Source organism: Chrysemys picta, chromosome 8 (genome assembly GCF_011386835.1).
Source record: "Chrysemys picta bellii isolate R12L10 chromosome 8, ASM1138683v2, whole genome shotgun sequence".
NCBI classification, from domain to species: Eukaryota; Metazoa; Chordata; order Testudines; family Emydidae; genus Chrysemys; species Chrysemys picta.
The window spans coordinates 58,549,517-58,692,955 of record NC_088798.1 but is presented as its reverse complement, the minus strand read 5'-3'; the positions used below and the strand labels follow the sequence as shown (position 1 = coordinate 58,692,955).

Below are 143,439 nucleotides of genomic sequence, written 5' to 3'. Positions count from 1 at the left end.
CAGAGGCATGGGCCTGTGTGACGAACTGGGACTGTTCTTACTGTGGTCTGTGAATGCTGACAGGGGAGTGTGGCTAGGATAGTCTGCATTGGGGGATGGGAGACTGCCCGAAGGAGAATACCTGAGCGTGTAACATGAGAACCCAGGAAGAGGTTGGAGGCCAGGTGACACCTTGGCCCAGGAAACTGAACAAAGGCTGTGGGAGGGGTCGCTGAAGGCAGAGTTTTGGAAGCTGGCTGGAGAGATGGCTGGGAGGCAGAGATGGCTCTGACCTCCCAAGGGGGGCTGGGTGGTGCAACGCAGGGAACCCCAAGCTGGGGTCTAAGCTCCCTGAACCTCCCAGAGGGACCTAATTGAGGGGGTCTGGTCGTACCTACACGCTCTGCTTGAGACTGTGTTCCTGTCCTTAAATAAACCTTCTGCTTTACTGGCTGGTTGAGAGTCACAGTGAATCTCAGGAAGAGGGGTGCAGGGCCCTGACTCCCCCACACTCCGCGACAGCCTGCGAAAGCAAACAGACTCACAGATGGACTTGGCACAGGATTCTAAACACCACTGCCTTTTCACCTGGGAAATACACAGTAATAGACACACCTGTATGCTTCCCCAACGCGCAGGAGTATTCTTTAGGTTTAGGGCAGAGTCTCGGAGGGGTCCAAGTTCCACTTCCTGCATATGGTTTCTCTTCAGAGCCATGGTGTCTCCCTCTCTCTGACCTCTGCAGTGAAAGCCTTTCCACTCTCCTGTCTGAGCTCACTTAGCTTTTGATCTCTTCTCCCACTGACTGGGGAGGTGAGAGACCCTCTTTTATAACCTCCCATCCCCTTTGTCGGGGACCATCTGTTCGGTCTTATCAGGTGATTCAAGACCCTCACCAGGTGATTCATTGTTTGGTTACCAGCCCATCCGGCAGGCAGGTTCTTGTGGGCATCAGCCAACTCTTTATCCAAGCATCCTGTTTGAATAGAGGAGCATCAAGGTTTAACAAGCCTCTGTCGTTATACCTGTGCCATTACCTCTTCTAATTTCAGCTCAATATAGAGGTAAAAGGACAATTGAGAATGCAACAAGGCCTACAGTCAAAATGGAGCCTCAGGCTGACCCTGATGTGCATAGAGAGCCCCCAATATTAAGCAGAATTCACAAACTGTACATAGAGCGATTCCCCAAGTTGTCACAAAAGGAGATTTTGCCCATTGCTTCTGGCTGTGGTTGCTGGCCTCTGGCCACATGATGCCACCTTGTCTGACAAAGAGGCCTATGCTTCCTCCTCCTCACAGTTGGCCACACAGGGGTAGGAGTCCAGCAACATGCAGCACCTAAGATCTACCATCTATGAGCAATCTATTTCTAGCCAGCCAGTCAGCAAACCCTTTAATGTCAAATAGCTGAGCTGATTAAACCACCAGCTAGTCTTTCCAACCACAGACCCACAGAAGCTGAATGAAACCACAACCACCCTGCAGAAATGTTACCTTTGGGAGGGGGCTGACGGTGTCCTTTTTCCAATTTTTATTCTACCTTAGCACTCTTGCACTTGAAAAAAAAAATAGCAGATGGCTGGGGCTGGGTGTATGTTTGTGTATGTGGAGAATCCACAGAATTTGAGAATGAGAAACTATTCTATAGGTGCCAAACATGTAAACTAACCCTGTGTTAAACAACCAGGATCAAACATGCATAGCTTCAAGGGTTGGGAGTTGTATGTTTAAACCTGAGAAATGATGGTATTTTCACCTACATTTTTCAGATAAATGTTAAGCATAACAAGCTGTGTCACCTTGACTTGTACTAAACGTTTCGTGCAACACTTTGTGGGAGGGGAAGAGATTGGCTGTTACCAAAACACTTATAATTCGGGCAGGCTGCCTTAACTCGCATCAGAGTTATCTTCAACCTGAGGATTTGACCCTCCCTGGTCAGCTGTGCAGCTGGAATATAAACATATCAATTGGCAGCAAGATTAACAAGGCCACGTAACTTTGGGGATTGATGGCTAAACCAGACTGTTGCCTTCCCATATTATTAATCAAAGCATAAAGAATTGTTGGTTTATTTGATGGTTTAATCAACCTGATAATCAGATTAATTTGATGGTTTGATATTAACCCACTTTTTTTAACATGATTTGTTTATATGGGGTTTTTTTGTTTTTTTGTTTTTTTTGCTTTTGTCTTAGTTAATTAAGCTAATCAAATATATACAATTGGAAGCCTGCGTAGAGTGGCTGTTTTTTTCCCCTAGATATGAGGATTCAGGACTCCAAGTGGCCATGGGACAGATAACAGAGACAACTGTGACCCACCTAGTGATGATCTGCCCCTATGGTCCTCATTTAACATAACTCATTGAATTAACTGAAATTAACAGAGTGGAAGAATCTCTAGTGAAGCGTGCATGTGCCTAGTAGTGTGGTAGGAAACAGGCTGAGTATCTCAGTTCAGTTTTTTGTGTGCATTTGTGCCCTTATATTGTGTCCTCAGCAATGACGACAGAAATCATGTGGCACATAGGCTGTTAGTCCACAGCTGCTAAAAAAAAAGCTTCACTGTCATAATATGCATGAGAATAACTCCTAGTGTTTACAAAATATGCTTTCAATCCACCCCTTTCTTTTTGTCTCGCTGTATGGAAATAGCCTAAAAACTGAAATTTATGGTATTGCTAAGTGGTACAACGAGCAATCAGCTCCTTCTTCCATAAAATCTTAAACTTTGTCTGGTAGGTGTCCCCCTGGGTAATAAGATTGCTGCGCCTCTAAAGAAATAAAATGTATTTCTATTCATTCTAATTAAAAAAAAGATGTATCGCAATCCATTAGTGATGGACAGCAGCTCCCAGTCCTACTCTTGATCAATGGACCTCAGTAATTAAAGACCTTCTACCGGAACAACAGATCGGAGGATGGATGCCTTGCCTAAGGGGACGATGGTTGTGGAGACCAACGGTCACCTGTCCTGCTGAATTTTACTCTGTGGACCTAATTCTCTTCTCCCCTACACCAATGTAACTTTATTGGATGGCCTGTGTAAGAGAGGAGAAAACCTAGACCTGTGGCATATGACACTTAGGGCTATCTGAGCAGACAGTTGACTTGGTTGCACAATGACAACTAAGTGATATTTAATTTCTGTATTTGGATTCACAATTCCTTTGCATCCATACACATAAATAAAAGACTGCTAAAAACCCCTCACCTGCTACAAGCTGTTCTGACTGCATACTCAGGGATTTACCGAGTATTTCTCTCTTCCCTGAATGTCAAATTAAGATTTATGCTGGGCTGTTTAAGGTATACGACCATTACCAAGGAGCAATAATACTCACAATACATTCCCCATCCAACTGCATACTGGGGAATGTAAAACTTACTGAATCTCGCACTTGAAGGGTACTAGTACTTAGATCTGCGGCATGTACACCTGCTACAGAACACGGACACTGGCATCCATCTATTCTTTTTCTGGCCAGAACATACACTGAATGGGCACTTTTTACTCAAGCAGTGGGAAGGAGTCAGTCAAGAGTGGCAAATTAACAGCTGCTGAGTTGCTGGATTTTCAGAACTGCTGCACTTCAAAGAAGTCAGTGAGAGCTGTGGGTGCTCAGCACCTTTGGAAATCAGGGTCTCATTGTGTTATAGCTCGTTCGCTCTCTGCCCGAGAGATTTCTTTTGTGTAGAACTGGTCGGAAATATTCAGTCAAAATAATTTTTCAGTAGAAAATAACTTTTCAACTAAAACGGACGGTTTTGTGAAAAATATCCTTTATTGGATTTTCTTCTCTGTTTCTGGCAACCAAAAGCTGATCCTTTTTGGCTCCAACCTCAAAATGATTCGGGTTTTTCAACAACCCCCACCCCCAAAAACCAATTTGACTAAAATGGGGGGAGAGTTGATTTTTGTCAACATTTTTCAGAGGAAAAAAGAATGGTTTCCCAAGCAGCCCTGCTTTGGGGTATTACCCACACATTCATCTGAGTGGTTTCTTTATTTTAGAGTCATTTTTCTGTTGGTCAGTGGGTGCCACCTCACCATTTCCTTTTGTTTCTAACCATGTTTCCTTTTCCTCCTGCACCATATTCCTTTTCCCATTCCAAGTGCTCCTCACTGGCCGGCCACAGATAGTGGGGCATGCCATGCTGTGCACACTGGCCTTCAGGGATCAGATGGTTGGTCATGGCAGCCCACAGTAATGTTAGCTGCCCCCACAGCTGTGATGTCTGGTCACAGGCAGGGGGGTTAAGGAACACATGTTTCTGATGCTAGTAGGCCAGGTGCCAGCTCATGCCAAGGTCTCAATTGGACACTCACAGAAGCTGGAATTGGTCTGGTTCACTTGTGGGTTAATATTGATAACATAGGTATTAAAATGATAAGAAAGTGTTTAAACTCACAAGCATTCAGTAATCTGACTTGTGATATCTGTGTTCCATATTGTAATGTAATATCTGAGTGGTTGTATTGTGAGTTTCTCTTACTGCATGAATTGCCAAACAGGAGAGAGGCATGTTACTGTGAAGAGCTGCTCTTCTACATAAATTGTTACACCTCTCCCACAAGAGGAGACCAATCAATACCAGACAGGCTATGGCTGGTTCTTACAACTGGAAAGTCCCTACCTCTGGCTTGAGGAATCATCAAGAAAAGGACTAAAGACTCTTGCTGTTGTTCTGTTCTTCTCCCCCTGAAAATGAGTCATGCAAGTGGATTCCTCCCATTAGCTGAGTTTGCAGCTCAGAGCACATGGCAGGAGGGGATTAAAAATCCCAAACCAAAGGATCTCTATGCTGTTTGGACTTGGAAGGGCAAGGTGGTTCTAGGCATAAGCAAGAGATCCCCGACTGCATAGCCTGGATTAGCCCTAAAGGACAAATAGAGCTTGATGATTACAGAAGCCTATTTTACCTTTTGAATCTTAACCTTGTAAATAACTCTGTGTTGCTTTTCTATTTAATAAATCTTCATATCGTTTATTATAGAACTGGCTACAAAAATTGTTTTTGGTGTGAGACCTAAAGTGCTATTGACCTGGGGTAAGTGACTGGCCCTTTAGGAATATGAGTAACACGAATATTGCTGTGATTCTTGGAGTAAGGGGCCATCTATTACAGCGATATGCTCACCTGGATGGCAAGACAAACCAGCGTACCCAAGGGGACTGTCTGTGATTCTGTGTTTAGGCTGTTATAGTGTCTAAGGCAGGGGTCCCCAACACGGTGCCCACAGGTGCAATGGCACCCGCCGGGGCATCTAAGTGCACCCGAGTACTGGCCAGCGGACGAGCATCCACCAAAATGCCACCGAGAAGCAGCGTCATCCAGAGGCGTCGCCGCCGATTTTCGCCTCTGGATGACGCTGCTTCTTGGCGGCATTTCAGCGGTGACGCTTATTGACGTTGCCGCTTGTCAGCGGCATTTCGATGGATGCTCGTCCGCTGCCACGGTCCTCCGTGGCTCGTTGTCTGGCGCCTGCCAGATGAAGGTTGGGGACCACTGGTCTAAGGAGTTTGCACTGGGAGCTGTTGGTTGGTGAAATCTAAGTTTAGAACTCACAACCAATTTGGGGATTGTGCCCAGAGCCGCCCAGAGCAGGGGCAAGTGGGGCAATTTGCCCCAGGTCCCGGGCCTCGCAGGGGCCCCGCAAGCCCTGGCCGAGAATCCCTTTCCTCACCCGGTGGCGGCCCGGGTCTTCATCGGCATTTTGGCGGCAGGGGGCCCTTCAGTCGCTCCGGGTCTTCGGCAGCATTTCAGTGGCGGGGGGCCCTTCAGTGCTGCTGAAGACACGGAGTGACTGAAGGGTCCCCCGCTGCCGAAATGCCGCTGCCGCCGCCGCAGACTCGGAGCACCGCCCAGTGTATACAAGCTCCCCCGCTTTGCCCCAGGCCCCCTGAATCCTCTGGGCAGCCCTGATTGTGCCCTGGTTTTTAACAGTCTGCCCAGAGGTTGGTTAACTCACGCTCTTGCGTCACAATGTTCTCTCTCAACAGGATTTGCTGTGCTTGTGAGCTAACAGTATCACGACTTTGCCACATAGAGCTTCCCCTGCAATGGCGATTCAGAATAGTAGTGCTGCACATTGTGTTTGCTGGGTGCTGCAGTCTCTACACACCCTCAGGTGCCATACTGCCTTCTGATCAAGAGATGGGTTCTAGGCAGTGCAGCGTAGACATGCACACGCAGGGAGATGGGCTCACCCTGTGCACATCTCTCATAAGCCAATGTCCTCCTTTCAGCACAGGGGCGGTGGCCATAGATTGAGTTTGCTGGAAGACGGAGTCCCAGCTACTCACAGTGCTGCTGGCCTTTTATCTTTAGTTGTCACTCCTCCCTTGGTCAGTGGGGCTTGTTCTCTTCTGCTACAGAGGTAATTCATGCAAATCAGTCTGTGAGAAGCATTTGGCTTCATTTCTTCCACAAAGGGCCTGGGGGGCCCTAGCACATAGCAGACACCTTGCTGGAAAAGAGGCAGAACTGTACTGTGTATTGCTTCATGCCATTCCTCCTGGCGCACAGTGCCTTCAGCCTCCGGTAGGAGCTTCAGCAGGGGCCAGCGTTCAACAGCTGTTGTCATCTCTGGGGCAGGGCACTGCCTTCCATTTTGGTGACTGGGCCCTGGGTCCTCTGCAGCTACATCCTTCTAAGGCACATGTGTCAAACTCAAGGCCCGCGGGCCACATCCGGCCCGCCATACAATTATATCCGGCCCGCGAAATCGTTTTATATATCTGTTTTTAATGGCCCTGTGATATGACGCCCCAATAACACACACTACAAATCCCATGATGCAGTGCAATTGCCGCCAACGGCAAGCCGCGGTTCAAGTTCGCGGTCTGTTGATGTATACAACGCTAATCTCAAATCAAAGCTAGACCCCAACAATGGCCAAGAGAAAAATTGATTCTGAAAACCGAGGCTTTCAAAGCCGGTGGGAGAATGAGTATATGTTTACTGAAATTGCAGGTAAACCAGTGTGTCTCCTTTGCGGGAGTAATATCGCTGTAATGAAGGAGTATAACCTAAGACGGCACTACGAGACGAAACATGAGAACAAATTCAAAAACCTGAGCGCAGGACAGAAGCTACAAAAGGTAGAGGAGTTGAAGAAGAATTTGACATCCCAGCAGACGTTTTTCACCAAAGCAAAATCACAAAGTGAAGCTGCTGTGAAAGCAAGTTTCATTGTGGCCGAAGAGATCGCCAAATCAGGACGGCCGTTTACCGAGGGGGAATTCGTAAAGAATTGTATGATGAAAGTGTGCGACGTCCTTTGTCCAGATAAAACGCGAGCGTTTGCAAATGTAAGCCTCAGCAGAAACACTGTTGCTAATCGGGTTTGTGAGATGGCGACTGATTTGAAAACACAGTTGATTGAAAGAGCAAAAGATTTTGTTGCATACTCCCTTGCCGTGGATGAAACTACTGACGCGACTGACACTGCACAGCTGGCGATATTTATCCGTGGTGTGGATTCCAATTTGTGCGTAACAGAGGAAATACTGGACATTAAATCGATGCACGGGACAACGAAAGGAGAAGACATCTTTGGAAATGTATTTCAAAGTGTAACCGACATGAAACTGCCGTGGGAAAAACTCGTTGGACTTACAACAGATGGCGCACCTGCTATGTGTGGTGAAAAAAATGGACTGGTGGGAAGGATGCGCTCAAAGATGCGGGAGGAGAACTGTGCCGGTGAGTTGACAGTGTATCACTGCATCATACACCAGGAATCGCTGAGTGCTAAAGTCCTAAAAATGGATCATGTGATGAACACTAACACAAACCGTCAACTTTATCAGAGCCCACGGTTTAAATCACCGCCAATTCCAGTCTTTTCTGCGGGAAATAGATAGCGAGTTTGGCGATATGCCATATCATACGGAGGTCCGGTGGCTAAGTCGAGGAAAAGTTCTCAAAAGACACTTTGAGCTGCGAGAGGAAATCTGCCAGTTCATGGACAGTAAGGGGAAAGACTGCACAGTTCTGCGGGATGAAAAGTGGAAATGTGAGTTGGCGTTCCTGGCTGACATAACGTCGCATCTTAGCGCTTTAAACCTTCAACTCCAGGGACGGGAGCACATAATAACCGATATGCATGATGCAGTGAAGGCATTTCAAGTGAAGCTGCGCTTATGGGAGACACAAATGCACCAATGCAACTTGTCTCACTTTCCCTGTTGCCAAGTAATACGGAACCAAGAAAGTGCCACAGTTTTCCCAAATGCCACCTTTGCTGAAAAACTCAGCGCGCTGCGCACTGAGTTCGCACGGCGCTTCAGTGACTTTGAGGCACAGAAAAGTAACTTCGAGCTGCTTCGCAACCCATTTGCAGTCGATGTGGAAACCGCACCTGTAGAAATGCAGATGGAGCTGATAGAACTGCAATGTAACGGGACACTGAAGGCAAAGTACGACACTGCGGGGCCAGCACAGTTCACTCGCTTCATTCCTGAAGCGATGCCGCAGCTCCGCCAACATGTGGCTCGAATCCTGTCCATGTTTGGCAGCACATATCTGTGCGAGCAGCTGTTCTCTGTGATGAAAATTAACAAAACGTCACACAGGAGTCGCCTCACTGATGAACACCTGCAATCGATCCTGAGAATCTTCACAACACAGAACCTAACCCCAAACATAAACGAACTTGTTGCAAAGAAAAGACTCCAAGTATCAGGCTCTGACTAAATAGGACAAGAAAATGGAATGTTATGATTTGTTATGATTATACTTTTGCTTTAAATTCAATTTTTTATTTATATTTTCAGATTTTTTAATATTCCAGCATGTACAGATTTTGAATGTATTGTATTGACAGGATATTTTTTTATGAAGAGCAAAATATTTTAAGTTGAAATGTATTTATTTTGGAATGATATCCTGTATTTTGGTTCATATTAATGGTTAAAAAACATAAATATTTAGTCTGTTAAATAAATGGTTATACTGTTCGGCCCGCGAGTTTTGAGTTTTGGCCCCCTGTGCAATTGAGTTTGACACCCCTGTTCTAAGGCGTGTGCTGGGCCTTCCGCCTTCAGTGGGGTCTGCCAGAAAAATCCAGTAGTGCAAATTTGTGCTGCAAATACACAGAGCAAGGATTGCCGGAAGCCCAGTTAGGCAACAATTCATGTCATTTGCAATCACCATGCATAGAAGCTTGTCAACAGTCAGCAAACCAACATGCTTTGGTGTCCCAGAACAGATTTAGCGCTCTCTCTACTTATGCCAGACCGTGGAGATTCTACGCAAAGGTTAATCAGGAACTAGGAGATGGGCAGTCAGGCCTAGTGGCTGGAGCAGGAGTCAGTAGCCAGGAATAGGAGCCCAAGGTTAAAGACTGAGTCAGAGGCCAGAAGTCAGGAATTGGAGCTGAGGGTCAGGACCAGGTCACCTGGAGTGAGGCAAGGCAGGCGCCGGGCTGGGAACAAGCAAGCGAAGCGCAGGAGCTACCCTAGCTTTAGACAAATGCTTTGAGCAGCCACTGAACTGCTGCTGCTGGGTTTAAGAGCTGGTCTGCTGACTTTTCCCCACCAATCAGATGGTGTAGCCAACCAGGCTGCCTGCTGTAGGCCAGCTGTGCTCATTAGCTGGCCCAAAGACTGGCTCTGCTGCAGGCTCTGATTCCTGACACCCTTCCATAGTCCCTTCTCCTTGGTATGGGATCAGGTGCCATAAAAGCAGCACTCTGCTTAACTGCAACTCCCAAGCTAACGTAACTGCAGCTTGTCCACTTTAAATCATTCTTGCCCTGTTTATAGTGCTATGAGGGGAAAGGCTTGTACAGCGCCTAGCACAGAGGGGTCATGGTCCACAACTCCTAGGCACTACTGCCACACAAATACTAATACAGAATACCAACTTGCAAACTCCAGCCAAACGGAAAGCCAGAGAATATAACAAACCAATGTGAACAGAGAAAAACCACTGCAATGCACACAATAATCTGCCCACATCATTTCAAAACCTGCATCTATATCAGGGTGGGCAAACTTTTTGGGCCGAGGGACACATCCGGGTGGGGAAATTGGGGTTGGGGTGCGGGAGGGAGTGCGGGGTGTGGGACGGGGTGCGGTGTGCAGGAAGGGGCTCAGGGCACGGGATTGGGGCAGAGGAGGGGAGCAGGATGTATGAGGGGGCTCAGGGAAGGGGGTTTGGGTTCAGGAGGGGTGTGGAGTGCAGGAGGGGGCTCAGGGCAGGGGTGTGGACTGCGGGAGGGGGCTCAGGGCAGGGGGTTGGGGTGCAGAAGGGGTGCGGGGTGTGGCAGGGGGCTCAGGGCAGGGGGTTGGGGTGCAGGAGGGGTGCGAGGTGCAGGCAGGGGACTTAGGGCAGGGAGTTGGGGGGTAGGGTGCAGGAGAGGTTCGGGCACTGGGGTGGCAACGGCATGCACCGGGGCCAGGGCAGGGTCCCTGCCTGACTGCCCTGTCCCTGGCCTTGCGCCGCTCCAGGAAGCGCTGCAGCCCCTGGGGGTGCGGGGGGCAGAGGGGTCTGCGTGCACTGCCCTTGCTGTGCCTCCAGGTACCTCCCCCGAAGCTCCCATTGGCCATGGTTCCCCATTCCCAGCCAATGGGAGCTGCGGGGGGGGGCGGTGCCTGGAGGCAAGGGCAACACACGGAGCCCTCTGCCCCACCGCCCGGGAGCCACTTCTGAGAGTGGTGCTGGGCCTGCGGCACCACAGGGGGCAATCCCGCGGGCTGGATCCAAAGCTGGGAGGGGCCAGATCCGGCTCGTAGTTTGCCCACCCCGATCTATATGCATGCAGGAACACAGATCCATCAGAGCAAAACTAGCGATAAGCCTAGTGGAAGCGGTAGATCCAGAAGTTTGCAATTCAGTTTCAGTGCTTACTCAACCCTGTGGAGATGTCATGATTTCTGGTTTATTTAGATGTTACGTTAGGCAGCCATGTGGTGCTGCTAGCGGTTAGCATTCTTTTAAGGTATGTCCACACTGCAGTCCAAGGTGTGACTGCAGCACAGGCATACCTGTACTAGCTTTCATCTGGCTAGCTCAGCTAAAAATTGCATGGATGGCCCAGCAGCATGGCCTTCAGCAAGGGCTGTACAAGCCTGCCTGGAGCCATGGGTACAGGCTCCATTGCTAGCTCAATCCGGGGTCCATGCAGCTGCGGCTTCTCTGCTATTTCTAGCTGGATTAAAGCAAGCTGCAGTCACCTCTGATTGCAGTGTAGACATATTGTAAGGGTATATGCTTGAATTTCACAGTCACCGAATTGTGATGCAATCCCTTCATTGTATTGACAGAATTCTGTATGTCACAGATCCAGTTGTGTTCTCTTAAAGGGGAGAGATGTTGCCCTGGTTACACCAAAAGTGGTCTCATCTTCCTCACAAGGCTATCTATTGTGTACAGTCAATCTATCCACCCAGACATTGACTCACACAAGCGAAAGGGAAGCAGAAGAAAAAGGAGGAAAGTGGGGAGAAGCAGCTCTGAGCCAGTCTATTATGCATGAGGGGCTGTGATGTTGTACCTTCAGGCTGACGCAGACCCACCTGGATTGGAGGAAATTCCAACACTGGGTAAATTCTATGGACTGTGCAACAGATTCGATTAGATGATCACAGTGGTCCCTTCTGGTCTTGGGATCTATTAATCTCTCTTAAGCAGCAGAGACCCTGGTCCACCAAACATCAGGTCAGGCTCAATTCACAGATAAGGTCCATTTGCCAGATGAAATCTCCTCCTCTCTCCAGGTGTCAGGAGCTAGCAGAGTCAACGTCAGATGAGCAGGCACAGGCCAAATTCAGGACCAACCAGGGTACCTTGTTGGAACTTGGGAAACTCCACCGGCTGCGGTTCAGATCAGCTTAACACTCCTTAGTTCTGTTATGCAGGGTGAAAATCAAAGGAAAGGGATAGACCGGGGTGGGCAAACTATGGCCCACGGGCCAGATCTGGCCCCTCAGGGTTTTGGATCCAGCCTGTGGGATTGCCCCCCATGGCGCTGCGGGCCTGGCGCAGGTCTCAGAAGAGGCCCCTGGACAGGGGGGCAGAGGGCTCCGTGTGTTGCCTTTGCCTCCAGGCACTGCCCCCCTGCAGCTCCCATTGGCTGGGAATGGGGAACCGTGGCCAATGGGAGCTTCGGGGGAGGTACCTGGAGGCACAGCAAGGGCAGCGCATGCAGAGCCCTCTACCATCCCCCCCCCTCCAGGGGCTGCAGCGCTTCCTGGAGCGGCGCGGGGACAGGGACAGGGCAGGCAGGCAGGCAGGGAGCCTACCCTGGTCCCGGTGTATGCTGCTGCCACCCCGGATCCGCTTTAGGTAAGTGGCGCCGGGCCGGAGCCCAAACCCCTCCTGCACCCCACCCCCCAACTCCCTGCCCTAAGCCCCCTGCCTGCACCTTGCACCCCTCCTGCACCCTAACCCCTGCCCTGAGCCCCCTACTGCACCCTTCCTGCACCCCAACCCCTCCCCTGAGCCCCCTCGTTCAGCCCGCATCCCTCCTCTGCCCTAATCCCTTGTCCTGAGCCCCTTCCTGCACACCACACCCCCTCCCACATCCTGCACTCCCTCCCTCACTCCAACCCCCTGCCCCGGCCCTGCATACAATTTCCCCACCCAGATGTGTCCCTCGGCCCAAAACAGTTCGCCCACCCCTGGAATAGACCCAGCACACCAATGACAAAAACAGGCACTTTCCCAGAATCCCTTGGTATTTTGTAACCATATAGTCCACAGAAAAACTACAGTGGATGCTCTTTCCAGGAGCTCTTGGGGGGCTGGCGTTCTGTTTTGCACCATTACATAGATAACAAGAAGGCACCAAAGTATCAGATAACTCAGGAGTGGGGGTTGCGGCTGGGGCCCATTTCTATCCCTGAAGCATTGCTAGATGTGCCAGTTTTCTTTGCACAACCTTATACGTACCAGAATAAACATTTAAAGCCAATTCAAAAGCAAAGGACCCACCATCCTCAAGAAACCACATCTTGTCTTTTGTAGCAATTTGTAAGTTTTGCCCTGATGGTGCACACTGGGTGGGCGACAGTTGCTTTGTGAAGAACACAAAGGGGAAGTTTTACAGCTTGGCTGCTGAGAAGCACAGATGTTGCAGCCTGTGTCACGGCAAGGTGCTAAAGCCTGTAAGAAATGTTGGCGAGCATTAATTATCTTCCTGCAGCTGTTCCTTAACCCTCACTTACTTGCCTTTTTAAAGGCACTGCCACAATAATGCCTCTGAAGGAAATCAAAGCAGAATGTTTTAATGGAAAGAAAGAGAGACAAGCTAAAGGTTAAAAGGAAACACACTGTGCAAACAGCTTTTAAGTTGCTTTTTCTGCCACTGTCTAGAGTGCCTTTCCCCAACCCCCTGCTCCAGCTTTGAATTCAAACACCACCGGAGAATGTAGCTAACAGTTCACCCAACTGCTGGCAGAATTATGAGAACCTTCTTTATGGGAGGTGATTCATGGATGTGGAAGCCCTTTGTTCTTTACGATTTATAGAGTCTGTTTGGTTTTTGTTTGTTTGTTTGTTTAAAACTTCAAATGAATGTAACGCTTGTGAAAGGTGTTCTGCTGACAGCCCAGAAAACTGAAATCACTCAGATGCAGCATGGGTGCATTGTAAACACCCAGACAGAGGTGGAAATAATCTGTTTCCCATAGATCAGGCATATTAAGTCAGCGTCAGTGCCATTAGGTAGCTCTGACCAAGATTGAAGCTCCATTTTGCTAGGTGCTGCATGTATATATAGTGAGTGAGTCCCTGCCTTAAAGAGGTTACAGTCTGACTAGACAAGACAAAGGATGGAGGTAAGACAGTTTTCTTATCCCCGTTTTACAGATGGGGAACAGAGGCACAGAGAAAATAATTCACTTGCCTAAGATCATACCAAAAAACTGTGGTAGGACTAGGAATTGTACTACTGTCTCCTGAGCCCCACTCAAGTGCTTTATGACCTTTTTGCACTTAAGTGCAAACTTCCCCCAGGTTGCCTTGCTAATGTGCCTCAACTTTCTCCTGCAGTTGTAAGTGTGAGAGGGTAGCTCAGTCAGTCCTTGAGCTCTATGTTGAGACAGGCAATTGTTCATGGACCCCTGCCCACTGTAAAGCAAGCCACAATCCAAACACCCATTGAAGCAACTTTTAATCACTTTCTACATAGGCTTGTTTGAACCGGTGATTTAGAAAGGAGAATTTGCTTTATATACCCCAAACACCTAAGCCATCCAATCCCCTGCTTTAAGACTGTAATCAGATAGAGCATAAGCTCATTTGAAGACTCATAGACATTATACTTATGAATCATTCAGACATGATCTTTGCATTGTTCCCAGAGGAATGAGATTGTTTCTAGAATCCTATGTGCTATGACTTTCCAAGCACAGTAAGCTCTCGTATACTTTCAACCTAAGTGACTTTTTATTGTAGATAAAGGAAAAACAATCCAAAAAAGAAAGATCAAAAATAAAGGCTCCCGGAGAGAGCACAGTAGATATCTCCTCTATAATAGTCTGCACTGAAATGAGCACTAAGTGACAGCTGCCTTCAACAGACACCTGCAAATTTAAAGGGGCAGTTCACAGAAAACAAAAAGATACTGACATTTGCTGCTGACATCCATGGTGGCTGTATATATAGTTAGCTGTGGTTTGTTACAAAATGGCACCACAGTCAGGACTCTAACTTCCATGCAATGGTCTGGGACAATAGCATTAACACCTGCAGGTGGTGTAAATTATCATAACTCCAATTAAGTCAATAGAGCCATGACCATTTGCACAAGCTGAGGATCTGTCCCAAGGGTGGACTTTTCAAAAGCACAGTTCATTGGCCCAACTAACGCAAGGCATTTTTGAAAATGCCACATAAAAGCCAGCAGGGACGGAAAGGTGCACAGCTGGGGATGTTTTCCATCCGTACGCTGCAGTTGTGAATCAATGGTGCCATAATAACACTTCATGGCAAACTTGATCATAATCAAATGGAAGTTGGTCAGCCATTTCAAGAATTCCTCTTCCATGGTCTCTTAGAGGCACTGCACACAAAAGAAAGAAGTAGGGTTGGCTGGTCCATTCAAAAAAGCACCTGGTGGCACTTCTCTTGATGCCTGTTTTTGGCTTTGATAATCTTTTGCTCCAAAAATCCTGCACTGACTCCGTCCCAGTGGAATCTCGCAGGGACTGTGATCTCGAGACCAGGAGATATGCTCTAACAAAGCCAATATCTCTTTGGTGATCCCCACTATCCGAGCACAGAGCTCAGTGTCCTGAAGTTCCAGAACAAGGCATCTGTGCCTTGAAAAAACCCGGGCCTCAAAGCCAGTGGAAAAAATCTCATCAACTATAATGGGCTTTGGATCAAGCACCTTACAGCAGTTCAATCCATATCACATCTGATCAAGGCCACAGTTGCCTGGGGGCTGGATCCATCCATTAAAGTATATGCTATCACTTCAAATGCAACCTGTGCTGGTACAAACCCCAGCAATCCACTCAGAAACCAGCCGGGAGGAAATGTGCAGAGAAGGACCAAAACCAGAAATGGCACAATCAAAGCTGTAATTGTATTGACCAATATTTATAAGATAGAATATTTTGTTAATATCAGAGTACAGTACAGACCCGTTTACGCGTGGATGTCGGGAGTCAAGCCGTCACAACCACGTGTTAACGGACCACGGGTTAAGAGGGCCATGCTGAAATATCTTAAGATATTTATATATACACACATGTATAATTATCTAGGATTATCTGTTAGCGGCGCTTTGCAAGAATATAAATTCAAAGGTGTAATCTAATAAAAACATTATTACTACTACACAGGGGTGAAAGTAACTCAGGACACTTACTGGTATGGGGCAGAGGTGGCTCTGACCCCCAGAAGGGGCGGGGCCTCGGGCAGAAGGGGTGGGGCTAAGGGTCAACATCCCCAGGCCAGCCCTTCCAGGCCACCTGGTCCTGCGCCACCCGGGGTTCCCGTGGTGATTTAAAGGGCCCGGGGCTCCAGACTCTGCTGCTGCGGCCGCAGCATTCAGAGCCCAGGGCCCATTTAAATCGCCGGCTCCGGGGCAGCTTCTCCCTTTGCCCCCGCCCCCACCCGTCATGGCAGCGCTTTAACGTTGCTGCGTCCACCCCCCCGTTGGCAGTCCAGCGCTGCTGAGGCAAAGGACCGTCCTTAAGGCGCTTCCGCAGCAGCACTTTAATGTCCCTGCCCTTTTCGCCTCCCCCGTCAGTGGGGGGGGAGGAGAGGGGACAAAGGGCAGCAACATTAAAGCGCTGCCACAGTAGCACTTTAACATTGCTGCCCCTTTTCTCCCCTCCTCCTCCTCCCCCCCACATCGGCGGTAAAGACGTACAATACTTTTCTGCACCGCACTTCCTGTCGATGTCCATGTCAGTGAGCAAATCTGTAGCGCTACATAGCACTTTCCTGTACCACGTGTTAACGTGTCTCGCGTGTTAAATAGGTAGCACTGTGAGGCATGGCGCTACCGCGTGTTAAGTAAATTCGCGCATAAATGGGTCTGTACTGTGATCATATCGGTCTTCAGTAAGTTTAAACACACATTACATGTAAATACCAAATAGTAAGACAGGATTTCAAACAGAGCTCTGCAAATGATGCTGTGTGCTCCCTCTCTCACCTTGAGCAGAATTTAGCTCAGCAAGCAGCCCCTCTGAACCTCTGCAGAACAAGGTACCAAGCCAATAAGTTTTCCTCTCTTCTGCACACTAAATCCCTCTAATTTGCCCCCAAGAGGATGGTGTTAGAATTGCAGCCAGTTCTACCACCACATGTAGGATCTGATCCAAAACCCATGGCAGTCAATGGGGTCTTCTTCTGCCTAAAAGTTCCTTATTGATTCCCAAAAAGGAACAGCTGGAAGAGGGAAAGACTCTGCTTCCAGTAACTCTAGAGCAGGGATGGGAAACAGCATAGAACCTTTTCCATAATGGTAAATTTAATCTAATTGCTTTTGCCTCTTTTTTAATATAGGAAAAAAATATCTTTCTGCCTCAAAGTTCCTGTCATTGCATTTCACACAGGGCTCATATGATGTTATGAGTGAGATCTGCTTGCTGTTATTATCTGTGATTAATCCCGCTGCCAGCTCCAGGGGGGAAAAAAAGCTATTGAAGAGGGTGGTTGCTGTTTTTAAACCAGCAAAGAGGTCTATGGGATTTGTGTGTTAAATGGGTTAGCTAAGAGAATTGGAAGAGTTTTGTTTAAATGTAGTTAGTTTTATTGACATTTATGGAGATAATCCAGGGACATGAAGGCAAATGGGATTTTTTTTTAATAGTAGAATAGGGGCTCCCAGACTGGATCAGATCAGTTTAGAGCACCTCTCAGGTTCTTTTGAGTCAATGGCTCATTTGGCTGACACAGTTAAGGCACATCAGTTTCATAGCCAACAGTACACAAGGAGCAATGTGACCGGCATCAGGTCTGACTGCCTTAACCCAGTGGGTCACCTACCCATTTTGCAGCTAGATGAAGTAGAGGTTGGCCTTTGAGTGGGTGAGATAAAGGGAGGATGGAACCCACAACGTTCAGCATTATAGTCAATCCCCTTAGCCACTCAGCTACTACAGCTCTCAAGTCTACAGTACTTTGAAAAGAAGGACCATGTTACTGAACACTACCTGAGCTGTACATACTCCAGGCCATTGACTGTAGGAATGAAAAGGTTAAAGAGAAGATTTATAGGCATACATATCCTTGCCTGAACAGCCAGGTGATCCTTATGTACACATTTCTCTACACTAAGATCTAATTTTCCATCATTTGCCTTGATTTGCGGTTCCTTTTCTCCCATTTCTTTGATTTAATGTCCAATTATTTCTTGTCCTGTTGCCAGTGAAACAAAATATTTCATAAGCACTCCTGCAGTTTTTTGGACACTGTTTTTAAATGTGTGACTTATGCCTCGGGCACTGCAAAACGCAGAGGATTTTAGGGGATGCCTAACGATGAATTCACCATTTTTTCATAGCAACAAGTCCTGAATTTGGCATTTAATAACACGGTGCCGGAGTTTAAGTGAGTCCGTAGTACTCGTTTCTCTGGCAACTACATGCAGTTAGGCTACCAGGGAAACACCATCAGAACTGGATTTCCTTTTGCCTGCAAAGCAGAGAGAACTGCCTGTTTTCCTCACTGTGGATCAGCCACTAAATAGGCTGGGTCAAAGATTACATTCTGCAGGGGAGGGTAGGAAGGGCAGGAGGCCACAGATCAAAGGCCTGCTCCTTATCTCTGCCCTGTGCTGCTGGGGAGCATACCAGGGTAGAGAAGGCATGCTCTGTCCTCATAAAGGACAGTTATAGCCTAGGTCCTGGTCCCTGGCTCAGTCTGGCCAATGCAAAGAGGACACAGAGCTGCCCAGAGAGAGCCGCTGAGGATGTCCCTGATGGGAAGAGGAGAAATAAGGGCCTGGAGAAGGTGACAGAGAAAGGATTAAGGGGAGGAAGTAGAGAGGGAATGACAGAGAAAGGGGAAGAAAACAAAAGGGAGGAAATGAGGAAGGAAAAGAGAAGAAATGCTTGTCTCTATCTCCTCACCCGAAAAGTTTGAGTTCAGACAACTGTGCCAGGTCATGGTCCATTAATGAGTCCCTACAGGCTTTGAAGGACAGTAGGGTTTATTTCAGCACATCTAGTAGCAGCCCTTGGGAAATGGTTCCAGGAAAACCACACCTCACACTTTGGATCTACAGTCTTTCTAGCAAGTCTTAGATCCTGCCTCCCTCCCCTATGTAAAAATAGCACCCAGCATTTCTATATTATCTGGGCAGCACCCATGATAACTTCAGAACGCTATCTCCTCTGCTCAGAAGACATTGCAACTGTAGCTGGTCAGAATGTTTTCACCTACATTTCAGCAAAACATGCTGTTCCATTGAAACCAAAATGTTTCATGGAGACATTTCAGTTCCCATAAAACTTTAGTCACAAAGGTTTTTGGGTCCAGGCTACAGTGAAAGACTGACTCTATAGCTGGGTATTTAGGGTACTGGCCTAGGAAAATCTCTGCTCTGAATCAGGCAGACGTACCTAGGTCTCAGACATCTCACTCCAGGACCCTAACCACCAGGCCACATGCACAAACATAGCTGGAAGGTTTTGGTTCAGTGCAGAACAAAAGCAAATTTCAAAACCATGAATGTTGCTGAGGAGCAGAATTGTCGCCCTCCAGCCAGCTCCAATTTCAACTATTCTCCAGAAGACAAGAACAGCTGTTCCCGCCAGCAGGCTCCTGCTTCCATATCGACAAGCTTTCAGAACTGGAAATGTGAAATATACTCTCTCTTGTTTGCATTGTGGATAGGACTGTAAATTCCATCCTCCTTTTCTGGGCAGACTGCAGGTGAAAAGGGGATGGGGAAAGAAGGAAACCACAGCAAAATATATAGGTGTTTCCTTGTGCACAGACTCAGAACAGACTCTATCCACCTAACAGGGATTGGGGCAATCAGTGCAAACGAATATCCAATAGATAATAAATGAACCATAAATATTGGGCAGTCTAGCCGGGTAGGGGAATCAAATTCCAGGACTTCTATTCAGGTTCTTCTATGTCCCTCCCCACATACTGTCCGAGCGCCTTCCAGAAGTGCATTGAGCGATGGGACTAATAGCTGCCCCATACACAGACAAGCTTTATCCTAGTGGCGGATAGTTCCACTGACCTCAGCCCTTTCCTCCTGCACCAGCAGTGGCTGGGAGCTTTTAGAAGGCGGAGCCCTATGCTGCTGGAGAAGGGGACTGGGTTTGGTTTGGTTTGTTCTGTAGTCGTCCTCCTCTACCTATGTCAAAAGCAGCAGTGGTAGAGCTAGGTCCATTCTTCTTGGCCAAATTGCTGCAACACATCGGCATGTAGGGGGGGTTTCAAAATAGCTCAGGGCCATATTTCCTAGTGCTCAGCACCCACAAACAGGGCCAGATTAGCAGAACTGCTCAGCACCCTGAGCACATACTGTGGACTGCACGCTGTCGAATATCTGCCCCGAGTGTCACAATGGGAATGGGTGGTGCTGAGCTCTTTGGAAAATATGACCCTTGTTTAGGTGCTTAAGTGGGAGCTGAACTCTTAAAAAGAGGGCCCCTAGGGCAGGTTAAAAATTGGGGCAGAGATCTTCTGAGCTGTCAGATGTGTTCTGAAGGAGCCACTTACTCCCAAGTCCCTCCCAGGAAAGAAAAAGACAGATCTATGCACACATGGGAACAAAGTGTGATCAGGCATCTAACCTCTTGGTGGCTCACTGAGCCAGTATGTTTGTAGGAGGCTGACACTTTGGTTCCAGAATATAAACTTTCTTTTTTCAAATAAATCTCTAGTTCTTATGTGTGAGAAGAAAAACCTTCAAAGTGAACCAGATGGAAACCAACCAAAGGGGTTCCTCCAAGTTTAAAAGCTGGAGTGTAGCACAGATTGTGGGGATCCATGCCAGCTTGGTTCCTCTTTCTGTAAAAGGGAGTTTAATAGGGCTTGCCTCCCTTAGACGTAGTATGAATGTTGGTAAAATGTTTTGAACATCATCACTGGAAAGGCTGGTAACTACTCCCCCTGCATGAAAGGCACAGCTGAGTTCTCATTCTAAACCCAATTTTGCCTCCATCCCCTTCCCCCGAAATCCAGAAAAGACCTAGGGGCTTCAAGATTGGCAGGGTAGGGCTGGTGCTGAGATCAACAGGTGCCAGCTCTTTCTTTGCTACTGCCTAGCAAAGACAAAAAAAGCATGAGAGGTGAAACCGAGTGACTGGACTCCTCCAGCTGATATCTAGTGCCCAGGCCCACAGATTAGTTGATTAAAATCTAATTTCAAAGGCTATTAACTTTTGAATTAGAACATCACTATGGCACATTGGCTCTGGCAAGCTATTTTTGGCTCAGCGGGAGCAGCTGGGGACGGAGCTTGGAGCCAGATGAGCACAATGGGGAGAATGGCCCAGTTATGTTGCCCCCTAGGTCTCTAGAGACCTCTAAAGAGCCAAATGAGCAACAAGGCATCTTTCAGGCCAGCTACCAAACTGGAAGTTGTGTAGGTTGACCAGATAGCAAGTGTGAAAAATTGAGACGGGGGTGGGGGGGAGGATTACGTAGGTGCCTATGTAAGAAAAAGCTCAAAAAATCGGGACATCTGGTCATCCTGAAGTCGTGCCATGCTGTCTGCATCACTCTGGGCCTGCTAGAGCAGAGAGGATTGTGGCGCTAACTGGAGAGTGAATTGGTGCCTTGTTTGAGAAGCACCATCTTCTGTCTGCTTTTTTAGACTGTCTAACATTTGATTCTTTAACTCTAAGCTTCTTGAAAGGAAGAAGGCTGGATCTTGTGGTTAAGGAACTGAACCAGTACTCAGGACAGCTGGGAGTTGAACCCAGCTATCCTATCACAAACTCCCTGTGCAATTTCAGTGCCTGCAGAAGGAGCGGCATGGGCTAGGGTACTAAACCAGGGACTCAGGAAACAGGTGCTAGTCCCAGCCCTTCTGCTGCCCTCTTGTGGGTCCTTGGGCAAGTCATTTAATCTCTCTCTGCTTCAGTTCCCCTCCCCCATCTATAAAATAGGATGGTAATAATGCTTCTTTTTCTTCCACCCTTTGCCTTATTGTATTGAGTGTTTGTACGGTGCCTACCACAATGTGTGTAGATGCTGGTTGGGGTCCCTAGGTGTTATTGTAATCCGAACAATTATAACAGCAAAAAGATAACATCCGTTCCCTCCAGCGCACCACATCTTCAACCTTAACTGAACTTCCTATTGGGGTATTATTCCTGCTAGATCATATTTCTTTAAATGATACAACAATCAGCCAGCATCGGCGCAGGTACCAACCCTTAGCATTGAAGGAGGGCAAAGTGAGGGGCTGACTCTTTATAGCTCTGCTTAGGAGAGAGGCTGAGGGTCTGTCCTTTCTGATTTTAACCTGCGGTGGTGACAGATCTCAGCACCTGTGAAACACGCACGCACACACAAAAGGCAGAGGAGCACTTGGAAAGACTCTAGGAGCCCAGAGACAGCAGGAAAGCCATTCAGGGAGTGAGCAACAAAGCCAGAAAGAGAACGCTCTGCAGGGCTTGCCAGATGGACTTCACCACACTGCTTGGAGGATGCTGTGCAATTAGAACTTGTCATTCACCCAGACCACAGCTGGACAGCCCCAATTCCTGGCTCACTGCAAAGCAGCTTGTCATTAGCTGGCTCAGCAGCCCAGTCAGGAAAATGTATTCGCCGCTCGACAGACCTCAGTTGAAACACGCCTCCGCTCTCAATGGAAAGGAGTGCCACAGCCTCTAGTCACCTCCACGCCAGCCCCATGTTCACGGTTCATCTTAGACTCGTCTCGCTTGTGCATGGAGAACTCTTTCTAGAAAGGGGAGTTGGTTTCAGACTGTTTCACTACATTTCCTAAGGGATTGTAGCTGGGGGTGGGGGGTTAGGGTGACAGGACAGTCTGACAATACTGTACATTGATACCACCATGCCATTGAAAGAGGTACTACCAAAGCCTACTTACTGGCGGAGCAAGGTAAGGGACACATTCCAGACTCATCTCCCTGCAAAGGAAGAAGCAGCGAAGGATTTTAGTTGTGGACAGGAGTCTGAAAAGTACGTGGAAGTGGGATAATGCATTTTCCCATCTACTCTGCCAGCCCCAATCTGGCCAAAGTTAGTAGCATCTATGACCATGGGAGGTCTTTGCAGTGGCTTCAGTCCAGCTGCTAAGGAACAAGTGGCCACATAACAATGCTGCCTCCCCCTCCCCCAGGCAGGTTCAGCCTCCTGGTAGTACACACAGAAATCTCCCTCCTAGTACAATACTCTGGTTCCAGCCCCTCGATTGGCTGCCATTAGATTTCCCCTACCCACCTGTAGTTTGGTGGCACAGTAGTAACAGGGCAGATTTGCTTTGCCTGTTTCTCCATCCTCAATCTGGAGGGTGTGGGACTCATGAGCGTGGCTAGAAGAGGACTAAGGGCCAGGGAGTTTTGGTCTGGACTGAGCCTGGCTGCCCTCTAGGGCCAACGCTCCCTCCTCTGTGCCAATCCATCACGCTGTGTTGACTCTGACAATGGATAATTACAGTGCACTGCAGTGGATCAGTGATTGCTGTCGCTGAGCCATGGTATTGCTCTGAATGCCCACTGCGATGGTGTTAAACACTGTCTAGCGGTTCCTTTACAGCAGCTATTCCTGGTCCAGCCCAGGCTGTGCCAGAACATCCATGCCTAGAACCATGTGACTAATGGATTTTTCAGTGTGCTGGCACTTCCAAATGATTCAAAATATTGTTTCAGGTCAAACTCTGTTTCATTTTGAAATTAAGTAGGTTTCCCTCCACCCCCAGTTTTCTATTTTTAAATAAATTTAAATGAAATGTTGAAAGAAAGTCATTTTGAATGAAAAACCCATCTAAACGTATCATTTCAAAAACATCAAAACAAACTCTTTTGCCTTTTTTTTTAACCCCACCCCCACCCCCCAACAATTCAGCAAAACCAAATTGACCCAAATCTGCAAAACATTTTGGTCAACCCAAATCTGCATGGTTTTGAGGAGGAAAAATTTCAGTCAAAAGCGTCCCTGAGCTGTGTGAGAGCCCATGGGCATCTGATACCCACAGCTTCATTTCATTCAGAATACTAAAGCAGGGGAGAGAGGAACACGGGCTGTCAATTTGCTGTCTCCCCTGGGCGCTCAGATATCGGAAGTGTTGTTATAAGTGGGCAGATGCTGCAGAGGAACGTGAAGGGGGTGGATTCTGGATTGTAGCCCAGTGTTAATGAGGACTTTAAGAGGTGTTCTCCCCCATCTCCTTCTGCCTCTTTAAATATTTTTGAGTGAGTGTAGGTGTGACGTTCCCCTCTGGTGTTATCTGGACCAGTGATCTGCTAGGCTTCTCCAATCCTTGACTCTAGGAGCCAGCCTTACCCTGCTCTGCGCCGAGAACCCCCACTCCTGGGCTGTTCACGCACAGCCTCTGGCATGTAAGCTGCTCCCAGCTACTTGCAACCGAATGACACTAGTCAATCTCTTCAATCCCAGACACAACGCTAGGAACTCCATCTTGCAGTGTCCAGTTATGCCCACTGGAGGCTGCAAGTTTATATGAGTTTGTCAATTTAACAAAGAAATTTATATGTACCAGGCTTGTTATCCCAAGGGGAGTCTCTGGTATGCTTCAAATCAAATGCACAGCTTCAGGTACAATAAACAAACAGATTTATTAACTCTAAGGATAGATTTTAAGTGATTATAAGTCAAAACATACCAAGTCAGATTTGGTCAAATGAAAGATAAGCAAAACGCATTCTAAGCTGATCTTAACGCTTTCAATGTCCTTACAAACTTAGATGCTTACCACGATAGGCTGGCTGGTTGCTCTTCAGCCAGGCTCGCCCCTTTGATCAGCGCTTCAGTCACTTGGTGTGGTGTCTGTAGATGTAGGTGGCAGAGAGAGGAAGAGTATGGCAAATGTCTCTCCCTTTTATCGTGTTCTTTCTTCCATCTTGACTTTGCCCTCACCTTCAGAGTAAATTGAGCATTACCTCATCGCAGTCCCAAACTGACTAAAGGAAGGTGGGTGACTCACTCAAGAGTCCAACAGATCCTTTTGTTGCTGCCTAGGCCAGCATCCTTTGTTCCTGTGAGGCTGGGCTAGGTTTGTCCCATACATGCTTTGACGAGGTGTGAACTGTCCCTCTACTCTTAGAGAGTTTTTGCCTGGGCTTATTTTAATCCGCAAGGATACATTTTCAGCCTCATAACTATATACATGAAATTATAACCTATAACATCACTATATTACTGCAACAATAATTACTATAACATCACTACAACAACGCTCAGTACATCATGAGCCTTCCGAAGACACCCATGACAAACTTTGCATTGGATACTATACAATTATTTTATAAGGATGAACATGGGGGTGTAGGGTGTTCCCACAAGATACTGAACGTCACAGTAGGTGATGGGGAAAGGTGCTGGACTGACAGCCCTAGAGAATGATGCCCCCTCACCAAAAAGCTGGCATATTATGGGCACCATCAGTGCAAGCTCCTCCCCACACTGCCCAGTCATTTCACTTCCCCTCCTCCCTGGAGGGGTGAGAGGGAGAGAAGAATTGCATCTCTGTGGGCCATTTGGTTTTTGGCCAACCCAGAGAGACTGACAGCAAAGCCCAGGTTTTCAGCAGGTGTGATGGTGGTGTAATACGGGCCCTGGGATAGGGTCTGGACAGAGACCATCAGGTCATTTTACACAGGCACCCAGATACGTTTTGAAGAGTACAGAGTTTGGGGATGTGCTTGAGTCCTGAAACCCCAAAGGTGGATCGTGTTTAATACCTTCACCCATTACAGTGTCTTGCAAGCAACAGCTTGGGACAGGAAAACCTGGCTCCTACGAGGACACTGTCTTTTCCTCGTGGGTTAAATAAAGCTCCAAAGTCTCTTTAGGGAGCACTTCTCATCCCTCACTGGAGCAGGCCTCTCCGCCACCGAAGACAAGAGCTATTGTAAAGGAGCTGAGAGTACCCGCAATGGATTTTGCGGAGATCCAGGGCAGAGTTCTCAGATTAGGCCCCAGCTTTGAACAACAACCCTCTCTTTGGGTGACCAAGGGAGACTGAACGTAGGGCCTCTAGCTCCAAAACACAAGCCTCTACCACATGAGCTGAAGGACTAATCAGCTGAGAACACTAGCAGGCAGCTGTTGTCTGGACCAGCCATAAAAGGGGACTCAAACACTTGGCCAGTGTTGCATCTTGAACTCCGTTTACCAAGGTCTGGGAAGTAGCCCAGACCTGACCACATTTGCAGCGAAATGCAAGATATATCTCTTCATGCAGTAACATCAGAGGAACAACTGGCCACCAGAGATTAGCACAGAAGGGAAAAAGTCCATGCTGATATTAGTGGTGTATTAAAAAGAGAAGAGTGTGGTATATTGAAAACTAATCTATAACTCTAAATGATATGGGGTTTTCCTGGGCCTTCTTGAAGGCGGGGGGGCGGGGAGGGGAGGGTCTATAGGGAAGCATGAAATCAAAGTCAGTCTGTGAAGAGCCAATCTAGAGTAAGGGAGGGTGAGTTGTGCACCTTTGTTTTAGGGAGCAGCCTGTTTTCTCTGTTTCAGGGTTCTTGTGTATTATCATTCTAAATTCTATGAAATAAAGTAGTGTTACATTGTACCTTCCAGCAACACTTCTCTGTTTATGCTGTAAACATAAACAGAGAGGAAAGAAAATAGCTCTGCAGACTGTTTTGCTTTAAAATTAAATGGTGCATGGTAATCCTGCCTCTATGGGATGCTTCTCCATAATTTCTTTCTGCCCTCCTGTTCTTTATGACCAAATAAGAGATTGCAGCCCTACAATTTAAGGAATAACATTATCTCTATGAAAAGGGGTTGGTGTGTCTCTTTAAATAGGAGACTTCTGCCCCCTTACCCAGGTCTGTTGCCACCAGCATGAAAGGTGAATGTGACTGACGGGCCAGAGTCACTGATTTAGCTAATCTAGGGCCACATTATCCAGGTGACTACTCCAGCCCCAGAGATCAGGATCATTGTAACACCTAGAGGTCTGATCAGAGATCACGACCCCATTGTGCAAAGTGCTGTACAAACACGCAGTGAGACAATGCCTATCCTAAAGATCTTACACGCTAATTAGAGAGGAAAGACAAAGAACTAAGTCACAGAAATATTAAGCAACTTGTCCAAGGTCACACAGGGGGTCTGTAACACAGCCATGAATTCAGCCCAGACCTTCTAACTCAAAGCCTCGCTCCTGAACCACAAGGTTATCCTTTTGATAGCAGAAATCAAGAGTTGCTGTTTTCTGTCTGTAACTTCTGTAGAGTTACAGTTTGGCCATGGAAAAACCACAGAGGAGTGAAGACACCAGCGAGTCACCCAAGCAAACAGGGAAATTGGCAGCAACAAGGAAGGCTTGGGGTTAACTGGAGTTGCTTCCCCACAGCTATGCAGCTTGGGGGTTTTAAAACTAAGCCTTTCCTTTGGCAAAGATTGAGCATAAAACAAGAACACAATGGAATTAAATGCAGAAAGGCTGTAAATGTAAACAAACAAGGGCAGGGAACTCAAAAGTACAGAGCAAGAGCAAACAAGGTGATGAGGGAAGCAGAATTGCAAACCTCTCATGTCTATATGTGCCTAAGGTGTGGGGTGGAAAGTGGCCCTTTGGCATAACCCTCCCGACACACCCTCACTTCTGTCCCCTCCCCGACACACCCTCACTTCTGTCCCCTCCCCGGCTGCTTCGCTGGAGTCATGCTCAGCCCATCAGGGGCGTGCCCAGGAAGAGGCCTCAGGGGAAGAATCACTGTGCAGCATGGCCTCCTCTCAGGGCAGCACCATTTACTGCTGCTCAGATCAATGGTAACTCCCTTTCTGTAGTTTTCCCATTCCACAGAGGATTTATAAGTAGGCAGTTGGCGGGTCTCATCCAATGACAGTGTGGCATGAGTAAGAGCCATGCTGCCATTGGCGCAGGGAGCCTAGAGGGGGAAGGCACACATGCTGAGATTCATGGTATAACACAGGTATTCCTATGGATCTTGGCGTCTGCAAAAAACGGCTGCCGTGCCCTGTGGCTGTTCTGCCCCAACCCCACCTCCCTGAGCAGAGGATCTGGCAGTGCCTCCTAGGTGACAGCTGGGAGAGATCATCGGGAAGGCCTGTCACCAAGCCCTGGACTTCTCTCCAACCACATCTGCCAACTCCCCCCCCTCCCCTTTCAATGTACAGAGCAATGGTGTCTGCTTGACATCCTGCTTCACTCCACCAACACCAGAGCTAGCCCGGGCTAACATAACAAAGACCCATGGGGCAGAGCACGGGGAAGAACATTACAGGACACACACCCAGGATTAGAACCAGCTTGCTCACTCACTCAAGAGCCCCTGATGTCCAGCTGCTTCAGATCCCTCAGTTCTTTATGTACTTCATCCCCTGGTATTCGTTTGCCTCTTTCCTCATGTAGGAAAATCAAGTTCTGTTTATCCATCGAAGCACTTTTAATGCACTTCTCACCGTGGTGTCTAGGCATGTACCCAAGTCTCCTCACCTCTTCACACGAAATAGGCAGCACTTTCATAGACAAAACATTTGTTTGGTCTGTTGGTTTTGGTTCCCAAACAATTCAGTGCCCTGCTCTATTTGACCCATTGCCTCTTTCTCCAAACTCTTGCCTGGGTGGCATGTTAAACCAGATCATATGATCGTGCTTGAACCAATCAGGAATATTTCTATATTATGCACCTGGTGATGGAATAGAAACAACCTCAGATTGAGCCCCTTCAGATTTGATTTTCCACAACCAAATCCTCCCCTGAGGTTTTTATTTGGGTCAGACCCAAATCCACAAGAGGCCTGACTTGGATGAAACCAACAGACTGCAAGAATGCTTGAGCATGGCCAGCGTCAAACCCCAGTCTTGTTGCAGTCAGAGACAAAAAGCCCAGACCTAATGCAGTCAGCGAACTGAACATCAGCCCAGATTCGGTCTCAGCCTGAGCCCTGGGCTTGATTTGGCATCAAACCCAAATCCCCAGCTCAGATTCAGTCTCAAATCCAAACTCCAATCCAGATTCATTCTCAGACCTGAACCCCAGCCTACACTCACAGTGATCAGGGCCGGCTCTAGGTTTTTTGCCGCCCCAAGCAAAAAATTTTTGGCTGCCCCCCCCCAGCCCTGAGCTTCCCACCCGCACCCCCTGCCACCCCAGCACTGGGCTCCCCCCCAAACGTGAGATCTGCTACCAGCACACGGCAGCCAAGCCCTGGCCCAGCGGTGACTCTGTCCCCATGCGGGTGGAGCTGCTGGGCGGCATGGAGCGGCAGTACTTCCAGGTGGTGGTGTGGCTGCGGGGCAGCACGGAGAACACGACCCCCTCCCTGGGCTTCGCGGCGCTGCTGGTGGCCAAGGTGGATCAGTTCATGCTCACCGCCTGACATGCTGGCAGCCGAGGACCTGGAGAGCCCTCCAGACCTGCTGCTCTTCAGCCTCACCACGCCCTGGCCCAGCCCTGGCGAGTGGGAAGGCGAGGATCTCTGGCTGCAGGACTACCTGCTCAGCACTGAGGAGCCCAGCCGGCCGCTCACCTCTTCACACTCTCCGGAGCCCCTCTCGCCACCACTGCAGCCCGGGCTCGGCTCCAGGGGACCGCGCTTCCCTCCCTCCCCGGCTCCTCACACACCCTGGGCAGGGCTGCCCAGAGAATTTAAGGGGCATGGGGCAAAACAATTTCGGGGGCCCCTTCCATAAAAAAAAGTTGCAATACTATAGTAACATGTATTTGGAAATGTGAAAATAGTGAAATACATTCAAAAATTAATTTGTAATAATTTGAAAATACACTAAATACATTATTTAAAAACATTAAATTCTTTAATGGTATGTATACATTTGCAATTACATAATGGGCTGTTGCTGGGAGATGGTGATGGTTGGTGCCGATGGTGATGGTTGGTGCCAATGGACTGTCGCTGCCTGGGGGTGGTGCTGCTGTTGCCCAGGGCTGGGTGGGGAGCTGGGCTCTGGGTTGGGGAGTGCCCGGCTCACAGGGGCTGGCCTCACCGCTGTGGAGTGATGGGGTTGGGGGGTGTCCGGCTCAGAGGGGCTGGGCTCGGAGCTGGGGGTCAGGGCTAGGGGGGCTGGGCTCGGGGGGGTGCCCAGCTCAGAGGGGCTGGGCTCAGAGCTGGTGGTCAGGGCTGTGAGGGGGATGAGGTCGGGGGGGGTGCCCGGCTCAGAGGGGCTGGGCTCGGAGCTGGGGGGCTGAGCTGTGAGGGGGATGAGGTCGGGGGGGTGCCCGGCTCGGAGCTGGGGGGCTGGGCTCGGAGCTGGGGGGCTGGGCTATGGGGAGGATGGGCTCGGGGGGTGTCCGGCTCAGAGGGGCTGGGCTCGGAGCTGGGGGTCAGGGTTGTGGGGGATGGGGTCAGGGGTGCCCCGGCCCCTTACCATGCCGCTTACCCCTCTCCCAAACATCGCTGCAGCCGCCTGGTGTCTCCAGCGGGGCCTGAGTTCCGCCGCTCGGCCGCAGCTTGCAGCCCCTCCCCCTTACCGGCTGAGACGCCGGGGGATGGGGGAAGACGGAGATGGGGGGAGCCTTGGACATACTCATGGGGGCCCCTGTGGGGCCCGGGGCAAATTGCCCCACTTGCCGCCCCCCCCGGGCAGCCCTGACTCTGGGAGCCCCTCTCGCTGCCGCCGCAGCCCGGGCTCGGCTCCAGGGGACTCCGCTTCTCTCCTTCCGCGCTCCTCACACACTCCGGGAGCCCCTCTCACTGCCGCCGCAGCCCGGGCTGCAGCAGCTAAGAGAGGGGCTCCTGGAGTGTGTGAGGAGCTAGGGGGTGGGAGGGAAGGGAAGCGGGGCCCGGGATGCAGGGAGGGTGATAGGGTCCTGCTGCCGCTGCCACGCCGTCTCCCCAGGGCAGCGCGGCGTTTCCCGAGTGGGCTGTACAGGGCGCCGCCGGGCTGGGCAGGGGGCGCGGATCCCAGCTCGCGCTGACAGGGCAAGTGGCTGGGCCAGGGCCTGCTCCCGGCAATGCCACCCCAAGCAAAAAAAATAAAAAATAAAAATAAAAAAGGGGGGCTGGAGTGCTGCCTCTTAGAAAGTGCCGCCCCAAGCACATGCTTGGAGGGCTGGTGCCTAGAGCCGGCCCTGACAGTGATTGACATCCAGAGCTATATCTGATCAGCACTTCCTGGTCCCATTTCTCTAGTATCATTAATGATTATTATAGCACCAACAGTGCTATTATGAACATAAAGATTCACAGGCACATGTGTGTATGCTCGCGCACACACTCTTATGCCTCTTGAGAAATGGGTCCGTTCCGCTTTCCTCCTCTGTAGTGATAAAATATTGATTAGGAAATTTGAAATTTTGAAATGATTTAGGAGTCTCTGGATGGGAAATGTAATGTACTGTGCCGGCCGTCTTATGAGCCATCCATCACCTGTCAGCAAGCAGCAAGGAAGTGACAGAATCAATACAAACGTGTCTGAAGATGGGTTTAACTCATTTCCCTTCCCCCTGGGCAATACTCAGAGTAGCCTGGCTGTGAGAGAAGGGAGGCTCAATTGCTAACACAGGGCCAAGTTCACTCAGTGCAAAAAGTGTAGCAGGAGTAAAGCCCCGCTCTGCATTCACCCCATCCCAGAAACTGCTGGAGGCCAAGCGGATTTAAATCACAAGCAAAGTGTTTGGTGATCTCAGTGGAGTTCACAAAGGCATACGGAACCACCAGGACCTTGCTGTCCCAGTCCAGGACCAGGAGCCAGGATATGCTAAGTTTAATCCCTCTGTGGCCTTGGGCAAGTTATTAAACCTTTCAAAGGGACCCAAGGGATACAACATGCAAGACAAATGCTGCACTGACTTACTTGCTGCGTCACTTCTCTGAAGTCAGTGGTGTGACTCTATACAGCATTGGCCCCCTTTTGTTTATTAAGCCACAGAACAGGTTCCTGTTTCTCTTACCCCATCCAAGATATTAAAAAAAAAAAAATCATCTGCAGGGTGACATATTGGCCTCTTACATTTTGCAGATAGAGTCAATTGACCTGTGATCCTATTTTGCAGATTCCCTTAGAGCACTATAATCCATCCTTCAAGACGTTTGAAATGAGACTGGACAGAGCGCTAGAAAATAGACAATGGAGAAAGTCGTGCGTCAGTCCCCAGGGCAATAGAGTGGGTGACCATAGCAGTTCTAATTTATTATTAGAGTTAATTATTCATAGGGTGCTGCAGGGGTTGATGGCACTATACATACAGATCAGATACACCAGACAAAACCCCCTGTCCAGAGAGCTTGCAGTCTAAAGTCCTAGCTCTGTGTAGTTTGATTTCTGTGGTCCTTGCCCCAGTGCAGCTTTAGCACACCAAGTGAGCTGAGTTGTCAGAAGTGTCTAGTATGACATTGACAAACTGTGACCGTATAGATCATTGTTGCAACCCCTGTTATATATTTGCAGCAAATATTGTGCAAAGGTTGTCATGTAAGGTGTCTATAAAAAGGTTATGATTTGCTGGTTATGATTATGCTATCTGTATGTGTATCATTTTTGAAGTTGAAATTATGAATATTGGCTATGTACTTGTATCTCAATGTGTTTGATTGTAAGTAGTGAAGCATTTGGTCAGCTTCTTGAGAAAGGACTATTCTCAGTAAGTGCCCAATCAAGAAACACTTAACTGACAATGGATTTTGGGAGACGCCAATCCACATCTGAGCTTTCCTGGGAATGTTCAAACTAACATGTAAACAATGGCAGCGGCCTGTAAAGAACTGAGTCATGCATGGACATGTGACTTGCCCATGTGACTACAAACTCCATCTTGTTGCTGTGATTTTGCACAGAAGAACAAAGAATATACCCACAAGAGAAAGAATATAAAAGGCCCTGGAAACCCCTCCATTTTGTCTTCAATCCTGCTTCTTGCCTTTGGATGGACTTTGCCACACTGAAGTTCTGAACAAAGGACTGAATGACCCGTCCAAGCTGTGGATGTACTCCAGAGACTTTATTTGAACCAGCAGTTTATTCCATCACTGCTACAAGCCTGAACCAAGAACTTTGCCATTACTGTATGTAACTGATTCCAGTTAGAAATTTAGATGAGAGCTAAAATTGGTTTTCTTTTATGAATAAACCTTTAGATTTTAGATTCTAAAGGATTGGCAACAGCATGATTTGTGGGTAAGATCTGACTTGTATATTGACCTGGGTCTGGGGCTTGGTCCTTTTGGATCAGGAGAACCTCTTTTTTTCCTTTTACTGGTTTTCATATCCATTTATCCCTATAACGAGTGGCACAGGTGGTGATACTGGGAAACTGGAGTGTCTAAGGGAATTGCTTGTATGACTTCTGGTTAGCCAGTGTGGTGAGACCGAAGTCCTCTCTGTTTGGCTGGTTTGGTGTGACTTAATTAGTAAAGGAAACCCAGCCTTGGGCTGTAACTGCCCTGCTCTAAGCTATTTGTCCTGAATTGATACTCTCAGTTGTGTCCTGCCAGAGGCCGCATCGTTACATCTAGCGAGGGAAGGGAAGTTACACTGCATCCATCCACATGCTGGACCTGATCCTGAAAGGTGCTGAGCTGACAGGGTCCTGTTGACTTCCTCAGTGGGATGAGCAGGTACTCAAAACCTCCCCAACTCAGGCTGTGACAGGTTCGGTCACAGAGACCCCCTTGAGACCATCACCTGATGTGCTGAGATTACCTCTGAGCCTGTTTTCCCTGCCAGCTTGGGACTCCAGAACCCTGCCTTGTTGAGCCAGACACGCTAGCCTGCTGCAACACAGACCCAGGTCTGGTCCATGCCCCCAAAGATGCAGACTTTAACCAAAAACAGCTCAGCAGGTCACTTATCTCCAGCACCCAGTTCCCAATAGGATCCAAACCCCAAATAAATCCATTTTACTCTGTATAAAACTTATACAGGGTAAACTCAAATTGTCCACCCTCTATAACACTGATAGAGATATATGCACAGCTCTTTGCTCCCCTGGGTATTAATCACTTAGTCTAGGTTAATAAAAATCACTTTTGTTTATTAATTAAGTATAAAAAGGTAGGGTTTAGGTAGTTTCGAGTAACAGACAGAACAAAGTAAGTCACCAAGCAAAATAAAGCAAAAACACACAAGTCTAAGCCTAATACATTAAGAAACTGATTACAGATAATCTCATCCTCAGAGATGTTCCAATAAGCTTCTTTCACAAACTAGACTCCTCCCTAGTCTGGGCCCAATCCTTTCCCCGGTACAGTCCTTGTTATTTCCAGCTCAGGTGGTAAGTAGGGGATTTCTCATGACTGGCAGCCCCCTTTGTTCTGTTCCACTCCCTTTTATAGCTTTGGCCCAAGGTGGGAATCTTGTCTCTCTGGGTCCCCATCCCTCCTTAAATCTGGCACTTTTCCATCTAGAAGATGCATTTCAGCATCATATGACACGGTCACATGTCCTGTTAGACCTATTCTTCATTCTTCCAGGGCTGGTCTGCACATATGCAGGGAGGTTTGCAAGTAAACAGAGCCATTTACAACCAATTGTCCTAGTCAATGGGAGCCATCAAGATTCTAAACCACCATAGATCATAGAGTTGGAAGGGAACTCAGGAGGTCATCTAGTCCAACCCCCTGCTTAAAGCAGGACCAATCCCCAAACAGATTTTTACCCCATTTCCCTAAATGGCCACCTCAAGGATTGAACTCACAACCCTGGGTTTAGCAGGCCAATGCTCAAACCACTGAGCTATCCGCCCCCCCCCATCAATGGCCCATACTTTGCATAATTACAATAGGACCTCCGAATTATATTTTATATTTCTAGCTTCAGATACAAGAATGATGCATACATTCAAATAGGATGAACACACTCAGATAAGATTTGTAATGATACCTTACAAGAGACCATTTGCATAAAACATACTCCAGTTACATCATATTTACACTCATAAGCATATTTCCATAAAACATATGGAGTGCAACATCACACAGGCCCCATGGCTGGTTCTTCTCCTTAAATCTCGGATTCATGATAAGCTCATTTCTGCTTATTGGAGAAAGCAGTGGGAAGGTCACTTAACTCAGAGTCAGGACACCTAGACACTAATCCTGGGAAAGCCTTGTTTATTTAATGCAAGCTATTTGAGTCAAGGCCTATCTCCTGCTAGGTGTTTGGGCAGCAACTGGGACCTCTAGGCTCTACTATAATACCAATAATAATTTAATGTGCTCTCCCCTTCAGAGGAAGGGTGTCTGAGTGGCTCATTATTAAACTACCAGCACTCAGGCCTGTCCAGAATTCTGACACAGAGGGTATGTCTACATTACCCACCGGATCAGTGGGCAGCAATCGATCCAGCAGGGGTCGATTTATTGCATCTAGTCTAGATGCGATAAATCAATCCCCGAGCATTCTCCTGTCGACTCCTGTACTCCACCGCCACGAGAGGCGCAGGTGGAGTCGACGGGGCAGCGGCAGCAGTTGACTCACCGCAGTGAAGACACCATGGTAAGTCGAACTAAGTATGTCAACTTCAACTACATTATTCACGTAGCTGAAGTTGTGTAACTTAGATCGATCCCTCCCCAGTGTAGACCAGGCCAGATTTACTGCCAAGCGACAGGTCTTGCTATTTTCAGTAAGACCTTCAAACAGCTGGGTAAGCAGTGAGGCTAAAACTAGTTTCCTCATTTCACCTCTGCAGCTCCCCTGTGGAACGTGCCAGTGACTCCTGCATTCATCTCGTTTACAACAGCAGTTGGTTCCTGAGCAGGAGCTCTGTAGGAACCCTCTAGTGGCAACTGCACATAAAGTCCTCCACGTGAGGCCAGGGGTGTTTGAAATCCCTGCAGCTGCAGGGGTAGTGTGAAGATCTGCGCCATGCTGCTGGAGAGCTGAGCTCATTTAGAAATGGCTCTGAATCATCCCACTGGCGTGAGTAGCCTCTCAACATTTCCCCTGCCTTCTCTCTTGGTTTTGGGTCATTACCAGGCTGGATTTGCCAGTAGCTGAAGACAAGTTTTGTTTTAGTATCTCTATTATTATTACCATCATCGCAACAAAGACAGTGACTCCCTGCTTTAAGTGCAGAACTCTACTCAGCCTGACCACGCCCAGTGCATTCATCACCATTATCCTTATTTATTAACTGTAATAATTTTGTTAGGTAGCTTAGTTGGATTGTCCTCGTGCATGCCCCACTCTGACACCCCATGGGTCTCCTTTCTCCAACCACAGAGTCTCATCCTCATACACAGGACAGAGACACCAGCTGGCTCAATCCAACCCTTCTACCAGGAGTGGATAAAATAGATCTAAACCAAGAACAGAAGAACCCTGATCTGTATTTTACCCTAAACCCCAGAAGATTCAGCTCCATTAACCCCCAGTCCTTCTCAGCCCATCCTGGGTTCCCACCAAGCATAAAATACTGGCCCCATTGATGTCAATGGGAGTTTTGCTATTGACTTCTTTGGAGCCACAATTTCACCCAATGCACAGGGCCAGATTTACACTTTGGGCACCCCTAGGCACAGGGGCTCAAAGCCCCAACCCCCACCATCTGGAGGTAGCCAGGATCTGCAGGGGCCCCTCTGCCTGGAAGCATCCAGAAGCTCCTAACCACCACAGGTGGCGGGGGTACTCCACCACTTAACTTTTAGGAACCTAACTGGCCTTCTGTCCACAGACACCCCCCCCACCCCACACTGCCCAGCACAGCCCCACTACAGCTTCCCAGTGCCCCACACAGAATCCCCACAGCTCAGGGCCCGAACACACACAGACCTCCCCCACCCCCCACTGCCCAGCACCCCTCCAGAGACCCACTCTCCTAAGCCCTGCCCCACCAGCCGCACTCACCGGCCCTGCTGGGAGGTGACTCTGTCCACCAAGGTGAGTGAGGAGCACTCCAGCAAGGCCGCATGGGGCTGTCTCCCCCTCAGCCAGCCCCACCCCCTGCCAGGACCTGGGAGCAGCAAAATTTGAATTTTTAGGCACTTCTAGAATGCCGGTGCCCCAAGGCTCGTGCCTAATGGGAAATCCGGCCCTGCCAAAGCATTCAACCTCATCATTTGTGTCCCAAGTGGTTTCTTCTCTCCAGTTGTACATCTCTCACCCTCACAGGGAAGGAAAATCCCACCCAACCAGTCCAATGCCCATGCTGGGGAAGAGTGCTCCATCCCAGTATTTTGCCCTCAGCCTGTGGGACTGAGACTTCCATAGGGAAAAGGGCAGAGGAAAAGGTGATCAAGGGCCAGGAAGGTCTGTAGCCGCACCCACTCCAAAGCAAACAAGGTAACTATTTTGCCATCTACCCCTCCCACCTTGATGTCCAAAGCTCAATCCAGACCCAGCTCCCTTGGGACTGCCCAGTCTTGGCTGCTAAAGTTGGGCCAGGCCAGAACTGTGATGCTATAGCCTCTGGCACCAGATCTTTTGGTGCTGATGATGCCTGGGGCAGCAGGTGACCTTTTAAAGGGGTTCAGCCCTCTGAAATCCGAGTCACAGCAGACTTGGCTAGGGCTGCAATATAGCAGTAGCTCCTAGGCCGAGTTCCCCTTGGGCTGCTGCTTGGGATATGGGTGGGTGGCACCACACATTTTCTGATTTATTTTGTTTTTATTTCTACACATTAATACACTGTAAAAACATGAAGCAGGAAGCCTGTTGTGGGTAACACACCTTGGCTATTTCCTTGTGTGCTGGTCTGTTATACCATTCCTAACAGACCCTATAAATGGTTTCCAAATCCAGCAGAAATGGTCTATTTGCTGCCTAGTACAGCATGTAATCTTGTCCGGAGGTGGTATTGATCTTGTTAAAGTCTCCCAGCCATCTTGTCCTTGAGCGTGCCTTACCAGCCACTTTCCCCCAGCACAGTGGTCTGTCTTTTCATGCGATTGGCCGGCTAGCGATGCCCAGGTAGTGTTGCCGGTCTACACTAATCTGCAGACACCTGGCTGTGGTTTTCTGGAGACCTTTTAGTGGACAGTAAAGCCAGAGCTCTTGGTTACTTAAATCAAATATTTGCAGTAGCCCATTTCAAAGTGAAATCGCTGGGCCATTTTAACTGCAAGGGATGGGAATTACAGACCTGATACAGCAAAGCTCTTAAGCAGGTGCTTAACTTCCAGCACATGAGTAGATCTGTTGGTTACAAACAGGTTATGCTGGGTTCATGTAACCCACTGGGGGGGGGGGGGGGGGGGGTTTACAGGTTTTCCTCTGTGCTGACCCGCAGGGGCTATGAATTTCTTGCAACCCCAGATCTTTAGCTCCAACTGTAGAGCTGGTCAGGAATCAGTTCTCTCATTCTGAGAAAAGTTTCAAGATTTCAAATATTTTCCTGTTCTACATGAAACCAAGAGCTTTTCAAATTAGCAAAAAAAAAAAAACACAAACAACCACAACACCCAGAAGGCCCTGCACTCACTTGGGATGCGCTCTACTAAGTATTGTTTATACAAAGTGGAACAGCTCTAACGGGAGACAGCGAAAGGTACTCCTCACCCCAGGCCTGATGGGTAGGGCCCGCATCTGGGATGGGGAAAACCCATGTTCATTTCCCAGCATGTCAACCAAAATAGGCCTCATAAGTGGAAGCTCATCTGGAATTACATTCAACGTGAAGCAAAGTGCTTAAAATATTTGCTGAATCAGGGCCTTAATAACTCCACCTAGTCAAGAGCAACAACGCTGTTTCTCTGGTTGTTTTCAGTCCTTCCAGCAGCGTCACAAAATTCCACTTGCCCATTTGTCTAGGGCAAGTAATATTTTTGGAAAGATAAGTATAATTTTTTTTCAGAATGATGGGCCAGTAGATGCTGTATCTGGGCTAGCAAATTCACATGCTGATTCTGCAAGTGCTTCTATCTTTGACTTTGTGGAGGCCACACATTCCATAAGGAGCCAACAAACATACCCTTGGGATAGCCAGTTTGCCCAGTCTCTTGTAAGGCAGCCTCAGCTTCTCCTGTGTTACTAGCTACCAGGATTCCACATAGTAAGAGAGCCACAGGTTTGCAGTAATACAAGGTAACTGTGTTACTGGGGCAAACTCATGCCTTTGTAGCAGCACAGCTTACCCAGTCTAGCTTTGAGCTAGCTACTGGCTCAGTTTCCCCCCCACCCCTCAATAACCTCAGGTTTTCCTTTGCCAGGAAACAGCTCTTCCGGGTTTATTAACAAAGTTCACAAGTAAACACAAGAACTCCCACCCACCTGGTGCAAGGTGCTTAGTCCTGTCCCTGCAGAGGCTGTCCTCTAGCAGACTTTCTCTCCACACTCCAGCATTTTTCACTAGCTCCTGTTCTCAGCAGGTTTGCATCAAGAGGCCCTCTTCCTGGCAGCCACCGAGAGCCACTCTGTGTAAGGAAGCCTGTGTACGCTACCCTTTATCAAGCAGTAACTCCCTGGGCTTCCTACCTACAGGGCCGGCTCCAGCATTTCTGCCGCCCCAAGCAAAAAAAAAAAAAAAAAAAGCCGCGATCGGCAGTTCAGCGGCAGGTCCTTCACTCCCAGAGGGATTGAGGGACCTGCCACCCCCAAATTGCCACAGGTGCCACCCCGCTCCCTTGGCCGCCCCAAGCACCTACTTGTTAAGCTGGTGCCTGGAGCCGGCCCTGCCTACCTAGAACCATTCCTCTACTCCACAGGCTTCTGTTTTATCTCCATCCCAGGAGGCCTGATTTTTGCCACATGACCTGCCTGTCATGTAACATTGTTCATTTTCTCCATCCGGAGAGGCAAGCAAAGTGGGTCACAGGTGTGGACTGGAGCCATCTCCACTTAAAGGCCAGTCAACCTGTGACTAATCCGTGACTGAGGTGCTGGGTCAGGGTCTTACATGAGCTCTTCAGCAGATAATTTCCTCATCCGGGAGATCAAAAAGAGTCTTTCTTTTGCCTCAGTAGGCTACCCAATGAGTAACAAATACAGAGGCCTTTGTGAGAGCTGATGGTTTGGAAAGCAAGCAACTGAGGTACAGCTAGGACTGTGAGAAAGGTATGCAACTTTCTAGTGGCACTTTGTGCAATCATTTTTTATCCTTTTCTTCAAGCAATTTCATAACCCAGAGATTGTGTTTGCTGTGTGAGATTCCTGCCAAGCAGCTGCTTCGGCACCAAACACAAACTATTAGAAATTTCACGTTTCCAAGGCCACATTTATTTTATCCCAAGGAATTTTTTGGACTTTGCAAATTTGATTTTCCATGGGGGGAAAAAATGAAATCACACAGGTATTCACAGAGGAGTTTTGAAAACTGGAAACAAAATGGGGTGAAAAAAAATCTTGATTGCTGAGGATTACTGTAATGTTCACAGCATGCACACAGAATTTAGCCAAAACAGAATACTCTTCCTGGAAGAGTTGCAATATAATATTACTTTATTTCTCAGGGTTGGTCTACACTGGAAACGTACATCAGGATAGCTATGTCTCTCGGGGGTGTGAAAAGTCCAAGTGTAGACCAGCCCAGAGAAAACAGGCTGCTCCCTAAAGCAGAGAGGCACAACTCACCCCACTTATTTTTAAACTGGCACTTTCCAGACTGACTCTGATGGCAGGTTTTCCTACAGAGCCCCCTAGCCTGCGAGAAAGACAAGGAAACCCCTTAGAAACTGAAGTGGCCACCTACAAGTCCAACACAGTTTCAAATATGTTTGGAATTGTTCATCTCCCTGCAATGGCTGCTATACCATATGACTGGTGCCAGAATGGATACTCTCCCACTGGTCAGGCTTTGGAGGCAAACAGCTGGCCACAGTGGAAGGAAGAGGAGCAGAGCTGGCTGGCCGGCTCTGGTGTCCATGCAGACAGGCAGAGCAAGGCCAAGCCCTGGGGCAGATTGGAGTCCAGAGCCAGAGCTGTCAGTAGCATCTGAGAAGGGGACAAACGGCAGCTCCAAGGAGTTAATTACGATGCCAGCATTGGCATAGGAAATGGTGCCCATGCTCCAGATAGTCTTCTCTGCCACTGTGCTCCAGTGACGATTCATAGGAGTCAATATGTGGCAATCCCCTGCCCCAACAGCCAGGGCCGCCCAGAAGATTCAGGGGCCTGGGGCAAAGTTGGGGAGCGGACATAAAAAATGGCGCCACCCGCTGTGGCACTTGTACTCACTGGGCAGCGCTCCGAGTCTGCAGCGGCGGTGGGTCCTTCACTCGCTCCGCGCCTTCGGCAGCACTGAAGGACCCGCCACCGAAATGCCGCCAAAGACCCAGAGCAACTGAAGGGCCCGCCGCCGAAGACCTGGACCGCCATCGGGTGAGTAGCCAGGGAAGGGATTCTCAGCCAGGGCTCGCGGGGCCCCTGCGGGGCCCAGGGCCTGGGGGCATATTGCCCCACTTGCCCCCCACTCTGGGCGGCCCTGCCAACAGCACGCGGGGGCCAGGCAGAGAGGCGGTAAAGACACAGCTTTCACCCCTTTGATATTCAGACTGACCCCATTGTGTCAGCGCCTCTTGTCGGCCCATCTATCACGGTGTCAGTTCCTGCCGGGGCCCCAGGACCCAACTCATAGAGGTTGCTCTGTGTGTCGACCCATTTATCTTCCCAGGCTGCTGTGCTGACGGGACTGACACTTCTATTTGTTATCCTGCAAAGCAGGGCCTGGGCATGTCTTCTGAGACAGAAAAACAAGGGAGGGGGGAGTAACTGCAGGGCCTGAAAGGGCGTGTGGCACCAGTCAAATGTCAGGTAAAGGAGAAGGAGCAGGAGGCAATGGGAGGAAAGGATGTTCTGGCTCCAGGTGCCATGGGGAAATGCAAGAAGGAAGCATGAAGTTAGCAGCTGAGTCCTCGACAAATGAATAAACAGGAGAAGAGCTGGGAGCGGTGTGATGCATCTTTGGCTCAGGACCTAAGCCAAAGTATCATTGTTAATGTTGGGAGCACAGGATCCTTGCACTGGGTTCCCACTCTTGGGGTACATGACTTCCAGCTCTGTTCAGGGTCATTCCCAAGATGTCATGGCTTGTTGTTGTCACGGTGGCCTTTCAGTATCCACCAGAGACCCCCCACGTCAGGCAGCTAAAATGACAGCAGAGGGAGTTGGAATGGGGTGGGAGTCATTTCATTAGGAAGAACGTTCCCTGTGATCGCCGTGCCACACTCCTGATGTCAGTCACAAATGGTGAGCTGAAGCTGGGTTTGGCTGGCACTGAGACAAAGCATCTCTGAAGGAAAGACGAGTATGTGGCTGTGGCGAGGAAGGCTGGTCTTGGGGTGAAGGCACTGGGCAGGGACAGTGGAGAGGTAGGTTCAATTCCTGGCTTTCTGCCCCATACTTCTTTGGTGAGCTTGAGCAAGGCCTCAGTTCCCCATCTGTGAAATGGGGATAATAGTGTGTTCCCACCCCAGGAGGCTTGACTCACTAATATTCATGAGGTGCTCAGATATGGTGATGGCAGCTAGCTAGCTGAGGTACTTTCTCAAGGAGTGCATTTAGCTCTACAGCTGGGGCAGGGGCTGTGTGTGGACAGTGTCTAGGCCAGTGGAGTCCTCATCCTGTATTGTACAGGGCCTAGTGCTGATCCTGGGGGTGAGGAGGTGCCTTTGGGTGCTACTGCCATACAAAGAATGATCTTTCAGAGTGGCAGTCACTAGTGAATGTGTGACACTCTTTGAGTCTCAATTCAGCAAAGCAGGTAGCTTCTGCTGTGGAGCTATGTGGGGGTGCTGCCGGCTACCATTGAGGGACAGTGGCAGGATGCTGTGAGGGAAGCTGGCACAGCAACACCCCCTGCTGGTCTGGCTTTCCCCACCTCTCCGTGCACACACACCCCTCAGAGAACAGCTGTGTAGCTGTCACAACCCCTAGCTCCGGAGCCAGCTGCAGTAGCACAGCTGCTAATCTCACAATCCAAGAGCTGTGAAACTGCCAAGGAAGTGTGTCTTGGTGCTGTCTGTGCTGCGTTCCCACCTTCTGCTCGTCTGTGGGAAGCTCAAGGCTGTCAGAAAGGAAAGGGTCCAGTCCATGAGCCAGGCGCAGTGGGGCATCGGCTGAGCCACCTGCAGCATTCATGCCCACGCTGAAGTCAGGTGAGTCAGGGTGGGGAGAGCAGTCAAGACCTTACAATCCAGATGAGCAGGATGCTTTCTTCAGGGATAAGGTGGAGAATGGGGAAAAAACCTGTCCGGGTGCACGTCAGCCTCTCTGGCGAATGTGAAACACTCTGTACTTAACCCAGTCAGTGCTGCAGAGATGTCCAGCCTGCTGCCTACCAGCCAGTGCGGCAGGCACTACAGCAGTCTTAACCAGTCACCAAAGTCCTCTGGATGGTGGCCGGACTTCTCTGGGTGCTTACCACAGCCTCACTCATGAGGGCCATATCAGCACAAGAGGGCACAACTCCGTTGGTTTCTGTGGCACTGCCCCAGCACCTCATCCAAGCCTGAGTGATCTACACCCAAATGGGCAGCAGGAAGGTGTGGCACCCAAGGGGGTATTACATGGCCTGCATTTTTTTCTGGTGTCCAGCGTGTGCACCAAAACCATGCTCAGCACAGCAGCCTATTGCGCTGTTCAGAAAAGCCAGCTGCCATTGAAAACCTGTAACCCTACCGGGCCACCTCTTCCTGCTTTGAATTCTTCCAGCACTCCCAGGTGGCTCTGGATTTCCTCAAACTCCCTTTGATTTAAAGCTGAGCACTCCAGGGGTGTGACAGAGATATGGCCACTTTCCCCCTTACACCACTCCCAGATTTGAGCTGGCACCTGCTGCTTTGGCTTGGCAAAGCCAGCTCTGCCCGCAATGACAGGATCACGGGGGCAGTTGGCAAATGTGGTGCAAGCCACAGTGCAGTTTTCATCCCCTGGAGAAAATGCTTTCTTTTCTAGAGCTTAAACACTGCATGTGGCAGCTGCAGCCTTATACAAATTAACCCTTCACGCACAATCTACAACAATGATGTTGCTCTATTCCAATTGCAAGTGTCATGCCATTAAGTGAAGGTGCCACACCACAGACAGCAAAATGGATGCAGAACTCTAAGTGCCAGATTTCCAGAGCTGCTGAACACCTGCAGCTCCCATTGACTTTGGCTGGAATTCTGGACTCATCATCTCTGAAAGTTAGGCCCCAAATGACCTACCGGCTGGGTCTGAATTAATGTCCTAACAGCACAGTCCTCTGTGGACATGAAGGCTAATTTGTGTCCGTAGGAGTTACATGCTTCCAGCTCTAGTTCCTCCCTCTTGGCTACTCCACATGGCATCCAGCCTGGTGCCTACGTTTAGAGGACATGGTTCACTGGGCAGAAAATGACAAAGTTCCCAAGCCAAGAGCCCAGCACTTCCCAGAAGCCACTGGAAGCTTTAATATAATGGCATCCTCCGCACTGCTATACAAACACCCAGCACACCAAGAGCCCCACTTTGCTCTTCACATTTGGAGCCTGGTTGTACAGTATGTGCAGCAGATCTCCGGCAAAGATAAAACAATGGAAGGTCTCTTCCACTAACAGGGCTGGCCTGCCCCCGATGCAGGTGTGAGGCTACCAAGGGCCTTAATTAGCCCCCATGCTTTCTCACAAGCAGGCCGTGTTATTTGTACACTTACATGTGAAGCTCCACCAGACAAGTTCTTGGACACGTGGATAATCCTCTCCTGGGCGTCAATGTTGTATCAATTACCACTTCCGTGTTGAATTATCTCTGTCAGGCTTTGAAACTAAGGAGATGCACGGAAGCCTTCAACATGGGAAATATCAAATGAAGTGGAATTTAATCTTGCTTGGTTCTCATTTGTTTTGCTTTGTAATTAATGCTGATCAGTGAGTAGTTTATATATCCTACCCACTACGTAGCTATAAGTATGTCCTTTGAAGAAATAACATAACAATGTTGTTGTTTTTCACTCCCAGAAGCCTTCGACTCCCTGGGATTTTGTGATGAATCTAGGGCTATGTTCCAGCTCCTGAGATTTCCAGTAAAGGCAGTATCCGGTCGCTCAGGGCAGGCAGGGTAAGCAGCCCCTACACTGTTTTCAATCACATACATTATGGTCTTGACATATTGCTGGAAACTGGCTCTGAAATTATCTTGATGTGTCAGTTTTGCCTGCCTCTCATTCAAAGCTCACTGGCCGCCTGTACCATCCAGGATTCACTAGAGATCAGATATGAAATATCCTGCACCTTCCACCTATTTGTGGGGAAATGTAACGATGTAAGCCCAGCAGTCTCTTACCCAGCAGTCAGCTGGCCGAGGCCTGGCACAGCCGGGTTGCAGGTCTTTTACTGCAGTGTAGACATACATTAAGTGTCTTCCTCCTGCAGCTGGGATTGCCTCTGCTAGCAGCAAGGAACTGCTCACAAAGCATGGGTGCCTGCACTCTGTTACTGGCTCCCTCTCCTGTCAGGAGCAGGGCTGGGAAAGAGCAAGAACTGCTCCACCAGGACTTCTAAGCTCGACACCTGGAGCAGAGCTTCACTGAGCAGAGTCCATGGATGCGTCATGGCTCCATCAAGGAGTTCCCCACATACCCAGCAGCTCTGGATGAGCCCTCCAAACCTGGGTGATGGATGGCACCAAACAACCGCTGGGGATTATTAATATTCATGTTCTAAGTCAGCACATAATGGAGGCTTGTTTTCTGCAACAGATCATTAAGCTAGGAAAATGAGTGACCTCCTGAAGCTGCAGGCCACACTGGAGGCATTGCAGGGAGCTGAATGGACAGAGATGGGGCCATCACTTAGCCCATTTTTTAAAAGGAGCAGTTCCAAATTAGCGAGGCTGTGGAAATCTTGCAAGATATAAAAACCTTATAAGTCTTAAAATAACTTTGGGGCCAAAGCAAGAATCACAGCTTGAATATCACAATGCCCTATCGCAACAGCTTTGGCTGGGAGGAAACCACTCAGTAAAGGGGTGCATTGGGGTCTTAACACCTAATCCAGCCCTGGTGCAAGCCTCTTGTTATGTGCACAGCCTACACACAGAGAAGTTATATAAAAATATAAAGTACTCATGCTGGAAGGTAGCAACATAACATTCCTTTATGTCTTAGAATTCAGAACAATATCACACATGAACCCCAAAACAGAGAGAGAAAAAGCAGGCTGCTCCCTAAAACCAAGAGGCACAACTCACCCCACCTTACTCTAGATTGGCTGGCTTCTGACTGACTCTGATCTCCTGCTTCCCTACAGAGCCCCCTGCCTGCAAGCAGGACCAGGAACACCATCCCACACACACTCTTATAGCGATTACTTGCAGTTCCAATGCAGTCCTCAATACAGCACACCTATGGCATCTCCACTGAGCTGGGTCCATGGGTTTATGCTCTCTCTATCCTCACTCCACTCTAAGCACCTAATAGGTGATTTCACTATTATTCACCTGCTCTGCTTGTGAAAAAATCTGCTTTATTCCTCCGACCCCAATCAGCAAATTCTCCTATTATATTATCCAACTCTCCATAGACTCAGACATCCAAAGGCCTTGGCACAATGTTTCAGTTATTCAGTCGATGCCCTGGGGACAGAAACAGAACCCAGAGGAGGCTAGGCAGAGAGATTGCCAGTCCCTAATCCATGCCCCGGTAAGGATGACACATATAATCATTCCCTCCCACCCAGCTGTTATTCAAAGGTGGCTCTCGTGAGGAAGGCTGGTCTTGTGATTAACACTCATGAAATCTGGTTTTACTTCCCAGTTCAGCCACAGACTCCCTGTATGACCTTGGGCAAGTTATTATGTCTTTCTGGGTCTCAGTTCTCCATCTGTAAAATGGGGCTAATGATACTTCCATTGTTTCTCTTTTCTATTTAGATTTTAAACTCCTCTGGAGCAGGAATTAACTCTCACGATAGGTTTAAAGGTGCCTATCTCTGCCAGGTCCTGTTCTCAGGTGTGATCTGTGGGAGCGACTGTTATGTAACTAATAATAATGCTGTTCCATGGACTTACCAGTAACCTTCACTTGATAGTTGAAATTGTCGGCTGACAAATCACAGGCAATCCATTGTGCAGTCAACTGGTTGGATTCGCCGCCGCAGGGGAAGATCATAGAGGAAAATGCTGTCTGGGATAGGAAGGATGGGTTTGACGTTAAGGCACACGACTGGTAGTCAAGAGACCTGGGATCGATTCAAGCTTTTCCTACAGATTTGCTGTGTCACCTTGGGCCAGTCAGTTACCTTCTGTGACCTGCCCAGAGGGAGTAATGAAGCTCCCCTACCTCATAGCGGTGCTGGGATGGTAGCTTCATCCATGTTGACAAAAGGGTTTGAGAGGCTAGGATTGAAGGTGCTGTAGAGAGATGCAACGCACTGGCCTGGGTCCCCTTTTCCTGCAGCGCAGCAAGCAGGAAAGGGCTGTGTGAGAGGAAATCTCCACAAAGAGCCTTAGTAATGGAGCTCTTCCCCTTGCTTCTAGCTGGGGATGGGGTTTCTTCACCAGTTCCCAAATCTGGCAGATGCTCAGGATCCATGGGATGGCGGAGTCATCTGCGCAGAGGCCCTGTGCTTCTGCATGGGCTCTGACCCCACCGCCATCTGGACCCAGAAAAAATAACACAGCCCCAGGCTGCATTGTCTTCTTCAGGGTATCTGGGATATGAGGAGGGGATATGACATGCCTCCCTGCACATTCCCAACCCCTCCCTCTAGCCTGCCCCACTTTCCATGGCACCTCGCTGGGATCCTCAGGGGGAGGGGATGGTGTCCGATGCCCAATCTGCACAGGTGTGGGGAGTTCTGCATGCAGATCTAGGTGGGGGAGAGGGGAATCCAGGCTATTTTTATTATCATTACTGTGGCTGGATAACTGTCTGACCAATAAATAGCATTTGTACTTATGCTAATTGCAATCCAATCACATGCTTCAGGACCTCACTCCGTCACCATAAGGGTCAATGGAGACTCCCTCCAACACATCACTGCACATTTGGCAAGGTGCACTCATTTCTTTTTTTTCTTTTTCTTTTTTTTGTCTTTTGCCACTTTCCACTGAAGCCTCACATATTGGCCATTCTTGGAGACAGGAAACCAAGACTCCAGGGATCTGGCACATCAACGCTTGCACTCCCAGAATCCTCCCAGAAAAACAAGCTTATGTGAAACTGAAAGGCTGAGGTTTTGCAAAGCCAGCTGCGGGGATTCAGACACCTGACCCACATTCATAGTAATGGGACCTGGGCATCCAAGTCTCTTAGGCAGCTTTGAAAAGCTCAGCCCTGCAATCTGGCCAACGACAACCCTCAACACAGCTGAACTAGAAATTGAGGGGTCTCTCTAAACAGTTTCAGAAACTCCCAGCGCCCAAGCAAGTGTGTGAGACCTGACAGGCACCGCCAGGTATAATTTTTGCAGCATTCCAGTTCGTGCGAGGAGACATGCCTGGACCCTCTCTCTCACTGGCCCTCCGCTCTGCTGACTGTGCCACCACCGCACCACACATGTCCCTGCTTACAGAGCAACCTGATGACAGAGACTCCTCTGGTCATGGAGCCCTCCCCTTGCCCTTCCCTGAGTTCTGTGTGGCCTCCTCTTGGCCAGTATAAAAGGTAAAGGGCTGGATTGTGCCCCTCTGCCAGATACCCATGTAGGGGGCCCCCTTGCAGAGCTCCCTCTGGAGTCTACCACTAGGAAGGCTAGGAGGTGGGGCTTTCTCCACACACAGAAGAAAGCAGGATTCTGGCCCACAGATCACCATAGATCCACCAGGATATGGGGCCACCAGGTCAAGACCCAGTTCCCTCTATTAGCTCTCAGCCCCCTGAAGCTCTGTCCTGGCTCCCTATCAGTGAGCTGTTTGCTGACTTAAAGCAGGGCTGCCATAGACTGTATTAACATTCCTCTGCTGCCTGTTTCCAAAGGGTGCTGGAGTGATAGAGACAATACGCATCCCCCCCTCCCCCACACACACACACTTTCTCCTGCCTCTTTTGCAGATCCCCTCACCTGTGGAGAGCCCTTGGCAGGGTCTGAAGAAAGGAGAGACAGTGGGGAAGGGTAGATCTGAGCATGAACCCTCCAAGCATCGATCCAGCCCAATCTGGCCTCCACGTAATTCCTGAAATGGAGCCTGCAGCGAAGAGGGAGCCAGTGGAGCTGTCTGCGGATGTGGTGCTGTAGCACTGTTCTCTGCATGTGCAAGAGGCCAGGCGGTCAGATTCTGCACCTGAGGAGGCCATAGATACAGCATGACACAGAAATGAACAGCTGGGTCTCTCCAGTGCTGCTGCCCAAGGTCACTCACTCCTACCAGCAATCCTGAGAAGAATCACCTTGAAGAGTTTCCATTTCTTGAGCAATATTGAGCAATCAGAGCTGGATTGAAAGATCGTATCCATCTTAACCCAGGTAGCTTTCCTTGCCTCCACTCCTGCACAAACAAACACACAGTTAGAGGATTCCCAAGGGGAGAGCTGGCACTTTGCGACCCATGCACTGTTCACCAACAGGTCACAGACCTGGTTCCGATTATTGGTCCCATTTGGGAACGGATGCATGGGAAGCTGTCCTGATTTAACACAGGCTTCTCTTGCCTCAGAAAGCTCTCCCTCTGGAACGGATCTCTTTGCCCGTGGCATCCTGGCTCTCTCTCTAAGCAGCTGCCTCAGTTCCTCTCTGACTTCAGGATGGACAATATCAAGTCAGTGGCAGCTGGTGAAACAACCAAGCAGAAGCATTTTTAAAAATAAAAGTATTTCCGACGTTGAAGTGTTGATGGGAGGGCAGACCAAGCTCTTATTTGGAGGGGATTTTCTATGTGCCTGCGAAGGGCAAAGGGCTTTCATTCTCTCTCTCTGTTTGCACATGCTTTTCCACAAGCTGTGCCATTCCCATGGACGCAGCGCGCAGCTGAGCTCTGCTCCAAGTGTAGGAGACACCTTGTGGCCAGACAGAGGAAGAGGAATTTATTGGGGACGTTAGTGAATTTTTTTAAACTATTTGTCAGGAAGGCGGAGTCCCTACTTGCTTGTGTAAAATAGTGAGGCCCAGATGTGCGAACCCTGCCCCTTCCCACGACACTAATCCTTTGATTTGCACCGAACGAAGAATTAAGGAACCCTAATCCCTGGATTTGGGAGGTTCAATTTCACTTTCATCCTGGAATCCCAAAGAATCTCTATTCCCCCACTGTTGTTAGGTTTTGATATTAGATTTCATGCCTTTCAGTATCCTGCCCTCGGAAAACACTGTGGGTTTCTGGGACTGCATCCCTATCTCTTACGGGCCAGATCCTCAGCTGGGGTAGAGCAATGGAGGTCCATTTAAACCAATGGAGCTATGCCAATTTACACCAGCTCAGGATCAGGCTCCCTCTGTGGTTTTTGGGTAAAGGTGGGAGTTGTGGGCAGCAAAGAACAACCCAAGAAACTCCAGCTGGATTTTTACATAGAGACTCGGATGACCTATTTCAGTCACTTGCCTCTCTGCTAGGAAGATCTAAGCGCTACCTGAAGCAGCCAATGAAGAGGGATGCTTGCTGGCCGCTCTAGTCTTCACTGATGCTTTCCTGCTTTGCTTAGTACCTACATGAGGGACAAGGTGGGTAAGGTAATATCTGTTATCAAGCCAACTTCTACTGGTGAGTGAGACAAGCTGTTGAGCGTTCATAATAGTTTTTTCTATTAAAATGCGACCTCCATGCAATGGGGAGGGATAAAGGGTTTATTAGTGCTCATTTAAGAAGGCCTGCATTGCTCTCAATAATGCATTTGTCCAAAACTCATGCCCACAAATCCTTTACACCATCGTCTATTCTAAGGATTAGTATCTATGGGCAGGGCTGGCTCCAGGCACCAGCCTAGCAAGCAGGTGCTTGGGGCGGCTGCTCCGGAGAGGGACGGCACGTCCAGGTATTCGGCGGCAATTCGGCGGACGGTCCCTCACTCCCGTTGGGAGCAAAGGACCTCCCGCTGAATTGCCGCCGCAGATCGCGATCGCGGCTTTTTTTTTTTTTTTTTTTGGCTGCTTGGGGCGGCCAAAACCCTGGAGCCGGCCCTGTCTATGGGCCCAACCTGTGAAGTCCAAACCCAGGGGCAGACTTTTTAAAAGCTTGGTAGAGGGGAGAGATCAAATCCAAACCCATTGCTAATAAACACGCTCGCAGCCTTGTCTAAAAGGCCAGCAGTAGCTGAATGATGCTTAATGTGGAAAGGAGTACAGATGGTTTTGTTTCTGAAGAACTTGAGTGCGCTTTCCGCATGGGGGTGAGGCATAACTGCCTAGGGGTCAGCTGTACCACCCACCACTCACAGAAGCAAATCTCTGCTCCAGCTGAGAGGGAGGAGAAGGCAGATTTAGAATTGCAAATAAAGCATTAAACTGCTAATTAGAATACTTCCGGCAGATGCATCCCCCCGAAGCAATGACATGGGTTGCAAAGGGGCAAAGTACCTTTTCAAACAGAGGTACTTTGCAGAAAGAGTGCCTCAGGGTGAAATGAAGGCCCTTTACCCAGAATACTTCTTGCCTTGACCTGATACCAGGCACCAGGGTCCTAGCAGCCACATGCTTAATGGTGTCAACTGCTTCTCCCACAGCAGATATCTTCAGTATGGATCTCAACAGCTAGACAGTGATTTAGGCCCTGGTCTACACTGGGGGGGGGGGAATTGATCTAAGTTACGCAACTTCAGTTATGTGAATAACGTAGCTGAAGTCGACGTACTTAGAATGACTTACCATAGTGTCTTCACCGTGGTGGGTCGACTGCTGCCGCTATCCCATCAACTCTGCCTGCGCCTCTCGCGGTGCTGGAGTACAGGAGTCGACAGGAGAGGGCTCGGGGGTTGATTTATCGCAGGGATTCTCAACCTGGGGGTCGGGACCCCTCAGGGGGTTGCACGAGGTTATTGCATGGGGGGTCGCGAGCTGCCAGCCTCCACCCCAAACCCCGCTTCCCCTCCAGCATTTATAACGGTGTTAAATATATTAAAAAGTATTTTTAATTTATGAGGGGTCACATTCGGAGGCTTGCTATGTGAAAGGGGTCACCAGTACAAAAGTTTGAGAACCACTGATTTATTGTGTCTAGTCTAGATGCGATAAATCGATCCCCGTCGGATCGATCGTTGCCCACCGATACGGCGGGTAGTGTAGACATACCCTTACACGTTTAGGCAGGGAGTTTTAGTCAGAGTGGAGACAGTCTGTTATTGGTGGGCTGCTTCTCAGTTTTTTAGGGCACCATCAGTTGTACCATCAGCTGCCTGGTGTATTGGAAACAGAACTTTGGCCCCACAACACTCTGCATCTGCCAGTAGAACTGACTCACTTCTTCTTAGCGTATGCGCAACAACGTGCCTCAGGTGGCACGTGACCAGGATTCATCACCGAATTTGGTCCACTGGTTAGATCATTAGCTTTCCCAGCTTGGGTTGGGTACTGATGGGGAGTGTGATGTAAATGCTGATCCATGCACCCTGCTGACCCAGTGTGAAAGGAAAACATGTGCTATATACCCTATGGGTGGGCATGGTAAGAGAGGGGGAAGAGACAGGATTCCTAATTAGCATATAATTGCAATGCATACTAGAATGATGCCCCCAACTCACCCTGACCTAAAATGATACAAATGCTGCAGCCTCGTGTACTGCCTTTGCTGCTGGCTCACTGGGAAGTTCATCACTACGGTCACATGCTGGGTATTTATCATTCATGCTCAATACTTTGTGGAAGGTCTGAGAGCCAATAGCTGCCCTGTGGGTATCAGCTGATACAGATGGATGAGTTTATTAGTAAGGCTGGGCCCTGGCTTGGACATATGCCTGAGAAGCTGAGGGAAGAGAGGGTCTTTCTCCCCTGGAAGATGCTCACCTCCCAAGGGTTTGGGACAGACTTGTTGCTGAGCTCAATGGGATGAAGTGTAGCTAATGCCATGTATGGTCCTCATAATCCAATTCAGATTATTTTCCCTCTGATTCTTTTTATCCAAGGCCATAGGAGACAACTTTTTATTTATATACAGCACAACATTAGTCTGGGACACTATTGCTACAGTCAAACAGTACCAGCACACAAACTAAGCATTTATCTGTTTGTATGGGCAATCATAACAGTCACCACTACATTCACTAGTACTTTCAATTTAAAAAATATATATACTGTACTAACGCCATCAGTTTGGAAGGACTGTAAATTCACATGCTTCAAGACACAAACCAACCAGCAATTCCAAGGGGTTAGAAGCACCCTTTCTCTGAGACTCAGGCTTCTAGGGTGACCAGACATCAAGTGTGAAAAATCGGGACGGGGGTGGGGGGTAATAGGCACCTATAAGTGAAAAAGCCCCAAATTTCAGGACTGTCCCTATAAAATAGGGACATCTGGTCACCCTACAGGCTTCCCAGGCTAACGCTGCAGGGCTGCTTCATTGCTGTGTGGACTTCCGGGCTTCACTAAACACCGGGCTCTAGGACCCTGCGAGGTGGGACGGTCCCAGAACCTGGGCTGAGGCTTGAGCCCGGAAGTTTAGTCTACCCCCAATCAAACAGCTCAGCAGCCAGCGGATCCTGCGAGCCCGAGTTAGCTGGTACGGGCCAGCTCCGGGTTGTGAATTGCTGCATAGACATATCCTGTCAGACAGGTTTATTCAGATTCCCCGCTATGGGGCTCCTTCCATTTCCCCTCTGTAGCATTCAGTACTGGGAAGCGCCTGACACAGGATACCAGACTACATGGACCCCTGCTCTCACCCACTATGGCAGCTGCTAAGAGGAAAACATTTTCAAAGAAGGTTTCAGCACTAGTCTCACTGACCCTCGATCTCCCCCCATGTCCCTCACACACTTTTACTAGTAGAGTCACTGATCACCTCCCACGACACTCACATGCTGCATTTCTGCTGGGGTCTCCTCCAGAGCATATATCACCTGGCGTCTGCAGCAGCCTGCGCTGGGATAGCGTGCAGTATGGGACAAGCAGACAGACAGGAGCTCCTCGGAGCAGGCAGGCCCAGGGGGGTGTTAGTCTGAGTCAGATTGTGACCAGTGCCGGGGGGGCAGAGGGGAAGCAGAGGAAGGGCAGGGTACAAATAACCCAACTCTCTCTTTCTTGGGTGTGCACAGAGAGCACCACTAATAGAAACCGACGCTGCACCAGGAGTGAAAGAATAATTAGTCTCCCAAACACAGAGGAAATTATCTCAGTTCCCAAGCAAGTTATGAGAACCAAACGAAGAAAAGCATGTGCACTAAGTTATGCACATAGCTAGAAAGATGATATGGACTTTAAGGGAGCACGCAGGTTATGGCATTCCTGTTGAATTTTGCTATCTTCAAAACACGTGACAAGGGGTTATTATAACAGGTGGTTTCCCAAAGAGGGTGCTGTGGTATGATAGTAGCATAGGTACTGTACAGGGTGCTGTCTGGAAACTTGGTAACTTCTACAGTACTTTTAGGAAGGTTGTGATCGTTACAAGGGCTTGTTGCGACGAGAGGACTGTGTACGTGGAGGAAAGAACAAAGCCTGAACGTTGTACTGTCTTGGCTCACTCACGTCCCATCTCCTGTTTCAACGCTGAACATCTCATTAACATACCTTTGCAATGCACATTGGGATTTTGTTTGTCTATGGGCATGTGATTGTATAAAGGCATTTGAAAGCATAAATCCTGAACGTTGTACGGTCTTGGCTCTCTCGTGTCTCTTGCTGAACCACTGAACCACTAATTAGCATAGACTTGCAAAGCACGATGGGAGTGTGCTTCCAGCTCATCCTGAGCTTAAAGTTCTAGCTAGGGGGAGCCTTATATAGTATTCAACTACCTATTTCATCCAGTCAGAGGGAAGCTCACCACTGAGGTCACATGCAGGGTGCTAGTCACTCGGTGTTCAATACCTCTGGGAAGGTCTGAGACAAGAGCCATTAGCTGCCCTTGCAGGGCATCACCTGCTGCAGGTGGATGAGTTACCAGCTATGTTGGGCCCTGGGTGTCGGGCAAATTGGGCAGGAGAAGCTAGAGGAAACCCCCTAGTGGATGCCCAGCCCCCTCCCAAGGGTTTGGGACAGACTCATGGCTGGCACCACTGAGTTCAATGGGATGAGGTGAGACCCCAGAGGCCTCATAACCCAATTCAGACTACTCTCCCTCTGACTATTTTCTTACAAGACACAGTTTTAAATCTACTGCCACAGGGAATGTTGTTAGCACCAAAATCAGACAATCATTGAATGTAAAACCCCAATCTGTGGAAGCATATAAATCCGCATCAAGCACCTGCAGTTTTATCTCCGATAAGCAGGTTTTTCAAATTCCCAACTACGGAACCTACTCTCTGTAGCATTCAGTACTGGGAACTGGCTACTGGAGATGGACTTCTGCTCACACCCACTATGGCAATTGCCCAGGGAGATGTTTTCAAACATTCCTTAAGGATTAAGTGGAAAAGTCCCATTGACACTCAGTACTTTGGAAAATCTCCTATGTGCCTAACACCATATGCTAGCTAAGGCTGTAATCACATCCCACCACTCATCATGCACAGCACTAGATTAATTCAGCTGGGGTTATGTCTAAATCAATCAATCAATACTGTGGCCTCCAAGGGCCATAGCATTACACAGTGGGGGTTATTAGTATTAATTATTGAGACTGCAGGAGCATCCAGACTCCCTAGGCAGGATCAGGGCCTCACTGTACCAGGTACTTTACATGCCTGTATGAAGGTGGGGTCTCTCCCTAAAGAGGATACAATCCAAGAGCGTTATCCTGCAAGCCTTACACACACACACACATCACAAACATATGAGTTTTTCAGACCAAGACCTCCACCCTGCCAGCCAGCACCTGGTACCTTTCATTCATCTGTGCAGGTGCTACTATCCCCAGTGAGCTGGGGCTCCCCCAGAGCATACTGTCAGGGTGGGGTGTGGAGCAGAGTGCACACACAGGAGAGGCAAACGAGCAGCAGCACCCCAGGACAGGCCGTGGGGTTCTCCCCCACAGTCAGAGCATGCCAGTCCATTTATGGGGGAGGGCACAGAAATTGGAGGGCACTCCCAGCCCCTCCTCTCCTTGTCACTGCCTCCCCCGATGCACAGACTTTGTGCAATACTAAGGCATGAAAGAACATTCCATTCCCAAACCCAGGGAAATATATCTTTGACCCCAATCAAGTTTAGAGATGGTGCATAAGAAAAGAGTATGTGAGTTATATGTACATGATGATTCAGTCTTTAAAAGCATATAATATAATATTAACTATGTAAGCAGATTATGGAATGAATGATTATTTTTTGCTATCTCAAATAAATGCAATAGAGATTTTACAATAGGCAGCTTCCCAGCAACAGGGGGCACTATAGTGTGATTGTACACTCATATATGGGGTAAAATCTAGGAACTTAGAGAACTCTACTTTTAGGAAGGGATAGTTGAAAGATGACTGTATATATGGAGGAAAGAAGAAAGCCTGAATGTTGTACTGTCTTGGCCTCACTCCCATCTCCTGTTTCCATGCTGAACACCTCATTAACATATCTTTGCAATGCATGTTGGGATTTTGTTTGTCTATGGGCAAGTGATTGTATAAAGGCATATGAAAGCATAAATCCTGAATGTTGAACTCTCCTGGCTCTCTTGTGTGTCTTGCTGGACCACTGAACTTGCAAAGCATATACTTGCAAAGCATGATGGGTGTGTGCTTCCAGCTCACCCTGATCTTGTACTTTAAGTTTTCTGGAGCCTTATGTACTATCCTTAATTACCTCACTTTCAGGTCAGAGGAAAGCTCACCATTGAGGTCACATACAGGGTGCTTGTCACTTGGTATTCAATACCTCTGAGAAGGTCTGAGAGAAGAGCCATTAGCTGCCCTTGCAGGGCATCACCTGCTGCAGGGGAATGAGTTATCAGCTATGTTGGGACATGTGTGGCAGGAGAAGCCAGAGGGGATGCTCCACTGGCAGATGCCTGTTCTCTTAAGGGCATTGGGACAGGCTCATGGCTGGCACCACTGGGCTCAATGGGATGAGGTGGGGCCTCATAACCCAACTCAGACTACTCTCCCTCTGACCTTTTCAGGCAAGCCCATGCTTTTAGCATTAGCACTCATTGCCCCAGGAGATCACCAGAATTCAGTAGAGACTGGATATTTATATGGATAATCCCAACATCCACAGCTACATTCAATGGGCTAATCATTAAGAAAAAGAAAAAAAATGGGAATCAATATAAACCCACATACTTCAGGTCATAAACCAACTACGATCTCATGGGAAGTAGGAATCACCCCTAATCCCATAGGCATGTTTTTCCAAATTACTCACTGTGTGGTTCCTTGCATCCTCCCTCGGAAACATTTAGTCCTGGGAACTGTCCCACACAGGCTCTCTTACCAGCTGGACCTCCTGCTCTCACCCACTGTGGCAATTGCTAAGGGAGACATTTTAAAAATCACCTCAGCGATTTAGGAGCACAAGTCCCATAAGTCACCAAGTGCTTTGGAAAATTCTCCCTCTCTGTTCCTAACACACATACACAGGCAGAGTTACTAGTCACCTCCCGCCCTGTGCTAGGCTACACCAAACCACTAGCTGGGTGTTCTCAGCTTAATATTAATATCTGTTTCCTCTACAGCACTTTTCAGCAGTAGACCACAATGCACTTCACACTCCAATATATTTAGCCACACAACAGGTAGGAGAGTTCTATCATCTCCATGGTACAGACGGGGAACTGAGGCACAGAGAGGCTAGGTGACTTGCCCAAAGTACAGCACTGAACCTGGGTTTACTGTATTCTGGGCTACTGCCCTGAACCATCCTTCCTCACGTCCTTCCAGCCTGCCCCACTAGAGCATTGTCAAGGAGCACTGGGCCCCAGCATAGGAGCCCCTCTTTAATTCACATGTGGTTAAGTCTGATCAGTACAATACCTTCTAGAGGGCATAGCATTACAGAGCTGGCCTGATTAGGATTAATTATTGAGACTGCAGGAACATCCAGAGCACCTAGTCAGGTTCAGGGCCTCACTGTGCCAGGCACTTTACATGCCTATATGAAGGCAGAACCTCTCCCTAAAGCAGATACAATTTAAGATCCATACCCTGCAACCCCTTCACAAACAAATGAGTTTTTCTTACTACGGCAGAGTTCAATCCCACCAGCCTGCCCTTGAGGCCTTTCATTCATCTGTGTAAGCACTAAGATTGCATTCAACTGGGACTGTTACAACCCCCAATCTCCCAACAGAGCTGGGCCTCCTCCCGAGCTTACCATCAGCTTGGGGCCTGGAGCAGCCTATGTGGCTCAGTGTGGACGTACCAAACAAGGCAGACAAGTAGTTCGCCAGGATAGGTGAACTGTGGGTGGGGAGCACCGCTATTAGCCACAGTAAATGCCAGAAGGGCAGGAAGGATACTGGGCAGCAGCCATCGGTCCAGCAGCGCTCACTTGCTCAGGGCCGGTGCAACCCATTAGGCTACCTAGGCAGTCGCCTAGGGCACTAATATTTGTGGGGCGGTGACCTTGGCGGCCGGATCTTCGGCCGCCCGGTCGTCGTCGGTATTTCGGGGGAGCGGGACTTCTGCCGCCTCTGTTGGGGGTGGCATTTCAGGGGCGGGACCTTCCGCCGCCTCTGTCGGGGGTGGCATTTCGGGGGCAGGACCTTCCGCCACCTAGGGCAGCAAAAAAGCTGGCGGTGCTCCTGCACTTGCTGTGAAGGAAACTCATGCTACACCCTCTAGCTGTGGGCCTGGCAGGGAGCACCTGGAAGCACCGTGGCCCTCTGGCCCTGAATAACTCACCACTCTCCTCTCACCAAATGCTCCTGCTTTCGCCAACACTTCTCATCCAGAAATGGACTCTTACAAAGACTGGCCACAAATGCCAGGCAGCTGTGTAAGGCCCTGCTATGGCCTCAGGGCTCACAGCTCCAAAATCCTATGCACTTAGTCACTGATGTGCTTCCTACTGGTCTGTGTGTAGGGGCATTGACAAAGTCCAGCCACACACAGCACAGGCTTATATATTTGGTGGGGTACATAAAGGAATGGTCCTAACTCCCATAAGTAGCAGAAAGGAGCAGGGATCAGAGGGTTCTTAATTAACATATCCTTTCAATGCATGCTAGGATATGTTCCCAGCTGCCCCTGATCTCACAATTGCATATATACCGGAGCCTCAGACACTGTCCTGGCTGGGTGAGCCATTAGCTCAGTGGGAAGTGCACCACTGAAGTCACATGCTGCATGGTTGTTACTGACTGCCTCTAAGATGGGCTGAGACAAGAATCAATAGCTGCCATTACCTAACAGGTAGATTAATTACCAGTTTGGCTGGGATCTGGGGAGGGTCACCCATTGAGCAGAAGAAACTAACGTAGGATTGATCGCTAGCCCTGGTCGGTGCCCCCTCCCAAGGATGTGGGACAGAACTGTAGACAGCGCCACTGAGTTCAGTGGGAGGAGGTGAGGCCAGTGCCCCACCCAGACATCATAACCCAATTCAGACTACTCTTCATGCAAGGCCACAGGAAACAAAATTTTATTATATACAGAATATTATTAGCCTGTGTGACTCATTGCCACAGGATACCATTAGCAGGACTCAAGCAGGGATTGGAGGCTTATAGGGATAATCAGACCACCACAGTTGCATTCACTAGGATAAAGAAATAGAAACCCTCATGCTTCAGAGCAGAATTCAGCCCTTGGGGGACAGGAAGGAACTTCTCCAACAGGCAGGTCCTTCAATAATTATTTACTGTGGCCTTTGTTGCATCTTGTTCAGAACTATTTGGTACTGGGAACTGTCCAACACAGGATTTTTGGACTAGATGACAATTGTTGTCATCTGAATACACTTTTATTGGCAAAAGGTCTAATAACTTCCAGGGACAGTCACACTCTGCACTCGTTTGCACTGACCCACTAGCTGCAGGGTACAGCACTATAGCTGTGTATTGAGGAATTGTCAAGGAGCACCTAGACATGGGGACCTTGGAATAGCAAACCCCTTTTAACTGGCAATGTGTTTACATTTAAAAACTTTGCTATAGTGGCCTGAAAGGAACAAATCATTATTTGGATTGTTATTTTTAATTGCATGGGTAATTATTGTTAATTGTTTTGACTGCAGTAGGTAGTGGGCCAATCAGACTCTGGGTCCCAGTTGCTGTACAAACCTAGATGAAGACAAGTCCTCCACTCTAAAAAGCATACAGTCTAAGAAGCTGATCCTACAAGACTTACATACCTGCTTAACTAAGCCAGAGTAGGCCCACTGAAGTTAATGGCGTGATTCACACACTTACAGTTAAGTGTATGTCTAAGCACAGTATGAAGGATAACCAAAGAGATGGCTCTCCCCTTTCTATCATTTTCAATACATGGGGAGGCGGGTTTGGCAGGGAATTGAGAGTTTGTACATGTTTTGTGTGACTTCCCCCATGCTTCCTGAACCCCCTCTGTGCTCCCATCCACCCCTCTCTGCACCTGGGGGTCACAAAGCACAGTTGGGAAATACAGAGCTAATCCATGGTACGCTCACCGTCATTGGGACAGCATGTCTTTACAGTGACACATGCTAAATGGTTTCGGTGCCTTGCTTTCACTGAGAAGTCCTTATAAAGCAATATCCCACAGCACTAGCCAGGTCATTGCAGGGTCACTATTGCAAAGTGTAGGGTTTTAGGTGGTTGCTGTTAAATAACAGCTGAGTTGTATCTCTTGACAGGAGGGCCAGGAAATTCCAAACATTATCCAAACGCATGGACCCACAGCTCTCTGCACAGAGCGACAGAGACTGTGTATAAAAATAGCTGTTGGGCCAAATTCATCCTGGGGATAACTTTACTGAAGTCAATGGAGTTTCATCAATGAGGAATTTGGACCACAATATTTTTATTCTTTAAAACAGGTTTCCATGACAACCAGCCACTTAATTCAGGTTCATCCCCTCCAGAGGTCAAAATCAGAGGCCTAAGTGATAGCATATGTTTGATCCGTGTTGAGTTTGCCTAACATGTAGAAGACCAGGAAGCAGGGCAGTAAACGTATTTTGACTTTATTTCCAAAAACATTAAATACAAAGGCAGCGTAGGTGCTATTAGAGACCATACAAATATGTCCTTTATCGTCAGGAATCTTATACAAATGTGAAGGCACTGCAATCTCTGGCTACCCTTGAATCATCCCTGAACCATTCCCATGGCAGATGTTTTGTGGGGAGGATGCACTCTCAGTCTCCACTGGCTTTATGTTGTGATCGATGGCCCCTCTTGGCTGGATGCTGCTCCCGCCAGAGACAATTAACCTTACTCCTCCGGTTGGCCTGAGGAGGCATTTAAATGCCATGAGCTTGCTCCCACCCAGAGCTGCATGTACTGTCTTCACAGCACTCCTGGCTCTCCCCAGCCTGGGAGCAAACATGCAATCTGCACCTGATGTCCTGCATGGCAGCCAGTCAAATGGCCATACATACATTTACTCATGTTACCATTGCTATTACATGTCTGATGGAAGAGATCTGCAGTTTAGAGCCAGTCCCTGGGTCCCACCCCTGGCCACTGTGGGATTGTTCCCTGCAATATATACACCAGTGCTTTGGCCATTCCAGACTCCAGTGAGTGAAGAGGTGAGGACTCCAGCATGGTCCTTGGGAAAGAATTCCCCAGACTCGGAGACATCACTGATAGGATGTTTCTTCTGAAATCCAGCCTCGATATACCTTTCCCCTTACAGGAACTTCCCTGAAAACTCCTTCCACTAGCCAATCATCACTGACTAGACACTTGGCCAAATGATGGATACCCAGTGTCAGAAAGGAGCAAATCCACCTCTCCCCAGCCTTAATATTGATGCTCTTTGCAAGGGGAGGTGTACTGGCAACATTCCTAGGGGAAAGAGGAAAAGGGGCAGAAAAAGGGCAGGGGCTCAGTACAAATGAATAGTCTGTTTCTGTCCCCATGGCAAGGACTCTTGCAACCTCTGCTCCACAGGAGACTTGGTAGACAGGCCAGGCTGGGTAGCGCCTTGTCACGGCTGGGCTGGGTAGCGCCGCTGTGAGAGCCGCTTGGGTTGGCCAAGTCCAAGGGAGGCAGCAGTGGAGAGCTGTGAAGGATAGAAATACTGTAAGTAACAGGCTAGTTGTGGGGCTGACCAAAAATGGAAGGAGCCCACAATATTTTGGCAGGCAAGATAAGAGCTTCTCCAGTTAGCGAGTCAGACACAGTTTGGGGCTGGCCCAGTTCTGTTTGTCTGGAGCGAATGCTCATGAGTGTGAGGGATGGGCAGCACTGACAGGACCACGTGTAGTGCCGGCAGGGTCTCTGCAAGCTTTCCCCAGGGAGCTCTGCCAACACAGTTCAAACCCAGCCTGCTATTCCAGCCCTGACCCCACAGACAGCTCCTGGCCTGCTGCCCCTTCCTACTCCAGCACTGGGTGTCCCTTGGCCTCACAGAATTCTCACCGTACCTCAGTAACCTAGGTCAACTGACTCGGGCTCATAGGGCTAAAAATAGCAGTGTAGACATTCCGGCTTGGGCTGGAGCCTAGGCTCTGAGCTGGGTTTCAGAGCCTGGGCTACAGCCAAGCGGGAACATCTACACTGCTATTTTTAGTTCCATAGCACGAGTCCAAGTCAGCTGACCTGGGCTCTGAGATTTGCTGCCACAGGGTATTTTCTGCAATGTAGACACACACTTAGTCTTGGCCTGCAGCACCCCCTAGGTTCTCTGGACAAGGTTCTCTGGAAATTACACAGTCAATTGAGCAGAATGTGCTCCTGCTCCCCCTTTCCCCACAGCAGACTAGGAGAAGGCACAGCCAAAACACCTGTCTTCAGTTGCCAGATGGTCCCTTCTCTAATCCACACCAAGGCTGAGGTCGGGCAGAGAATCAGGGGACCGTAGCCAGCTCCCTGATGCCCCCCACCCACCTCCACTATGCACGGTGGATCTCGACAATAGCAGAGAAGCTGGCCCTAAGTCTGCAACTGAGAGGGCTACAAGGACATCTCTCCCACATCTCTGGAGGCATCAACCATGCTCTCTCTCTCTCTGCCAGCTGGGAGACAGACAAAAGGGAGCATCCATGCCTCTCCCATCAGAGACTGGATGGGTCTGACTTTATCTTTGTGAGGATCCCGGCATCCCTCCTAAGTCAGGGAGCCCCTGTGTGGCGGGCCCACTAGCTAAGATGCCCTGTGTGGTTATAAGCCAGGAGGAGCCTCCATACCTGAGGAACCTGAGCAGGATTGAAGAGTGGGACCTGCCCTCTACTAGGGGCAAGAAGGAGACCACCAGGACCAGAGAGAGGGCCATGTGAGTCAGCCTGAAAGAGGAAACAGAGGGAAAATAACAGCTGGTCCCTGCTTTGGGGTTCAGAGAAGCCAAAGGAATATCCTAGGTCACGGGGTGGGAGAGATAGACAGGGCTGGCAGAAGATTCTCCCTGTTTCCTCTGACACAGCAAACCACAAACAAAGGAGCCGTCTAACCTATCTCCCCCTTCCTGTTCCCTCCCACACACTAAAGATCCTCCCACCAAAACAAGAAATAGAAAGAACAAGAATCACCCCACACTTACAGAGCCTGCCCTCGTCCCTCACCTGGCCTCCAGCCCCAGGAAAGGCTGCTGATTCCCTGCCATCGGGGCCCTGCAAGCCTTTAGCTTCATTCATAGCTGCGGAAACAAAAAAGAGATTTCTAAACGTTTGGTTCATTCCAGGATCGTGTGACCAAAACAACCTTAGCAACAACATGGGCCTGCTTCCAAAAAAGGACAGCGCTCGTGGCCTCTCCTGTATTTACCTGAGCTTCTGGAGAGAGGGCTGGGGGAAGCCGGAAGCAGGCGAGGAGGGTGAGATGATGAAGAGCTTGCTCCAGTGGCTGGAGGAGGGGGAGAGGGAAGTGGGGCTGGTGCATCCTTCTCCTGATGAAAGAAAAACACACACCAATTCCGAGGGAAGAAACCTTCTCAGGGAAGAAAGGAAGAGCAGCTCTGTGCTCAACCCCCAGAGGCCAGCTTGTTCCTAGTGCAGATTCATTATGCTCTGCTTCGCTACGTCCCAGGAAGCACCGCCAAGCCAAAAGACTCCTTGATCATACAAAACCCTGGGAGTTCAGACACAAGGCTAGGCAGGCGGCCGCATCAGCCCTATCTCACGCTGCGGGGCAGCTGCTACGGGGACAGGTTAACCCCACTGCTCGTCATTTTAGCCACATCATCTTGTCCTCGATGCCCTGTGATACTGTCATAGCTCATAAGCTAAGCAGGGTGGAGCCCTGTCTGCTGGAGATAGCTCAATAAACAGCACACACCTCTCTGCATTAGAATGGAACCAACACCCCAGCGTGGTGCTAGGGGGTGCTATGGGGCAGAAGGTGCCATCTATGGGATGGGAAGTAACAATGAGTTCCTGATGCCCCATGGTTATTTAAAGAGTGGTCACAAAAAGAATATTGGGAGGGAGCTAAAACCTCAAGCTTCAGAGTTTAAACTTATCTCTAACTTCCGAGATGAGGCCAAGACCTTCACAGGGGCCAGGTCACCCCACATCTGCCTGCATCTTGCATCTTCTGAACCATCTGGTGCTGGCCGCTGTCAGAGAGGGTACATGTATATTTGCATACACACCCATGGGAAAATGTGGCCAGGATCTGGGGGAATGGCACTACCATTTCTCCTGCAGTTCCAATGGGGGAATTTATTCTTCACTTCAGCTACTAAAAACTGTGGAAGTGTTGCCATTTGCTGCTATCAGCTGCTGCTTTTCCCTTCAGCAGAGGCCAAGTGACCCCCACGGAGTTTGCAGAGCTCTTGGAGAGCCTTCTGGATCAAAGTTACTTTATAAATATACAATTATTAGAAATGAGAATTTGCTTCAGGATGGAGACCTCAAGTTATCAGTTTCTGTCCCACTGATAAATAAATCCCCAAGTACAGTGGCATGTAAAGAACACACGGTTGTAGTGAAAACCTTGGCAGTCGGGTGGTGCCCTGAAGCTGGAGAGACAAACTAGTGGAGGATGAATGAAGATAAAGATAAGGGGTGAAATCCTAGCTCCATTGAAGTCAATGGCAAAACTCCTATTGGCTTCAATAGGGTCACGATTTCACCAGTCGTTCCTGTTCGCTTAACTGTACCCAGTGTTAACTATCCTCTGGGCCGTCTGTCCACTGGGGTGTCTCCAGGCACCATGGTTCCCTTTACAGGGTGTCTGGCACCAGTTAGCTGTCTGAGAACATGCATGCACCAAGGGCTTAGTCCCCTGCCACAGCAAGGGTCACAGGACTACCTCTACCCAGCAATGAACTCTGGGCCATTCAGCCTTGGCATGGAGATGTGCACGGTGTGAGGGCCAGGGAGGTTACACCAGAAGGGGGAGAACACTGGCAAAAGTGAACTTGATCATGAAAGGGAGAGTCAGGGAGGTGACGGGGAGCAATAGTGCAGGCAGTGTGCAAACTTCACACACACACACACACACACACACACACACCTCTGCCACGGTCCTACATCCCTGACCTGAAGCCACCTCTGCTCTTCCAGTCCTGGCACAAGGTTCCACCAGCACCTCCGCTATCCTGGGAGTGGGAGGTAAGAGGAGAAAGGCCCCTCTTCAGACTGAGGGTGGGGAGGAGAGCTCCTCTGAAATCCCTGTGACGTAAAAAGCCCCCTCTAGTCCTCTTGTTACCTGGGACCCCAGTGCAGCAGAGACTGGGGCAGGGCCGGACACATCTCTGGAAGGCGTCACCTCCTTGGAGGGCTTTGATCGAAACCAACTGAACCAGCCAAACCCTGAGCCCTGGGAAACACAGGTTCTTATTGGGACTGGAATCATTGAAATAACAGCAATATATTAAAGACACCACCGCACGAAAACTCAGAGGTGGTGGGTGGAACCCAGCCTCACCCCTCCCAACCCCCGCAGCTTTCTTGGGTGAAAGAAAGGGTTCGGGGCAACCCAGCCCCTTCTCACTGCTGTGATGGGAGAGGAGAGGAAACCCATCCCTACGTCGCCGTGCAGCAAGGACAGAGAGCAGGGCTGAGGACCCCAGAACCACCTCCACCCCACTGCTGGAGGGGACAGAAGAGCAGGGGCTCAGCATATTAGCCTGGAGACAGCAGGGACTGGGGGGAGCCCATTCTACCCAGGTGCACTGACTGCAGCACTCCCAGCCATATGGACAGCGAAAGGCTGGCCGGGAGGTGAGTGAGAAGTTGGTGATGCCTCCAAACGAGAGGGCACGTGAGGCCTGATTCTGCTCTCCCTGCGGTGTAGATCAGGAGTAACCCTCTTGCAGCCCTGCTGATGTAAGAGGGGAATCAGGCTGGGGGCATGGCTTTGAAAGCAGCACAGTTCCCCCCTCACCTTTGCCTCCTCTCGCTCTGCCCCCTCCGTTGACGGCCGCTCTACAGCAACTCCCTCGCCTGTGCCTTCTGGGGGTCGCAAGGCGTCCTCCTCCACGGAGATGGTGGAGCTCTCTGAGACGGTTCGGGTCCTGGCATTCAACACGCTCTGGTACCAGAGATAAAGGGCATCAGTGCATTGGAGAGGGGCAAGGGAAACTGGGCGAGTGGGGCTGTAAAGAACTACCCGGCAGCCATTCCAAGAGGCGGCAGCATTCATTCCAACAGGACCCCTCCTTTACGATCCCTTTTATTCTAGGCCCTGCAGAAAGGTCTGAGGCTAGATTCTCTCCTGAGCCAAGCAGATCTCAGAGCAGGAGAGAGGATTCTGTCGGGGAGTTTGTTATGGCTCCCTGATTCTCATGGTGCATCTGCACCAGCCCCGGCCCATCAACTTAAGTTGGAGGAGCTCTATCTCACGCCAGCTGGCTGAGGTCCCTATGGAAGCATATGCCAGTGGTGAACTGGTGTCACGCAGGCATATACTGCCCCACCTCCACAGCATGCCCCCTACACCAAGATTCTGGGGTACAGGGATATTTTCCATCAGCTCCCCTGCGCTAGGGAATTCTCAGCTGGCTGGTGAGAGGCAGAAGCCAGCACTTTGCATCACATGAGCAGCCCAAGACACGGGGAGAGAATATGGGCCGTGCTTTTCAGTTCCAATTAACACCACGGTGAAAGAAACATTAGGGATCAGACTGAGAGCACCAATCTCATCTGACGGGTGACCAAAGCAAGGGGTTGAACCCAGTGTGCAGCACTAGCCCTGTGGAAACAAGCTATCTCCTAGGGGTGTACGGCTGGGAACTACCTCAGCCCCAGGGTTTGAGGAGCCATGACACAGCTAGGGGAGGAAGGTCATGTTGGCAGCTGAAGCTAGGTTCAGGGAAGGGGTAGCAGCAAGAGGCAGAAGATAGCATGGGCCAATAGGCCCATGGGGTGAGTGCTAGTGGGCAGCTGGGGTGGAGAGGTCAGGGAGGGGTCACACTTGGGTGTCAGGGAGGAGAACAGGGTTTGTCTGACCACATCCTGTGCATCGTGGCACCTGGCTCCCCCTTGTTCTCACCTGCTGTTCCAGAATGTTCTTCTGAACCCCAAAGGGCCGGGAGCGTCCTTGAAACCTCACAGCGCTCCCTAAAGAGCAGAGAGAATGACACAATTCAGGATTCGGGGGGGGGGGCGCATGCCCCTTATATGAAACTCCAGCGGGGGCAATTTAATGCAATCGTTGGTGTGGTATCGAGGTACCAACCCAACTGGCTGCTTAACAGCGAGATGCTGCAATTGGAGGAACAGGCCCAATCAATCTAGGCACACACAGTCACTCTCTGTGCGAACCCAGAGGTACGACCAGAGTCCATTGCAGCTGGGCACCAAAATCTGCTTCTCCTCCTGTTTATTCTTCCCTGAGCATTGGCAGGGTTAGGTGCTGGTCCCCTCCTCCAGCACTAGCACTACCACCCTTGTGACAGTCTGTTGTACTCTGTCACACTCCCCCGTGGTAACCACAATGCACAGGGCCAGGCGCTTCTTCCTGGTGGCCCCAAAATGCCAGCTCGAGATCGGCCTTGGACTGTTGGCACTTGTGCCGAGCAGGGAGAGGACTCGCTCAGCCCAGGAACAAAGGCAATGAGATTGGGCAGCTTCCTGCTCACCCTGAACACTACACACTAGCACAGAGGCAGGCAAACTTTTTGGCCTGAGGGCCACATTGGGGTTCTGAAATTGTATGGAGGGCTGGTTAGGGGAGGCTGCGTCTCCCCAAACAGCCAAGCGTGGCCCGGCCCTGGCCCCATATCTGACCCCCCCTGCTTCTCGCCCCCTGATGGCCCCCCCGGGACTCCTGCCCCATCCAACCCCCCCGTTTCCTGTCCCCTGATGCCCCACCAGGACCCCTGCCCCATCCACCCCTCCCTGTCCCCTGTCCGCACCTGGACCCCCCATCCCTGACTGTCCCCCGCCGCCCCATCCAACCCCTCCTCTCATTCCTGACTGCCCCCCGGGACCTGTGTCCCATCCAACCACCCCTTCTCCCTGGCCCCCCCCGGAATCCCTGCCCCTCACTGCCCCCCGCCGTCCCATCCAACCCCCACCTCCTTCCTGACTTCCCCCGCGACCCCTGCCCCCATTCAACCCCCCTGTTCCCTGCCGTCTGACCGCCCTGACCCCTATCCACACTCCCGCCCCCTGACCACGCCAGCCACGCCACCGTGCAGCACAGAGCACTGGGTCAGGCTGCGGCTCTGCAGCTGCGCTGCCTGGCAAGAGCACAGAGCATTGCGCCGGCAGCGCAGTGAGCTGAGGCTGCGGGGGAGGGGGAACAGCAGGGGAGGGGCCAGGGGCTAGCCTCCCGGGCTAGGAGCTCAGGGGCCTGGCAGGAGGGTCCCACAGGGTGGATGTAGCCCGTGGACCATAGTTTGCCCACCTCTGCACTAGGAGCTGCAGACACTTCAGGTACGTCTACAGAGCATGCTAAAAATAGCGTGTAGCCATGGCAGCAGGAGCAGCAGAAGAAGCTCGCCACCCTGAGCATGGGCTAGTGTCTTGGTCAAGTACATACTTGGGGTGGCTAGCCCCTCCTGCCTCTCCCACTGCCCTGGCTATGCTCTACTTTCAGTGTGCTAGCTCGAGCCAAACTAGCGCGGGGATGTATCCTGGAGCTGGGAATCACCCCCCCAGCTCCATGTGTAGACGTACCCTTGGAGCACTGGTCTTCTCTCTGCTGGATAAGACACAGTCCCAAGACAGCAAATCCAGGGTGAAATGCTCTGTGCGCAGGAGGCACCAGGTTAAAACGCAAACCACTTTTGCCCTAATGCTAGAGCGGGGATCTTATTAAAATGGGACCAAGATGAAGCAAAGGCCGTCCGTGAGCATCATTCACGCAGACAAACCTCTCAGCAGAGAGGAAACATGGGAACTCTCCGGCGACATTCCACGCTTCCAGAAAGAAAACCCACCACCACAGGCATGTGCAGGAGCTTTCATAGAAAAACCAGTCAGAACAAAGTGGTGGTTCAGACCCACCTCTGGCCCACCTATTCCCCGGAATGGAGAGAAACCCCAGCGCTGAGATCTGTGCCTGAACTTCTCAACGTTCAGGAGCCGAACACTCCAGTTCCATCTCTCATCTGAACTGTCCAATATGTATGTGTCCTGTTCTCCCCCCGCCCAAAACACATTTTCCCAACCCTCCTCCCAGGAATCCTCACAGATGGCCTGCAGCACAGCTCAGGCAAGCTTACCTGGTGGCTGGTAGACCTGTGGGGAATGGTCATTTGAAATTCCCTCTAGAGAGAGGTTTGCCCCAAAGCTGACCTCTGTGGGACGATTCTCTTGCATGGCATCAGGTGGCACAGAAGCTATGGCCTGCTCTGACCCCTCCACCCTGGAATATGCACCAGGCGGGAAGGACACGTTCTCCTGTAGACCTGGCTGGTACTGGCCTGTCCTCTCAGGAGCAGGGGAGTTATACTGCTGGAACTCTAGGTTGTGCTGGTAGCCTGGGTTTTGTGCAAACTCGTGACGGAGATCTCTGTCTGGAAAACAGATCCCAGGAATGTACTCAGTATATTTACAGCTTTATTGAATGATTCAGGGTAATAGAATTCCCTTCGGTGCCATTTTCGTACATGGAAAGTGGGCCTGAGAGACACAGCAAGAAAAGACTCCAAAGGAATAAGAGTGGTTAAGGCGTGGGACATTGGTACAGGTCAACCAACACAGGAGAGCTTTTACCTCCTTAGTGGGGAGAGGATGGTGGTAAAAGACAGGAGGGGCAATATGCCTCCAGGTGCAAGAACCCCTTAGAATGGGGCCATGACGGAGGCAGAGCCAACTGAGAAGGGTGAGAAGAAGAGGAGGACTTCAGAAATTCTGAGGGTCCCACAGCCTCCTGTTCCCCGTCTACCTACACACTGGGAAGGGAACAAAACTTGCCAAAAGCTCCGCAACTTCCTAGCTGCAGCTTAATCTCCACCCTCCCTCAGCTCCATGGGGAGGTGCAGCAGGCCATGGCTGGGCAATGTCACTACTAAGTCACTGATCCACAGGGCACCCAGACCCAACCCTGTAGATCCCTGGCCAAGCAGAGACAGGATCACACTCCTGGAGCTCCACCGAGGTCCCCCACCCAACACCCTTTGTGGGGAGGTGGCGATGCACGGTCCACTTCTAGAGTATGTTTGAGAGATTCCCAGCAAGACTCGGAGTCTTTGCTATCTTGGGAGAGCAACACAGAGGGTCAAGGAGGCAGTTTCCAGTCTGTTCCAACTGGTCTCCCATATATCCCTCCGCGGGGAGGGATAGCTCAGTGGTTTGAGCATTGGCCTGCTAAACCCAGGGTTGTGAGTTCAATCCTTGAGGGGGCCACTTAGGGATCTGGGGCAAAATCAGTACTTGGTCCTGCTAGTGAAGGCAGGGGGCTGGACTCGATGACCTTTCAAGGTCCCTTCCAGTTCTAGGAGATGGGATATCTCCATTATTATTATTATTATTATATCTGGTCATGCTCCACATTTGGAGAACCCCTCTATCTCTACCCAGAGCGGCCTAGATCCTCAAAGGTATGTAACACCTAACTTCCTTTGTATTTAGGTGCCTAAATATATTTGAGGATCTGGGCCAATGTGTTCGTTCCTTTCTTTACCTGCTGTGGATCCGCTGGCTCTGGAGAGCTCTGGCTGAGCGGATGCCAAGTTGGGGAGGTCGCCTTCCTTCTGAAAGGATTTGAAAAGTGAATGTTACAAAAGAAAGGGAAAACTAGAAAGTGGGACACCCAGAAGAATTGTCTCCAAGGCACCGGTAATCAAGACATAATTGTCACCGGAGTGAAAGCCACGCGGGCTCCTTGTGAATGACAGCCACATAGTGGATAGTGATCTCTGCCTTGTTTCTGCTCCTTCCATTCTCCAGCTTCCAGTCAGCTCCAGAGACCATGTCAGAGTTACTTACACCCACCACGCCACCCACCCCTGCGCTTCTCATTCATCCCAAGCAGAGGGTGAGCAAGGAGGCGCACTGAATCCTGGGGCTCTGTTCTCTTGCTATGGCAAGTGAACAACTCAATGGCTATCACTCAAATCCTACAGAGGGTGAACGAGGCACAAGGACACTGTTAATGGCTCCCTCTTGTGGGAAGGCTGGAGCTGTTCAGAATACAGCTATTGGGCCTGATTCACTTTAGTGGAGTTACTGCTAATTTCCACCATGGTAGATGAGATCAGCATATGACCATTGTCCTTCTTGGAGGGGACAGGATGGGGAGCCACAGGGAGGGGAAAAAGAGACAAAACATGGAGACAGACCCTACATTTTAAGGGAACACGTTCATGGGAAATTAAACTGCTCAGGAGCGTATATTCAGGGTACAGAGACTGGAGAGAAAGACAAGTCTCTAAGCATATAGAGATGAAACCACCTGCAACATCCTCACACACACACAAAGAGGAACTCTTTGCACAACAAACCTTCTCATCTTCTAATCACTTTCCTAAAAACAAGACAGGGGAAGGTGTTTCTTACCCAGCATGATGCTTTTTGGCTCACTAGTGCCTAGCCCAGAGACCACTATGAGTTCTGGGCGATACATTCCCTCCCACTTCCATGGAGACCTTGAGGTTCAACAGGAGAGGGCCTGTGATGCTAGCCATCACAGAGCTTTGCACAGTATCAACAGTGTGCTTTCCAAGAAAGAAGGGGAAGGAAGAAGCCTTCCAGAACCCAGGTAAGAAATCCCCTTGGGACCTTAGTGCCTTTCTAAACACTTACCTAGGACTTACTATGCAGGGAAAGGACGCACCTGCAGACTGACCACATCATAGAGACTGGTCACATAGCACATCCTGTTTCACCCACCCCAGAGGACTGTGGCAATCATGAAACATGACCGAAAGAGCCACTCCAAATCCCATCATTCTCACCTCCCATTGTTGGCCTCGGGCTCGGAGCTGGACGAGCCAGTCGGGTTCCAGGTTCTGTTCCTGCTCAGGTCTTTCCAGTAGCAATGGGTCAGAGAGCTTCAGCTGCTCTGCAAGCTGTGCAGTGGTGGGGGAGAAGGCGGTGGAGAACAGATGCTTTATCCTGTTAACCTCTCAGATGCAGAGAGCACAGATTGACAGTCATAGCAATTAATGAGCTGCTAGGCACATGGACCAGGGAAAAGCTGTTAACTCAATGAGTGCAGCATTTCCTCATAAAAAATACATAAGAATAACGCTCGACATTTATATAGCACCTTTATTATTTCTATTGCAGTAACATCCAGAGGGGCCAGAACTGTTGGGCTAGGTGCTGTACCTTCCCTAACCTTCCCTCAGAGGATCTCAAAGCACTTTACAAACACCACCCCTGTGAGCTAGGTCAGGACCATTATCCTCATTTTCCAAGTGGGCAAACTGAAACACAAAGAGATCTGCGTGACTCCCCCAAGGGTCCACAGTTACATAGGCACCGACTTACACTCTTTCACATGGGTGCTTGACCCCCACTCCGCCTCCGGCCCCACCCCCACTCCACCCCTTCCATGAGGCCCAGCCCCCGCCTCTTCCGCCCCCTTCCAACCCCTTCCCCAAAGTCCCCAGCCCAGGGCTGTCCGGGGGGGGGGGGGGGGGGGGGCAAGTGAGGCAATTTGCCCCAGGCCCCGCAGGGGCCCCCACGAGAATATAGCATTCTATAGTATTGCAACGTTTTTTATGGAAGGGGCCCCTGAAATTGCTTTGCCCCAGGCCCCCTGAATCCTCTGGGTGGCCCTGCCCCAGCCCAACTCCGCCCCCTCCCTGTCAATATTCCAACTCCTTCACCAAATCCCCACCCTGGCCCTGCCTCTTCCCTGCCTCTTCTACTGAGCGCACCACGTCCCCACTCCTCCCTCTCCCTCCCAGAGCTTGTTAATGCCGCCAAACAGCTGTTTGGAGGCGGACAGGCGGGAAACGCTGGGAGGCAGGTGGAGGAGCGGGGTTGTGGTGCGCTCAGGGGAGGAGGAGGTGGGGTGGGGGGTGAGGGGAGCTTGGCTGCCGGTGGGTGCAGAGCACCCACTAATTTTCCCCCGTGGGTGCTCCAGCCCCGGAGCACCCACAGAGTTGGTGCCTATGCACAGTTATCCATCAGCAGGACCAGTAAGGGATCCCAGATTTCCTGGCTTCCACTCCTGGGTGCTAGCCACATAACTCCTGTGGGAGGTGGAGGGAGTGTTCGCAGTGGCTAGAACATGAGTCTGGGAGTCAGGCTTCATGGCTTCCATCTCTAATCTCTGCCACTGACTCACTGCGTGACCTGAGCAAATCTCTCACTGTGTATCAGTACAATGCGTATAACACTCACCTCACAGAGCCTGACTTCACTCCTGTTTGTAAAGCACTGCAAGAACTCTATAAGGGCAAAATCAGGGTCACTTGGCACACGCCATTGTTCTCTCTCTTTAGGGTACCAAAGATATGCCAAGATGTGTAGCACACACCCATACCCATCAGCCTTTTCAGGCACAGAAAGTACATCAGGTCAGAAGGAACTTGCCCAGTTTTCTCCTCTGTGTTGTAATTGGGCTTTATGATTTTTACCATTCTTTCTGACTGTCAGACGAGACACATGGTAATGGGGTGCTCAGCTCCCTACGCACTTGCCAAAGGAAGGGGGAAAATCACACTATTGATATAGCAGTTAAAAGACCTGCCTAAGGAGATACAGCAAGTCAGGGGCAGAACTGGGCCTAGAACCTAGGCCTCCTGACTTGCTGTCCAGAGCCCTACCTGCTGGACCACACCACTGCTCCACTAAGTTGTGAGCTGTTAGATACCTGGCTGAACTCTTAGCATGACTCTGTAACTGACACACTCATGACGTCTGCTCCATAGAAGGTGACAGAGACACACTTTAGCCAGACAAAGAGACGGGCTAATTCACCACTAGCCAGTGTAACACCATTGCCTTTGATCAAGTGACAGCTAATTGGCCAGGGGTTACTAGCCCAAGACATTAGTTAAGGGTTATTATTAATGATGATGATGGAGATTGTGCAGTAAAACATACGAACATAGAGTAAAACACATGCCCTGCCCCAAAGAGCTTACAGACAAGACAGACACCCACAGCCTGCAACTAGGGACAATAATTAACAGGAGAGTGAGTGAGGAGAGATTCCTGGTGTATGAGCAAATGGAACCATATGGGAGAAGTTGTTTGTCCAGGTGGGCTGGGTCAGATCTTGTCAGATACAGACATGGGTTCATTCTAAACCAATACCAAGAGACAAGAAATTAGAAGTGTGATTATTCCTAAATGGGAGGATGCTTAATCCAAAAGCTAATAGGTGCTTTGATCCAGTATTAATGAACCAACACCTGGTTGTAAATCATCCCCGGCTTCAAAGGAAGGGAAGTCTTAATCAAACACTAATGGGGATCATAATTCGTAACACAGTCTGCAACATCAAAGACAAGAGAGGTGCTATAACTGTGCTGGTTTTTCATCTGAAAGCCCGTTCTCGCAGGAGAAGTGTTATTCCCAGCAGAATGGCCCATCTGAGAGGCTGTTAGAGTAAATAGGTTTCCACAACAGGTGGATCCAGGTAAGTGCTACAACATTATGTAACTCCAACTTTAGGGCTAGTGTGACAGGGATTTTCACAGCACCTGCCTCAGGTGTGTATTACCTAAGTATTTTTTCTCTCTCTCTTTAATCTACGTTGTGGCAATGACCAGGAAATATTTCTTTTGCTTCATTTCAGGTGAATTAGGTTTTGACTGTATTGTTCCCTGGGCTCCACACAATGGAGCTTTAGCAGGAAATAGAACTCAGAGAAAGATGAATGGGATAGACTATGAATGGGTCCAGGACAATGACAAGGTCGTACTGCAGAAAGGGCATGTGCCACTGTCAGTATTATAGAGCCAAATGGTTCAAGAGACAGCTGCCTACTAAAGGGATCAGTGCAGTCACCTGTATCACTGGAGCTTCATCCACAAACAGGGAGGCAATGTAGTCTAGTTGATTGAGCACCTAACTGCCATGCCAAAGACTTGAATTCTAGCCCTGGCACTGGCTTGAGCACATTACTTCCCTGCTCTGTGCTTCAGTCCCCGCATCTGGGAAATGAGTACAAGGATACTGTCCTCCTTTGTCAAGTGCTTTGAGCTCTACTGATGAAAAGCCCTATGTAAGAGCCAGGTGCTGATGCTCATTCTTCTGGTTTTTTGGGACAAAGGGGTTGGCTTGTTTTTCTAACACCATCCCAAACATGACAAAATAGGACATTTTCTGGTTTAAAATAAAGACTTCTGCATACTTTAATCCCTAAAATAGATGTGAAAATTACAACATCTTACCATAAAATAACAACAATAATACCCAGCTCTGACAACTTCAATAACACACCCCAAATCCTGTAGCTGTTGTGAGATTATGATTTCTTGTGGAATATTCCTTCTAATGCAAGTCAGACCAGTTCTAATAGTGAATACCTAAGTAGCTGCCTATGGACACACACAGACATCCTCGGAATCCGTTATAACACCTGAGTTTGCAAATGTTATCCCAGAATGATACATTCAACAGGAAGTATCAAGAACCATTTTTAAAATAGATTTTAACTTCATAAGTCTCCACCATTTTTAACTTTGTAGAAGCTTCAAAGTGAGATTTCCTTCTTCTGCAATTTTGTGTTCTTTCCTAGTTGGCACATGATGCCCCTTCCCCCTCCACTCCCCTTTATTTGATATTAGACTTGGCTCCTGCATCGTTGTTTCAGCACCATGGGTGAGGCCAGCACATATCTCATTTAGGCAGTTGCTACGGAAAAATCACCAGAGGCAGCCAGACAGCACAGCCTATTGCATCCCAAAGGACTCATGTATGTACTGGGTTGAGCTTAGTTGTCATACTCCAGCAAATAGATGTTCGGGGCTGATTTTCAGAAGTGCTGAGCTCTTGGGAGCTCCAGGGGCTCAGAGACATTTCCTAACAGCAGAAGGTTGATTGTTATATAGGCCTAGGCAACTTGACAGCATTCCCGAAATCCTGCCTCATGTAAATCAAGGGCAAAGCTACCAGCAGGGCCAGGATTTCACCCATTCAACACTTCAGCTAACCCCCACCCACAGCCAAAGCAAACAAGGACTGGTTACAAGAGACGCACCTTGATAACCTGTTCTAACAGCACCGGATGGCTGGCCTGGGTCTGGTCTAGCAGAGCTGTGCCAATCCCTTCGCAGTAATGCAAGGCCTGGGAGGTGAGACCATAGTCCGCCAGGCGTGCAGCGTAAAGGAGTTTATACACCTTGGAAAAGGAACGAGAAAAATGACTGTCCAGGCGAGGAGAAGAAAAGGAAGGAAGAAGCAGCCCAGTTGCTCAGAAGGTGAGGTCCCTGTACAGCCTTGATGGAGGTGTCTGACTCAGAGGCAGCATGGCCCAGTGGGTAGCACACAGCACTGCAAATCAGGAGACCTAGAGTCTAGCTTGGCTCTGCTTTGTGACCTTGAGTAACTTCCCTCTCTGTGCCTGTTTCCCCTTGCCAGTCTTCTCTATTTAGACTGTTGGCTCTTTGGGGCATAGACTCTCTCTCCCTATGCATCTGTGCTGCACCTAGCCTAGCGGGGGTCTCTCAGTGCCTAGACAATGAAATACCAACTTGCAGTCAAGGAGGGAACAGCCCAGCCCTATTGCAGCACCATGCCATATCTCGGAATTCCGCATTAACATGTCCGCTTAGAAAGGCACGAAATAGAGACAGGCTCAATTGGTCATGTCTTAGATGCAGTGGGACTGAAGGTCTCATTATGATCTGTAAGGGGCGTTTGTCCATATCAAAAACCCACCATCCATTGCAGCAAGCTAGCTGGCTCGGCTCACCTCAGGCTCGCGGCTGGAATTGCAGTGAGGCTGGTTTTGAAGTCAGGGTAAAGATGTGCCAGCAGATCTGTGGGGGACGACCCTAGCCAGAAATATTTATTTATTCACCTGATTTGTGCAACGCTTGAGGCTGCAGCAGCTGGGTGCTTATGCACAATGTTAAAAGTACATCAGTTACGCATGGCTATTAGAGAAGGGAAAGCTAGGCAAAAACTAAAGCAGATAAATACGTGTGGCACTCTGCCCTGAAACTTGCTAGACTCATGCTCTGATGATCTGTGAAGGGGAGTGAATTCAAAAGACCCTCCATTGAGGAAGCTCTGCTGAGCCCAGGGAGGGCCTGATCTCTCACTGCTTCGCATCTGTGCAAAGTGTGTAACCGTCACCGTTCTGCTTTGCACTTCCTCTGCACGGGTGTGAAAGGGAGCGGAGACTCAAGTCCTCCAGGTGGATTTCAAGGGCGGCCCCTCGCAGAGCACATGGCGGTGAGTCTAGCTGAAAGGTGACTCTTTGCAGTTTTGTGTAAGAAAAGAAGAGCTGCAGCCTCCTGGGTCACTAGATGATAAAGGAGACTGAGCACCTATGGACCCTACAGAACCCCAAGGCTGTGAATCACCTGGGACAAAAGCAGCCAGGGTTGGAGTAGCAGGGGGCGTGGCAGGTCAGGGTTATGATGGTGGCAGTGTTTAAGACTGGACGTGACGAGAGGTTCTACAGGCCGGGACAGACAGTGATAAATAGCAGTGACACTAGTAAATGGGCCTGGATCCCCAAAGGGATTTAGCTATTGTAATGCCTAATTTTTAGGTGCCTAGAAAATCACTGGCACAACAACGGGAGCCACAAAGCCTGAGTTAGGCGCCTAGACTCCCTATACAATGAATGGGGAGACACAGGAGTAGGGCTGGCTTAGCTGCCATGGAGAAGCCCAAGATAAGACAAGACAAGCCCAAACAAATAACTGCTGAAACAACTATTATGAATGCGTTTATTGTAAATAAGCGAAGCAGAAGCTAACTACACTCACTGTTGTGGGTATGTCTATAGTAAACACAGTAGGCAGAAACACCCTGAACTGAGATGCTTGCCTTACACATTCTGCAAAGCGATTGGTCTTTACATGTGAGATACATAGAGGTTAATAGCTAGGAAAATGTGTATATAATATGCTGTGTGACATGAATTGGAATTGTGGTATCACCCTGTACCTAAACTCCCTGCGTCTGGGCCTAGCCAGCGTGGATGAAGAGCTGTCACATGCCTAATTAAGTAACCGGAGTGACGAGCTGGAGTCAAACTGAGTTTCAGGGGTCCCAGAGAACTGGATGAAGTGTTCTCCCAGAAGAGAACGAGGTGCTCTGGATAAGCCAAGCAGAAAAGGTCTTGGAGGGAATCCCAACAGTAGGTGCCTTAGACTGCAATCCATGAAAGCCAGCATGTTGGCCAATGGGAGATGCCAAAGCAGGGGTGTGCTCTAAGCCCTGCCCCCTCACAGAGTTCTGAGCCTATGTCCAGGTTGCAGGGAGGCATCTATCTCCGCTAGTGATCCATAAATGGGGGGAAGATAGGCCCTCCTCCACCCAAGCCACATGTGGGACCCGATCTGGTAGGCACGCCTAACTCCATGCAAAACAGCTGAGGGCGGGGAAGGAGGAGCAGATATGGGAGGCTACCAGTTCAAGTCCCCCCTTCTACCTGATGAGGAAAAGGGATTTGTAGAAGGATCTGCCCTATGGGATAGTCTGATGTAGGTTTCCCTCGATCTCTCCTATTGAGGTTGTGCCACTTCAATTAAATACATGAATAATTAAATATTAATTGGGCCCAAGCAAGAATGACTCTAAAGTCCAGTGGTTCAGGCCCTCACTTGAAAAGTGGCAGAGCCCTGTTCAAATCCCTTCTCATCAGGGTGAGGGGGGATTTGAACCAATGGTCGCCCACATCCAGGGTGAGTACCCTAATCATTACAGGTTATAAGGGAAGCTCTCTTCCGACCCCTCGCTGTTTTGTGTGGAGTTAGGCATGCCCACTAGATCAGGCCGCACACACGTTAGGCGGACAAACATCTATCTTCCCCCAGGTTATGGATCGCTCTGGGCATTAGATGTGAGACAGTGGTCTGGGTGTCTACAGTGAGCCAGCAAACTCAGAAGGCAGAAATTTTGGCACCTAGAGAACTTTTACAGTGCAAATTTAGGCCCCGAGTGAGTTTAGGCACCCACAGGATTCGGCAGCTGCTGAGCAGGGCTTTTGTGAACAGCAGCGGGGCCTAAAAATGGGCCTTAGGTGCCTAAGTCTGGGGGTTAGGTTCCTAAGTCCCTTTGTGGATTCAGGCCAGGGACCTCTGCCTTTCTATAGTTCCTTTCATCATTACCACTTTACAAATGCTATATAAAGCCTCACAACCCCACAGCGACACAGGTGAGAATTAGCAAATTCTTTACATGGGCGGGGAAACTGAGGCACGCAGCCATACAACTTGCCAATGGCAAGTCCTAGTCCCTTATTCTAATGACTAGATGACGCTGGCCATCAACAGAGCTGTATGTAGTACCCAGGTATGGAATAGCAAGGCACCCTTCAGGTGAGGACAGAGATGCATTGGCACAGTAAGGGTAGGACTGAAAGAACAAGGGCACAGCAGGGCTGGCATTGACATGCACTGGCAATACTGGGTGAGGAAGCTGGTGCAGTGCCTGCGTGTACTTTGCCAATACTAATGCATCCTATACTTCACGAGCTCCCAATTCACTTCCCAGACATAGAGGGGATGAAAATCACCTCTCACCCTCAACTCTGGGTTATAGAAATTGAGACATTGTCCTGAGCTGTCTATACGGGGTGAGGATGTACCCAGCCAGCAACGGTTGAGGCTGAGGATGGTGCTTAGACAGGAGATGGAAGAAGAAGAAAAGAGAAAAATCTATCTGTAAACAACACTGGGTGAAGCAAGGCATGGAGGATAGCAAAGTCCTTTAGGGATCATTTGAATGCAGAAAGTAATTTTATACCATAGTCTGTGGCAAAAGGCATATCAGAAATGCATTAGGTTGTGATTTGTGGAGAGGTTACATTACAGCACATTGATCACTTGTGGCTCTGCGCATCAAATGTACTGGCTGTACCTGACTGTTTCCATTACCTGGAAGGAGAGGATGAAGGATTTGGGATGTCCCAGCATCTGACAATACTCAAAGATTTCAGTCCTTAGGATAGATTCCGTCTTGGCAAACTGTACAAATGTCTGACTGAAAGGAGAAGGCAGAGAGGTGAGGACAGGAACAGAAAGCAAGACTCTTCCTCTCCATGATAAACCTGCATGTCTGGGATACGGAGTGTCCATCCCTCACCCCACCAATCTTCAGAATGTTAAACTGACTAGGAGCAAAAGTGAAACTGATTAATGCCACAGCCAGTCAAATCCCACCAACAAAAGCTTCCTTATAAAGCAGGTAAGCACCAAACCCATCCACACGAACCTTTAAAAGCAAAAAGAATGGGGAGTACTTGTGGCACCCACAAGTACTCCTCGTTCTTTTTGCTGATACAGACTGACACGGCTACCACTCTGAAACCTTTAAAAGCAAGGACGTGACGAGGTACGGCAATCTTCTTTAACATCCTATAACACCCACCCCATTCACTCACAGACACACTCCACGCGGCACTCCCTTGCCCCTCCAGCACATGCAGACCCACAGGGCACACCCCAAATCCCTCTAGCTCACACAGCAGCAGAAAACCTCTGCAATATTAATAAGTGTTTACTAGAGGCACCTGTGCATTGTTTAAGTGTGTGACATGGTATTTGTAAATGTGGCAAGTCTGAAACCTCCATGATGCTAAAAAGGAACAAACAGCATAAATGGCAAAAAGCAAATTAGATTGTTAAAATCCTTTCACTGGTAGTATCTGGACTGCTAGAAACATGCAGGAATTTTTTAGTAAGTAAGATTTCTGGCTGGGCCCTGAGGGAGATGGCCTGCCTTGAACTCTTTGAAAATCCCAGCCCTTAAAAAATATTTTGTCCCTTTACAGTAAACTACTCTATCTACCACACTCAATCAATGGGGATCTGGATTCTACTAGGCAGCCCTGCAGACTGTGGACCTGCTTTCCACTGCCTTTTACCCTCTGTGCAATTATTCACACATGTCCATTCCAAGTGGACAGCTTTTTACATCCACTTTGCCCAGATGTAAACGATAACTCCAGGCAGCAGTGAATCAGACCAAGTGAGATGGGGCTGCTGAGCAGTGACCTTCATTCGGAGATCCAGAGCAAAGAGCCCCTCCAAATGAAACGGATCATTACTCTCTTCCAGAGAGACAGAGCTGAAGTCACTTCAGTCAGTAGCCTGGTTTTTAGAACCAGGAGTCTCAGTGACATCCAGTGGACAGTTTGGTTAATGGCAGGTGGGTTCTCCCCAGCCGACACCTGGGGCATACACCCAGTCTCCAGTTATTGATATATGTGGGTGGGGGTATTTATGTTTTTGGGCTTGGAAGGCAGAGGGTGGGCAAGGAGGAAAACGCTCAAGTGTGTTAAAACATCTCCCCACATTATCAAATGTACTGCTGCCCAAACACCCGTCTACCTCAAGCACTGCACACTGCTGCTGCCTGGGTGCTGAGCTGCTTCAATGCATCCCCATGAATGTGACTACAATGAAAGGCTCAACCCGCAAATCCAGGAGGTAACATGGCTGCCAAGCATAACCCCTTCAGTGCCCTGTGAGCGTCAGAGTTCAGTGTGTCTTTCTTTCCACGGACCTACTGTGTATCCTTGAGAGCATCCCTTGCCCTTTCAGCGCCTAAGCCCCTCCACCTCTAGAATGAGTGCCAAGTGGAGCTCCCTCCAAGGCTCTTTAGAACTTGGGTTGGGCCTCCCCCATTGTAACTAGCTGGCTCAACACAATCAATCAAATACCCAACAGCGGCATTTTCGGTCACCTAGGGTGCAGCGATTTGGAGCGCTGCTCCAGCTGCGTGGTTGCCATGCCATTGAAATGTGACCCGGCCACCCCTCCATATAGACAGAGGGACGACTGGTCCAATTTCATTGAGTGGCATTGTGAACTGGCACATGGGGAGTCTGTTCCTGGAGTGCGGGGGAGTGCGCCAAGACTGGACTCCTGGTGGCACCAGCTCACGTGGTATGTGAGTAAGAGAGCGGGGAGACTCCCCAGCCAAGGGAAACCTGGGGTCCCTGCGGGGTGGGAGGAATGAGCAGGGGATGGAACAGGGTCTTCAGTATTGGGGGGAGGCAGGGACTGGAATTTTTCCCCTCAAGAAATCTCTGAATCGGCACCATTGATAGTGCCAATCTCTGAATGGCATCATCATTCCCAATATACCTTCGACCATTAGCACAATGCACAGCGCTCTAGCGAGGTTAGCAGGGAACTCCTGGGTCCTGTTCCCAGATATACCACTGTTTTAGAGATGGCCTTAGGTGCAGCATTCCACCTTCCTGTTCCTAAAGTCTCTGCCTGGTAACATCTTCAATTAAAATGGAATGTTAAACAACAACAAAAAATAAACTATAAACTAGATCTCCTTCCAAGGAGTGTTAGTTCCTGTTTGTAAAGCCATTGGAGATCCCTGGGGGAGCTGTTCTGACTCCTAAGAATGACAGCTGTAAATATTTGCAGGAACCTGCATGCTTGGCTTACTCACCTGGGGTCACTGCCCAGCAAGACAATGTGGTCTGTCTTAACCCCGTAGTGACCAAAAGGGACATTCGCCATTAGATAGCAGAAGTGAGCAGCTTCTATTAACCCTCTCCCAGCTGGACAGGAGAAAAGGGACAAAAGCCAGTCACAACAAAAATACACCTTCAAATGCGCACATGACAAAACAGCTGTATCCATCTCCCCTCTCTGCCCATTCAAGACCCCCAACCCCGAGGAAACCCCCACACCCTACGTCCTCTTGCACGGCTGTTATTTTGCTACTCATCAAGTTTAATTTTCCATTAGATGACCTGACTGGGTGGCAGAAGCACATGCCAGTAAGTGTCTGGCTCCCATTTAGCTTCTTCGGGATGTTTCAATGTAGCAAAATCTGTGGCGAGGCTTTCTACCATTGTCACCGCATAAGTGGCACTAAGAATAAGCCGGTTAAGTCTCTCTGTCAGCCATATCTGTGACTCATGCACTAGGGCAGAGGTATGCATTTCAGAGCCTGCGATAGGGATATTTCACCAGCAGGAGTATACAGTGTCTATTATCTGACTGAGCGTGCAAGGCAGAGCAGTATTCCCATTCCTTTCCCTGCCACCCTGCACACCTGTCTTTACACAGTTACTTACACCCATGTCTGCACATATACTGCTGTACGTCTCCACACACACACACACACACACGTTACATTGCCCTGGAACATGTTGGCTCGTTGTGTTAAAGGCAGCCAGGCTCACAGGTATATGGGCAAGGGTATGCATGCAGATACTGGCCTGTGGGCACAAGCGCACAGACACGCAGTCACAATTGCATACACTACACAATTACATGGAAAGGAGCAGATGCACAATCTTGTCAAGACTCACAAACATACACATCTGTTCATAACAGCTTACATAGCCCCTGGTGCTGCCAAGGCATCTTATGGCACTTTAATAGAAGCTGTGCAGTAATTTAATAATACAGTCATGCGGCTTAGCTAAAGAGGAAATAAAGGGTTGTTCAGCTTGGAAGCAAGAGGTCACCCCAGGGTCACAGTGTAGGGAATTCACAAGAGAAAAGGCTGCTGCACCAGTCCCCCAGAATGACCTATGCAGGGGCAGGCGAGACCAGTGGCTGGCATCTGATGGCTCAGGGGTGAGAAGGCAGCCAGTACCTCTCTGAATGTATGCAAGTGGCCCCAACGCATAGTTCCTTCATGGTGGGCAATGAGTTCACAACAGCATGAACTGCACCCATTTAAACCACTCCATGATGCAAACTCACTCCCAACTGCATGCAAGGAGCACAAGCCCAAGCTAGCCAAGAGAGCTGAACAGATATCCACTCACACCACCAATTCCACAGACACACATCCAGGCTGGCCAAGAGAGCTGAGCAGATCCCAGCCATCCCACCATTCCTAGGTGTGCTCACCTTACCCTGCAGGCACCTTGTCAGCAACCTGTTCTCACATGGCCTCTCTCTGCCCCACTGAAGTATATGTCGGGGTCCATACACATAGACAAAAATTAAAGAACTGAACTTGGCTTCTGCAGGAGGGAAGCCTGGGCCGGCGGGAGCTCTGTGTGCTCAGCGTCTCCAGGGCCGGCTCCAGGCAGGTGCTTGGGGCGGCCAAGGGGAAGGGGTGGCACGTCGGGCTGTTCGGCGGCAATTCGGCAGCGGGTCCCTCGGTCCCTCTTGGAGGGAAGGACCTGCCGCCAAAGTGCCGCCAAAGAAGAAAGCGGCGCAGTGGAACTGCCACCAATCGCGATTGCGGCTTTTTTTTTTTTCTTCTTCTCTTGCCGCTTGGGACAGCAAACATCCTGGAGCCGGCCCTGGCATCTTGGAAAAGCCCTTTTCTAATTTAGGTGTCTACCTTTAGCCATCCACATCAGAAAAAGTTGACCTGTACATTTCTGAGTGGCAGCAAATCTTATTGCAACTGGAAATTAAATATCTGAGCTCCTCTTTTCCAGGTAGCAGTAGTAGGAACTTTCCAGCTATGCACCACCAATGATCCCAACTGCTGGTCTGAAATGAGCCAGATGGCACTCCAAGTGGTGCTCAGTGCACACTCCCAGCGAGGCCAAGCTGTGTGAGGTGGTGAAGGTGATGTGGATGACTCTACAGTGGGGACAGAACCGAGCTTATTTCCATCAGGGTGGTTTTGAACCTGGGGGCAGCGTTAGCCATTAAGTCACCATCCTCCCACCTCCAGTAATAGAGTATACTAAACATGTGAGCACAATGGGGCGTCCTATCTGACACTAAGTGTGAGCCGCTCAGCTGGGCCCAGTCATCACCTCTCCTCACCCAAGGTGTCTCCCATGGCGACAATGGCCCGGTGGTTCAGCTCAGTGTCCCCAACCTGGTTGGACAGCATCACTGCCAGGTGTGGTCTCCAGTCTCCCCACCTGCCATCCCCACAGCACTGGGAGCAGAAACAAAGAAAGATTAATAGATAGTTTGGCTGCTTTAGCTCCTTGATCTGGCCTTTACTAGGTACAGAGCTATTAGAGCATCACAAAGGAAGGAACACTGTCTGTGAATAAAGAAATGAGGTGACTATGTCTGTTCAAGTAAGACCTTAAGGCGGAGGAGGCAGAAAAGTTACAGTGCATTTTTCTTCGCCTTCTTCTGGCTATGGCTTCACTAATGGTGCCTGGCAGTTTGTGCCTTCTGCAAGAAGCCAACGTAATGGCAATTAGTTTATGCCGAGTAACCAAAAACGTTCACCTAGCGTCATGCCTCTGTGTCAACCTCCACTCCAATCAGCTGAGCCAGGCCACCTCAGCATCCCTGCATTACCTCTGTCCGCCTGAGCTTTCCATGTCCCCCCAAATTCCAGGCCCCTCTGCTCTTTCACGCCTCCACAGAAACTTTCCGCAAGTCAGCTCCATGCCTCCCCCACCTCTGTGCCATTTACGTAGTGCGCTAGGTTCTTACGCTACATCCCCGCTGTATCAGATTCCTATAGAGGAATGGCATTGTGCTGGTGCTAGCAGGGGACACTAGGTCATACTGGGGTTGTCACCAATCCCATATTCACAGGACAGCCCCCTTTGCACAAATCTGTCCTGTCCCTGTAAGCCAGACAGTTAAAAGAGTCCGACTGTTCACTGTGCTGCCTCACGATGTTGCATTGGCACGTGATGATACTGGGTCACCATGCATCGAGGCAGCGTCCGGACATGCACGTGCAAACGCATCACCGCACCAGGATATGGTTACCCCAGTCTCATGGGGCAAACAGAAATAGGCAGGAACCCTGATCCCACCAGCAGGTGGCCAGATTAGCAGCACAGTGAAAAATGGCCAATTACTTTGCTGTTCACTGCAATGAACATCCTAGAGGGCAAACTGATGATACTAAGACGTCATCCTATGAAGCACTGCAGAGTGCCACTGAGGCCCGCTCTCCTAGCCCACACCAACACAAGGCGTTGAGGGAGGGGAGGGAGCTAGATGCTTTTCCATTCAGTACCAGAGCTGCCTGAGGTATCCTTCCGGACATGAGCTGGAAGAGAGTCTGCAGGGGGTCGTTGAGGGCCAGCGTGCTGGTGAACCTGCAAACCGAGAGCAGAGAGACGGGGCCATTATGCTGACAGGAAGGAAGGGCCATCCAGTGATTAGAGCACTAGCTAGTACATGGATGATCTGGGTTCAATTCCTGCTCTGCTAAACTTCGTCTATGACCCTGGGAAACTCACTTAGCCTCTCCGTGCCTTAGTTCCCCCTCTGTAACATGTAGATAACACTTCCCTACCTTACAGGGCATGTGAGGATAAATACATTAAAGAGTGTGCAGCCTTCAGATACGGCAGTGAGGGGGCCACGTAAGTACCTAAGAGAGATTGATGGGTGAGCCCAAACCCCTTGCTCATCTCCAAGGCAGGGAGAGACAAACAGCAGAAATCCTCCATCCAAGGGCTCAGGTTGTGTGAGGCACGGACAAAGCGGGAGACTCAACAGGGATGTTATGCAGCTGTGAACAGCAGGGGAGGGGGCCAATGATGTGAAGGGTTCTTGAGCACTATGCTCTGGCAGCTCCTACCCACCCAGATAGAACCCAGCTGTAGGTCCTCAGGTCCATCTTGCTTGACAGGAATAGGGCATGACCCCACAGCTGGCTTCTCATGGCCCAGTCCAGGGCTTCCTACAGCCAAGAGAAAAAAAAAATGTCCTGTTACCATTTCTCTCTCTCCCACTGCTGTGAAAGGAAGGTCCTGACTTTCCAAGGCCTAGCATGGGACCTACAGCCTGATTCCCCTGGCCTAGGGCTTCCACCCATCTGCAGGGAGCCGGGCTTGTGAGAAATGAATTGATTTTTTCCATGGGTGTAATATATCCCCCCAAACGTGGGGCCAGCTCAAGCCTGCAATGGATGATGTGACTGTTGGGTTTACTCATCTGGAGCCAGCTTAGAGAAATTATTCTCCATCACCCAGGCCTCCTTATGTTTATTCCTACCAGTACAAAAGTATTAGTGCTGTCCCATTGACTGCAAGCTTCAGGCTGCCTATTAGTACTTAATGCCACAAAGTCAGAATTCTAGACTGGGCACTAAAGCCTTCTCTGAACTAGAGGTTTTCCTTCCCACCATTGCTACCATCGGTTCAGCTCCAACTGTGATAGCAAACGCAGGAGCTCTTAGATGAGATGCCCTTGGCCATTATAGTTTAGAACACTGTGCCCCAAAAGAGCTGGAACTAGGGGTGCTGGAGGGGTTGCTGCACCCCCTAGCTTGAAGTGGTTTCCTTCACACACGGGTTTTACAGTTTGGTTCAATGGCTCTCAGGACCCCCACTATACAAATTGTTCCAGACCCCACCCCAATCAGGTTTAGCTGTCATGCTGGTTATCGACAGCAGAGCTCCTGCAATTGCTATCATCAGTGGTGCTGCCCTGGTGTTAGCAACAGTGGGACACTTCTGCCCTAATGCCAATTCAGGGGTTAATTCCACAAACAGGGTGTGACATTATCTGATTAAAATATGACCATATAGATCATTGTTGCTACCGCTATTCTATAATTGCAACAAATCTTGTACAAAGTATGTCAAGTAAGGTGTCTATGGAAAGGTTATGATTTGCTGAATATGATTATGCTATTTGTATGCTATTTTGTATCTGACGTTATGATTATTAGCTATGTACTTGTATTTCAAATGTTTGCTCCTGTGGTAACACCCACAAGGTATTTAGCCAGCACATTGTGAAGGAACTATTCAAGTTGAATGGCCCATCAAAGAACACTTAACTTACAATGGACCATGGAAGATGCCTATCTACACTTAATGAACTTTTCTGGGGATATTCTAACTAGAGTATGAGTAAGTGCCTCTGCTGTGACTAAGCAAAGCATGCAGTATTGTGACTTGCCCATGTGACTCCAAACTCCATCTTGTTACCTGTAATTTTCCACAAACTAGAACAATGGGTTTCCCTTCACTTGGCAGAAGCTATAAAAGGCCCTTGAAACATCTCCATTTTGCCTCTTTCCTGCTCAAACCTCTGGACTATGGACTTATAATAATGGAAGCATTCTAACCAAGGGACTGAGGACCTTCCAATGATTTGGAAGCAATCATAGATTTAACAAGCCAGCAGTTTAATTCCATCACTGCTACAAGCCTGATCCAAGAACTTTGCAATTGTCGTATGTATTTGATTTCTTTAACCAATTTTAACTCTCACTTTTCTTTTTTTCTTTTTTATAAATTAACCTTTAGATTTCGGGATACTAACAGATTGGAACGGCATGATTATTGGGTAAGATCTGAGTTATATATTGATCTGGGTATGTGGCTGGTCCTTTGGGATCAGAAGAACCTTTTGTTTGATTAAACTGGTTTTAAATAACCACTCATCATTAAGTCTAGTGTCTGGGTGTTGAATCCAGGACTGGAATACCTAAGGAGGCTGCATTTCTGACTTCTTGTTAGCCAGTGTGGTGAGACAGAAGTTTACTTTTGTTGCTGGATTGGTATATCTCATGGAAGAATAACCACCAGTTTTGGGAAAAGCGACAAAGAATCCTGTGGCACTTTATAGACTAACAGACGTATTGGAATCTAGATTGATTCTTGCCTACATATTTATACCTGCCTCTGGAAATTTCCACTACATGCGTCTGACGAAGTGGGTATTCACCCATGAAAGCTTATGCTCCAATACGTCTGTTAGTCCATAAGGTGCCACAGGACTCTTTGTCGCTTTTTACAGATCCAGACTAACACGGCTACCCCTCTGATACTTGACACCAGTTTTGGGGTATGTCTGCCATTTTTCCCAGCAGCTTGTCCTGAATTTGGTATTCTCAGTTGTGATCCCCTAAGGCATGGTGACACAGGGACCTTCCTTAGCCACTACCACCCATTAGAGCCCTCTTTAAAAGACAAGCCAGTGTTAGACTGGGCCAAGGGAGGATTAGCAATAGACGCCACACTGCAGTCAGAGACAGACCTGGGCCCAATCCTCTGGCTCTCTGAGCCAGTCAGAGTTACAGGAGCACTGTGGAGGTATCACTGCCAGCAACGCCCTCCCTCCCCCCCCGCAATCAATTACAGAGAGAGGTTCATGGACCTGGAAAACCCACCTTTTCCTCTGCAGGCAGTGAAAATGTTAGAAAGGGAGCAGTGGGGAGTCTCCGGACACAAGTGTGCATGCACCCTACTTACTTTCTTTCTGCCATAGAAGAGAAGCTTGGTGAATTTCTCCACTCTCTGCTCTGGTGTCTCCATGCTGGGTGGGATCTCCCCAGTGAGGAGGTCTGGTGTCCCAGAGCCCTGCACTGGCCACTCTTCATTGGTCAGGTTGATCAGATTGGCCACTGGCTCTTGCCTTTTATACTTCTCCAGGCGCTTGCAGTCTTGCATCAGCAGCTCAGCTGTGTCTGAGCCCACCATGGACTGCACAGGGAAATAGAGGAACATGAGAACTGCCATCTTAGTAAAGACCAGTGGCCCATTTAGTCAGGTATCCAGCCTTGGCCAGTGAACAACACTGCATAATATGGAGGTAGGTATAAATCCGCCCAAATGCACCACACCAATTATTACCATACTATGGGGAGTAATTCCTTCCTGACCCACCACTCCTGGTCAGTCTATTCCCTGAAGCATGAGGATCGGTGGCCCATATGATTTTTATCCTAGTGAGTGTCATTAAAGAGTCTATTCTTAATCACATATACACAATGTTAGTGGAGAGAAAGTCAAGGCAACGAGTCATCAACCAGGGACATAATAGCAAAAATCAAACTTTAGATATCTCAGTGGTCTGGTCCTGATTCCTTCTAACATTCAGTGGCAGGCCTCCCGCAGATTGGGTTTGATACACTAATCTCCTTCTGGACAGAAATGTTGTCTCCTAAATTAAGTTGACAGTGTCCCTTTAGGTGCTGCTGTTCCATTGGAACATTGGTATTTCAAAAGTGCTGCACCTGGTTTGGGTGAGCAGCCCTGGAGAGGTGTGTCTTCTATGTACCTGGTGCTTTGGGCTGCACTGAAGTGGTCAGCATTAATGGGGGAGTGAGATGCATTTAAGATCCCCCACAGCAGCACTTGGCTGCTTCAGACACACAAAAGGGATTCTCACAACGAGCCATCCTTAACTGAACCAAAAAGACTAATAAGGACTGGCACTCATCACAATGCATAAAGAACACACACCCCATTCTGCCGGCAAAGGAGGACCAAGAGTTTCCAGAGCAGGGCTGAGTCTCTGCCTCTCTCAGTCTCCAAATCACAGCTCATGGCTGCTTTGCGCTGGCAAAATGTCATCACATCCACCTTGTGCAAATCCTCCCTGCAGGAACAAGAAAGAGGGTGTTGGCAAGTGCAAGGCAGGACATCCTTAACAGCATAAGGGAGGATTCCCAGAACTCTGTGAGTTATGTGGAGGACTCCAGAAAATTATTCAAGGAGAGGTAGAAAATCAGAGATGTTCACATGCATATCAATAACACCACTATGCATCCGTCAGCCAAAACATGTAATAAGGCTGGTTATTACGATTCCCATTTTGCAGATGGCCAAGCCACAAAGGTTTAGAATGTATCCGAAATCCCTTCTTTGTGTACCTGTGACATTTTTAACCTGATCCAGATCAATCTATCTGCAGAGAACATCACAGCTGATTGGGCTCTAGCACCTACAATGCCACTCCACTAATATTGTCTCCTTCCACTGTGCTATTAACCTCTGGTCCTCAGACTTCCATCCAGCCTCTGTGCTTGCTCAGTGCTTTTTGTAATTTCATTGCTCTTCTTCTGTTTTATCTCTCAGCTTTTCTCATGAGTGACTGAACGGCATTTCAGTATAAGCAATGTGATGCAGAGCAAACCTGATTGAACAATGATGGGTTGAGGGAAGATGTTCCCCAGGTCTACACTTACTGAAGCTCAGCTCCCAAGGAGCACAACATCAGGCTTCAGTTCTGCAGAGCATGAGAGAACTGAAACACCTGCTCATCCAAACCACTGGTTGTACAAAGATCGTGGATGTCCCACAAGCCCTTCTTACAACCCGGGTTTCCCTGGACTTGGTTACGAAATAACAGTCAAACAATGTTCTCTGAGCATTCCCAATAGAGCAAACCCACAGATCCAACCAACCACACGCACATTTCTGGATCTGGATCTGGATCTGGACCTGGACTTCGCCGATGGTCCTTATCTTTACAAAGGGCCTAGTCAAAACCCTGGGCCTGAACACCCTGAGGCTTTGGGGACTTTGAAACATGAATCCAAATTACATGCTTGGGCTCATCTCTAATTCCAGGTGACCATATCCTCCTTTAATGGTCAAGCTGTGTGTGTAGCAGCCTGAAGAGAAGCTGAATGCTGGGAAAGAAAGGAATGCTGATAGGGGACATGGTTTACTGTACACCTCCAATGGCATTGTACCTGACCAGAGGCCCTGGGAAGGCTCGCATCTCCTCCTGCTCTTTGGTGTCATGAAGGATTACCTAGGAGGCAAGAGCAGAGACTGTGACCAAGGCCCTGTCTGAAAGTTAAAGTGCTTTGGCAAAGGCTTTACTAGTACTGGGGATGCTTTTCTCAAAGCCATCTTTGGGCATACGTGTTATCTCGGAGCATATGCACTGACGTGTTTACCACCTTGATCCACACGACTATAAGAAGCAATTGCCTTTTACGATGGGATCTGGCTCCTATAATTGCAGTCCTTTGAGAGGGAGAAGGCACCAGCTCAGAGGGGAAAAGAGGGGCAGATGCTGTGGAACACAATCTATCTAAGGTGCTTATATGGCTCCCATCGCTGCTATCTTTAATGTATTTATCCTCCCACCACTCCTGGGAGGCAGGGCAGGGTTATTACCCCCCAGCACAGATGAGGAACTGAGGCACAGGGGACTTGCCCAGGGTCACACAGGAAGTCTGTGGCAGAGCAGGGACTTGAGCCCAGGTCTCACAAGTCCCATGCTAGTGCCCACCAGACCATGCTTCCTCAAATTGTCTCCTAAGAAGAGAGTTGTGAGAACCAGAATAGCCCTACTCCTGTGTGAGATCCCTCTGTCTGTGCTATGGCCAAGGGCTCCAAAGCAGAGTTCAACCACAGCTTTGGGTTATTCCATTTAACGATGGCAGAGCATGCCGGCAAAACATGCAGCCCGCTGTGAAGGTGCACACGATGTCCTCTTGAGCCCAGGTTAAGGACACTGCTCAACCCTAAAGACTTAGTCACCTTAAGGTGTGGCTAGTTCCTAAGGGCATGTCTCCATGGGGTGGGGATGGGGGTTTGATTTCTAAAGCGCACTAACATGTTGTTCCTTAACTGGTCTGTGTAGATCAGGGGTAGGCAACCTATGGCACATGTGCCGAAGGTGGCACGTGAGCTGATTTTCAGTGGCACTCACACTGCCCGGGTCCTGGCCACTGGTCCGGGGGGCTCTGCATTTTAATTTAATTTTAAATGAAGCTTCTTAAACATTTTAAAAACCTTATTTACTTTACATACAACAATAGTTTAGTTATATATTATAGACTTATAGAAAGAGACCTTCTAAAAACGTTAAGATGTATTACTGGCACGTGAAACCTTAAATTAGAATGAATAAATGAAGACTTGGCACACCACTTCCGAAAGGTTGCTGACCCCTGGTGTAGATCCTGCTGCACTTTACCATAGCACTATTTGCAACAGTGAGACGTGGGTGGGAAGGGAGCTGGCACTGCTCAGGGAAATGGAGAGACAGCCAAAACTCAGATGCCTCAGGGTTAAAGGGGCAGTGCGGGCAGGGGATGGGAGGGTACAAAGGGTTACGGGGCAGTGTGGGCAGGGGATGGAAAAGTATGAGAGGTTACAGGGGCAGTGCGGGCGGGGGATGGGAGGGTACAAAGGGTTATGGGAGGGTACATGAGATAATGGGGCAGTGGAGGCGGGAGATAGGAGGATACAAAGGGGTTATGGGGCAGTGCAGGTGGGATGGGATGGCAGCTCTCAGTTGCAGGTGGCTGGGTGGTTGGTTACCTCCAGGCTGTGCATTTCAATGAGGGCAGGCTGCCCATCAGCCGGGGAGTTAGGGCACACTCGGACCAGCTGGCCTCCTGCTCCAAAGCACACTGGCACGTGAGGGAGGGAATACTTCTGGGGTGCAACGTGGTGCGGAGTGGACAGCAAGACTTCCTCTAAACAGCAACAAATGCACACAGAGGTCAGAGCCAGCCCTTTCACAGCCACTCAGCAAGCTTTGTTATTGGGGGAAAGCCCTAGGGACAGCACCTGACACGCTTCCGGGCAGCACCAAGCTTTCTTTGCCAGCTGGTACGGGGGCCAAGGCCCCAAAAACTGTGCCAGGCAGAATTCAGGGAAACAGCCCTTCTCTGAGCTGACTGAAGTCCCTACCAAATCTAACACTGGGTTATATGGACATACCCTACAGTACTGCTGGGCGATGCCCAGCATCCCCCTGTACTTCCCACATGCTGCTTTCCAAGTGCGATTTTCTGCACCATTAGGTGCCTTAAAAGCTTTTTAAAATCTGGCCCTAAGCATCAGTAATGGCCATTCGGAACTTCCCATGATGCTTTACAGGCTCATATGTGAGGGCAACAGCCATATTCTCATACAGCCCACTGTCCCCACCATGAGAGCGTCTACATGTGCCTGCCCCCGCCCCCGGACGCCTGGTGCCCTCACCTCACACCCACCTGTTTGAACTGGACTCCAGGTCTCTGAAGGATCTGGGTGGTACTGATTGGGAGAGTCGCACATGTACTGACTGAGTTCATAGCTGCTGGAGCTGAGGCCAGATTCCTTGTACTGCACGAGCCGGCTGAGCTCACGTGGGGCGGGGAGCTGAGGGAAAAGAGAAGCCACAGGAGCCATGGGGAAAGGGAAGCAGAGAAAATAGCAGCCTGAGGGAGCCAGACTGGGAAGGTGGGAGGAGAGACTGGCAAGAGGGGTGAGAGTTGCTTTGTGTGGAAATGGAGCCATAACACAACAAACACATGTTGCACCTATACAGTGTGACGGTGCCCAGGTTGGCCAGCGCTGGTACTGGACCAGCGCCTGCAGAATGAACAACGAGGGTCTCTCCAGCTTGAGCTAAACTGCTTAGTCTCAAGCTAAGAGCTGTAACCGGCTTGTGTCCTCTGCGGATCTGGCACAGGGGGACAGACATCGCCCCCACTGATGAGCATGGTACAGCAGCGCCTCCCCTCAGATGATCTCAAGCACTTTAAGGTCTAAAACTCTTTTAGTCACGCTTTGCTTGTTCCCGGCGGTTTTGATCCATATGATTCAGATCCTCCGTTGGTGTAAATCCGCATAGCTCCATTGACTTCAGTGGAGCTATACCAGTTGACATCAGCTCACCCACTAGCCTACTACCTCTCACCAATCTGACACAGACACCCCATATGGCTGTCACCTGCTCCTCAGGAAGCAAATGAGCATTTTCTAGATATGTTTTGTCATTTGATCATTTGCAAAATGCAGTCACTCAGACAGAGTCTCCTGTCACTAGTGGAAATAAGCAGTGTCTGTCATAGGCAGCTGTCACCACCTCTTCTGGGAGCAAGTAACCGTGCTGCTGGACAGTCCCCTGGTGTGGGGAGGGAATGGACGAAAATAGAGGTCCTAGAATAACAGAGGGTGGAGAAATCCACCAAGACCAGTCTTTGGGCCAGTTCTAGGTGCAGCAAGGGTGGGCCCTGCCTCTAGATGCCATGGGGTGTGCAACTGACAGCCCTACAGAAGGAGACTTTGTGATAATGATACTAATAGCCCTTCCATCTTGTTTCCAGGTGAGGCTCTCAAAGCACTCTGCAAACAGTAATGTATCAACGCTGGAAGGTGGGGAAGTAACACTACCCCCATTTTGCAAACTGGGAAATTGAGGCAATGGGAGGTGAAGACATTTGCTCAAGGTCACACAGAGAGTTGGTGGTAGATCCAGGGATAGAACTCAGCCCTCCTGACTGCCTGGTCCCTGTTCTAACAACTATGCAACACTCCCAAACAGATGGGCTGACAGACACTCTCCAAAATCTCCAGAAGAACCTCAGATCTCCGACTCATCTGTCTCTCTGTAGTTACCTCATATGGCTGGAAGCTGGCATCCTCCACGCAGTTCCCCCGGGCTTCCTCCCCAATCTGTTCCTGCCTGGGAGTAGAGATGTACTTCTCCTCATAGGTGCTGTAGCTCTTTGAGCTGTGGGAGGGAACAGAATGCCAACCCAACATGAGGGCAGATGTGCCATGAGCCGTCCACAGAACCCACTGCAGATGTGCTCATCAAGTTCCAGTACTGATGACTTTCCTAGGTGAAAAGCCAGTGGCACGTGTGCTGCTGCCAGATGGGGGTGAAGACTCCCTCTCTTTATTCAAGGGAAATGAGAATACACAGAACCGGCTTGCTAGAACAGACAGTCTCCTGCAGAAAGGGACAGAGCTGTAGTTTTGCAGTCCAATGGCACGGATTCTGGCTGCATCCTGCCAAGATGAAGAGCTGTGTACTGAGTACTAAGGGCCAGATTTTAAAGGTATTTAGGCCCCTAATGAGCCAGATCGGCACCTAGTGGGATTGTCTGCACCATTAGGTGCCTTAAGAGCTTTTTAAAATCTGGCCCTCAGCATCAGCCCTCTTCTGGCTGCAATCACACAGGCCAAGCCACTGAAACGCAATTCACTGTCATCATTGTTTCCTGCGTGGGGTCAGTGTATCTGGTGCTGGACAGACACAGTCTCTGCCCAGTACAGTTTTTAATCTAGAGGCCTGATCCAAAGCCTTTTAAAGTCAATGGGAGTCTTTCAGTGGGGACCGGATCAGGCCCTAGAAGCGCTAGGATGGCTAGCCCGACGCTAAGCATAGATAAGGCACAGGGAACCCTTTCTCCCCTGCCACATGCACACATCATAATCCCACTGCCTGTGTCTTAGGAAGCTCAGGGTGGGGATGTGGCTAGTACTGCCCAAAGCTCTAATCAGCTCCGCAGAGCACGTGACTGAGCAGGGCCGGGCCATGCACACTGACAGAGTGATGCTGTGGGAACCCCGGCTGCACCAGGTTTGAAACACAGTAGAGGACGTCCTTGAAACTGACCCAAGAGGCTATTTCAAGAGTGATCTAATGGTGACACCATGGGAAGCTGCAGGAGAGCCAGCGGGCACCGTGTATGCACAGTAACACAAAACAGCTTGGGCCAATGGAGCCGCCGGTTGCATAACTGAGACTTGGGTCACATAACTTGCTTGGGTCACAACTCACTAGGCAAACCACAACAGAGTGTGCAGCATGGGGTCCCACTGGCACGTAGCTACTAGAGACATTCCATCCCAGTGCATCTGGGATAACAGCATAACCGCGCACTCCCATCTATCACGTGTTATTGCTTAGGTTTTGAAGGGGGAAGTTGGAAACCTGCCTGCAAAGCTCATGCACAGACATTAGGTTCTTCCCTTCCCATTCTAATCACCCTTACCGGTATTGTGCCACATCGTTCTGCCCAAATGGGCTGGTATCCTGGTCATGATGGGAGTCTCTGTAGTAGTTCTGATCCCAGTAATTCATGTGCCTGCCATAAAGATCTTCGTGCCTTGGATCTGCACACTCAGAGAAAACCACCATAAAGATCTAGTATTTTTCTTTAGTGCAATTAGTATTAACGAAGTTTTAAAAGGGACAACATTGAGTCAGGATTTGTCATTTGCACTCCATTGCTTCCAAATTATTCTGCCTAGTTAGTACAATGATATATATATTTGTGTGTGTGTTTGTGTACGTACAATACACACCTATAAATTACATGCACAGTAACAGACATCCCTTCCTTCACATTTCCTTTAGCCCAGAAATGTCATTAGGCTGCTAGCTCTGATCATGCAGCGAAATCAGCATTATCCTACACTGTCTGGGACCAGTAACGACTTGGTGCTTCACCGGCTACATGGCACTCAAATGCTCCTGTATGTCACTGCTGTAGCTGTCTCTCAGAGATGCAAACCCAAGTCAGTGCTCACATCATGAGATCAGGATTCAAGGGCTGAGAACGGAGGCAATGAATTCAGCTCCTCAGGAGGAGGAGAACACCTTGAGATGCTCTTTGGAAAGCCCATCCAATCAAGAAAAGGTGAGTAGCTGGTTCTGGAGGAGGCAACAACCAGCTCTCCTCCTCTAAGAGGGTTGGGCACCATGACATAGAGACATATGTATGTCAGAGAAGGGACGCATCATACAGGCCTAATGCTAAAAGAATGGTCAGGAATTGCCAACACAACAGACTAATAGACTGGCCAGGCCAGCAAGAAACAGCAAGCAAAGTAGTTTTCATTTCCTAGAGGAACATACAGTACCTCTCTCATGCTGCAGTACTTGGGAGGGTCTGTGATAACCTCTGTAAGCGTAGTCTTCCCCAGAGCTTGGCGATGGGTAGCTCCAGTAGGGGTCCTCATAGCCTTGCCTGAAATGAATCCCAAATATACAAAACAGAGAGGGCGGAGAATCAAAAGGAGAGCAAAAGAAAGGAATCCCCATCAGAACTATATTGGCACTGGGCAGCTCCCATGCCCTCAGATCCAGATCCAAACAGAGGATCAGGAGACAAGTCCTGCATCAGAACTAGAACTAGGGTCAGGACACCAGATTCCATCCAGGATCAGTTCCAAGGTGAAAGGCCAAGGAATCAGGTGTGGAATGAAATGCCGGGTTAGGATTCCATCCCAGTCTGAGATCTTTGGGACTCGGTTGTGAAACGAGGTCAATGAAATAAATGCCAGGGTCTCATCAGCCCTATAATCAGCTGCAGTGTCACAGTCAGGGCTATTGTTAATGTCAGAGGTTAGGGTGAGCATTCTGAAGCACGGAGCAAGAGCAGGAGGTTTGGGGGTCAGATTCCCGTCGCCTCCTGTTCTTAACAGAGGAGTGTCGCCCTCCAGGCCACTGGAGCCCTGCCAGCTTTGGTGGAATTCTGGAATCGTTTGGCTGGACACCTCTGGAATATCCCTAGGAGCTCTGCTGGAGGGACCCACCCTCATGAGCAGTTTAGGAGATTTGGAGAAAAGAACCTCTTTCCTGCAAAAATTTGAAGTTGCCATGCTCCTAAGGGGCTTCCCAGTAGGGCCCCCTTCTCTGCTGACAGGGCCGGCTCCAGGCACCAGCCCACCAAGCATGTGCTTGGGGCGGCACCTGGAGGGGGGCAGCGCGGCGCTCTGGCCCGAGAGTGGGCCGCGACTGGGCTCGCCGCCCTCCCCACGGCGCTCCGGCCGCCGGGGAGAGCAGAGCCCCGGCCGGGCTTGCCGCCAGGGAGAGCAGAGCCGCGGCGGGCTCACCGCCCTCCCCCCGGCACTCTGGCCGCCAGGGAGAGCGGAGCGCCGGCCTGGCTCTCTGGCCGCCAGGGAGAGCGGAGCCCCAGCCGGGCTCTCCGCCCTCCTCTCGGCGCTCTGGCTGGGAGAGCGGAGCCCCGGCCGGGCTCTCCACCCTCCCCCCGGTGCTCTGGCCGCCGGGGAGAGCGGAGCCCCGGCTGGGCTTGCCGCCGGGGAGAGCGGAGCTCCGGCCGGGCTCTCTGCCCTCCTCCCGGCGCTCTGGCTGCCGGGGAGAGCGGAGCCCCGGCCGGGCTCGCCGCCCTCCCCCCGGTGCTCTGGCCGCTGGGGAGGGCGGAGCCCCGGCCGGGCTCGCCGCCCTCCCCCCGGTGCTCTGGCCGCTGGGGAGGGCGGAGCCCCGGCCGGGCTCTCCGCCCTCCTCCCGGCGCTCTGGCTGCCGGGGAGAGCGGAGCCCCGGCCGGGCTCGCCGCCCTCCCCCTGGTGCTCTGGCCGCTGGGGAGGGCGGAGCCCCAGCCGGGCTCTCCGCCCTCCTCCCAGCGCTCTGGCTGCCGGGGAGAGCGGAGCCCCAGCTGGGCTCGCCGCCCTCCCCCCGGCACTCTGGCCAGTCGGGGAGAGCGGGCCCGCGGCCCGGCTCGGCGCCCTCCCCTGCCGCGCTCCCCACGGGGGGCAGGGGCGGCGGGAGGCTTTTTTGCCTGGTCCTGTCTGCTGAATTCTAAAAGTGCCCAGAGCTCTCCCTCAACCCCTTACAGTTCACTCACACCCCTTAGCAGAGCATTTCACAAGCTTCATGAAAAACCCACTGCAAAGTGGACTTCGCAGGTACAACATGCAATTTTCAAAGGTCCATATCTCGGTCAAATCAAAATCTGTATCTGCCAGGACATTCAAAGCCACTTCTTCTCAATAAAGGATGTGTCCATCCCACATTTTATCCTTCCTGCCTTGACTGTTTCTGCAGCAGAGTTAACACAGCTGCAATAATTTGTGTTACATTGTTCTTTATATTTTTATCACTTTCCTAGCACTCAAAAGAGCTGAATTATATTTGTTCTAATTTTCAAACGAAATTCACTGATGGATAGAGGTCAAGCCTGGAAAATTTCAGTCCCAAAAGTGAAAGTTTTAGAAAGTTATGCATGACCATAAAGAGGGGATTAGAATGGGAACTGTTACACAGCCCTAAATAAAGCAGCCACTGCAGCTCCTGTTTTAATAACTGGCTATTTAGAAGAATGTGGAGGGATAAGCACCCACAAAGGACAGTTTGATCCATATGGTTACTTAATTTTATTCAAACCTTACCTTGAATATGGTCTAGTGAGATAACTGCTTTCATAATACTCTGCTCTGGAGTCTGGTCTGATCTGGTCCTCTGGCCTGCCAGGATAGCTGGGGTGGTGGTACTCCATCCATGGGTCTGGCCACAGTTGAGGCCCTGTTCTGAGGTCCTGTTGGTGGTGGTAATACCTCTCACCATTATGCCTAGACTGGGGTCGAGGTCTGTGGTAGCCTTCTCCCCATGGCCACCTGTCCTGGCCCTCCATCCGGGCTACATGCCTCCCTCTTGGTTGGGGCTGCCCCGGGGGCACCCAAGGGTCCATCTGGGTCTTGCTGTGAAGCTCCTCCTCCTTGATTTAGTTTTTCGTAGTTTTGTAGCTTCCTGTAAACAAAGGGATAAATCCCAGGGCATGAAATCTAAACTACCTCAAAGTCAGCCTGCAAAGTGCATTGCCATGTTTCCAATGCCATAATACCGATCAGCTTTGTTGTTAGTTCATGTCCCTTTGACTCCCTGCAAGATGCCAATGTCCAGGGGCATGGAAAATCTACTTGTCCGCTCACCAGTGACAAGTTGGAAGCTTTTCCTGGCAAGTGAGATGGCCTAAAACAACAATTTTTGCAGAATTTAATTTTCCATTTTAAAAAAAACCCAATGTTTCTCGCCTTTCCAGTTGCAAAGAGAACCTTCCAAATATGAGCTAATGCAGAGCTGTCTTCCTGAGTCTGCAGCCAGCCAGAGGGACTCTCTTGCTACTCATAGCTTTCCCTAAGCAGAAATTAACAAGATTGATCAGTCACTCACAACCCAGTGGGCTGCAGTGAAACTGTCAAAACACAGTGCTGCTCCTCAAGATGGCTCAGAAAACTATGAAGAGCAGCAAAAGCAGGCACCGCAGTTAGTCTTGTAGAATGAGAAAAAAATAAATACAAGTGGAAAATGTAGAGTAGCTGAACCCCTGCCTCACAGCAGCCAAAACTTTTCAGGATAAAGAGACAGGAAGATCCCTCTGCCTTTCAGCAGCTGGAGGAGTGTGGTTTCAAATGTATTAGATATCTATTAGCCATAGATGATACAAAAGAGGGAGCTCAAGGAAGGACCTGGTGACAGGATCTGGGAGAAACCCCAGCATCCTCAGCAGCTGGCAGGAAGGCTGGGCTTCTCACCAGGGCATTGTCCCTCAGCCTGGCTGGTAGAACCCCATCCCTCTTGCTGATAGGAACACTTTCAGCTACTAGAATTAGTCCTATTGCTAGTAGGTGTCTGACACATTTTTCAAGTCTTGATGGGTGAAACTTGTGCTGGGAGGAGAGGTAGACAAGCCAGCCTTGCAAGTGCAAGTAACTTGGGCAATATGTTTCCCACAACCCCAAAATAGCAAGTATGTTTCAGGGGTGGGAAGATATTGCAGAGGGGTCTTCAGAGAGCCTTCCCCTCAGACACTGTATAGTCCTGACCAGCTACCTGACCTCAGGGAAGATGAAGGGACAGATACCTCAGTGGTTTGAGCATTGGCCTACTAAACCCAGGGTTGTGAGCTCAGTCCTTGAGGGGGCCATTTAGGGATCTGGGGCAAAAATCTGTCTGGGGATTGGGCCTGCTTTGAGCAGGGGGTTGGACTAGTTGACCTCCGGAGGTCCCATCCAACCCTGATATTCTATGATTCTAAGGCACGATCCAGGACCTACAACCTGGCCTAAAATAGAATCCCACTGCAGGAGTTTGTTTGCCAGCAGCACCACTGGCCCTGGGAGCAATTTGAAGGCACCACCATTTTAGTCTGCCCTTGGCCACTTGCCCCCTTTAATACCTGGTGGAACAGCAAAAGTCCTGATCAACCAAACTGCACGGATGCCATAGAGTGGGCAATGAACTCACCAACAGCACTCGCTTTGCAATGTTATCAGTCCCCACATCCAGAGAGTCAGGTAATAGTAAGAACATTCCTAGAGAATGGAGCACTTGGAGACACCCACAGCTCTATTATAGCTAATGCCAAAGAAATGGTCCCTAGCCACAAAACCTGGATCCAAATCTGGATTTCAGGGGTGCTCAGAGGAGGGGGTTTTATCTAACCCATTATAAAGGCTAAGACATGCTCAGCTCTTTATTCCTTTGTGCAGCCACCAGGGGCATATGGTACCAGGGGCTGACACCAATTCATTCTAATAAACCCTCTCCCCCTTCCCACACAAAAAGCTACAATCTCTTCCCCTCCCCCACACCTTTGCCAAAACTGTTCTGTGCTATTCTAAGGGTCAACACTCACAATTCGCACCAGTGTGATCTTGACTTGACACACACACACACACACACACACACCCTCCACACCACATGAAGTATAAAATGCTGGACTGAGCAGCCTTCTAGAGCACACACTTGTGTGTGTGTCAGTCTATTCTGAGTTCATGTCATCCCATAGCCCAGAACTAGGAGCAAGGGGTTGAAATGGCGATTGATTTCCCAGATGCCACTGGATGACAAGCACCTGGAGAAAGCCCAGCGAGCAGCAAAATGCCCATCTGCATACACACACCTGTTCGAACGTGCCCACCACCGACAGCTTTGCAGACCTGGCCTGCGCTCTCTCCGTCCCCAAAGGCGGCTGTCAAAGTCCACCTGCCACATCGGCTGATGCCTGCCTGACCCTCAACCTGGATCAGCACTCCCAGCTCTTTGCTGCTACAGAGACGTCCCCCCCAGCTGACGAAGCAGAGCAAAGTGCAGGCTGCTCACCTGCCTCGGGACAAACCCTTCTGTGACTGTTTTCTCTGCGCTTGTCAGGGATTTGCTCTTGCGTTTATTCAGGCTTTTGGAGACGCTGAGATTTAGGCAGCCTGGGGCAAGTGGAATTTAAAACCCTAACAGCCAAAGGAAAGATGGAGACAAACTTCCCATGGTAACTTGTTAACGAGTTACCTCCCTCCCTTATAATACAAGTGGAACAACTTTCCTTTTTCTTTTCATTTGTTCCTCTCTTCTCATTGGTCAGGGGTCCACCATGCAACATACTGAGTCAAAAAAACCCACATATATTTTTCCTTTTATTATTAATAATAAGTAGTGGATCTACTCGATTCTATTTATGGTCTTATACCATACTCATCACCATAGTATTTGATTTCATCATGCAGCTAACAGGCCACCCGAGAAATAAATGAAACTTGCTAATTAAGCTTCTTAGTTAATTTACTACTAACTGTGGATGAATATAGTTCTAGCAAATGTAACCCCCACCCCAATCATGTTTGATTGTTCCATCATCTCTAACTACTGAATGATCTGGAGGTCAAAGGACAGAGCAGATTTTTAACTGAAAATCTCAGGAAAGCTTCCTTCCCTGGGGTGTACAACTGTCAGGGACCATGGGGTCTCAAACCCCAGTCCACAGGGCTCTCCAGAGCCAGTAAATTCTGACCTGCCATCAGCTGCTAGAACTAGTAGGCAGACAGACTGTTCCACTACTTCTGTTGCTGCTCTGCCAGAGTAAAATTAACATGTCCCTTGTCGGTTTTATCGCTACTGTTCAAACTTTGTGCAGTCCTGAAACAGACAATCGTATCAGTTTCACATTTCTCTTGCCCATCAGAAAGTTGTAAGCAATAGCAGAGGCACTGATGCTGTTACTCCTGTAGATAACTTTTCTGTTTACTATCACCCTGTTTTTTCTATTGGTTTCTGGCTGGTAAGTTTAGGCCTCTCTCTAGTAGGCAACTGGTACATTTTTTTTAAAGCCTGCCTCCTACCAGGGCATCATTTAGATTAGGGATCTTAAAATTCTCAGCCACTTCCGGATGAGCAGAATCTTTGTAAAGGGGCATAATTTCCAAGACTGCAGTCATCCACTGAAATAGCTAAGCCATGGTGTGCTGTGAGGAAAAAGCCACAGTTTAAACTACATAAAGCAGCAGTTATGAATGCTATTTATATCTGAGATGACCAGAGATGCTATACTACTCAGGCTGTGCAAGGAAAGAAGATGTGGGGAAACACTACCAGGCCAGCAACATAAAGTTTCAAGCAAGAGCAGCCTAAACTGGAAAGCTACAAAAAACATCAGTTCGGAAAGCCAGGAAGCACAACAGAAGAGCTGGAGGCTGGGAACAGAAGAATGAGAGAAGAAGAGACAGAGATGGAAGATACAAAAGGACAGTAGAAAGATAATAAAGGATGCTCAAAAAAAGAAAAAAATATTAAGTATCTGTAGGAGACCTTTTAACTACATTTCTGACAGTTAACACATTATATATTGAATAACTTAATACTTTCTAAACAAAGCTAAAGGAACAAGATCTTAGAAATCACATTTCTCTGACAAATTTTACCTACGGTTGTTTTAATAAGATTAGATGGGAAATATTTTCCCCTGTTTCTTCAGTTTGTTTGCTTTGTGCATTTCACAGCACTTGGCTTATAGTCAGCGTTACTGCACCCCAGGTAGTCAGCCAGTTTCCCTTGTTTGTGTGAGTCCTTCACAGAAAATTTTGAAAAAAAAATTGGGACTTTGTGATTGTAACACCTCATAAACTGACAGGGGAAATTGGAGGTAGATGTACTGCCTGCAACTACTTTTAGCTCATTTTTGTTAAAACTTACTTTAATTTTCATAGTATCCCTTTAAATGACAGGAAAATAGAATAAAAAAATAGAATCAGAGTAGTGAGAGGTGAAAAGACTTCTCAGTTCTAGACCCTTAAAAATGTAGCACATACATTGCCTTTCAGTGCAGTCAACCCAAATAATCCAGTGCAGCGGTTCTCAAACTGTGGGTTGAGATCCCAAAGTGGGTCGCAACCCCATTTTAATGGGGTTGCCAGGGCTGGCGTTAGACCCGCTGAAGCCAAAGCCTGAGCCCCAACACCTAGGCCAAAGCCACAGCCTGAGGGCTTAATCCCTGGACAGTGGGGCTCAGGTACAGGCCCCCTGCCTGGGGCTGAAGGCCTTGGGCTTCGGCTCCCCCCACCTGGTGTGGCAGGGCCTGGACTTTGGCACCCCCCCCCCACCCCTGCCCAGTGTGACGGGGCTTTGGCTTTGCCCCCTCTCCCCCATCTGGGACAGCGGGACTCAGGTTTTTGCCCCCCCACCCAGGGTGGCGAGGCTCAGGCCTCCCCACCGGGGGCAGCAAGGCTCAGGTTTTGCCCCCCCACACACACACCCAGGGCAGTAGAGCTCAGGCAGGCTCAGGCTTGGTCCCCACTTCTGGGATCATGTAGTAATTTTTTCTGTCAGAAGGGGGTCACGGTACAATGAAGTTTGAGAACCCCTGATCTACCCTCATCGTCTGAACTGAGAAATACAAAAAGTAAACAAACAGCACAACATATGAAAATTGATTTTTAAAACTTTTGGTTGTAATAATATTAGATGCATAGATTTTAAGGCCAGAAGGGATCATTCTGATTATCTGGTCTGATCTCTTGCATAGCATAGGCTGTAGAACCTCACCCAGTAATTCCTGCATTGTGTCCTTTTAACATCTTGCAAGACACAGGCTAACCTAGGCAAATCAGGACTGTATTAGAATCCAGTGCCTCCTCATTGATGCCAAAAGTCCTTAACTCCAGTTGATGTCAATGTTGTGAGGGCTCAGATCTTCACAGGTTTAAGCCCAAAGAGAGGAGGCAGCCTCTACATCAGTGGTTCCCAAACTGGGGTTCGGGAAGACCCTGGGGGTTCGTGAAATGTTATAGGGGGTTCTCAGGAAAAAATTCCCTAATGGCAGACAGAGTTGTCCCTAGGGACCCCAGGCAGCCCGGGGCCAGCAGCCTGGAGCCCCTGGACTTCCAAGAGCTAAACAGATCAAAGCAAGCAGATCTATCACACTGAGGGGATTTAAACTTCAAGACTCCTTATAAGAAATGGAAAGGATGGTGGATATTTTTTGCTGGTTTTAAAATTAAACAGGTAGCTAGTTTTGTTTTTAAAATTATTATGAAGAACAAGTTTAAGCTTTGTTGTAACGTGCATTGTTTGCGTGGACTGCTCCAGACCTGAATGCTTGTGTAGGAGGAACTCTTTGAGTTGGCTTCTTAAATACCTTCATGCTGTTTCACATCTGATACTCCTTGATAAAACATAGGAGCCTTGTCTTATAACAGACTTATTCAAAGTGATACACGCTATGAAAGTGAGATCTTGAAAGAGTGTTGCCATTTTCATAATGTAATAAAAATACTGTAATGATAAATAATAATTAATAATAAATAGTGTGTAATAAGCATGTCATAAAACCAAATTTTATATTTCCAAGATCACTGCTCTTATAAATTTATACTCAGGTAAAGGAGAAAATCCCTGGAAATATTCATTTTTAGGAGGGGGTTCGCGAGACTTGACATTTTAGTGAAAGGGGTTCACAGGTTGTTAAAGTTTGAGAACCACTGCTCTATATCAATTCCTAGTTATTACTGTGGATTTTATACAGGATGAAATGTAAAACCAACAATACTCCAGTACTGCCCCTGAAAACAGCTGGAAACTCTTCCAGTGCAATCTCCAGCAGTAGCATAGCACCTCTCTGTGGATCTGCTCCAGGAGTTGATTTATCATTTCTTGGCAGGCATTTTCCCATTACTAATCAGATAGTTTGTGTGTCTAAATTTCCAAGTCTCCCTGCCCCACATTCACTGTTCTCAATCCCCCAAACCACTTGACTTTGCCACCCTCGCCCCTGAATTATGCACAGTGACATTTAATAATATAATTAACAAGGCTGTCTGGAATGGATCTCTGGTGATTTTAAGGAAAATTAAATAAACTGCAAGAAAGGGTCACTCTTAGCCTACAGCAAATTAAGCAAAAGGCATTCTACATCCAGCCCATGCTCCTCCAAATAAAGAAGCGGGTTTGCAAACAGCTGGCATTTGTTAAAATCAAAGCATGTTTTTATTCAAATTATAAAGTTCTCAGTTTGGCTGTAGCAGAAAGGCAATTAATCTCTATTGGGTCCTATTACAAATCAAGCCTTACACCCCGGGAAGTGTCTCGCCCCGCCCCGCTTTATTCCCCCTTCAATAAATCTCGTTATTCTCTACCGTGAATACTGAAAAGTAGTTACTTACACCACCTACCCCTAAAGCAAAGGCTGGGCTGCTGCATCCCATCCTGAAAGACTCTGGATGCTCCCACACACACAAGCTCTGCCACGTCAGCTGGCCGGAATCTTCGTACTGAAGCCATTGCTGGTGGTCGGAACGGTTAGCTCTGAGCACCAAAGCAAAGAGAGAAGCCACAAGGGCCTCTCCAGCAGCTGAATTCTGCCATATTGAGAAGGTCATTGTGGGGGAAGAAGGTCGTTCAGTGCTCATGTCCCACACGCCACTGGAGTTTGTGTGTAACACCTATAATGTTCCTCCTTTGTCACTCCAGCCATAAAACTGATGTTATCTCTGAACTGAACAGAGAGACTATGAGTGTTGCAGATTTACTCAGTGGCAGATAAAATGGGGACAGGCTGAAGGGCTAATCCCAATGACTGGACTCTGTTATATACCTGGGCTTCTGTAGCCACCTGGGCCGTACAATGTTGTACAGTTAATAATGTAAAGTAACACATGCCAACTGCAGAAATATTCCAGGGGCAAACTGGCCCCATCCAAGGGAACACCTGCAATGACAGCATTGGCCACTTGCTGCCCAGACCGGAAAAACATAATTTAGTACATGTTTAAATGCACTCAAAATAAAAATGATATATATTTTCAATGCTATAAAACTGGCTCCTATGTATAATATTCAAAATCCATGGCAAAGGTATATGATTCATATACACGTGTTATTAACATAGTTTAGTTATATATTTGGTTATACAGATATCTTCATATACTGACAACATTACAACAGAAATGCCATAGTTGTCACATTAGGTTTAGATATCATTAATACTCGCAAGTTAGATCATCAACTCTTTAGGGCAGGAGCTGCCTCTTACTATATGGTAATGCAGGGCTCAGCCCAGTAGGCTGTAATCCTGATCAGGGCCTCTGGCACCACTAACACTGCTAAATCTCAGCCATGTGAGTGATCCACTGAAAGTCTGCAGGGTCAGGCCCGTACTTTGAAAATTATACATACTATATATGTGCATTATTGCTAATCTCAGAGGTCTGAAAATCAGGAGATTGGCTTAAAACTCGTGAGATTTTAAAATATAATAAATTCTGGGTTCTTTTTATTTTCCTTCTATTTCTGAACCTTTGAGGTACACTCAGGTCATGTCTTAAAGCTTTTCTTTACAATCATGAGGCCTACAATCTTACTTTTATTTAACTGAAAGCTGCAATTCTCATGTAATTACGACTCCAGGAGCTGAAGATTTAAGGAAAACACCAAATATCACAGAACTCACAATAAAACCATGAGAGTGGTCAACACTGCCTAGACCTGGTTCAGATCTCAGCTGTATCCCATAGATTTCTAATATTAAGAAATATATATGAAAAATGCATTGCTCCCATATGAGCTGGACCTAATTTGAGCAAAATGCAGCCATATAGAGCAGGGAAGATAGCGGAGGGTGAGTAGCCTTTGAATCAAGATGCAGCACTGCATGCTGGAGCCCACTCCTCTGTGAGCTTCTCCCTTGCGTGGGAGTACCTTATAAGCAAGGGAGCAGAAAACTGCTTGCACAGAGGAATGGGCTGCAGATGGTAGGTCCTAGCATGCAGTGCACCATCTTGAGTCAAATAGGCAGATCAAAATGGAGCTGGGACCTCCCATCCAACCTGCAGAAGAAGGCAGCCATGGGTCACACTGTAGAATTCCGTGGATTCCACTCAGTCCACCCTGTTGCAGAGATGTGTTTTCCTTTAGAAAAGATGAATCAGAGCCAACAACTCTCTGGCATTGGCGTCTACTTTTGTTGCAGCTTTCATTTTCTTTCTGAGGGGAATATATTTGCATTTCAAAAATTAACAAAAAGACTTCTTTTACGTGACTAGGTAACAATGTTACTCTCCACCAAGAATGAGGCAAGCTGTACACAGCTATCCAGCTGTGATATGGAATCACTGCTCGCCACTGTTAAAAGGGTAAATACGATAAGGAATCTAGGGTTACCATATTTTGTGCCTCCAAATGGAGGACACTCCCCGGGGCCCTGGCCCCGCCCCTGGCCCCGCCCATGCCCCCGCCCCAACTCCGCCCCCTCCCAAAGTCTCTGCCCCCTCCCCTGCTTCCCGCGAACATTTAATTCGCGGGAAGCCTGAAGCAGGTAAGGGGGGGTGGGGGGGAGGAGGCGCGGCCCAGGCTGGCCCCCCGGCGGCTCCAGCCTGGGTTGGCTCGGGCCCTGGGGTGCCGGCCCCGACCGACCACCCCCCACGGGCCCGGCGCATCCCCCGGCTCCCAGCCCCGCGGGTCCGGTGCACCCCCCGGCTCCCAGCCCCACGGGCCCAGCTCCCCGACCCCGGCCCGGCTCCCAGCCCCGCGGGCCCGGCTCCCCGACCCCGGCCCGGCTCCCAGCCCCGCGGGCCCGGCCGACCCCGGCCCGGCTCCCGGCCCCACGGGCCCGGCGCACCGACCCCGGCCTGGCTCCCGGCCCCGCGGGCCCGGCGCACCCCCGGCCCGGCTCCCCGACCCGGCCCCACGGGCCCGGACCGGCTCCCCGGCCCGGCTCCCGGCCCCGCGGGCCCGGACCGGCACCGCGCCCCCGGCTCCCGGCCCGGACCCGCGCCCAGCCCGGCCCGGCACCATGCCCCCGACCCCGGACAAAGAGGCCCCGGCCGAGCCTCCCGATTTTCCCGGACATGCCCGGCTTTTGGGGATTTCCCCCCGGACGGGGATTTGAGCCCCCAAAAGCCGGACATGTCCGGGAAAATCCGGACGTATGGTAACCCTAAAGGAATCGGTATTGGCAGAGGGTTGAGCAACTCCTCCTATGAAGTCTTTTTGATTAAAATAAACTTAAAACTTCCAGGTGGTTGGAGAGGAGCATCAGAATGAACCTGTGGGTGGGAGGAAAATGTTGGCACTCTGCTTGTGGTCCACCAGCCATTCTTCTTCTCCCCCCGCCTCCATTTTTTCCTTCCCCAACCCAACTGGTGGCTACTCACACTCTGCCACCTTCCCTGCTCCATATGGTAAGCCATGTTCCCTGTCCCACAGAGCTTTAGGGCCCAGTCATCCAATCTTTTACTCACACAAGTAAACCTTGCTTTTGTAGGCAGCCCCAGCATCTAAGTTATCTCATTGAAATCCAGGTGGCTGATCAGATGGGTGAGGATTATTTTGATGAACAAGGCCTTGCAAGAATCTGACAGAAACCAGCCAGAGGTCCCAGCTGCAATGTAAAATTTACTGTGTCAGGAGCTGTTACGATATGTTGTCCCATGACACAGCTCAAATACAGTTTGATGTTGCAGCTTGTCATAGATGGGACCAAACCATGTCTGAACACGTTCACAAATCAAGCTACAGTCTTAGGGCTTGTCTACACTTACCCTGCGCCACTATAATGTTTCAGTGAAGATGCTGGCTATGCCAGCAGGAGGGCTTCTCCCATCAGCATAGATAATCCATCTCCCCAACAGGCAATAGCTCGGTCAATGGGAGAATTCTCTCGTTGACTTAGCCCTGTCTACAGTGGGGTTTAGGTAGGTTTGTTTATCTATGTTGCTCAGAGGTGTAGATTTTTAACATCCCTGAGCGATGTAGTTATATCAACCTAATTTCCTAGTGTAGACCAGGCCCAAGACTTTACTATTTGCTATAGCACAATTCTGGAACACAGTTCCTTGGAGCTGTTGTTTGAGGCTGTCTGGCTGCAGAGTCAGAAAGAGAGCACTGCATCTGTTTACACATACAGTAGAACCTCAGAGTTACAAACTGACTGGTCAACCACAAAAAACCCAAATACAGTGCTATTACTTGCAAGTACAGCAAGTACTGTGTTAAATGTAAACTACTACAAAAATAAAGGAAAAGCAGCATTTTTTCTTCTGCATAGTAAGGTTTCAAAGCTGTATTAAATCAATGTTCAGTTGTAAACTTTTGAAAGAACAACCATAATGTTTTGTTCAGAGTTACGAACATTTCAGAATTATGAACAATCTCCGTTCCCGATGGGTTTGTAACTCTGAGGTTCTACTGTAGTTTCTTATTCAGAGTGTTTACTTTGCAAACACAAAAGCTAGAAGAGGGGCCCTCAGAGAAGTGCTGGAGCAGTATTCTGTCCCATTCTGGCTAACTTAGGCTATGTCTACACAGGGATAAAAAAAAACTGTGGTTGGCCTAGGTCAGCTGACTCGGGCTTGCATCAGTCAGGGCTCTGATACTGAAAAAATCGCTGCATAGATGTCCAGGCTCGGGCTGGAGCCCAGGCTCTAGGACCCTGCAAGATGGGAGGGTCCAAGACCTCAGGCTGTAGCCCAAGCCCAAACATCTACATCGTACTTAAACAGCCCCTTAGCCCGAGGCCCACGAGCCCAAGTCAGCGGACACAGGACAGCCGCAAGTGTCTAACTGCAGTGTAGACAGACCCTTAGAGCTCTGAGCAAGGAGCTGAGGAAATTGAACACCAAAGGCATAAACAAATCCAGAAATAACATTCAAGTCAATAAGAGTGTCTGAAATCTTCAGGGGCATGATAATTTATTTCTACAGCTGGTTTAAAAATTCATCACAGCAGAAGTAAATTGGAGAAAGGCCAGAACAAAGGAGAGGAAGCAGAGAGTTGAGATAAAAGCAGATGAGAGATCGGGGTTTGCCACTCACGCTTATTATCCACCTGTGTCCTGGAAGGCTAACTTGCAAGTTGCTAGAATTCCTCTTTGCGTTACAAAATCATCACATCACGACAGAACATCCAGTGGCAATGTAAACATCAGGGCAAGTTATTGTGCACTAGCCTCTCTAAGGTGACTCTCAATGATACATTATAGTTGTTGGCATATTTAAAAATGTGCCCTGCTGTACAAACTCAATGCATCATGAATTCAGTAGTGTCTTGGCTTTGCAATCATCACAGCATAACCATATGGATCCAGATCCTCAGCCAGTGGAAACTGACTTCAATGGAACTACTCCACATTACACCAGGTGAGGATCTGGCCCCAGATCTCAGTACAGAAGGCTTTAATCTGATTAAATTAAGGCAGGTGACAATCCCATCAGCTACAATCATAAAGACCATAGTCAGGGCCGGCTCCAGGGTTTTGGCCGCCCCAAGCAGCCAAAAAAAAAAAAAAAAAAAAAAAGCCGTGATTGCCATATGCGGCGGCAATTTGGTTGGAGCTCCTTCGCTCCGAGCAGGAGTGAGGGACCGTCTGCCGAATTGCCGCCGAATAGCTGGACCTGCCGCCCCTCTCCGGAGCGGCCGCCCCAAGCACCTGCTTGCCAGGCTGGTGCCTGGAGCCGGCCCTGACCATAGTGGTAAAAAGAGAATTGTGAACTGCCCAGAGGAGAGACAGGGAAAGACGCAACATAATGTGGGGCAGTACTGCCTTGACTTCAACACAGAGTTACACCAGCCGGGGATCTGGCCCCTGTCTACAGTTCCAACTACAGCCAACCTTCAGAACAACACACAGCTCAGAGCTGGGATTTGCACTCCTACTGCTGAATTTTTAATGAAAACACACTTCAGTTCATCGGCACTGCAAAACACAAAGCATTTTGTACCTACTCTACCATGTTTACTGAAATTAAAAGGCTTCCTGTTAGGCAAAAAGAAAAGTCAAGGGACCTTGACTACAGAGCATCCATTATTCAAAGCTTTATCCATTATTCAAAGTTTTGCTGAAATCTGATTGTGGGCTTGAAAGGAAAAAAAATCACAGAAGTTTTCTAGTCCATGCTCAGTTTACTTCCAGCTCGATTTTTTCCTAATTACACGTATCAAAACTCTGGGCATTTTGGAAGATCAGAAGAAAACGTTCACCCTGCCTGGCAGAGCTCCCTGGTAGCAACTATAGATTTTTATTTCAGTGCTGCAAGAGTGTGCCCTTCCCTAAAGCATGCTCCTTTTCCATTGGCTTTGTGTGAAGGTGGTGATGATACTTGATAAGAAGGTGGCATTGGAGTAATTGGATGCCTTACCAACCTTTGCCATGTGAGAAGATGATTTACCTTTGTAACCCTGAGTCAGGTCAGGTGACAGACTGAGGCCAGGAAATAAAGCTCCATTTCTTGCAGCAGGCCTGGGTGCCACATCTTTAATATGTGGTGTCACAGCTAAACTAGGGGCCAGATTTCAAGAGGGCTATGCACCCAGAGGCTCCTGTTATGATGCTACCATCCTAAGCAATGTTGACAATCAGGCCCCAATTGCAGGTGCTGAGCACTTGGAAATCCGGCCTCCCATCTTGCACAAAGACGGAGAGGTAGGGAGAGAGGACAGGGCAAGCATTCTGAATCTCCTGAGAGGTACGTCCTATAGGACATATTGTGTCAGCAAGCCCTCCAGGGCTTTCTGATCACACAGCCCCTTTTCCACAGGCTGTCTGTGAAACAATCCATGGAGATCCTTCTGACTTATTCTGTCAGGGAGTGGATGGAGTTGCTGGCAAGACCCTCCAATCCCATAGATGTTGGTACATATACCCAGAAGGGCAGGGTCTCTGTTCTATGCCCCAGCCCTCCCTATTCCCTCCAGCAGGGATCACAGCTCCCTAGACTCCCTGCTGTCACCTAGGCTCAGACTTTCCCTCAGAGAGTTCAGAGGAGAAGGAATCAGCTTGATCTTACGTGGGGAAATCATAGGGGATTTGAGGGCCCTTCCCCCAAGTTGCAGATCCCACCCATGAGAAGATCATACTTATGGGGCTTCTGCAGCATCAGCATGAAGCAGAATGTTGTGCCATAGGTCAACTCAGCCCTCCCCTCCCCACGCGCAGACTTCTCTGGATAAATGGATCTGCCTGTTTCACCCTGGCAATAGGAGGAAGAGATCAGAGGAACAATCTGCTGCCTAGTGTTTGTGAAAAATATTGGATGAAAAGACATGGAGACCGTAATCCTGAATCCCTGATCTAATGGAGTGTACACCTATACACCTCCCCATTTCTGATCTGAAGGGACTACTGCTAAGCCACAAAAGGAAGTTCAGCCTCAAACACATTCATTCCTTGGCCTCTCTGCACACACCCCTGCCAGCAAGGCAGCTAAATTGTGATGCTGACTTTTGTCCATTGGGCCTGGACTGAGTTCACTAGCCAGATTCCTGACGGAAATGACTGTCACTGCTGACCCACCTATGCTTGCCAACCCTCCAGGATTGTCCTGGAGTCTCCAGGAATTAAAGATTAATCTTGAATTAAAGATAATGTCATGTGATGAAACCTCCAGGAATTCGTTCAACCAAAGTTGGTAACCCTAGACCCAGGCCCCATTCAGACTGGCCAGCTAGAGGGGACTGGACATGTATTCTATTTGCTAGCCCCCAAACAAACTATATCCCCAATCCTGCAATCTGATCTGCAGACAGACAGACCCTTATGCACACACAGGCCTAGAAGTAGGGCCACTGAAGTCAAGGGGGTTCCACACAGATTCGGCTGTCCACCCTTGTGGATCAGATTGCAGGATCAGGACCCATACTACGCTCAGTCTCCAAATATAAACTATACTAATATCACCTATCTTAATAACTCAATGCAGAACCACTTTAATTCCACTGTAAAATATTACAACACTTCAAAAAGGGGTCTTTTGCCAAAAGTAACCTTTTATTTTTCTTTAATATACATTTTTCTAATATCTTTACAATTAGGACTAACTAAAAATAATCTAATTCAGTTCTTGGCAAATTCACACATGGGAAAAAAAATTCTTTTCAATTCTCTCCTTACAATTCTTTGATTCAAGGCATATGACAAATACATGTACAGAATGAAATTTACAGTCATTATAAAGAGTTAATTAAGAGTCTGGATACCCATTGTGTTTGGTCAGCTATTGGAAGAAATAGGAAAGAGAGGGAGAACTGTTATGCCCCATCAAGATTTAATCACAGAACTAGATTTATTTGAATGTGGGGCTAATGGAAGCAAAAGGCTAACAGCACTGGCTAGACACAGACAGAGTATTACCTTCCTATACAACTCAGTCTTGATCTGCAGGACCCTGTGATTCCAGTGCTGAGTCTCCATACACTTCTATCAGGGCCGGCTCCAAGTTTTTTGCCGCCCCAAGCAAAAAAATTTTCCCGCGCCCCCCTGGCCCTGCCCCAACTCCGCCCCTTCCCCACCCCATTCCAACCTCTTCCCCAAATCCTCGGCCCCACCTCCTCCCCTGGGCCACCACATTTCCCCTCCTATCCCTCCCTTTCAGGCTTGTAACCCGGGGGAGGGGGGGCGCCAGAGGAACTGCCCCACACTGCACAGCTCACCTCCGCTCTGCCTGCTCCCCTGAGCGCGCCGCCGCTGCTCCACTTCTCCCCCCTCCCTCCCAGGCTTGCTGCAAAACAGCTGATTCGCGCGGTAAGCCTGGGAGCGGGGAAAAGCGGAGCGGCAGTGGCGTGCTCAGGGGAGCAGGCAGAGCAGAGGTGAGTTGCGGCAATGGGGGGGTGGTTCCTCTGCCTCCCCCCCAGAGTTACTTCCTGCGGCCCTCCCCGCGCCCCCCACCGCTGCAGCTCACCTCCACTCAGGACTGGCTCCCGGCTTTTTGCGCCCCAAGCGCAAAAAAAAAAAGGAGCCGGAGTGCCGCCCCAAGCACATGCTTGGAGCGCTGGTGCCTAGAGCCGGCCCTGACTTCTATAGATGCAACACAGCTCTGAACTGCAGTGCAGCCCTGTATTGCTAACCTTGGGCTCCTCTTGAGTCAGGATTCCCAACGATGCAGGGGACAAACAAGTTCATTTCATCTAAGTGGGATCTGAACCCAGGGCTCCAGAGATGAAAAACTGGTTGAGTTACCAACTTTTCCACCCAGCCTTCTGCACCAAGATCACTGGACTTTGTTTTCTCACACTGGCAGTTGGTGCTTCTGTCTCAATGAATCCCATACATTCGCCTAATCCCCAGTTTCACTTCTCCCATGTGGGACACCTCGCTAATTCTTTCCAAGGATCAAGGGACTTGCAAAAATGATCACTTTTTTTTAAAAAGAAGCTTTTGATCAGCTTTGGACATGATCAGAATTAATACAAAATAATTCACTTCCACCTATCCAGTAAGGCCCCTTTCAAGAACTGCAGGAGGGAGACAAAACAGAGCCAGCCTTTAGCCCCTTTTCTTCCCACCCTTCCCCTCCCCTCTCCCAACCTCCCATGGGTGGGGAGGGGATTAGAAACATCATAGCTAATCTCATCTTTCATTTAAAAATAGTGTGTCCCTTTTCTTTGCAAAGGTCTCTGAAAATAGCCACAGATTCCAAGGTCAGATGGGACCACTGGGATCATCTAGTCTGGCTTCCTGTATAACACAGGCCATAGAGCTTCCCTGAAATACTTCCTGTTTGAACAACAGCATCTCTCTCAGAAAAATCCCCCATCTTGATTTAAAAACTGCCAGTGATGGGGAATCACCGGCAACCTTGGAAAATTGTTCCAATGACAGTCAGTGCCTGTTGCTGCTAAAAACATATGTGCCATTCCCAATCTGAATTTGCCTAGCTTCAAGTTGGGCACTGATTTATCCTAATAATTATGGATGTTCACTCCAACCCCCACTCCCCCGACACACACACACACACACACACACACACACACAGCCCCCCCGTGCCTGGCCTTTGGGGTTGCTGAAACCCTTAGGCCCCGCTCCCTCCGTTTCTGGAAGGACCCAGAACCAATTAATGACTTGGGAGAGGAGGCCGTGCTGCCCTGGCTGCTGCCATCGCCGCCAACTCTCTCCCCAGCAGCTGGCTGCTGCTGAGCTAGCTCCTTCCTCCGCGGAGCAGCCATTGTGATGTGTAGGAGGACAACCCAACAGCCCAAGAGGCAGCGCCATCAAGCACGGGAGCAAGTCCACAGAACTCCTCTGTTCTAATGCTGGCTCTGACACGGACCCAGGCCCCGATTCAGGAAAGCACCTAAGCAGATGCGTAACTGAAGTGGTCCCATTAACTTCAAGAGGATACATGGAATTAAGCATGGGCTTCCTTGCTTGGCTGCATTGAGGCTGTGGTTTCTGCATCTCTAAAGTGGATCATTTAGCTACCACGCACTGATGGTGTAACAATGAATGTTTGTAAAGTGCTGTAAGCAGAATGCACACAAAGCACGCCAAAGGCAGCAGGTTTAAAACAAACAAAAGGAAGTATTTCTTCCCACAACACACAGTCAACCTGTGGAACTCCTTGCCAGAGGATGTTGTGAAGGCCAAGAATATATCAGGGTTCAAAAAAGAACTAGATAAATTCATGGAGGATAGGTCCATCAATGGCTATTAGCCAGGATGGACAGGGATGGTGTCTCTAGTCTGTTTGCCAGAAGCTAGGAATGGGCGACAGGGGATAGATCACTTGATGTTTACTTGTTCTGTTCATTCACTCAAGCACCTGGCATTGGCCACTATCAGAAGACAGGATATTGGGCTAGATGGACCTTTGGTATGGCCATTCTTATGTTTGTGGCCCCCAGTCCCACAGCTTAAATTCACAGACTCTAAGGTTAGAAGGGACCATCAGGACCACCTAGTCTGAAGCTTATTTGAACAAGCTATCATTTGCAGAACTTTTCTAACTGTTCACAACTATGTAGGACACTAACAAGCAACCAAGACACCAGCCTCCTGCAGCAGGAAGCTGGTAGCAATCTGAGGAATCAGTCATGTTTTTAAGGAGTGAAAGACTTTTACAGGCTCCTCCAAATTACTGGACAGAAGCCAGGGTAGCTGGTCATCGCTCCACAGCAGCAAAGACAAGAGCAAGACAGCCTGGTCTCCACAGCCGCAGCAAAGCCATATTAAGAAAACCAAAAGGCTTATTGTACATTTAGAAAGCGCTCTAGTCTGACGGAAGTTCTGAGGCATACAGATTTGGACTGCAAGTCAGAGCAGAGTGGAGGAATTTAGGTATTGTCATATCAAATAGTTCTACCAGAGCGCGTTCTGCAGGATGTCATGGATCCAGCTCTTTTCAGGCAGGCTCGAGAAAGCCAATGGTGCTTGTTAACAGTGTCTCAGACTGAAGTCTCTCCTGTTCGCAGCGACACTCACCAAGGTCACCATCCGTATAATTACACCTCTTGGGACCAAGCTGAGCTGACACAGGAGTCAGGGATGAAGTCTTTTGTGCCACATGCAAGTGGCTGGGTACACCAATTATTGGGGGGTTGTTTGGTTCTTCTCATGCAATGCCAGCCACTGGTTAAGGCAGGGCAACAGGCGATATAGACCAAAGGCTGGTGACACCGTTGCAAAAACTGTGCCCCCACCTCATGTTTTTTCATGTCTCTTCATTTCAACTCTACCCCTCACCCCAAGCTGCCTGGTTCTAGCTGACTGTTTTGTAATGGCTACATATAGAAGTGCTGCTTTATCACAACCAAGGGCAGATCCTCTCAAACTGTGGTGGGTGGAGCACTGACTGACCTCACGGCACTAATTCCCCTCCTCATTTCCAGCTCTTAAATTGCATTACAAGAAGCTAAAAACACTTTGCTTATGTGGAAAGGTAACATCAGGAAAGTCATGACTGTGGTTGACACCAGGGGTCTGACTGCAATTCATGCAAACTCATGGCTGGCCTGTGCCAGCTGACTCAGGCTAAAGGGCTGCTTAATTGCGGTGTAGACATTCAGGCCTGGTCTACACTAACCCCCCAAATCGAACTAAGGTACGCAACTTCAGCTACGTGAATAACGTAGCTGAAGTCGACGTACTTTAGTTTGAACTTACCGCGGTCCAGACGCGGCAGGCAGGCTCCCCCGTCGACTCCGCGTACTCCTCGTGGCGAGCAGGATTACTGGAGTCGACGGGGAGCACTTCTGGGTTCGATTTATCGCGTCCAGACAAGACGCGATAAATCGAACCCCGAAGTTTGATGGCCAGCCGCCGAACCAGCGCGTAAGTATAGACAAGCCCTCAGGCTCAGGCTGGAGCCCAGGCTCAAGGACCCTGCAATGTGGGAGGACTCCACAGCCCATGCTGGAAAGTCTACACCGCAACTGAACAGCCCTATGAGCCTGAGTCAGCTGGCATGGGCCAGCCGCAGGTGTCTGACTGCAATGTAGACATACCCTAAGATACTAGGTCATCACCAATGGAAAGGAAGCAGTCTGTGCAACCATAAATGTGAGAAGAGGGGTCTGCACAACTGCCAGCGGAAGGGGGAGGCATCCCCATCATAAACACTCTGTTAAAAGGTGAACCACACTATGGAAAAAGAGTCTGAGAAGCCCTGCTCTAGGGACACAAGGATGTTATAGGTATATTATACAGAGCACATGCTGCTTACAGTGGGAGACTTAAGGAGATTTCTCAGTGGTGATTCCTTTAAAGAGAGTCTGGTTTACATTTGTATTAATTGCACTGCTCTGCATCTATTCTCCCTCTTTCCGTCACAGTGAAAGCTTGTCTCCCCTAGGACTCCTGGCACTGTTTGTCTAGCGCCAGTGCAACTCCACCAATGCTAGCAATGGGCACAAGTATTTATATCATCATGTCATCTAACCCTAAGCAGGAGCCCAGAGCCCTCTACATTAATGGTGGTGGTAGACAAATCATGCAAGAAATCATAGGGTAAATGCAACTTGGCTGTCTGAATCCATAAGCCAGAAGGGTGATTCTGCTGATTAGTCCAACAGCAGCAGGGGCTGTGTCCTGAGGAAACAGGCTGATTTATTTAATTGAGATGATGACCTTTCCTGTTGACTTGCGCTGGGTTACACGGCTAAAGGCTTCATTCACCTGCAAGCACAAAACCTCAGTTGTTTATACGAAAGGGCATATACATGTATGTACACACACACACACACAAACACACACACACACGCACACTCTCTCTCTCCTGCAAGTATTCGTTGCTACTGTAGGCACCTTAATGTGCATTCTCTACAGTAATTTCTAGAGGGCAGATGTATTTGGCCAAATTTTTAGGAGTGGCCTTTAAAAATCGCCCTGCGACTTTGTGTGTGTATAAAGATTTGGGGCACATGAAAACTTGGATTTGTGCATGCAGGAAAAACAATTTTGCACAAGGATTCCAGGAGCAGTTTTAGAGGCCAGGGTTGGAACACTTTAAAAATCTGACAGTGACTTTACCACTGTCACATTCTGGAATGCAATCCAGGCCAGCGAGGGGCTGTGTCAGCAGCTGCCCTACAACCTTGGTTGCCTCATGATGTTTTGCTGTTGTAGCTCCCAACCTGTGCTGCCCACAAACAGCATGCAAGTCACACCCTGAATGTCTGTGTATAGCTGCAGCCCTGGCCAAGCAGCTCTGACCCCAGGAGCCTGTCAGCAACACATCGGTCACACTCTGGCTTCCACCAGCCTTGGTTACTACCTGCAGGGTGACCCCAACACACTACCAGTCCTGAGTTTCCCCACAAAACTGTGTTCTGCACTGTCCAGCCCTCTCCTGGACAGTCCAGATATTAAGATTCGCTGCTCCTGTAAAAAGAGTCAATATTCAACAATTTGCTACTTTAACTGGAGTTACAGAACAGTTCTGTTTAAACACAGCACTGGATGGGTTTAGCTTAAAAAATAAAACAAGTTTGTTAACAAAAGAAGATAGGACTTTAAATGAATTCAAGTATGAGAGATGAAGTTAGAAATGGGTACAGGCAAATAAAAGTGAAATCGCAGCTAAACATTTAAAACCTAATCTAGCAATTTTCGGTTCAAGGCTTTGTTCAAAATGGCCTCTCATACACACACCGCTCCTTCCAGCAAGATGGGAACTGACCGTTTCCTTGGTCAGGATCAATCTCCAAAGCCCAGAGGTGCTGGGGCCTTTGTCTTCTTAAGTGAAAGACAGATATTGTGGGGTTCTCTGTCCCTTTCTTGTATAATCCAGTGAACCTTTGAAGCAGAGTTTTCAGAAAGTTACCCTTCAAAGTAAAGTTTATTCATGCAGTAAAGAAGGTGACATAGAAGCTGGTGGTGAAGGAGGATCCATGCCTTTTTTCTCCTCTCCTGTGTTTGCTGAAGTGCAAATTTGCTTTGTGGCCTGGCATTTCCCCCCCCTCTTACTGACTCGAGGACTCTGTTTACTACTTATCTGTAAACTGAGGTAAATACACATTCCTTTGTTTAGGACAGACCAACAGTTGCCTAGGCTGTGTGGGAGTGAACATGTGCTAATAATGTCATACAGGGGGATGTCATTACTTTACATAGAATGTTGCTACATACATTTCACCATGATAATATTGACCAGTGAGTTATTAGTTTTCCAGTGATACCTCAAAAGGCATATTTTGTACAAAGATTATTACAAGGGTGTGAAGCATGTGAATAGAGGGGTGCTTTTGGTCACAACCAGAGAACCATGCACCTCTTTACCCACCTGCATACCTCAATTAAAATCATTATCCACAAAAAAATGGAAATTCACAGTGATCAAATTTCCCTACCCACTCCCAATGGGGTAGTATTAGAGACACTCAAAGGCTTAATCCTTTACTGGGTGGGTTAATTTCTCTATCTTCAGCCTATTTCTATCAGCCATTTTCAACTACTGCAAGGTGAAAATAGAGTCAGTACCAGTTTCCTTCATCATGCTAAGGAGTTTGGCCAGAATGTCCCTCAGGGTACGTGGTGCTTTCTTATCAGCTCATAACAATGTTACTCAGATGGGTCTCTGCAAAGTCTGACACTGAAAATATCAGAGATTGTTATTGCCAGTAGCATTTCCCAGAATTTCCTTGTCAGTCTTGTTGCCACTGACCCATCATCTATGAGGTGCAGATGTCTGGTTTAGGTGGCTAACGTTCTCTTTAGGTTTGAGATGTAATTATGTGTGTGTGACGCAATGAATAGTGGAATTTAAATGCAATCAGATTGTTACTCTAAAGTACAATAGGTGGTAGTCATGATCCAAGGAGCCCCTCAATGCCAACTGGCAGAGGACCCCCTACACCGTAACTCACATCAGGCCTGACACACTCATTGCTCCAACACACTGTTGTCATAATCTATATCTAAGAGGTGTCATGTAAGGTATCATACACAAACTTATAACATACTGGTCACTAATAATATTGCGTGGTGTATGTACAGGCAGTGTATAAAGAATTAAAGAATCAGTGCTGGAAATATGTTCGTAGAATGTGGCTGGGAAACACTGCATAAGCCCAGCCTGTCCTAGACAAAGGAATGTTGTTTCAGCCGCTTGACTCTGTCACCAGTGTAAATTGAGCAAGACGAGGCCAGAAACAATGGAAGTATATTCACATGGAAGGTAAACAAAGCCAAACTAGCAAATGGGAGAGATGACTACTTAACAATCAGGGCAGTGGATGGAGGCTGTATCCCTAGGAAGCCTTCCTGCCTCTTGACACAGAGACAATGGACTTTGGAAAATATAAGCCGAAACAGTAAAAAATTTTGGCATCCATCACCTGAGGGACACAAGAGGCCAGAACTCTTGATGTCTGAGGAAAGGCAGATCCCACAACTGAGGGAGCTGAAGTCTCTGGGAACTGACTGTAGGTGAGAAACCTGCTTTGCAAAAGATTGTAACTTGCTGAAGTTAAGTTTTAGTCACTAGAAAGTGTGTTTTGTTCGTAACTTTTCATGTTTCTTTCCCTCTTACTTGAAATCATTTAAACCTTTGTTTTTTGTTAATAAACTTATTCTTGTTTTATTACAAAACCATCTCAGTGCTGTGTAATGAAGTGAAGTTTAAATCTTCAGCTAATCTAACAGGCTGCTGTATGCTCTGTCTCTCTGGAGGCAGTGAACTTAACAACTTCTATGAGAGGGACTGAACAGTGTCGAAGGATGTCTCTGGGAAACTGAGGCTCACCGATTGACCAGCAAAACAAGGTTTGGACTGGCAGAGTCCTGAAGAGTTTGCTGGCAAGGCAGACAAGCTGGCATGCCAAGGAGCTGATACATGACTTAGCAGCAGCAAAGCTCACTCTTGCTGAGGCAGAGCGGTGACCGAGTGGCTCACAGGTCTGGGTGACCTGAGCAAGTCATCACTGCAGTGCAGTTTGTTCTGCAGGACCAAACAGCTCAGTATTTGTATTGGAATTTGCTCTTTGTGGGCTTTTTGCCTCAGGGATCCATTTATGACGCTGAAATAACACAAGAGCTGACCATCTCATGGCACTTCCATTATCCAGGAACTGAAATGCAGGGGTTCTCAACCTTTTTCCTTCTGAGGCCCCCTCAGCATGCTATAAAAACTCCATGGCCCACCTGTGCCACAATAACTGGTTTTCTGCATATAAAAGCCAGGGCTGGAGTTAGGGGGTAGCAAGCAGGGCAATTGCCTGGGGCTCCACGCCACAGGAGCCCCCGTGAAGCTACATTGCTCAGGCTCCAGCTTCAGCCCCAGGTAACGGGGCTCATGGCCCCGGGCTTCAGCCCTATGCGGCGAGGCTTCGGCTTTCTGCCCTGGGCCCTGGCGAGTCTAACGCTGACCATGGTTGGAGGACCCCCCGGAAACCTGCTAGTGGCCCCCCAGGGGCCCCAGACCCCAAGTTGAGAACCACTGATCTAATGGCTCCCAGAGTGAAAGATGTAAATTAAGACATAGCTGCATTCCCCCAAATCACCTTAAAAAAAAAAACACCCTTTACCCCATTGTATTACTGCCTCTTAAATTGTAAGGTCGTTGTGAAAGGAGCTGTTATTTTTACAGCTCTGTACCATGGCTAGCGCAAGGGGGGCCCAACCTGGCACTTCCAAAACATAAATACTAAATAATCATCATACATATTGGAGACATTTAAAGCCAATAACACTGGAATGAAGGAGGCAAAAAAAAAAAAAGGGGGGGGGGGATTTCTTAAAGAACCATGGTTCTGTGCTGTGTTTGAAACTGGAAGGTTTTTTGTACAAATCAGAGAGAATTCACCTCCCACAAAATTCACTCAGACACAAAACTTAACTGTAAACAAAGCAATCCTGAGAGCTCAACATTGCATAAGGTCATCACAGTTTATGAAAATACGCATGTCAAGGTTTTAATTTAATCAACAGCAGCATTTACTTCCTGTAGTGATGACAGGTTCTTGGCGGATACTGGAGTTTAGAGTTAGTTCTGAGGCACAGATCAAACCCACATGTTTCCTAGTTGTAACTCATATTTCTCCCTCCCTAAGAAGTACAGGGGCATAGGTGCTGGAACGAGCAGTGCTGGGGGGTGAGAGAGGGTGGCTGCCTCCCCTGGCTTGAAATGATTTCCATTACAAACAGGGTTTACAGTTGGGTTCAATGGCTCTCAGCACCCCCACTATACAAATTGTTCCAGCACCCTTGTACAGGGGCTCAAGCTTTGGGCCTTCCCATCCCCCAGGGAGTGCTGATAGCAGCCCACCAGATTAGACAGCTTCTTCCTTCTATTCAGCCTCTCTCAGAGAACTGTGAATCCTGCCAATGAGTGGCATCTTGGGCAGCACTTTACCTCTTCCAGGTTGAAGACCGCTCCCACATGAGGTTGGATCCGTCTTTCCTGGCAGTACCAAAGAGCAGAGGAGAGGGATGACGAAAAAACAGGAAAGTCCTCTTCCCGGTATCGACCCCAGAACACTCCCAAGGCAGACACATTCTTCAGAAGCAGCAGGTTGGCTGGGACAGAGGGGATTGCTCCTCCAGCAAAACCCACCACCACAATCCTGCCCTCCCAAGCCAAACTGCAAGGGAGAGGGAAAGGAGATGTATTTAACGAGGAAGAGCAAGCATAAGGTAAAATCGTGATTGCACTGGGGAAAGGGTGGGGGGTTGCCTTTTCTTCAGTGGGACCAAAGTTTGGTCCTTAATGAAACACTGTCTCAAACTGAATACTAGGGTGTTAGCTCAGTGAAGAGAGAACTTTGCCACTGCACCATCTGCAGGTAGGATCTCATCAAAATTTGTCAACTAAAAGGGGAGCATCTGGGCCAACTGTTTCCAAGTTTGAGCACTTGCTGGTGCCCTGCAGACAGCTGGCTGGTCACATGATGCTGACTGGTCCATGTTGTTTCTACCTTTTACATCACATTAAGGACAGGTGAAAACACATTAAATATTTTCCTACTGTTACTTTTCCAGGTGAGCAGTTACTATAGTTGACACAGGTACATGCTGCGATTGCCAGTGAGGGTTATTCACAAAATTATCTCTTTATTAAGTTTCAGAACCTCAGCTCTAGCTAGTACTTGCATGGGGCCTCCTAGGGAAACTGGCTCTGCATGAACTGGTTCTGCTAATTAATCAGAGACACTTTCTCCCAGTCAGTACTGAACCAACGCCCCAGCATGGCACTAGATGGCACCCCTCTTTCTAAGTACATGTGAAAAAATCAAGGCCCTAAATATCTGTGGTCAGTAAAGAGCGAGCATGGGTGTTATGCCCAAACTCCAGTTTGCAGAATTTCATTCTGGTGGCTCCCTACAGTCCCTTGAAGTTTCAACTGGATATTTCTGAAGCATGCAGGGGGAGGGTACCAGGAGACCACACATTTCACACCCGTAATGCACGTCACTCAGAACGCGACTGGAATCGTATTTCAACTCACCTATGTAACGCCTCCTTGAAGATGTCCCCTCCAACAGCGTCAAGAACTACATTGACCCCTTTGTTATCTGTAAGCTTCTTCACCTCCTCCTTTAGGCTCCCTTGGGTGTAATTCACGCTGTGGGCTGCACCCTTCTGCAGGGCCAGGTTGCATTTGTGATCACTTCCAGCTGCTGCTATCACCTGAAAACAAAGGAGGAGCCAGTGTTACAGTCTGATTTTTCATGGTGGAAAAGAGCGTGAGCTCGTCGAGGCAGGGACTGTCTTTTTGTTCTGTGTTTGTATAGCGCCTCGCACAATGGGGTCTGAGGCTCCTAGGCACTATGATAATACAAATAAAATAAAATAAAACAAAAATAATAAAGGCATCTCTGCTCAGAGTGATACACTAGGTGCCTTAGCATGTTACCATAATTATTACAGTACCAACAACTTAAATAAAAGCTCTATAGTAATGTATCTTCTATGTCAACGTCTCCAAAAATTCTTTACAAATTTAAAATGCTATACAAAAACAGTATCTATATCACTGTACCATTCACTGAAGAACAGCCACCACTGGGATGGAACGCAGCAGCTGTTGAACAACACACAGCAGTACTACATAACAACTTAAGGCAGAAAGAGAAGACCAATCCCAGCTGCAATTGAAACTGCAGGGAAATTTAGGGTATGTCTACACTACCCGGATCGGCGGGCAGCGATCGATCCAGCGGGGGTTGATTTATCGCGTCTAGTCTAGACGCGATAAATTGATCCCCGAGCACTCTCCCGTCGACTCCTGTACTGAGGCGCAGGTGGGGTCAACCAGGGAGCAGCAGCAGTCAGGGCCGGCTCTAGGTCTGTCCCCATGCGGGTGGAGCTGCTGGGCAGCGCGGAGCGGGAGTACTTCCAGGTGGCGGTGCGACTGCAGGGCATCGTGGAGAACACGGCCCCCTCCCTGGGCTTCGCGGCGCTGCTGGTGGCCAAGGTGGATCAGTTCATGCTCACCACCCTCACCCCTGACATGCTGGCAGCCGAGGACCTGGAGAGCCCCCCGGACCTGCCGCTCTTCAGCCTCACCGCGCCCTGGCCCAGCCCTGGCGAGTGGGAAGGCGAGGATCTCCGGCTGCAGGGCTACCTGCTCAGCACTGAGGAGCCCAGCCGGCCGCTCACCTCTTCACACACTCCGGAGCCCCTCTCGCCACCACTGCAGCCCGGGCTCGGCTCCAGGGGACCCCGCTTCCCTCCCTCCCCGGCTCCTCACCCAGAGAATTTAAGGGGCCTGGGGCAAAACAATTTCGGGGGCCCCTTCCATAAAAAAAAAGTTGCAATACTATAGTAACATGTATTTGGAAATGTAAAAAATAACTAGTGAAATACATTCAAAAATTAATTTGTAATAATTTGAAAATTCACTAAATACATTATTTAAAAACATTAAATGCTTTAATGGTATGTATACATTTGCAATTACATAATGGGCTGTTGCTGGATGATGGTGATGGTTGGTGCCAATGGGCTGTCGCTGCCTGGGGGTGGTGCTGCTGTTGCCCAGGGCTGGGTGGGGAGCTGGGCTCTGGGTTGGGGAGTGCCCGGCTCACAGGGGCTGGCCTCACGGCTGTGGAGTGATGGGGTTGTGGGGTGTCCGGCTCAGAGGGGCTGGGCTCGGAGCCGGGGGTCAGGGCTAGGGGGGCTGGGCTCGGGGGGGGGTGCCCAGCTCAGAGGGGCTGGGCTCAGAGCTGGTGGTCAGGGCTGTGAGGGGGATGAGGTTGGGGGGCTGCCCGGCTCAGAGGGGCTGGGCTCAGAGCTGGGGGGGCTGGGCTGTGAGGGGGATGAGGTTGGGGGGTGTCCGGCTCAGAGGGGCTGGGTTCAGAGCTGGGGGATGGGGTCAGGGGGTGCCCGGCTCAGAGGGGCTGGGCTCGGAGCTGGGGGTCAGGGCTGTGGGGGATGGGGTCAGGGGTGCCCCGGCCCCTTACCATGCTGTTTACCCCTCTCCCAAACATCGCTGCGGCCGCCTGGTGTCTCCAGCAGGGCCTGAGTTCCGCCGCTCGGCCGCAGCTTGCAGCCCCTCCCCCTTACCGGCTGAGACGCCAGGGGATGGGGGAAGACGGGGGGAGCCTTGGACATACTCATGGGGGCCCCTGCGGGGCCCGGGGCAAATTGCCCCACATGCCGCCCCCCCCCCCCCCCCCCCCCCGGGACAGCCCTGACTCTGGGAGCCCCTCTCGCCGCCGCAGCCTGGGCTCGGCTCCAGGGGACTCCGCTTCTTTCCCTCCATGCTCCTCACACACTCTGGGAGCCCTTCTCACTGCCGCCGCAGCCCGGGCTGCAGCAGCCACGAGAGGGGCTCCCGGAGTGTGTGAGGAGCTGGGGGGGGGGGGGGGGGGAAGTGGGGCCCGGGATGCAGGGAGGGAGATGGGGTCCTTCTGCCACGCCGAGTCTCCCCAGGGCAGTGCGGTGTTTCCCGAGTGGGCTGTACAGGGCGCCGCTGGGCTGGGCAGGGGGCACGGATCCCAGCTTGCGCTGACAGGGCAAGTGGCTGGGCCAGGGCCGGCTCCCGGCAATGCCGCCCCAAGCGAAAAAAATAAATAAAAAAGGGGGGCTGGAGTGCCGCCTCTTAGAAAGTGCCGCCCCAAGCACATGCTTGGAGGGCTGGTGCCTAGAGCTGGCCCTGGCAGCAGTTGACTCACCGTGGTGAAGACACCATGGTAAGTCAATCTAAGTACGTCGACTTCAGCTACATTATTCACATAGCTGAAGTTGTATAACTTATATCGATCCCCCCGCAGTGTAGACCAGGCCTTAGAGAGACTGCATTTACCCAAGCTGGTCTCTGGTCTGGGTTTAAGCCTAGTACTCTTACCAAATGTGCCACTGGATTTTTAATATACCCCAGCGCATTCCAGGAGTTTTACATCCCTAGCAGCATAATAGTCTCCCCTCTGAGTGAAATCCTACCAGCCGCTGAATTACTTGCTCCAGATTTCTCCAGTCAGACTCTGTGCTTTGTGGGAGCTCTATCACGCACAGCAAACCATTTGAACTGGAGTTATTTCTGCCTTGTCACTTTGTGCAGTTCTTTTTACTGTGGGGTGTTCTACTTATAAAAAACAAAAAAAAAGTAGCCTCTCTGTCAAAAACCCTAGCGGCACACTATTTCCTAACTGATTTATACTGTGATGGTTGGAAGAAATCCATCTCTTATTCCCATAAACATCAAACACTATTTTCCCTTAGATCTACATTGGTTCGAATCTAAAGGCTGAAATGTTCAAATGCACCTAGTGGCTTAGGAGCCCATTGACTCTCAAAAAGAATTAGGCTCATAAGCACCTAAATCACTTTTTTAAATGGGACTCAGGAGCCTAAGTCACTTGGGCACCTTTGAAAACATTCCCTCTATCTCCCACTTGGATAAGAGCTCCATTCTGCACTGGAAAGAATCAAGATAAATGATGGGGATCCACAACGGAGCCCATAGCAGGAGCACAGGGAAGGCAGGTATTTCACGAGGGGAAAGTGAGTGAGTGAGTGAGTGAGTGAGTGTGTAAAATCTCCTGGGTTCTATTCCCTGCTCTGCCGATAATTCATTGACACACCTTGGGCAACTCCCAACCTCCATGTCCTTTAGTATGCACATCTTGAAAATGGAGAATAATACTTGCCTACTTTGTGAAATGTAATTCATTAGTGTTTGGAAAGGTCTTTGAATGCTCAGATGGAGCGTATTATAAAAGGCACAGTCATTACCACAGTGGGACATGTAGAATATAGATTCATTTGAAAAAGGGAAATACCTTTGCCTTGAGAACATTAGCGGCTACATCGATAGCAGCAAGCCCCGTGGCCCCAGCGGCTGCTGTCACTAAAACCATTTCCCTAAGACAGAGACAGAGAGACTGAAATAAACAGAGCTTCCCTCCACAACAGAAAAGCATCGCATTGCATGCCTGCCTGCAAACAATTTACAGTTTTCTGTTTCTTTTGAAGATGAAAGATCTCCTTGATCAGCTTAAAAAGACTCCAGCAATTGATTATCCCATGATCCATTTCAATAGTAAGAATTTTCCCCATCTTAAATGGTATTCTCTTTCCCAGAATCTTTCCCAAAGGCATGAGTAAGGGGAGCTTGACTTTTCCCAAACACCAATTCATACCCGGGTGAAACTAGTCACCCTATCCCCCGTCAAGTATGAATCTTTTACATTCCAAAGTGAAGTGATCTGATAAGAGAATATCTGCTGGTTTTCAATGACTGTACGAGTAGATATACATTTACTCCAGATCAGGTGTAACAGCGATGTTTGCGGAGTTGGGGCAGAAATGTAGTTACCTACACTGCGGGGAGAGGACTTTTTTCTGTTAAGGCACAAAAGTTGGCTCTGGATGCTGTTCTTCACTCTGCCACAGACTTCCTGTGTCAATGTGGGCAAGTCAGTTCTCTCTCTGGCTTTGTTCCCTTCATCTGTAAAATGCCAGCGATGCTCATGTGCCTCACAGGGGCGTTTGGAGGCCTAATTCAAACATGTTTGTAAAGAGCTCTGAGATTGTCCAGGGGGGTTAAAGCATTATAATTCAACTGCTGGAAAGGCAAACCCACTATTCCACATACACACCCTAAAATCTCTGCAGGTCACTTGCTGCCCTTCCATATCCCAATCCAGCAGTAAAAAAATTCCCAAACAGGCTCCTTTGCTCCCAAAGGGACCAATGTTTCCCTTAAGACTTGCCTGTAACAGTACAAGCCTACTTATCCAAAAGGAGAGCTGTTGTCTTAGGATAAATTAGCAGAGCAATGCATGGCATGCACGGGTATTGAGCAGCAAGGCTAATTTTCAGCTAAACAACAGGTTGAACTTGGACACAATTTGCCTGCCTGGGATACAGCACAACCCTACCAGTTATTTCACAGCAATATGCAGTGTTTTCTGGGGCTTATAAGAATCACTCTGTTCAGCAGGTTCACCTTTTTGCCAAGAGCATCACAAGGGTATAAAATGTTTTTTTAAATATGTAATTTTAAATTGTTGAAAAGCTATCAATGCGTTTGTGTACTTTGAATTTATAAAAGCACCCCTCATGCAGGCTATGAGCGTTGAACAATTTTAAAGTAACACATACACAGTTTGTCGACTAGTGTATTGCCTTTTCAAGGTGACCATCTTCTGTCTGGGTACCCCATCACCATAGTATCTGAGCACCTCCCATACATCAGTCAATATTATTATTTTTATAGGATATCCCTCTGAAGTAGGGAATGAGCCCCATTTTACAGAGGGGGAAACGGAGGGACAAAGATTAAGTAACTTGCCAAAGGTGGCACAATCAGTCTGTGGCAGAGAAAAGACTGACACACACACACACACACACACACACCCAAAGTCCCAGTACAGTGTTAACCTTGAAACTATCATTTCTCCATAAATGTAAAGGTATCAATATCTGTGACGGATTTCCCGCTATATGAATCCAGGACCCCTCAGACCTCCATACTCCCAGACCACCAAGCCTCTCCAGCATGTCTCATGTCAGCCTAGAAGGGTCTCCCCTCCACTACTGAACTATGCATCACTGCCCTTATAATCAGCCACCACAGACAAAACCCTGAAACACAGACTGGGACTCAAAGCCTAGCATAGCGAGCCCTCCACTGAGCACACTCCATGAAACCAGACAGCAGCAGAATCTCCCGAGGGAAGCAGCAGACGTGTCATCACTTGGGACATTTAAAAAACTAGACAAAGGACTGGAAAATATACTGTAAAGAATAGATCTGCCCTAGCTGGGAGGGGGAGGGAGATGGGCTGTCTGTCAAAACAGGTCATTTCCATCCCTAGCAGCTATTATTCTATCCTAGTGTTTTCCCATAAAATACTAATGGATGCAGATCTGAGTCTTTTCTTTTTTTCAGGAGCGTTGCTTCACATGTCCTCATGGTGGATTCAGCATCCAGTTCTGCAAAAAGAACGAGGAGTACTTGTGGCACCTTAGAGACTAACAAATGCATCTGGGCATAAGCTTTCATGGGCTAAAACCCACTTCATCGGATTAGCCCACAAAAGTTTATGCCCAAATAAATGTGTTAGTCTCTAACGTGTCACAAGTACTCCTCGTTCTTTTTGCTGATACAGACTAACACGGCTACCACTCTGAAAGCTGTCATCCCGTTCTGGTTTGCTTTGTGGTTCTCACTGTCGGTGTGGACAGTGATACTTAACGAAACACACATCTTCACCCATACAAACAATGCCCATTAATTTCCACTACACTCTTGTCAAACTCATTGTGAATCAGGGGCCAGGGAAACAGAGCAGCCTCACTCCCCCCAGGACAAAGAGACAGCCTGATCTAGTGATCCAAGCAGAGTTTAGAAACCAGGAATACCTGGATGAGATTCCCAGCTTCATCACTAACATACGGCATGACCTTGGCCACAAGACCTCCTCTATGTCTTTGTTTCCCCATCTACAAAGCGGCAATGATAATACTTAACAAGTTTACTGAGTGCCTCGACATTATTTTGATGTGTGCCTAATATGGGAGATTAGATGTTATGAGTATAGCTGGCTGGAGAACAATTCTGTTTCGTGACAACCTTCCAGACTTTGAAATTTGTTTTCGTTCCAATACAGAACACAAGCAAAAACCCTTCAAGTGTTTTTATTAAATGGAATTATGTCAAAATGTCTTTTTGTATTGGAAAGGTCAGGTTTTCAGATCTGGGGGTGGCGCTCTCTCTAGAAGGGAGCAGAGAGACCACCCTGGACCTCAGAAGCTTTTCCATCAAAATCAATAGGTCTCCATGAAACATTTAGACTTTGACAAAACAGTATATTCCAACGAGCAAAACATTTTGTTGAAAATATTGCAATCAGCTCTACTTATGAGATATGATGTTTGATTTTTTGCAAATGAAGTGCACTCTGCAAGGGCTAAGTATCATTACTGCTGGACACATGTCATGCTTTGGACTCCTCTGATCACTTACCCTGGCTGCGTGCGTGCTCTATGTTCCAGGGCCAAAATGGCTGTGCCATAAGACACAGGCAATGCCGCAGCTTCTTCATAGGAAACACCTTCTGGGATTGGCCACAGCATCTACATGAGGAGATAGACAGAGCCACGCTCTTAATCCTGTAGAGTGATAGAGGATGAAATTCTGTCTTTTCCAACAGCTTTAGTGAGCACTTTGAACATGATACAGAAGCATGTTGTCAAACTGTCCTAAACATTACACTATGTGAAACCATTAATTTCATCCAAATAAGTTTTAATGCAATTTTTCTTTTCAGCCCTTTCCGTGTTTTCAAGGATTCTCCAAAGCAAACCCCAGCCCATGGCAATGAAGGCAGGAGAACAAACATCAAAAAGAAAGGCACAGACTGGAAGATCTCACAGGAGCCAAAAACTAAACAACATGAGACATAAAACCTTTTGCAATAATGGAAGACAAATTTATATTTAAATTGTAGTTACCTTCTGATCAGTTACACACTCCTCAGCCATTGCACTCGTGCCAGTCACACCAATTACCCTGTCTCCCTGCCGGAAAATCACCAGTGGATAGGTGTTAGGAGGAGAACAATCACTTGACCTCACCCCTTTCTTTAGATTCAGTCTTTGATTTTCCTTCTTTCCCACAAAGGACCCGAGCAGCACAAACTAAATCTGATAACAGTTCAGGCAGCAATTGCATTAATCAGACACCTCCCCCCCCCCACCCCCCGACCCGCCCTTCCCACCTTTGCTTCTTTTTCCAGATCCTTATTCCTCTCTCTGATGGGACTTGCAATACTACCACCTTCCTGCACACACCTCCAACCCATCAAGCAGAGCTCACAACTTCACAGATGCTATAGTGCAGATGGCTTAAACAGTAGCCCCACACTGCAACCTCAATACTCCCCGATCAACTGGGAATCTGTTCCTAACCCCAGCACCACTACATCTCACTTACCGCCTGCACTGTGCTGACCTCCGCTCCAGTCTCCATCACCATCCCTGAAAACTCCATTCCTAAAGCAGGAAAAAGACATGCACATCCCACAAACACTGAACCAGGCCGCTGCACTCAGCACTGTCCTCTGCAGATGGGATCTAGGGCTCTCACCTACTCTAGCTCTGGACTGGGGTGGGGAGAGCAGAGAGATAGTGAGTTCAGCTAACGTTAGCGTTAGCCTCGTGTGGCAGATGCAGGCAGCTCTACTCCCATTGGCTGGCAAAGATAGTGCAGTGCTTGGAAAAGACTGAAATGTCAAAGGAGAGCTCTGTGTAAGCTTGGAGGCTTGTCTCTCTCCCCAACAGAAGTCGGTCCAATCAAAGATATGACCTCACCCACCATGTCTCTCCAAAGATGATCAGAGTCCAGCTGCTCTTTGATTTTTAACTCTGAAAATGACCGTATTTGCCAGATTACCAATCACCAGATAATCCATGATGGCACAGGTTTGCATACAACATATGGGATACAGCCAGCATTTGAAGGCTGCATTAGAGAAGATTTTAGAAGCAAGCTGCTAGGAGGCCAGAAGGTGGCACTGTGGGAACACAGACTGATAAAACAGTACTGGATTCAAATGGATGGAAGGAGAGTAGAAGTAAGGACTTTTCTAAAATCATCATAAAGTAAAAGCTACGTGGCTGTCTGTCTTCAGAGGGGTTCTTATGGCACCAGTGGGACTGTCAGCTCCCAGGCTGGCAAGGGCTGAAGGAGATATTCAAGCCTGAAGGTTTTAGTGCAGCAAACAAACACAGCAGAGGTGCTGTATGTTCACTGCTACAAGAACAGGAGGTTCGGTGGTTGGGGGCAGGAGGAATTCAGCAAGAGGAGGGCATATGCCTAGAATGTCAAGCGTGGAGAAAGCCACACACACACTATACAGAATGATCCCTGCAGACATAATATTTAAAGCAGTGGTTCTCAACCAGGGGTACGTGTACCTCTGGGCATAGGCACCGATTGTGTGGGTGCTGCAGGGCTGGAACACCCACGGGGAAAAATTAGCGGGTGCTCTGCACCCACCGGCAGCCAAGCTCCCCCCACCTCCTCCCTTGAGCGTGCCGCGTTCCAGCTCCTCCCCCTCTCTCCCAGCACTTCTGCCTGCTGCCAAACAGCTGTTTGGCGGTGCTCTGGGAGGGAGAGGGAGGAGCGGGGACACAGCGCGCTCAAAGGAGGAGGCGGGGAAGAGGTGGGGCGGGGATTTGGGGAAGGGGGTGGAATGGGGGTGGGGTGGAGGCAGAGCAGGGGTGGGAAGAGACAGGGTGGGGACTTGGGGGAAGGAGTGGAGTGGAGACAGAGGCGGGTCAAGCACCCACTGGCAGGAGCCAGGGCCAGCTCCAGGCACCAGCTTAACAAGCAGGTGCTTGGGGCGGCCAAGGGAGAGGGGCAGCACCTGCGGCAATTTGGGGATGGCAGGTCCCTCACTCCCTCTAGGAGCGAAGGACCTGTCGCTGAACTGCCGCCGCTGATCACGGCTCCCCCCCCCCCCCAATTGCCGCCGCTGCTCGTGGCTTTTTTTTTTTTTTTTTTTGCACGCTTGGGGCGGCAGAAATGCTGGAGCCAGCCCTGGGAGGAGCAGAAGTCGGCGCCTATGCCTCTGTACGCTGGGGTTTTCTAGGGGGTACATCAACTCATCTAGATATTTGCCTAGTTTTACAACAGGTTACATAAAAAGCACTAGCGAAGTCAGTACAAATTAAAAGTTCATATAACGACTTGTTTATACTGCTCTATATACTATACACTGAAATGTAAGTACAATATTTCTATTCCAATGGATTTTATAATTATATGGTAAAAAATGAGAAAGTCAGCAAGTTTTCAGTAACAGGGTGCTGTGACACTTTTGTATTTTTATGTCTGATTTTGCAAGTAAGTATTTTTTAAGTAAGGTGAAACTTGGGGGTAGGCAAGACAAATCAGACTCCTGAAAGGGGTACAGTAGTCTGGAAAGGTTGGGAGCCACTGCTTTAAAGGGCAGCATAGTAACCTGGACTGCATTGGTGGGTGCTATGAATTACTGAGTTCTAACCCCAGTTCTGCCTTTGAGTTGCCAAGCAACCTTGGGCAAGGCACATGGACAGGGTGAGACACACAGAGGCTATCTGTAAAGTGCGTTTCATTATACTTACCAACCTCTCATCCAGCATCATCATGAGGATTAATTAGTTAAGCTTTGCCCAGCGCTTTGAAAATACAAAGCTCTGTATAACTTATGTAGGAGGTGATACGAGACTGGTGGCCATAGTGAGGTCTTGTCTATGCTAGGAAAATCCATCAGGGTAGAATGAGCACATTTAAATTTATATGATCTAAACCTGGCTTAAAGGTGATAGATGCAAAACATGTGTTAGCTGGATGTGGTTAACCATAAAGTTGTGGCAGAGCTTAATTTGTAATGAAAGAGGTGCTGGGCTCAAGCAATTAGGTGCTGGGGCTCAAGCACATTTTTTACATTCATAACTGATGCAGCCCTGGCACATATTAAGCACTGTGTTGGAGGCAGGGATACACAGAGCGTTTCCCCAGAGCAGCATGACAGTATACAAAAACAAGAAACGGATCGCCACAAGGAGGCAGCACTTGGGCGAATACACATCCCACTTACTGTGGGCCATTCTCTTTGTGGAAGGACAAAGGAATAGTGAGTGTTAAGAATGGGAAGTCCATCCCAATCCCCTTGTGCCTGGGAATGTCTGGGAAAACATATTTAAATATTTTATTCCTTATAATTAGCCAGTAGGACATGAAGACATCCACCACAAGGCTGTTGGTCTGACTCCAGTCAAGGTCAGAAAGGTACACAATTTGTTTCCATCTTCTGGCTCTTCAGTTGCCTATATTAAATGAGTGAGGAGGTCTCAGCCTGGTTCCTAATGGATAGGGTGTTCATGACACACAAAAACACCACCCCAATTGGTGTTAATTCATCAAAGGCTATGCTGCACCTATTCCATAGCTGGATAGCTTTATTCCCCTGCGCTGTCAATCTGTCCCCAGCACTAAATTCACTCAGAATTAAACACAGATCAGACAGACTCCTACTTACCAGGAGTGAATGGAAGACAATGCTTCTCCTGGTACAGACCCTTACAGGCCAAGATATCCGCAAAATTTACTCCACAGTAATGGACGCCAACCCTGACCTGCAAGAGAGAATGGAACCTTTCAAGCAATAGAAACATTTTAAACAGATGACTTCACTGCACTGGCATTTTAAAACAGCTCTCCCCTTTCCCAGATACTTCCATAGTCCCCATTACCACGGTATCTGAGCACATCACAATCCTTCATGTGTTTCTCCTCACAACACCCCTGGGAGGAAGGGCAAGGCTATTATCCCCATTATACAGATGGGGACTTGAGGCACAAAGAAGCTGAGTGACTTATCCAAGGCCACACAGGATGTCTGTGGCAGAGCAGGAAATCAAATCGCAGTCCTTCTAGTACCAGGCCAGAACCCAACCCACTGGCCCATCCCTCCCTCAAAAGACTCCCATGTTTTCTGAGGCACAGACCAGATCCTCAGCTGGTATAAACCAGGATAGTTCCACTGATTTTATTGGAGCTATGCAGATTTACACCAGTGGAGGAGTTGGCCCCCAGTGTTTTGGTGGAAGATAGTATCCACTGAACAGCAGTTACTATCTCAGGATACTTTTCTATTATGTACTACTTTACTATTCTTTTAACAGGCTTATTTCTTTGACACGCTCCTCAGCGCACCCAGAACTGTCAGTCACTGTGCTACTTCTGCCTCAGCAAGACAGCTTTGCTGGAGCTTGGACTGGACATCAGCACCTTGCCACAAGCATCCGTCAACTTCACCAGCAAACTCTTTGAGACTGACAATCTTAACCTGGCCTTGCAGGGAACATCCAGAGAACCCCAGTTCCCAAGTTCCCCAGAGACGTCTCTGTTGTGTCCAGTCCCTCTCACTGGACTCCCACTGAAATTATTACGTTTACTGCCTCCAAAGAGACAGCGTACACGCCAGCCTGTTCGGACTCATGCTCCACTTCAATACACAGCACTGAGATGGTTTATAGTAAAAACTAAGAATACGTTTATTAATAAAGAATGTAAGCAATACAGAGTAAAGCTAAACAGAAAATGGTTACAAGCAAAATAAAATAAAACATGCTTTTTAGCATCCAAGACTTAACTATAGCAAGCCACAATATTTGCCTAAACAGCTTTCTCACTTACATCAAGCTACTACATCTCTAGCCCCTCTGGCTAAGTGATGGATAACTAAGGAGTTGTCTCCTTTTTATAGTCCAATAAACCTTTGAAATGTATTCCTCTGAATACATTCCACAGGCAAACAAGCAAAACAACTTTCCTTTGTCTAGGACAACTTGTTTATCAAGTCTGCCCCCAGAACAGATTTTTAGGAACACATTTCCAGCGCATATACATAACTGTTTACACACCATCCCTACACATCACGCAATGCTATTCATGACCAGTGTGTCACCAGTTCTTATAGGATACCTCACTTAATACACTTTTATAGTACAATAATATTCTATACAATCAATTGATACTGGGGTGTCTGGACCCTGATTGTCACCGTTTTGTTATCAGCTGTTCATTTCAATCGGCTTCTCTGTGCCTTCACAGAATACATTATTTGTGTACACACGAGCACTAAGCATTGGACTATGGATTTTCACCTTATTTTACCTGATCCTAGTGCTGATACAATAATAATTAGCACTTGGGCTTTCCTTGATCAAAGTGCAGTACAACCATGAAATAAGCCTCTCACCAGCTCTGTGAGGTATGGATTGCCACCATATTATAGACAGGGAACCTGAGACTCAGACGGGAAGGGACTTAACTAAAGTCACTCAGCCTTTGATCCAGTGGTTGTTTTAAAGTCCCAAACCATCCTCTTTCTTACTGAATTCTTCTCCTTTCTAATCTGCACACACCCTTCATCTCTAAAGCTCTTATTATTTAGGAAGGAAGTGTGGCCTAGTGGCTGGAGCTCTAGACTGGGACTCAGGGGCTCTGCATTCTAATCCTGGCTCTGCCACTAGTCTGCTGGGTGACTTTGGGCAAATCAATTTCACCTCTATGTGCCTCAGTTTCCTCATATGTAAAAGGGAGATAATGATACTGACTCCTTTGTAAAGTGTGTTGAGCTCTAACGATGAAAAGATTGTTGTATTATTACTGCAGCAGAATCTAGAGGCTCTGTTGTGCTAGGCACTGCACGAACAGTCCCTGTTTTGAAGAGCTTGCAATGTAAACGGTCAAGACAGACCAAGACCGGGACGGGAAATGGATTTTGGATTGTGGGTGACAGTGAGGAGAGAGTGAGGGAGACTAAGTGAGGAGGAGGGTGCTGTAGTAGAAGTGAGAAATGATCAGGGCACAAATCAGGGGTGGGCGGATGGTGAAGAGGAAGAGCAGATCTTGGAGATGTCTAAGAGGAAAAGCCAGCAGGATTTACCAATAGCATTGATGTAGGGAAAAGAAACCAAGAGGACTAGCACAGGACTTCAAGGCTGTGAGCCTGAGACACAGGGATGTAGGTGGTTTTGCCAGCTAAGGGATATTAGATTATTTGAAATAATCAGCAATTCTGCACATCTCAATCACAGTACCTCATGGGGCTGCAGAGAAGGGGATGGGAGGTTCCTAATAATCAATGGCTTTGTCAGCTCAGTGCACAGCACTGCTCGATAGTTCCGGCAGGACTGCGATAGGATGTCATTGTTCAGGGAGGACAATCCCAGAAGCTGTTTACCTGAAGCACTGCTCCTGCAACAAAAGAGTAAGCACTAGTGTTATACTGTGCTGTGTTGCCACCTTCCCACCCCAGAAGCAGCTGCATTTCATAAAGCATTTTGGTTATAAAAGATATTGAAAGTACTTTATACAGCAAAGACTGCTGACTGTACATAGGAGATTGCCTATAACCTCTCCATAAAGTGGTTGAACTTGCATTACTCTTAATTTTAAAAACAAAGTGGGAGAAAAGTTTACTGCTGATGAAAGACTCCAATAACACTGGATCCAATAGTACTTAGACCTCCAGGGCAGGGACTGTTCTTGGTTATTATATATTTGTACAGTGCCTAGCACAATGAGGCTGCCCTAGGTACAATCTAAATAATAAGCCGCCACCACCCTGATTTGAGCTAAGTATGGTGCAGGTGGTGAAATCTAACCACTGCCATTTCTTAACACCTTTTGTCCCTAAGACAAGGCTGCCTGGGGTTACCTGAGATTTCTCTGCTGGAGGAGAAGAGGCTGCCCTCTGCTCAGTGTCAAAGTCTCCCATGTGCCTACTCCTAGATTTTCTTTGTAACCCTGTCACTGCAATAGCAGCAGTACTGCCAAACCTCAAGCACTCAAAAAGCATGAGATTATATATATGCACCTATAAAAATTGGGGCAGGGTGTTTTTATTTGCCTCCTGGGTTCAGAGCCTTTAGGGGTTCTCAGGCCCTGTTTTCAGGCTTTTCTCCACAACCAGGAGAGCTAGAAACTTACTTTAACGGGAAAAGGCGCAAAACTGTTATTTCTCACCTAATCCCGAGATCCCAAGGAGCTAAACGCCTTTAAAAACAAACCACCTGTTGCAAGAGTTGGCAGCACTATCCCCCCCAGCCCCTCCCTCCCGGCAGGAAAACCCCAGCACCGTCCCGCTCTCTGCACGGGATGGGAGGCGTGAGCCCAGAGAGGTGGAACTTCAGGGGGGGACTGCGGCTGGGAGCTCAGGAAGGGGCGGGAGTGAGCAGAGCTGGGGCTCCAAGGGAGCACAGGCGGTGCAGGGCACAGTTGGGGAGCGCGGCCGGGGCGGTGCAGGACCGGGGTCGCGGGCAGCCGAGGGTGCGGGAAGCCGGCGGGGCGGCGCACGGCGGGAAGAGGGGGCTGCCCCGGGGCCGCTGGAAGGGGAACCGAGCTCAGACCTGCCGCGCTGCAGCCGAAGCAGCCCCGCCAGCGGCGCCGTCATGCTCTTCCGCGCCGCGCAGCCTGCGCTGGCTTCCGGGGAGTGAACACCGCCCCGAGCGCCTCCAACAAGGACTGCCGGCAGCTCAGTCCCGACCCCGCCTCCGCGGCCCGGGAGCGCCCGCCCCTCTCCGGGGATCCCTCCTGCCGGGCTGCGCCGCCCCCGCTGAGCGCCCTGCCTCGTGCCGAGACTGGATCCCACCCAGCCCTGCCTCCGCACCCCCGGCTCTGGGCAGCAGGTGTAACGACACGAAACACAACCCTCCCGTTTTGCTACTGCCGCTACACCGGCCCCTGCTCTGCTGCTGTCCCCACCTTGCAGCGCCATGGCCCCTGCCCCAGTTTCCCGACCCTGCCTTTTGACCTGGGTCAGCAAGGAGGAGAGAAACTGACTTAACTTGGGGGGGAGGGGCAATACTTTGCATATATGCTAACTCAGCAGTTCTCAACCAGGGGTCCCAGGGGGAACGCGAGCAGGTTGCTGGGGCTCCGTCAAAATAAACCAGAGAGCGGGGCCCGCGTTAGACTCGCTGGGGCGTGGGGAAGAAAGCTGAAGCATGAGCAACTTAATTGCGGGATCCCCTATGGCTTGGGGCCCTGGGCAATTGCCCTGCTTGCCACCCTCTAATGTCCTAGTGCAGGGGGTCGTGAGGTCATTACATGGGGGGTCGCGAGATGTCAACTTCCATCCCAAACTCCACTTGCCTCCAGCATTTATAATGGTGTTAAATATATTAAAAAGTGTGTTTAATTCATTAGAGGGGTCGCACTCAGAGCTTGCGATGTGAAAGGGGTCTCCAGTAAAAAAGTTTGAGACCCACTGCTGTAGAGTTACCAGACATCTGGTATTTGACCAGAACACCCAGTTGAAAAGGGACCCTGGTGGCTGTGGTCAGCACCACTGACCGGGTGGCCATTAAAAGTCCAGTTGCAGCACAGCAGTGCTAAGGCAGGCTCCCTGGCTCCACACAGCTCCCGGCAGCAACCGGCATGTCCCTACAGCCCCTAAGCGCAGGTGTGATCAGGGAAGCTCCATGTGCTGCCCCCCGCCCTGAGCACTGCCTCCGCAGCTCCCCTGGGCCTGGAACTGCGGCCAATGGGAATGCAGGGATGGCGCCTGCGGGCGTGGGCACCGCGCAGAGCCACCTGTCCGCACCTCCACCTAGAGGCCAGACACGGTGGCAGCTTCCAGAAGCAGCACAGAGCCAGGGCAGGCAGGGAGCCTGCTGCCAACCAGAAGCCACCTGAGGTAAGCGCTGCCCAGCCAGAGTCCACACCACAAAACCCCTGCCCCAGGTCGGAACCTCCTCCTGCACCCTAACTCCCTCTCAGACCCCCACCTGTACCCAAACCCTCTGTCCCAGCTGGAGCCCTCTTCCGCACCCTGAATTCCTCATTTCTGGCTCCACTCCAGAGCCTGCACCTCAACCCCCTGAGCCAGCCTGGTAAAAATGAGTGAGGGTGGGGGGCTGGAGTCAGTGGGGTCAGGGCCTCAGAGAAGGGGTGGGGCCTCAGGGAAGGGGGCGGGGAAAGGGTGTTCAGTTTTGTGCAATTAGAAAGTTGGCAACCCTATAATGCCGTCACTGGCCCTGGCTTTTAATCTATTGGATATGCAGAAAAACAGTTGTTGTGGGCCTTGGAGTTTTTATAGCATGTGGGGTGAGGGGCGCTCAGAAAGTAAAAGGTTGAGAACCCCTGTTCTACCTCCTAGAAAGACCCTGGGGAAGGGGTATATGCATAAGGCACCTGGGGACAGAGCCTCAAAGTTGTTTAGGCTCCAAACTTGCTCCCCATGCCCTACCCTGAGGTCAGAGCCAGCCACTGCACATGGCAAGTGTTGACTCAAGGGAAGGCCAGGGCAGGGAGAGGTGAAGACTCTAAACAGCGCAGCAGGTCTGCCTGTCCTTCTGAGACCTCTCCATCATAGACTCGTCCCCATAGCTGAAGCAGAAGACAGGGCATAGCAGGGAAGAGCAGACCTCAGATGGGGTGGCGTGGCAGAGCAGCGGGTTCTTAGTCCAAACATTGTGGTCACATGCAGGGAAAGTTCAGGCCAGTGCTTCTTTATTCCAAACCAGCTCTCTTGCCTCAAGAAAAGGTGTTTTCTCTCATTTTAAAACCACTCCAGGGGAAGACAACTTCCTGGTGGTCCCAGTGTTGCTTGCGCCTAGATTAAAGCACAGTTTAACTGTTTAACGACAGGAACTTTAGAACAGTATTTTTGCCACATGCTTCCATCCAGTTCTCAAAGCTCTTTGCAAAACTAATGAAGCAGCACACACACACCACCCGAGCACCTGTGAGGGAGGGAAGTGTCACCATTTTACAACAGCCGTGATTTTCTCATTCTCTCACCAGTGCATTGGCAGCAGTGCAGCTCAACAGTGGGAGCACTAGTGGAGACAGGCTGCCAACATTTTAACCACTGTGTCAACAGCATCCAGTGGGATCAGTGTCCAGAACTGGCGTACGTAGTGGCTGGAAGTTTCCTGCTAACTGGCGGAGATGGGAAAGCTGTAATGTATCCAACCTGGGCCATGGTATATCTTGATTTAGAATGCAAAATAACTTTGACCAATTGGAGAATTGGTCTGAAATCAAAAAGATGAAATTCAATAAAGATAAGTGCACAGGACTGCACTTAGAAAGAAAAAGTCAAATGCACAACTACAAAATGGGCGGTAGTACTGCTGGACGGGATCTGGGAGTTATAGTGGATCACTAATTGAATATGAGTCAACAATGTGATGCAGTTGCAAAAATGGCTAAAGCAATTCTGGGGTATATTAACAGGAGTGTTGTATGTAAGGCATGGGAAATAATTGTCCCGCCTCCTTGACAGTGGTAAGGCCTCAGCTGGAGAACTGTGTCCAGTTCTGGGGACCACACTTTAAGAAAAATGAGGACACGTTGGAGAGAGTCCAGAGGAGAACAAAAGTGATAAAAGGCATAGAAAACCTGACTTTTGAGGAAAGGTTAAAAAAACTGGGCAAGTTTAGTCTTGAAAAAAGAAGACAGAGGAGAGACATGACAACAGTCTTCAGATGTTGAGGCCTGTTATAGAAAGGATGGTGATCAGTTGTTGCTCAGGTCCACAGAAAGTAGGACAAGTCATGGACTTAATCTTCATCAAGGGAGATTTAGGTTAGATATTAGAAAAAAACATGCTAACAAGGATTATTAGGTACTGGAATAGGCTTCCATGGGAGGCTGTGGAATTCACCAATGGAGGCTTTTAAGAACAGGTTGGACAAACACCTGTCAGGAATGATCTAGGTATACTTGGTCCTGCCTCAGCACACGGGACTGGACTAGATGACCTCTTGAGATCCCTTCCAGCCCTACAGCTGTGTGGTTCTATACACTGATTCCCACTGTGCTCAATTTATCACCACCACAAAGCACTCATTCAGCACAAAGCAGCTCTTGTGTTCCTCACCCCTTGATACCAGAGCATAGGCAACGTATAGCACACCCTCATTCCAACCAGTCCCTGATGAGGTCGGGCCACTTGGTGGCTATTGGTTTGGCAGC

The 143,439-nt window shown here is 49.1% G+C and overlaps 2 protein-coding genes and 1 long non-coding RNA gene across 8 annotated transcripts; all 3 read right to left on the bottom strand.

Moving 5' to 3' along the window:
- Positions 1-24,334: 24,334 nt before the first annotated feature.
- Positions 24,335-54,022, bottom strand: LOC122173808 (uncharacterized). The gene is made up of 4 exons (XR_010589786.1): positions 53,305-54,022; positions 48,425-48,848; positions 46,431-46,545; positions 24,335-24,493 (listed from the first exon to the last, which is right to left on the bottom strand). It is a non-coding gene; the product is annotated as an uncharacterized LOC122173808 (long non-coding RNA).
- Positions 54,023-60,467: 6,445 nt separating this feature from the next.
- SEC16B (SEC16 homolog B, endoplasmic reticulum export factor) lies at positions 60,468-106,593 on the bottom strand. 6 transcript variants are annotated; one of them, XM_065554543.1, is made up of 26 exons: positions 106,470-106,593; positions 99,432-99,789; positions 97,164-97,270; positions 96,293-96,413; positions 94,908-95,022; positions 93,518-93,665; positions 92,838-92,995; positions 91,253-91,314; positions 90,018-90,153; positions 89,025-89,255; positions 86,403-86,500; positions 85,829-85,910; positions 84,658-84,775; positions 82,358-82,469; positions 79,822-79,927; positions 75,966-76,106; positions 71,758-71,871; positions 70,485-70,554; positions 69,082-69,375; positions 66,903-66,970; positions 65,796-65,942; positions 65,118-65,228; positions 63,231-63,351; positions 63,029-63,102; positions 62,657-62,752; positions 60,468-61,530 (listed from the first exon to the last, which is right to left on the bottom strand). In XM_065554543.1, the coding sequence occupies exons 2-26, from the start codon at positions 99,728-99,730 to the stop codon at positions 61,456-61,458; spliced, it is 3,204 nt and encodes a 1,067-aa protein (XP_065410615.1). In that variant the 5' UTR covers positions 99,731-99,789; positions 106,470-106,593; the 3' UTR covers positions 60,468-61,455. The 6 variants fall into 6 exon arrangements, with proteins under 6 accessions (XP_065410615.1, XP_065410612.1, XP_065410617.1 ...); XM_065554540.1 differs by lacking the exon at positions 62,657-62,752 and having other exon boundaries at positions 63,007-63,102; XM_065554545.1 differs by lacking the exon at positions 62,657-62,752.
- Positions 106,594-118,982: 12,389 nt separating this feature from the next.
- Positions 118,983-140,019, bottom strand: LOC101936558 (quinone oxidoreductase-like protein 2). Its single transcript, XM_005304264.5, has 10 exons — positions 139,866-140,019; positions 138,555-138,711; positions 135,986-136,082; positions 132,895-132,953; positions 132,414-132,479; positions 131,926-132,035; positions 128,735-128,816; positions 124,957-125,138; positions 123,865-124,093; positions 118,983-119,189 (listed from the first exon to the last, which is right to left on the bottom strand). Exons 1-10 carry the CDS (start codon positions 139,907-139,909, stop codon positions 119,121-119,123), a joined length of 1,095 nt encoding a protein of 364 aa, XP_005304321.1. The 5' UTR covers positions 139,910-140,019; the 3' UTR covers positions 118,983-119,120.
- Positions 140,020-143,439: the final 3,420 nt, after the last annotated feature.

Coding starts and splice junctions, on each gene's coding strand:
- SEC16B (XM_065554540.1), bottom strand. CDS start 99,730: ATGGACCCTTGGGTGCCCCCGGGGCAGCCCCAACCAAGAGGGAGGCAT. Junction 79,928..82,357: donor TTGCTGGGCAGTGACCCCAG/GTGAGTAAGCCA, acceptor TTCTCCTTTCAG/TCAGACATTTGTACAGTTTG. Junction 63,103..63,230: donor CCCTCTCTCCAGAAGCTCAG/GTAAATACAGGA, acceptor TTGTTTCCGCAG/CTATGAATGAAGCTAAAGGC.
- LOC101936558 (XM_005304264.5), bottom strand. CDS start 139,909: ATGACGGCGCCGCTGGCGGGGCTGCTTCGGCTGCAGCGCGGCAG. Junction 132,036..132,413: donor AGTGTGTAACTGATCAGAAG/GTAACTACAATT, acceptor CTCCTCATGTAG/ATGCTGTGGCCAATCCCAGA. Junction 128,817..131,925: donor AGAGCACGCACGCAGCCAGG/GTAAGTGATCAG, acceptor TCTCTGTCTTAG/GGAAATGGTTTTAGTGACAG.